This window comes from Narcine bancroftii, chromosome 2, assembly GCF_036971445.1.
Source record: "Narcine bancroftii isolate sNarBan1 chromosome 2, sNarBan1.hap1, whole genome shotgun sequence".
Lineage (NCBI taxonomy): Eukaryota > Metazoa > Chordata > Chondrichthyes > Torpediniformes > Narcinidae > Narcine > Narcine bancroftii.
In genome coordinates, this window is record NC_091470.1 from 170,633,042 (window position 1) to 170,741,479 (window position 108,438).

Consider the following 108,438-nt stretch of genomic DNA (forward strand, 5'->3'; position numbering starts at 1 on the left):
CAGATACTGTTGGGTCCCATTTATTTAACTTTTGGGGTGTGATGTATAGCCTGTGTAACCAATTATATTGTATCATGCGTAACCTCGTGTTTATTGTATTTCTCATAGTTCCGGAGCATAGCTTTTCCCATGTTTCATTCTTTATGTTTAGATCTTGTTCCCATTTTTGTTTAGGTTTACAGTTTGTTTCCTCGTTCTCCTTTTCTTGCAGTTTGATGTACATGTTTATTATAATTTTTTAAATTATCATTGTGTCTGTAATCACATATTCAAAATTGCTTCCTTCTGGTAACCTCAGACTGTTTCCCAATTTGTCCTTCAAGTAGGTTTTCAGTTGGTGGTATGCAAACATTGTATCATGAGTTATATTTATCCTTCATTTGTTCAAAAGATAATAATTTATTTCCTGAAAAACAATTTTCTATTCTTTTGATCCCTTTTCTCTCCCATTCTCTGAAGGAAAGGTTATCTATTGTGAAGGGGATTAGTTGATTTTGTGTCAATATTAATTTTGGTAGTTGGTAATTTATTTTATTTCTTTCTATGTGAATCTTCTTCCAAATGTTGAGCAGATGATGCAATACTGGTGAATTCCTATGTTGCACCAATTTTTCATCCCACTGATAGAGAAGATGTTCAAGTATCTTCTCCCCTATTTTATCTAGCTCGAATCTGGTCAATCTGGTTTTTCCCTTGTTTGATAAAAATCTGATAGGTATCTTAATTGTGCTGCTCTATAATAATTCTTAAAGTTTGGTAGCTGTAAGCCTCCTTGTTTGTACCATTCTGTTAATTTATCTAGTGCTATCCTTGGTTTCCCCCCCTTCCATAAGAATTTCCTTATTATTTTCTTTAGCTCCTTGAAGAATTTCTCTGTTAGGTGAATTGGTAATGATTGAAATAGGTATTGTATCCTTGGGAAGATGTTCATTTTAATAGAGTTTATCCTTCCTATCAGTGTTCGTGATAAGTCTTTCCAGTGCTCTTGTAATTTTTTCATTAATGGCTGATAATTTAGTTTATATAGATGGCCGAGATTATTATTTAGTTGTATACCTAGGTATCAAATTGCTTGTGTTTGCCATCTAAATGGTGATTCTTTCGTAAACTTTGTGAAATCTGCATTATTCATTGGCATTGCTTCACTTTTATTTGCGTTGATCTTGTACCCCGATTCTTCTCCATATTCCTTCAATTTCTTCTGTAATTCTTTTATTGATATTTCAGTTTCTGTTAAGTATATTATAACATCATCTGCAAACAGACTGATTTTATATTCCTTCTCTTTTATTTTTATCCCTCTTATTTTATTTTCTGTTCTTATCAGTTCTGCTAGTGTTTCTATAGCTAACGCGAACAATGAAGGAGATAGTGGACATCCCTGCCTTGTTGATCTGCTTAATTTAAATTGGTTTGATATATATCCATTTACTGTCACTTTCACCAGTGGTCTCTTATATAATGCTTTAATCCAATTAATATATTTCTCTGGTCGGTTGAATTTTTGTAGTACTTTGAATAAATAATTCCATTCTACTCTGTCAAAGGCTTTCTCTGCGTCTAAAGCAACCGCCACTGTTGGAGTTTTGTTTCCTTGTACTGCATGGATTAAGTTAATTAATTTACAGATATTGTCCATTGTTTGTCTTTTTTTTTAATAAATCCAGTTTGATCTAGTTTTACTATTTTTGGTACACAGTCGGCCAATCTGTTTGCTAATAGTTTAGCTATTATCTTATAATCTGTGTTAAGTAGAGATATTGGTCTATACGATGCTGGTGTTAGTGGATCTTTCCCCATCTTTGGTATTACTGTAATTATTGCTGTTTTGCATGAATCTGGTATGTTTTGTGTTTTTTCAATCTGGTTCATTACTTCCAGGAGAGGGGAATTAATAAGTCTTTAAATGTTTTATAGAATTCTATTGGGAGTCCATCCTCTCCCGGTGTTTTATTGTTCAGTAGTTTTTTTAATATCTCCTGTATTTCTTCTATTTCAAATGGTTTTATTAATTTATTTTGCTCCTCTGTTTGCAATTTCAGTAGTTCAGTTTTATCTAGAAACTCATCTGTTTTGTCTTCTTTCCCTTCGTTCTCAGTTTAGTATAATTGCTCGTAGAATTCCTTGAAATTTTCATTGATCTCCATTGGGTTATATGTAATTTGTTTGTCCTTTTTCCTTGATGCCAATACCATTCTTTTAGTTTGTTCTGTCTTAAGCTGCTAGTATTTTGTGTGTTTTTTCTCCTAGCTCATAATACTTCTGTTTTGTCTTCATTATGTTCTTCTCCACCTTATATGTTTGTAGTGTTTCATATTTTTTTTTCTGTCAATTCTCTTCTTTTAGTTGTATCTTCCTTTATTGCTCATTCTTTTTCTGTATTTGTTATTTCCCTTTCCAACTGTTCTTTTTCCCGATTGCAGTCCCTCTTCATCTTAGTTACATAACTTATTATCTGTCCTCTGATGAATGCTTTCATTGCGTCCCATAGTATAAACTTATCTTTCACTGATTCCGTATTTATTTCAAAGTACATTTTAATTTGTCGCTCAATTAATTCTCTAAAATCCTGACTTTTAAGTAGCATGGAGTTTAATCTCCATCTATACATTCTCGCTGGGATGTCCTCCAGCTGTATTGCCAATAACAGGGGTGAGTGATCCGATAACAATCTAGCTTTATATTCCGTTTTCTTAACTCTTCTTTGAATGTGGTCTGATAACAGGAATAGGTCTATCCTTGAGTATGTTTTATGTCTACCTGAATAATATGAATATTCCTTTTCCTTTGGGTGTTGTTTCCTCCATATATCCAAAAGTTGGATTTCCTGCATCGATTTAATTATAAATTTGGTTACTTTGTTCTTTCTGTTAGTCTTTTTTCCAGTTTTATCCATGTTTGAGTCCAAATTAAGGTTAAAATCCCCTCCTATTAGTATATTCCCTTGCGTATCTGCGATCTTCAAAAAGATATCTTTCATAAATTTTTGATCTTCTTCATTAGGTGCGTATACATTGAGTAAATTCCAAAATTCTGAATATATCTGACATTTTATCATTACATACCTCCCTGCTGGATCTATTATTTCCTCTTCTATTTTGATTGGTACATTTTTATTGATTAATATAGCTACTCCTCTGGCTTTTGAATTATATGATGCTGCTGTTACATGTCCTATCCAATCTCTCTTTAATTTCTTGTGTTCCACTTCAGTTAGATGTGTTTCTTGCACGAATGCTATATCAATTTTTTCTTTCTTCAGTAAATTTAACAGCTTCTTCCTTTTGATTTGGTTATGTATTCCATTAATATTTAAGGTCATATAGTTCAACATGGCCATTTCATACTTTGTTTATCTTTCCTTTCCGTTTCCTCATCACCACCTTCCCTTCTTATCCATTTCTGTTTTCTTTTTTTTAAACACATTGTAAGACAACATTTCTAAAACATAAAATATTTCCACTATTCTCATATCTAAATTTCCTTTAACCCCAATAGTCCCTCCCCTCTCTGAGTTGCCCTTTGTCCCTTGTCAGGCAACCACATCTCCCCTCTCCTTTTGGATTGAGAACCCGCTCGCAAGCATCAACTGATTTCGCAGTGACTGTAATTCTTCCCCACCCAGCCCCCTCAGAAAAGATTTTAATCTTCACATAAAACAAAGCTCACTCTCTTAATTCCCTCCTTACTTCCTTTCTTCCCTTTCTTTCCCTTCTTAGTTCTTACTTATACTTTATTCTTCTTCTTCATATATAGTTGTTGTCATTTTTGTTCTTGTTACATCTCTTCATCTCTCTGTCTGTTTTGTAGGTGTTCTGCAAATTTTTGTGCTTCTTCCCGATCCGAGAATAGTTTGCTTTGCTGCCCCAGGATAACTATTTTAAGCACCGCTGGGTATTTTAACATAAATTTATAACCTTTTTCCCATAGGGTCGATTTTGCTACATTGAACTCTTTCCTCTTCTTCAGGAGATCAAAACTTATGTCTGGGTAGAAAACAATTTTTGACCCTTGTATTCCAGTGGTTTTTTTGTCTTCTCTTATTTTTTTCATTGCCTTCTCCAATATATTTTCTCTTGTCGTATATTTTAGAAATTTTACTAAAATGGATCTTAGTTTTTGTTGTGGTTGTGGTTTAGGGGCTAATGTTCTGTGTGCCCTTTCTATTTCCATTCCTTCCTGTAATTCTGTAATCCTAGGACCCTGGGGATCCATTCTTTTATAAATTCTTTCATATTTTTGCCTTCTTCATCTTCCTTAAGGCCCACTATCTTTATATTTTTTCTCCTATTAGAGTTTTCCATTATATCCATCTTCTGAGCTAACAGCTCCTGTGTTTCTTTAACTTTTTTATCAGATTCTTCTAATTTTTTTAAGTCATCTACCTCCATTTCTCTGGCTGTTTCTCGTTCTTCCACCTTGTCCACTCTTTTTCCTATTTCTGTCATGATCATCTCTAATCTACTCACTTTTCCTTCTGTACCTTTTATTCTTTTTATTTCACTGAATTCTTGTGTCAGCCTTTCTTTTAATGTTTCCATATATTCTTTAAAGAATTTTTTATGCATGTACTTGCCCTTCCCTTCATCTTCCATTTCTTTGTGTTCTCCCTCCTCTTCTTCTGAGTCACTCCAGGATCCTTCACGTCTGTCTCTTCTGATCTTCTTGTTGGGTTGTTGATTTTATTTTGTTGGGTATTTTTGGTCTTCTTATTTTTATTAAAGGTGTCTTGGTGTTGGTCGTCTTCCTCTGGGTTGGTCATCTGTTGTTTCTCTGATTTCCTATTTTTATTCTCTTCCTTCTTTTTCCCGTTATTTTCTATGTTTTCCTGTTGAGAGTCTTGCTGTCGTGTTATTTTTATCTGTTGAAGCTGTGGAGATTTACTCCTCAGCTGGTCACCCCTCCCGTCGGTGTTGTTTTTGTCTTGTGCATCGTGCATGCGCAAGGATTCGCGCACTTTTGTTTGGCTCCGTGAGCCATCTTTGTAGTCCTGCGCTCGGGGTTTCCATTGACCTCAGGGAGCGGGCTACTCTCTCCACGACGGGCCTCCTCGTACAGGTAAGGCCTTCACCGTTCACTACTGATGTCCTTCCTTCTTCCTTTCTTCCCATTGCTTTTGGTTTTTTTTTCTTTGCTGCCATTTTCTCCACACTTTTATTTTAAATTTGTTATGGTTTCTGTGTTTGTGGCTTTGCTTTTTCTTTACTTTTTAAAAAAACTTTTCTGGAGAAGGCTGGTATTTTCTTACTCCATTACGTGACTTCCCCCGGAGGGTAGAAGATTGATGAGGGATTTGATAGACGTGTATAAAATTACAAGGGGGATTGATAGAGTAGATGTTAATAGGCTCTTCCCTTTGCGTGTAGGTGAGATTGGAACGAGGGGTCATGAATTAAGGGTTAGGGGGCAAAAGTTTAAAAGTAACATGAGGGGGAGCTTCTTCACTCAGAGAGTGGTGGCTGAGTGGAATGACATTTCGGAAGAGGTGGTTGCGGCAAGGTCAATTTTGTCATTTAACAAATAGTTGGATAGTATGGATGTGAGGGGATTAGTGAGTTATGGGCAGGGTGCAGGCAAGTGGGACTAGAGGAGATCACTTAAATCGGTATGGACTAGAGGGGCCGAGGTGGCCTGTTACCAAAATGTAATTAGTTCTTTGGCTTGGCTTCGCGGACGAAGATTTATGGAGGGGGTAAAAAGTCCACGTCAGCTGCAGGCTCGTTTGTGGCTGACAAGTCCGATGCGGGACAGGCAGACACGGTTGCAGCGGTTGCAGGGGAAAATTGGTTGGTTGGGGTTGGGTGTTGGGTTTTTCCTCCTTTGCCTTTTGTCAGTGAGGTGGGCTCTGCGGTCTTCTTCAAAGGAGGTTGCAGCCCGCCAAACTGTGAGGTGCCAAGATGCACGGTTTGAGGCGTTATCAGCCCACTGGCGGTGGTCAATGTGGCAGGCACCAAGAGATTTCTTTAGGCAGTCCTTGTACCTTTTCTTTGGTGCACCTCTGTCACGGTGGCCAGTGGAGAACACACCATATAACACGATCTTGGGAAGGCGATGGTCCTCCATTCTGGAGACGTGACCCATCCAGCGCAGCTGGATCTTCAGCAGCGTGGACTCGATGCTGTCGACCTCTGCCATCTCGAGCACCTCGACGCTAGGGATGAAAGCGCTCCAATGGATGTTGAGGATGGAGCGGAGACAACGCTGGTGGAAGCGTTCTAGGAGCCGTAGGTGGTGCCAGTAGAGGACCCATGATTCGGAGCCGAACAGGAGTGTGGGTATGACAACGGCTCTGTATACGCTAATCTTTGTGAGGTTTTTCAGTTGGTTGTTTTTCCAGACTCTTTTGTGTAGTCTTCCAAAGGCGCTATTTGCCTTGGCTAGTCTGTTGTCTATCTCATTGTCGATCCTTGCATCTGATGAAATGGTGCAGCCGAGATAGGTAAACTGGTTGACCGTTTTGAGTTTTGTGTGCCCGATGGAGATGTGGGGGGGCTGGTAGTCATGGTGGGGAGCTGGCTGATGGAGGACCTCAGTTTTCTTCAGGCTGACTTCCAGGCCAAACATTTTGGCAGTTTCCGCAAAGCAGGACGTCAAGCGCTGAAGAGCTGGCTCAGAATGGGCAACTAAAGCGGCATCGTCTGCAAAGAGTAGTTCACGGACAAGTTTCTCTTGTGTCTTGGTGTGAGCTTGCAGGCGCGCAAAGCAGCAGGTATGGATGGAATCCCCCCAGAGGTCTGGAAGGCTGGCGGCAAAACTCTGCATGCCAAACTGCATGAGTTTTTCAAGCTTTGTTGGGACCAAGGAAAACTGCCTCAGGATCTTCGTGATGCCACCATTATCACCCTGTACAAAAACAAAGGCGAGAAATCAGACTGCTCAAACTACAGGGGAATCACGTTGCTCTCCATTGCAGGCAAAATCTTCGCTAGGATTCTACTAAATAGAATAATACCTAGTGTCGCCGAGAATATTCTCCCAGAATCACAGTGCGGCTTTCGCGCAAACAGAAGAACTACTGGCATGGTCTTTGCCCTCAGACAGCTCCAAGAAAAGTGCAGAGAACAAAACAAAGGACTCTACATCACCTTTGTTGACCTCACCAAAGCCTTCGACACCGTGAGCAGGAAAGGGCTTTGGCAAATACTAGAGCGCTTCGGATGTCCCCCAAAGTTCCTCAACATGATTATCCAACTGCACGAAAACCAACAAGGTCGGGTCAGATACAGCAATGAGCTCTCTGAACCCTTCTCCATTAACAATGGCGTGAAGCAAGGCTGTGTTCTCGCACCAACCCTCTTTTCAATCTTCTTCAGCATGATGCTGAACCAAGCCATGAAAGACGTTATATGGTTATATAATATTAAAAAGACAATTCCTTACAAAATAGAGAAATTATAGGTTCTATAGAATATAATTTAAAGTACTCTTCCACAGAAGCAATAGAGAACCAGTATTCGAACCGTGGGGGGATAAAAGCTCAACAGAATTACATAAAAGGAAAAATCAGCAAATGAAACAATAGAAACCTCTGTGTTTTCATTCAAGAACTTAGTCGCAGATTCTGAAGAATAAGCCACTTTCTGGTGTTGTTAAGACAAATTCTCAGCTTGACTGGGAAAAGTAATGATGGACAAAAGACAGTGCAAAAGATAGACATGTCGGCAAGGGAATGCGACAGGGAATTGAAAGATCTCCCAGTGGCCACCATTTCAATTCCCTGTCCCATACCTCTGAATAAAATTAACTGGGAATCTTTGTATCAAGATTCTCTTAAAAGCAAGTCCTTAATCTGAAAGTGGTACAGACAAAGGATAATGGATCAGGATTTCTTGCCTGGAGCAGGCTTGGGAATAAACAAATGGTGTGCTCTGTCATTTTCGGGAAGAGCTGGCAGCGCAACTTTCCCAAAAACCTCACAGGGAAACTTGGAAAGTTGTCCCTTCATCCAAACCAATGGTTATCAGATCATTCCTCCAGCTCCTCGCTTCCAATCTGCAGCTTGTTTAATTTGCAGATCATTAGATTTCTTCAATTCAAAATTGTCCAGTTGAAGATAATCCAGTGTAGAACCATGAAGTTCCAAAACTTTTTCCATTGCCTGAATTTTGAAGTGGTACTTGTTGATAAGGGTTTGTAATTAACTCATAGTTCCGGCAACTTGGGTGAGAGTAGCTTTAGCGACCTTTGTGAATTCTTTGAAATCCTTACACATCTATGATATATATCAACAGGGATGAAAAATCCTCCTCTGAAGAGGCTTCCTCTTCCTTTTTCCCAACTTTTGCAGCTCGAAGTCATCGTAAACAATTGTTTCACAAATTGGAGGCAAAGAAGGAATTAAAGATAAAAACCAACTTCAAATTAGAAACAAAATGGCTTGAAAAGTTAAGCCTGGGACCAATTAAGGTTAGGAGCAATTAGTAATCACTGTTACTCCATCAGCTACCACCAGGGCTCTCCACCTGTAAGCATTTTCTGAACTGCATTTGAATCCAGTTAATGCTGAAATGCCAGCATCTGCTCCACTGTCTTCACGTTATTTCAGTGTGATTTTGTGTCTATCAGTAACATTCTGCATATGGCTGAATGCCGCAGATTACAAAACTGTTGCATAACAGAACCATTTTGAACGAAAAACATTGTTGCATATGTCCAAATTCCACTATACATCTCTTGTATGGTAGATTTGAGACACAGACATAACATTTGTCTGTTGTCAATTGTTTCTTAGTTAAAGCTTCTGAGATTTATGTTCCAGGTTATAAAAATTCAGAAATGAAAATGTTAGCTTCTACACCTGAATAAATGTGATTTGTTGCTTTATGCTGCGATTCAGCCAACATATTAAAGGAAAAACACACAAAAATTCTGGAGGAACTCAGCTGGTCTCGTTGCATCCATAGGAAGTAAAGATATATGACCTGAGGCCTTCTTCAAAGTATAAGCAAATTCAGACAGGCATCTCAATTAAAGACTAGAGATTAAGGGCGAAGAATGGCAGGGGGTGGAATCCAGATCCAAAGCCAAAAGGTATTAATTCGATATGATAAGAGGAAAGGCGAGAAGTGATTTTAGCTCTGTGAAAGGCGACTTGAGGGAAAAGGGGAGAGATAGAGGAAAGGAGACAGGGGATGAAGTTGTGGGGGAGGGGGATGGCTTAATGGAGGTTGATGCTAATTCCATCCAGTTGGAGGGTGCCCCAATGGAAGATGAGACTTTGTTCCTCCAATTTGTGGGTGGTCTGTCTGGCATTTAATGAGAGCGTAGATAGTCATGTCGGCAAGCGAATGGGACAGGGAATTGAAAGAGATCTCCCAGTGGCCACCCATTTCAATTCCCCATCCCATACCTCTGAATAAAATTAACTGGGAGATTCTTTCGTTGAGCACCTCGTCTCTGATCGCCTCAATCGCATGGATTCTTATTATTTTCATCTCCTCAATTCTGTTAATTTATTGTGTTAATGCAGGTAAGTTACAGTATTTTTTTTAATTAGAACCTCACAAAAGAGGCAGTATTTTATTTTTAATATGCACACACTAAATATGGATTTAACATTCAGTTATATAGGGTAGGACTTGCATTAAGAATACAAATTGGTGTATGATGCACTCTCCAAATAAACAATAAAAATGCAGTATGTTTATAAACCATTATCACATCTTAATACATGCAGTGTAATAGTAAATATCCAAAAGTAAATATTAGCTAAGAAACTACTTCCGTTAAATAGAATAAAATTTACAACCAATGATAGGTTTGAAATCACTGCTCTATTTGGAGCCATATGGCATAATTGTTCTAGTAAATGATCATGTTTTTTCACTCACTCTTTCCAAATTTGTGCTGCCTCTCTCTTCAAAAACCCTCAGCACCCAGGCCAGGCCCTCTTCACCCTGCTACAATCAGGAAGGAGGTACAGGAGCCTGAAGACGAACACCCAACAGTTCAAAACCAACTTCTTTCCCTCTGCCATCAGATTTCTGAATGGGCGACGAACCACAGACACGACCTCACTTTCTCTTCTTTCTAACTCGGTTTTTTTAATGTCATTTATAGCAATATTTGCACCTGTAATTCTGCCACAAAACAACGAATTTCGTGACATGACCATGGAAATAAATTCGGATTCTTGTATTCCGATTGATTTTAAAACTCAGCAAAGAAAATCTAAGAAATTGGTATAGAAGTGGAAGATGGTGAGAATAAACTGACAAAGCGTACAAAAAATGAGAGCTTTTATCGAAATGTGTGTAAAAAAAAACTAGCAAGGACAAACACAGATCCCTTACAGATGGAGATAGAAAAATTAATAATGTAAAGTAAGGAAAGGGCAGCAGAATTATACAACAACTTTGTGTCTGTGAGGGATCTGTAAAAGACACAAAAACAGATTTTTACAGATCATTTGTAAAGCAAGGTAACAAAAAAGTGAAATTAACAACATAAACCACCATTTTCAAAACTCAAGTTACTCACAGAGAAAAAAAAGGATATGTGCCAAAAGTAGCTGTTCATATGTGCTTTATTATTACAGGTTATCATAGATTACTGTAAACAAAGGCAACTTTAACATATCTAAAATATATAGTTATAACACATGAGCACGTAATTTAAGCCCATAGCAAAATACAGTCATATTCTGTGCTTTCTGTTAAGTTGCACTGTCAGCCCAAAATAATGAGGAATAATTAGCCCACATCAGCTGGACAATTAAGACCACAGATTTTAAAAAAAATTAAATGACTCAGGTGACTTTACACTTGTATCTTCAATACTGCAATTGTATTAGGAATTGAACATCATTATACAGTATACAGAATCTAAACATGTTAATGGCATAATGGTGTTGGTGCAAAGTGAACAACAAGATGACGTATGGCTCTGGACCAGCTTTACCCAAAACTGCTTTTCAATAGGGAATGGAATAAATTCAGTATAGTCATTTAGAAACCGACGAGGTCGTTGCCAACGAGGAGATGAGATGGAATCATTTTCACATAGACAAGCAGAGGACTGGTGCCATAGTCTGCACAAAGCGGCTGAAGATGATCTCGGCCATTATTAAGACTATTAATGGCCTTGGCATGTATGCTTGTACACTTGATAAATTTGTTCAGTGCTCCCTATTTTGACATTTTCATTTAGATATTAATAATGTAAAGTTTCCTGACAATTTTTTATTATTTTTAAATTGGAAATTATTACTTCTGTTCTTTAAATTACGTTCTCGCATTTTTAAAGGCATTCTGAAATAGTGGCAATGTTTTCAATGAAGAGTAATGAAATGATGGCATTATGTGATGAAAAATCCATTGATCTTTTTCAGATTTGTCTCTCTACAGACACAGACAAAAGAGGGATACAGAAAACGTCTTCAAACGGAAAGACTTAATATTGTTAAAGCTGAAGCTGAGGAGAATTTTACTGAGGCAATGAACTTTAAAATATGGGAGCATCACTCACTCCTGTAGGGTTTCTGCATCACTATTTTGGATGGTTACAAAAGATTTCCTATCAATGGAACTTTATTAATCTGATTATACTTGTTACTGTTTATGTCTATTTGTTGATATCCAGCAGGAATAATAATCGATATCTCACCTCATCCTTCCTCAATCTGGCTTTGGAAAAACTGACAAAACACATGTGAAGGTACATATATCTGGTCAAAGCCACAAGCAAGATTTATTATTACAACATTCAAGTCATGCTAGTGTATAAAGTGTCACTCCAGAACAGCTGCAAAAGTGAATAACATCAAGCTTATTGGCAGTTGGTTTTCCTAAACCATCTTGCACATCAAAATCTCGAGTTCGTCTCGTGTTCTGACCAGCAGGAACCAACCATTTCAGCTCCTCGAAGATCCACTTGGTAATCTTGGCCCCCTGTCCTTAGGATTGATTTGAGTTGGGTAAAAGCTATCACATTCTGCAGAATCATGTTCTTCATAACAATGATTTATCCTTGAAGCACTTAAACAACAAAACAATCCATCTTCAGTTGTTGTGTAATGTTCTATCAAGGCTTTAATGCTGGGGAATTGTGTGTTCAAATGCTGAAAGATAGTAAGTCCACATTATGAATTGTAAAAACAACTACAGAAAGAGAACTGTCAATGTTTCATTTTATTTAGTAACCCTACCTCGAGATAATAATTGCCTTCATCATTTTTACAGATCACATAATTTATTAAGCCAAACGGGGTCCGCATCATCAGCGTCCAGCACTTCAGTGGGCCAGGATTCACCCAAAGTAAGAAAGCTCCCAGGACATCACGTTTTAAAAGTTCTACGGAATAATCCCTTTACCAAAACATAATAGAAGATATTTATTAAAATAAACTCATTAAAAGAGCTCATAAAGGATTGTGAGCATGCAAAGTGCTTTGTATTGGACATATTTTGGTTATTTTTACCTTAGCAATTAAAAAGAGAGTACATATAGGTATACTTTTCAAGCATCCTGAATTATGTTATCTACCCAGATTATGTGACAAGAGGGAATCACTTCTTTCTATTTATTTTAATTTTATTAATTTGCATAGCTGCTTCTGGCATTCACACTTACATGATAAAACAAAGGATTACCTTTTATCTCATCTTGCCACAAGGTCATCATTGGCAATACTGGTGCACTCATTGGTCATTTTTAATTGTACGCAAGAATTTGATTATCTCTGTCTTCTTTAACTGCTGCAGTTCACATTTCTATTAAGTAGGGAATTCTAGGATTTTGTGATGGTAATGTGATTCCAAGCCAGATTAGTGTGAGTCTCCCAGTGACTCTTGCAGCTGTCAGTGTTCCCAAGCACTTACAAGTCCTTGTAAAACTAAACAGCAAAGGTCTCATGTCCAGGATATGAATGTATCCAGCTGCCGCTACTGCTAAATTGCATTATGAAGCTGGAGTTGTGGATTGATTCATTGGTTTGGAAGGGGTTACAGTATTGAAGAAACTCTGGTGAGTTGCAGCATTTGCACATAACATGGCATTTGCATTGAGCCATTGTTGGACAAAGTAAATGGTTGGAGGCTAAACAAGCAGACTAATTTGTCCTGGATGGCATTGAGTCAGCAGTGGCAACGAGGGTACACCAGGCGGCCAGGAAAGTGAAGGACGTTGGCAACAACCGCAGTGAGGACTGCGAGGGGTGGGGAAGGTAGCAGGTGGCCAAGAAAGTAAAGGAAGCAGGTGATGTCAGCAAAGCCGACATTCAGCAGCATCGGTGATGAGGCAACAAGCAGCGAGATAGATTTACCAACTGAGCAAGCAGCTGATGGGAGGATTTGGGTAGTGGCATGTGGTACGGGAGGCAACTGATTCATCAGGAGTAGGAGAAGGTGACTACTTCCACTTTTACAGTATTAAAACAAAGTCTTTGATTTTATGTGTAGTCATTGAGAGGAAAATAAAAGGTATTGTGTAATTAGTTGGCTTAGTATTGAAAGGGTGGGTCATGGAGGGAGAACAGGATCCTTGTGTCCAGGATATGAATATATCCAGCTGCAGCTACTGCTAAATTGCATTATAAAGCTGGAGTTGTGGATTGATTCATAGTTGGATTCATTCCAAAGTATTCACAGAGCTGAGATTTACATGGCCCATTTAGAGATGTGGTCATATCGAGGCAGGAAGAGCACACATCATGCACAGTTGGGAAAAGCAGATAGTTCAGGGAACATCCATCCCCTTCTCTAACAGATAGTTTGCTTTGGATATCAATGAGAAAGATTCTTCTGGTAAGGCAGAAGCAGCCAAGATTGTGACACCAGAGATGGATTTGTTATAAGAAAGCAGAGAAATGGGGTATTCAATTTTAAGGAGAATAAGTAGGGATTGCTGCAGCCAAATTCAAGGGTATCTCGGAGAAGCAGGAGGGGCTCTGGAGGAATGGGGAGAACAGCCTTGTGGTACATATAATATAATACAGGTAAAGGGTGAGATCCTACCTGCTGAAGGCAGTTTTTCTTTAAAATAGAACCTCATGTAGCAGCAAGGTACCATGTGCTAGTCAGTATAGGAAAAGGATTACCTGATTATTAGAGGAACGGAGAGGGATTAAAGTTCGTAAATTCTGAGAGAGGAGTGACCAGTCCAAGCTGCAGCCAGAGTGAACCAGGAGCTTGAGTCACAAACTTACAGCCCCCTCTCCTTCATCTGGATGGTTCAGTGGCTCGGCTCAGAGTTGCTTCCTCACAGCTCCAACAATCCAAATTCAGTTCTCATCTCCAGTGTTGCTTGTATAGAGTTTTCATATTTTCAATGTGCCCTCCAGTTTAATAAATTTTATTTACAGCACAGTGGAATCTGATTCCAGTTATTAAAACCTGTGCTGCCCCAATTAACCTCCAACTCAATATGTTTAGGATGATGGGAGGAAACCAAAGCACTGGGGGAAAATCCAGACGGTCTAATAAACAAGCAAAATCTGCTCAATTTTTCCCAAGGACTTGGTGACCTTTTCTGAACTGCCTCTAAAACAAAAAAAAATCCCTCCTAAAATATGGAGACATAAACTATTCCAGTTACCCCATTGCCCAAGGATCAGATCCTGATCAGCTAATTCCTGATCAGCTAATTCCTGATCTTGCAAATTCCCAGCCCCAGATGAGACCTCAGACTTCTACGATATTCGCTATCCATCAGTGTTATAAGTTACCTTCATGTTTCATTATTGAACCAGACGAAACGTACAAGCTCCTCACAGACGCCACTGATTTGAACCCGGGTTTCTGGTGCTGTAACAGTATTGCACTAACTGCTACGCTAAACAGGACCAATAAACTGAGAAGCCAATAGTCATCTTAGATGGATATTGTGCAGTTAGAAAGGTTTAATTAACAAGGAGAAACCATAAGGTATGATTCTTCATAAAACAGAGACTGGCCTAGTTGATGATGAGCCTAGGTACCAAATCTGAATAAGGAAATTGTGAGTCAAATGATGGCTAAGATGTTTTTGGATTGATAGCGGCTCAGCAACGTTAAGCCTTCCAGAAGTGCATATAAATGAACCACAATGAATATGTATTTTTGTCTGGTATAAGAATGGAACATGAAGGGAACTGATAACACTGATGGAGTGATGGATAGGGAATGTCATTGAAATCTGAGGTTTCATCGGGGGCCTAGAAGATTGAGGGGTTGGGAATTTCCAAGATCAGGAATTATCTGATCAGAACCTGATCCTTGGAGAAAGGGGTAACAGGAATAGTTTGTGAAGTTATGTCTCCATATTTTAGGAAGGATTTTTTTTGTTTTAGTGGCAGTTCAGAAAAGGTCACCAAGCCCTTGGGAAAAATGGAGCAGATTTTACTTAATTATTAGAAATTTAGTTGTTTCAACAGTTTCTCAGGGGGCTTTAGAGCAGCCATGCTCTTTTAAAAAATATTTTGTTTATTGAAATCATGATGTATATATTGAAACATAATGAAACTTAAAAAAAAAACATTTTTTAAAAGTACATCCATATTTTTAAAAAAACTAACCCCCTACAATTCCCCACCCCTCCCAATCCCACCCCTCACTAACTCTATCCCAAAGACAGAAGAAGAGATTAACCATTACAACAAAATTCATCAATTGGATTGGAGTAACACCAATAATGTGCAAGCAGGGGGTTCAAAAACACAAACCCATATAATCCAAATAAGGGCTCTAAATTTTATGATAAAAAAAAATTATCACGCAAATTATATGTTATCTCCTCCAACGGGATACAAGATCTCAATTCCATGTGCCATCTCTGAATACTCAAATTAGTCTAATTTTTCCAAATAATTGCCAAACATTTTCTAGCTACAGCTAATGCCAATCTCAAAAATGCAATTTGAAATCTATTTAATCTTAATTCTAAACTCAACTTCTTAATATTACCCAACAAAAATACTAAAGGATCTAGTGAAAGTTTCACTTTCAAAATATCTTCTAGAAGTTCCTCAAGTCCATTCCCAAAAGGTTTTACTGTTTCACAAAGACAAACAGAATGTAAAAAAAGAACCTACTTCCTTGTGACATCTAAAACATAGTCTGAAGAAATTAAATTGTATCTCCTTAATTTTTCTGGAGTTAAATATAATTGATGAATAAAATTATAATGAACTAATCGATACCTTACATTTATAATTTTAGTCATACTATCCCTACATAAATTCATCCAATCATCCTAAGAAATGTATTCCTAAATCTTTCTCCCATTTCAATCTATATTTATATAAATCCAGTTTAGGCATTTTATTCTGCAATAAAGCATCAAGCAGCCATTCTCAATCTTTTTTTCATTTGTGGCTTCCGCAGGACTCTGTTCAAAGTTTATGGGCCCCTTTCCTTACAAAGCCGTCCAGTTTTGGTTTCTTCTGTACTTCTCTCCTACTGACTACAGTAAAACCCCTGGTATCCAGCACCTATGGGGATTGTTAGATGCTGGACTAGTGTATTTTCCGGTTGCTTGAGACTGTGCGTTGCCTGATTGGCAAACTAATGGCAAGGCATGCCTATTTTAAACTTAAAATAGGTATTTTTTTACCTATTTATTTTCTGTGATTTCTTTGCCAGTTGTTTGAGGCTGCCGGTTGCTTGAAGTCATGATAACAGGGGATGTGGTGGTACACCACCAGCCTACTGTACCTGCAGGAGTGTAAGGGGACAGGACAACACCTGGCCGACTGTCAATCAGTCGGCCTGAATGGATCAAGCCCCATCCGGTCACCTGTCCTGTCTCATTCCCTAAAAGGTACTTTTCATGGTGAATGATCCTGAAATGCTTGTTATTATTTTGTATTCTGTGAAATTGTACAATATCAAGAAAATGATAGATATATCAGGCAGTGGTAGTTAGCTATTTAACAAGCTAGATAAAATCAGGACATATACCTGAAAATATACATACTGCCAGACCACCTTTCTGGCACTTAAAATTAATATTAACACATTAAACACGTTTAAAGTCAGTCCTTCAGACTTTATTTGATCAGTTTAATTTCTCCCTCCTAATTTCATCTTTTATTTACTCTCTTTGCATTACTTCCTGATCATTTCGGAGGGCTTCCTGATTATATCAGGGGTTTGGACCTGCAGAGCTCAGGTTGCCAACGATTTGAACAGGAGTGTGCAACTACAGAGGCTGCGGGAGGTGAATCCACGGTCACTTGTTTCCCCTGAAGGGCCTCTCTTTTTCTTCTCTTTGTCCTATTATTGGGGTGCCGGGCAACGCTCATGGTGACTCTTTGCCTTACAGCAGACAAAAGTTGAGGTATGTCACGGATAATATATTTTTTGTAACAATTAAAGAAACCTTGAACTTTCCATGATTTTATGTTGAATTAAATATTGTAATTTATACTTTTTACTTTTCTGAGTCCTCGGTTTCCCGGTTGTCTTTATTATCGGGTACTGTCTATACTGAGTTTGTATGTTCTCCCATATCTGTGTGGGATTTCTCCAAATGTTCCAGTTTCCTCTCACCCTCAAAAATGTACAAGGATATCGGTCAATTTGGGTGTAATTGGGCAGCACAGGTGCAAATGGCCTGAATTGGCTTCTACTATGCTGTGAATAAGAGTGAATTTAAATTTAAAATTTAACATTCCAGTGAAGAATCTTTAATTTGATCCAATTCATTCTTGGTGGCAGGAGGGGCAGCTCAATGTTCCAGGCTTCCATTGTTTCAGATGCGATAGAACAGGGGAGATGAAAGGGGGAGGAGTGGCATTGCTCGTCAGGGAAAATATCACAGTTGGGCTTGTCCAGGACAGAGGGCATTTCTAATGAGGCTATATGGGTGGAGCTGAGGAATTAGAAACGTACGACCACACTCATGGGGTTGTATTATCGACCACCCAATAGTCAACGAGAATGGGTGGAGCATATCTGTAGAGATAGACAGCTGCAGGAAACCTAAGGTTGTGATAGTTGGATATTTTAATTTTCCACATATTGACTGGGGTTCCCATACTATAAAAGGGCTGAATGGCTTGTAGTTTGTCAAATGTATTCAGGAAAGTTTTCTAAATCAATATTTAGAGGTACCAACTAGAGAAAATGCAATACTGGATCTCCTTTTAGGGGATGAGACAAGACAGGTGACAGAACTATATGTAGGAGAACATTTTAATATTTTGATAGATTGATATTGATATTTGATAGATGTTTAACAATGTTATTGAGACTGTCTTAATGATGGATTCTAACATTTTTCCAATGGGTTCCTGCTTTTTGTTTCTCTTAGAATATCTTTCCACGGAACTCAAGACTTTTAGCCAATTTAGTTTCTCCTCAGAAAAGTCTTAGGAATGAATCTAGATAACATTATTTTGTTGAAAATGTCAGTTTTCAAAAGAATTTCCATTTATCTCTCACTGACAAACTAACCTGGGTATCCCAGCGCTGGCCCAGACAGTGTCCATTAGGACTTCTTCATGCTGTAGGGGAGCAAGTGCTCTCCAGGATTCCAAGAGTTCATCCCCCCACCTGCAACTATCTGTGAAAAATAGAATAATTAATATTTAGACACGCTCTTGGCTTTATTGAAACTATTCATGTCATTTATTTCAAGGAACGGAGAACACTGTTTCGTCATGTTGGACTGTGCAATCAGATGACAATAAACGTGACTTAACTTGACCATTAGCATTTGGTTCAGAGCCCTCCGGGCCCATGCATTTCAAGGATTTGTCAAGAGACATCTTAAATACAGTCAGTGACTCACCTTACACTACTCTTTCATGTTCTTAACTCATATCCCTCATATCCCTTCTGAATATCTCCCACCCACAACCCCCCCTTACTCTAAATCTTTGTCCTCTGATTTTATCTATATTTGGAGTGGAAATTGTTTCCTGCAATCAACACTATGCTGTCCTGGCAGAATCCTTCCAAAACTCAGCTCCATTTTAGTAGCAGTACAGAAAACAAAATGGAGAATTTGTCAGCAATACAAAGATATACGATTTTAACTAATAAAGGACAAATTTAGGACAGGAAGTCGTCTTCATCATCTGAAGAGTGACCCAATGTCTGTAATGGTCTGTCAAGGATTAATGAAATTCTATGAGGAGTTATTGTCTTTCTGTTTGATTGAACTAAAGTAGTTCCTTCAACTTTTTATGTTGTGATGAGGAATTTTTAGTCTCAGTGCTAAAGATACTCACAATTATTTGGGCAACATTCCCCAGGGCAAAAAAAAATCAAACTGCTGGAGTAACTCAGAGGGCCAGGCTGCCGATTGATTGAGGGTATTTTCTATAATTTGATTTGAGTTTATGAATAACAATACTTCGCAAAATGCTCTGGGAGATGACAATATGGCTTCACAAATGGTATTCCCCAAGCACAATATGTAGTACAGCCAAGCTCCAATATGCAGATGTCACTTGCATGGGTTTAAAGACCAAACTCCACTTTAACATCTACTTATTCTCTTAAGCACGCATGAAAATCGAGCATTCACAAAACGAAGGTCGTCTCTCAATTAAGGTTCTCTACCAATGTTATGCAACATTACCCTCCAACAAGGAGCAGCCAGAGAAAACGCACGTAGACACGGGAGAATGTACAAACACCTTAAAGAGAGCACTGTATCCAAACCTGGTTTGCTGGCGCTGTAAGAGCACTGCACTCCCCACAACACTAACAATGCTACAAAATAGACAGCAATAGAAACCATGTAATTGCGTCTAATATTATAAAAAATTTTTTAAAATATGGTATGCTTCATGAATTTGCGAGCCACCCTTGCACAGGGGCCACGCTAATCTCTGTATCATTTCCAATTTTAGTACTGAAGCGAGCACTCTAATATTATTTAAGTGATTATTTTATTTTCAAAACTGGACTTGGCATAAAGATAAAGTTGATATCGTGAACATTGTTTTGTGGCAGCGGTTGGCACAACGCTGTTACAGCACCAGCGACCTGGCCCTGTGTGTAAGGACTTTGTACATTCTCCAAGTGTCTGCGTGGGTTTCCTCCAGATGCTCCGGTTTCCTCCAAAAAAAAATCTTATACCAGGGTTGTAGGTCAATCAGGTTTAATTGGGCAGCATGGGCTTGTAGTGCACGTCGAAAGAATCAAAGGCTTATTGATCCAAACCAAGGCTTTTATTAACTAGAAGACTGGCGTGTATCACATGTAGGTCAACCAGTCCAGAATGATCTGGGTCTGGCTAGGAGCAACCTTTTAAGACTTGCCAGTAGGCGTGGCTACACTCTCAGGCAATCTCAATCATCCTATACCACAATATATACATTTACACAATGGTGATAGAATCTGTACTATCACAGGGCTCATGGGGTGATATGCGAACAAAATAATTAAAATCCTTGTAAAAGTTCCCATTTTCAATAATCTTGTTGAAGAATAACTTACAGCCATCTGCAAGTGCTTGCTGAAATTGTTTCTTGAAGGTAGAGCTCCGATAAGCTCCTGACCGAATCCCTTTGTTGCGTATGGCTTTCTTCCTTATTAGTGTCAATGAAGAGAATGAACCGTCTTCCAGGGAATCCAATTCCTTTGTGTGGTCCTAAAGATAAAAGTAAGTTCAGTTTAGCTTTCATTTGTGAATGACTCATTTCTACCGCCCCTTCCTTCAACTTTTTTTTATGATATGATTAGTAGATTATAGGAAAATTTACATCTAGGAAGCAAGATTTTACAATTTTTTTAACCTGTTCATGTTATTTGGTTGAACTTACTGGGGATTACCTACTTGAGCAACAATCTGGCATGATACAAGTATTATTAAGATCAGAATTACTTTTGGATGTGTGTATGAATCCCGTATCTGCCGGTGCATAGCACGACTTTGTATAGGATGATCCTGGAATTTCCAGCTAAAACGTAGGTTTTGAGTGATGTCCTTTGTATAAGATGGCCCCCAATACAGCACTTATCACTGACCAGTGGATGTTGTTAAAAGTAAATCACAATATTTTAATACCAAATTAAAGATTTTAATTAGCATACTTTAAAATAAATCACTGCCAGCTCCTGTAACAGACTGTTTAAAGCCTGTACAGAGCCGACGTAAGTTGGACTGGGCAGATGGACCCCATGGGGGAGCGCTGAGACTTTGTTGATAACTAACAGGACACAGGTAAGATGGTGTCGGAGTCGACGGGAAGATGGCGGCGGTTGAGACTTCACTGTCAAGGTTCAGATTTTAGACCCGGCATAGAAGACGACCCCTAATTTTGAGGTGACATTTTTAAGTATAGATGTTAATTGACCATTGAGGGAAGAAAGGCGAGTCTCTGATGAGCTCTGACTTTGAGGTTAGTGGAAAAACCTATGGAGTATGCTACTGATTTCATGAACGAAGCAGAGTAGTTATAAAAGGGTAAAGATAGATTGAGTGAGGAGGTGAAAATTTGACAAATGGAATTTAGCGTGATAAAGTGAGATTATCACCTCGATGCGAGGAATCAAAAGAGAGATGATTATGAGAAAAGTAACAGATGAGTTCAATACACATAAGGGCTGGAGAAACTCAGCAAGTTATGTAGCATTCCTTATACCAATGTTTCTGGTCTGAGCCCTTCGTCAAGGTATGATCAAATAACAGGCAGGAGCTTGAATAACTAGGTGGGGTAGGGGAAGAGCACAGGCTCACAGGCAAGAAGTGGATATGGGCAGGAGGGCAGAAGAGAAAAAAAGCTGGGGGGGAGGGTGGGAGTTGGAGAAAAGGGGATAGGGAGAGAGAGGGCTAACAGAAACTGGAGGTCAAAGGTAATGCCACCCGGTTCAAGGTTGCCCAGAGATGTTGCTCCACCAATTTGTGGGTGGCCTCAGCAGGCAGTGCATGAGGTCAAGGACAGACATGTCACAAAGGGAATGGAGTGGGGAATTGAAATGGCTGGCCACAGGAAGATCCCGCTATTGCAGCGGACAGAGATAAAGTGGTGAACGAAGTGATCTCCAAGTCTGCGTCCAATCTCTACAATGTAGAGACCACAACAGGAGTACCGGATGCAGTCGATGACTCCTGCAGATTCACAAGTGAACGATGAGTGAAGTTCAGAGAGGTCTAAGTATCGTGCAGGAATAACAAAAGGTTAACAGGCGGGTGCAGCAACTGGATAGGAGAAGGCACGTGGCCATTTGGCCTTTATTGCGATGGAGTTTAGAACAAGTCAAGTTTATTATCATCCGATATACGAGTACAACAAAAAGTGTTTTCTGGTCCTCGGTATAAAACCATACAAACAAAGAACCAGGCATGATTCACATGCAGATAAATGATACACACTCAGTGTATAGCTATATATAAAAATAAATTAATATTATTTTCTAAATACAGGTGCAAAATCTTTTTTTCGAAATTCTGAAAACCGAAAACTGAACATATTTTCCATGGATGTCATCTGCACTCTAAAGCTCGTGTTTGGTGCCAACACAGCCCACGCTCAATTCACGCTTGAATATTCCACATCAATCTGTGTCGGTAACTTGTGGAACCCAGGGGAATCTTTATAGGTGCCAGCAGGGGAGAATAAAAGAGTCCAGTGCCTCTGACTCGCCATATATGGACTCCCGATTTGTCGTAGCTGGCCTGACGCCTGGACGCCCCCCACCTCCCCCCAGTAAATAGTGTTAAATAATGATAAGCATGAGAGGAAGACATTGTGAACACAGGTGAAAAATGCCCATAGATGATATGGTTAAAATGTGTGATCAGTTAAATGGTGGCAATGCGCATTTATCGACAAGCATGAGATTTTGGCAATTTGTTCAAATAAAGAGGGACGGCTTAGACAGAAACCTCTGTCAATGAATCAATGACACAGGAAGAAGTCTTTAAAAAGACTCCAACCTGAAGATGATGGTCACCGTATCAACGATAACGACATTTTACTGCATCTACTGTATATTTTCAGGTGTTGAGCTTAGTTTGAGCCAGTTTTTGTTTGAAGTTTTACTTTAATAAAAAAGTAATCTAGTACTTTTATGGTCTATCGTTATCTCACTTCATTTACCACCACCCCCCACCCCATCCAGCACCGCCGCAAACACCCCCCTCCATCCTATGCTGCCACAACACCCCCCTGTCCAGGCCCGCCATAACCCCTTGCGTCCAGCGCCGTTGCCGCAACCCCACTTCTGTCCAGAGATCCTTCGAGTTGGAGTGTGTCTTTGTTTAGCACGAATCTGAAATCTGCACAATTACTTAGCGTACAGCCATTCTATTATTGCATTATCCGAAAAATTCCAAAATCCGAAAAGTGTCTGGTTTCAAGGGTTCCGGATCAAAGATTCTTTACCCGTGGGAAGAACCTGTTCCTCAGCCTGGTGGTGCTGGCTCTGATATTCCTGTGTCTCTTTCTCGACAGGAGTAGCTGTAAGATGCTGTGTGAGGTGGTAGGGGTCCTCAATGATTTGCACACCCTCTTCAGACAATGATCTCGGTAGATCATGTGGGGGGGGGGTTGGGGGGAGGGAGACTCCAGTGATATTCTCTGCCACATGAAGGAGCTGGCCAGGATGCTCTTGATAGAGCACCTGTAGAAAGGCGACAGGACAGTGGCCAGTAGCCTTGCCTGCCTCGGCTTTCTCAGGAACTGTAGTTGCCGTTGCACATTCCCATCAAGAGAGGAGTTGTGTGTCCATGATAGATTACTAGTTAAAGTGGTATCTGAGGAACTTGGTGCTCTCCACGATTGAATTATTAATGTTTAGTGGAGGGTGGTCATTTCTGGTCCTCCTGAAGTCCACAACCATCTCCTTTGTCTTTGTCCATGTTGAGACATACTGCTAGAATTGTAGAGGGTATTGGTGAAGCCATACCTAGAATACTGTATAGTTTTGGAACCTTTTTTTAAGGCTGTGTAGTTAAACTTCAATAATCTTACTTCACGGGAGTTTATTGTCATATACACAAGTACAACGTACAATGGAATTTTTACTTGCTGCACATTCCCAGGTGACAATTTAAATATAATTAACATAAATATAAGGATAATAAATATAAAAGGGTCAAACAGCATCATTGGGAGACATAGAATGGTCGATGTTGAGCTGACACACCATCTGGGCTGAGGAACATTAGTACAAATGAAGTGTAAAGAGGTCAGAGGTGGGAAGGGTGAGTCAGGGGCCCCACATGGGATTGGCAAACCAGGCAGATTGTGAACTATGGCAGACAGAGGCAGAGGACTGGCAGATGGCAGACAAAGGGAGAGAGGGACAAGAAAAACTAACCAATCAGGCGGAGAAAGACGAGCCATACAGGGTGGAAGGGGCCATTAGGGTGCTAGTAATTAATCTGATGAGGGGGGGCTGCTGAGAATGGTGATGTAATGAAAGTCCATATGGTGCTGTGGGGAAGGAGGGAGGGGAATGGAAAGAATGGAAGAATCCAGTGGGGTGATGGGGTTGGGGTTGATGGAGCCAAAGAAGAGTCGAGATGGGAATAGATAGGGTGATTGGGAAGGTGGAAAGGAAATGCAGAAATGGACATTGCCTGAAATTACAACATTCATACCATTTTCCAGTCAACTGCCCAGATGGAACATGAGGTGGCCTGTCCTCATTCCACTGCTTCTGTATTAACATTCCTCAGTCTGATGAAGAGTGACAGCTCAACATTGTCCATTCTATTTCTCCCACGGATGCTGCTTGACCAGATTCTTCCCGCAAATTGTGTTAGACTTCATATTGCAGTGTTTGCAGTCTCCTATATGTCTCCAGATCTTTGGTGGTTTTGGAGAGGTGCTAAGGTTTTTGCGGGTTAAGAGTCTGATAACTGTTCCTGAACCTCGAAGTGCTGGACTTCCAGCTTCAGTATCTTCTGCCTGAAGGTAGCAGTGAGAAGGCATGTCCAGGGGGATCTTTTATGATCCAGGAACCTAAAAAAAAACCCATGGAAATTTTTGACCATTTCCTTTCCAAATTCCTCCCTTACTTGATTGGATTCACCTTTTTTTGCTGAGGGAAGTAAGGGAGGAATTTGGAAAGGAGATGGTTAAAAATGTCCATGGCTTTTTTTTTTAGGTTCCATGGTGGTGCTTGCATTTTGCAAATATTGTTTGCCAATGGGTGCAGGAATAAACCCAATAACTGCAGACCTTTCTTAATGGTTCAAGAAACAATAGCTAGGGATATATTTAGTGGTCACTTGAACAAATGTGCATTGAGAAAGCCGTCATAAAATTTGTGTCTATCTCACCTGACAGCAACAGAAAGGATCAAGAGAAAAATGTGGTTATACTGGTATGTAGATTTCCAAACGACATTTGATAAAGTGGCACATAATAGGCTTGTCATTAAGATTGAAGTTTATGGAATAAAAGTCATATACATACGTAGTTATGATTTTAAAAACCTCTATCAGATCCCCTTGCAAAGTTCCTCCATGCATACAACATCCCAACTTCTCCAGGTTGGCGATGGTGATCAATACAAAACAATGCTCCACGTCAGACATCCACTTTTCAAAATACCACAAAACAGCAAAGGACTGTTCAAATAGTTCATTTTAATGGTGGATGAACTTTCTCTTCTTGAAAATCGATTATTGGGATTCTTAAACATCATTAGTCAACCTTGCAAATGGGCTGAAGAGAGGAAAATATCATTGATCTGTGTAGCGACCGAGCAATGTTAATTATGAATGTACTTGTTAAATCATCATTTTTATTTTCTGTTCTACTCTATTTGAGTAATATTCATCACATACAAATCTTAACAATTTATAACTGTGTTAATTAGTAAGTAGGGTGTTTGAAATGTAAACATTTTTAAATTTTAGATATACAGCCCATGTCACCCAACTACCCCAATTAACCTACAAACCCCCCACCCCGGTACATTTTGAACGGTGGGAGGAAAACAAAGCACCTGGAGAAAACCCACGCAGACACGGGAAGAATGTACAAACAACGCCGGATTCGATCCCAGGGCACTGGCACTGCAATAATGAGGTGCTAACCAAAGAAAGTGATTGAATGGATCAGCCCCTTACAGTACAAGGCAAATTCAAAAGTCATATGAACCCTGATATTAAGGTTTAGTGTGTGATGCCTCTCTTAAAATAAGGGAAACAATAGATTCAGGTGAAAGAATTTGTAACCTTTTAAACACATACCTTACTATCACTTGAAGGATCATATGCCTTTGGATTACTTGTACAATATTCATAACTTTCATCTTTAAAGGTTTCCTTTGTATCCTGCAAGTGATGAAGTATATTTTCAAATAATTTTTTCAGCGTCCTTAGGAGACAAAGATATATTGCCAATGCCCTTCAAGAAATAAGGAGAATGAGAAAAAACACTGGAAATCTCCGAATACAGAGAGTGCTGGCTGGTGGACGAGTTCAGGCCAACAAAAGGTGTCAATTGGACATGAGAAGGGGAGAGGTGAGAATTAATCATGTCTGTGCGAAAGGAGACAGGGAAAAGAGAGAGATACGGAGGTGGGGAAGGTGATGGGGGAAGAAGTGATGAGGGGTGTTTAATCAAAGCCAGAGAAGTCGAGTTGGAGGGTGCCCAGTCAGAAGATGAGGTGATGTTCCTCCAATTTGCAATGGTCTCTGTCTGGCAGTGCATGAGAAAGATTGCCATTCTAAGTAGATTTTATACTCTTTCATAACAGGTGAATATACAGAAATGGACAAGGGCTGATTAGGGATAAGTCAGCATGGTTTTGTAAGTAGGAGGTTGTGTCTCACAGATCTTTCTGCAAAATGTGACCAAGAAAGTTGATGAGGGCAGAGCTGCAGATGTTCAGTAAGAAGGCTGAGGAATGATCTCATACAGATATATAAAATCGTGTGAGGAATAGAATGTGTGAACGCAGAGAGTCTTTTACCCAGACTAGAGGAGTTAGAAGCATGAGAAGAGGAATTAGAAGCTAGAGAACGTAAGTTTAAGGTGGGGCGGGGAGAAGGGGGAACGAGATTGAACAGGAACCTGAGGGGTAGTGTTTTTTTTTACAGAGGTTGATGAGTTATGGAACGGGCTGCTGGAGGAGGTGGTTGAGGCAGGTACTACTGCAATGTTTTTAAGATAAAATTGTGCAGATACATTGGGTTTAGAGAGATATGGAACAAATGCATTGAAGTAGGACATTCTGGTCGGCGTGGGCCTGCTTTCACATAGCACGACTCCAAACTGAATCTTTGTCATAAAACATAATTAAAATTTTTTTAAATAAAATAATAAGGCCTATTAAATTCACTTGTTTCAATTAATGTCATCATAACTCTGGACCCACATGGAAATGATGAAAATGCAGCAAACCTGGTCACTTTCCTTCACTACATCTGGAGATTTGGTTTCCTCTTGTGAAATTCTCCTGAAGGTGACCAAAGCACTGACATTCAGGGAAACCTCCAGATCTCCATACCGCTCTTTCACGTGCCTTGTCGATAGAACTGGGGAACTTGGCTCCAAGAGGATTTCTTGATTGGAGGAGCTAATGACAGGTGGACTACTTTGTTGTTCCTTATTGTATTTCATGCAGCAAGCTACTTGGAACATACGGCACAGCTGCAAATTCAGAATCATTGCCTACAACAGAGAGGACAGTGTAAAAAAAGATGGAAGAAATATATGCAAATTCAAAGTACCAATTGGTGAGTCTATATAATCCAGGCATATGGGATACAGTAAAATCCCTGGTATCTGAAATTCAAGCAATCAGCAAATAAAAAATCGAGGAAAATAAATTTAAAAAATTTAAATAGGTAAAAAATATGCATTTAAAATTGTAAAAGTAAATGTTCTCCAAAGTAACACATAAACCTTTGGTGAAGATGGGAGCGAATATTCAGCCAGTGGAGGGCCTTGGTCGTGCTTTGCTCATAGCAGCTGTTTGAATAAAGTTGTGTTTGAATAAAATGGCATCGCCCAGGATTACGAGCTGTCTCCTTATCCCTGATTAGAGAGAGTCACCCCAGTCAGCAGCTTTATCCGTAAACTTGTGGGGGGGAGGGGGTTCATTATCTATAATGTTATTGTTCATCTTTTGGGCGGCTCCTTGAAGGGGGAGGAACTTGCAAAGGCAGCGACAGTTAAATGTATTCAAAGAATGTGACTGAAAATAAAGTAAAATGCTTTAAGGTTTATATATTCATGCAAGTGAAGTTTGTTCAGTGTAAATATAGTATAGTATTTTTGCCTTTTAAACTGTTAATCTTTGTGGTGACACAACCACCAGCAGGGGGTGATCTCTGTACCTGCAGGAAGATCACCTAAGGGGCTGACTCCACCTGGCCGGCTGCCAATCTGAGCTGGCCCCTCCTGAGCCAGTCACACGGGGAGCCACCAAGGCATGAACTGGTGTTCAGACTTTTACTGGAATAAAGCCTGTTGTACAGTCTTTCGAGTTTTGTGCTTGCTCACTGCTCCCTCAGCACGCCACAATCTTAATGCAGGTGCATTAGTTAGGCATTGTGAGAGTAACTAGAAAATACACTTATCTGCCATCTACCAATCTCCATCGGTGTCAGATACCAGGGGATTTACTGTACAAACAATGAATGCAGTTCTGGCCCTTCTGCAGCAAGATTTGGCAAGACCCGCAGGACACAGGCTGGGTGCAATGGAAGCCTGGGTACGGGGTGTGGGGACTGCTGGAATGAAAGGGAGTTGGGACAAAGAAGGAAGGAAATATCCTGCAGCATAGATGACCTGGAAATTTATTCTGGACACAGTTAATCTCTGGATACACCTAATCTAATCCCATAACTAAAATACATAATATCATTACTGCATAATAAATAATTTGGATTACTTTAGACGACACTCTATATTTTCCGAAGTTTGTCTATTTTTAACAAAACCCGTCTGGTCCATATTTATTAATTCAGGAAGATACTCATTAATCCTATTCACTAATACTTTTGCTATAATTTTGTAATCGACAGTCAATAAAGATATAGGTTGATGTGAATCTGGTTTTAATGGGTCTCTATCTTTTTTAGGAATATCTGTAATTATTGCCATGGAAAAAATTTCTAGAAGACAATGTTGTTCAAAATCTTGTTCTATTACTTTCATAATTAATGGAATCAATAAGTCTTTAAATTCTTTATGAAATTCAACTGGGAACCCATCTTCTCCTGGAGATTTATTTTTTGTAAACTACTAAGTGCATCCAAATCATCTTTACCTTCTTGAGTTAAATTTTGTAATAACAATTGTGACAAATATTCATTTATAGCTTCCTCATCATGTAATGACTCAGATGTATGTAACTTTTCATAAAATTCCTTAAGTAAATGTGACTACATTTAAATGAACAATTACCACTTTTGATGGCTTACAGGAACCCCCCCCCCCCCCCCCTTTTAGAATGAGATTTCAGAAAAAAATTGTTTTAGTGTATTTAACTCATTCAGTATGGTCAGGGGTCCTATCGTTCGCTCCCTCCCTCCTGTTGCTTGCACCCTCCCATCACTCATTCCCTCCCACCCGTCGCTTGCACTCTACCGCAGTGCTTTGAGGGGAGCGATGGGCCTTGATGTTCGGGCTTTATTCAACAAGCTTTATCATCAAGGCCCAGCACTCCCCTCAAAGCACTGTGGGAGAGAGCGAGTGATGGGAGGGAGGGAGTGACAGGATCCCCAAGCAAATTGAATGAGACGCAGGGGCGGGTTGCAGTGAGGTGCTTGCTCACTACCACTTACCCCTTTGCTTCATTCAATCTGTTCAGGGAGCCGTGCTCGTTGAACAAAGCCTGATCATCAAGGCCCAGCAGTCCCCTCAAAGCACTGTGGGAGAGAGCAAGTGATGGGAGGGAGGGATTGGGGCAGAGAGAGAGAGAGTGAGCGGCGGCGACTCGCAAAAGCATAGGTGAGTAGTTTGAGTGCTTTCTTCCTGTCATCATCTTGCAAAATGGCGGCACCAAAATGTTACCATCGCATATAGGACCCTGGTTTTTGAAGTGATTTTTTGAGACAAAAGGGGGTCCTATATGCTGTCAAATAAAAAGCATTTCTTATCATTCCCTAGTCACTCATTTTACTTGTACCCTGGCATAGATTTAGCAGGTGAACTTCCCAGATTGTGCAAGAGGAAATCAAAGAAAGTTTGTACTGCCGTGTTTTCCTCCAGCTCAACAAGGCTGTGCAGAGGTTCTATTGTCAACACTGTTGAGGGGTAGGCTGTTTTATAACCTCCATTTTGGAAATGCCAAGTTCGGTGCAATTCCACCAACAGATCTGATGCAATTATCAGCAAAATGTTTACTTTGTTAAGTGTTTAAGCTGTTGGGACAGTTTGAATATTCTAGAATCCATGGCTATGTTACATAGTTGTACAGCATACATGCCACATTCAGGATCACTGTATGAGCACATATCCAGTAAAACACTTGTTATCCAGAATTCAAGCCGCCAGCAGAAAATTCACAGGATATAAATAGGTAAAAAATATGAAGGTTTAAAATTGCCGTGGCTCACCGTTAATTCACCAATCATGCAACCGGAAAAACCACTTATCTGACATCTACCAATCCCAATAGGTTTCGGATACTGGGGGTTTGACTGTAGTGCACTCAGAATAGAATGTTTATGATTAAATGTATACATTGTATTATCCTGTTCACTCATTCCTAAAGCAATGGTGAAATACACCAACGCATTTATTAAACAGCAACTATAATCTACATTTGTAGATGATTTGCATCTGTTGTTCGTCATCTTTCTGGCACCCTTACAAGTCGGATGTGGAAACAGAACTGGAACTGTGTTTCTAGATTTCAAATCAAAGGGCACTCTGGGTTTTTTTTTGTCAGTCTTGAACATAGAAAGTCTTCCTATTTTAAGTGATACTTCACTTCCTAAAACCTATCAAAATCCAACTTCAGATTTTGTAACCAAATATCTATGGGATCCCACCTCTCAGTTCTGTCAGCTTGACTTGCTGGGAGGATGGTTTAGAGAAAGGGTAGAAGTGTTAAGAACACAGATGTACTTATTTTGCTCAAAACTATGTCCTTCTGATTAGTGTCATAACTACATTTTTGAGTCAACTGCTCATTGTGAGCAATGTGTCATCTCTGGACAATCCCCAATTGCGTTCTCCACCATGTGCATTCACTAGTGGTGGTCCCTAAATATTTTACCTCAATCCACCAAGAATGTCTGCTCGTCAGCAGGAGAACATGTTTTCCCCAATGTTTCACATGTACTGTGACATCCGACAGCCAGTCCAAAACCATGACTGAAAAGCAGTTTTTGATGGTTTTCTCAGACAATGTTCGAAACGTTCCAGGGGTGTAGGTTAATTGGGTGACGTGGACTCGTGGACCAAAATGGCTGTATGTCTAAATTTTTTTTAATTAAAATTTTTCAAGAAACTTTATTTCCCCAATGGCCAGCAAAGTTTCTTATAATTGCCTTGTATTTTTTGTTAATTTAGATATAAAGTGTGATCTCAGGCCCTTCTGGCACAAGAGCCCATGCTGACCAATTAAACCCAATTCACCAACAACCCCCATTATTTTGAAGGGTGGGAGGAAACCAAAGGACCTGGTGGAAACTTATGCAAACACTGGGAGAACTCCTTACAAACAATGCGGGATCAGAACTTGGGTTGCTGGTGTATAACAGCGTTGTGCTTACCGCTATGCGAACTGTGCCCCTCTCAATTTAAATTAATTAAAGTTTTTTTTAGCAAAGTTGTAGGTATTGTGGGAGCAATGGCTGTCTTTATTACCCATAATCCCTCACTCAACTTGAACCACTCTGTTTTTCCCTGGCTCTGGAGGCTACGTGGGGAATTATGGGTAATGATGACGGCCATTGCTCCCGACTTGAGCTACAACTACAAGCTGCCGGGGTGGCTCTGGCCTGATCAGATGGTGGAGTGGCGCTCCGGTGAACTCCATCCAGCAGCACTGCACCCCTGCCGCCACGTCAGGATTTAGATTGGAGAGGGGTCGGGCGGGCAGATGGCCAGGAGGGCAGCCGAACGGCCAGTGCTAGGAGCGAAGCTCTCGGGCGAGTCAAGGACTGCCCCCCCCCCCCTTAAGGTTAGCAATTTTAGCCAATTATCACCTTTAATCAGACTATTCTACAGCATCTATGAGATACAACACACCCATAGACTGTGGTAATAACCCCGATTAAAGGTGCACAAAGATGAAAACGCAAGTCTCTCATACTTCATAGTACATAAACGTGGGGGCCCTTGAAAATCCGGGGTCCATGGCAGATGCTATTTTCGCTACTATGTTAATCCGGCCCTGCCCATAGGGTTCAGAAGAATGATCCTGGCAATGAGAGGATTAATGAATGAAGGGCATTCATCTGTACTTGGTGGAGTTCAGAAGAACGAGGGGAGATCTTTCTGAAACCTACTGAACAATAAAAGGGCTCAATTAAGCCCTTATTTTCATTGCTGATGGCAGTAGCAAAATTAATTCTGAGGTTTATAGAAACATTTGCTCAAATTCGAGAAAATGTCTCCAAACTCACTGGACGGCGCTTCATCCTGCAGGAAGGCAATTACCCCAAACAGACTGCTAAAGCAACAAAGGAGATTTTCAAAGCTAAAAACTGGAAAATTCTTGAATGGCCAAGTCAGTCACCCAATCTAAATCCAACTGAGCATGCCTTCCATATGAAGAAGAGAGCACTTAAGGGAACAAGCCCCCGAAACAAGCAGGAGCTGAAGATGTCCACAGTACAGGCCTGGCAGAGCATCACCGGAGAAGATACTCAGCACCTGGTGATGACTTCAAGGGATAGGCAACAAAGTACTAAACATGACTACTATAATATATTTTACATACCATTGCTATGACCCAAATATTATGGTGCCCTGACATGAGGGGATTATGTATAAAAAGTGCTGTAATTTCGTACGCAAATAACCTTGAATAAAATCTGGAATGTGCACTTTAATCACATGTGAATTGTTTGATTACAAATTTAAAACTGTGGCGGACAGAAATGTTTGTCCCAAACATTATGGAGGGGCAGCATGTTCTTCCAGCTGCTCATTGTTTGAATAAGAATTATAGACCTATTTCATTGTTGTGGGACTGGTTACGTTTTCCTGGGGATCCAGTAAAGGTTCGGTGGCAACCAAACTGATTAGCCCCACCAAAATAGGGTGGGTGGGGGGGGGGGGGGGATGTTACCTGTAACAGAGATGCATGTGCTGACTGCAGTTTATGATTCAACTCTGCAGGGAGCACTGAACAGACTGCATATAGCTGTAAACACCAACAGGGGGCCCAAAAAACATATGCTGTTTGCTTGTTGAATCTAACCTCCACCAATCCAAAGGGTGGGAGGAGTCTGTGGTGCCTGTTGAGGGTGCTGGCTATCTGATCATGAATCTAAACTGTCACAACTTGGATGACAGTGGCTACAAAGCTTTTGAACTCTCGGAGAGGAGGCTTCATCAGGCCCTGGGGAGATCTCACTTGGAGTATTGTGAGCCGTTTTGGGTTCCTCATTCCAGAAAAGATGTACTGAAGTTGGAGAGGATTCTAAAGAGATTCACTCAGATGATTCCAAGAATGAAAGGGTTACCATATAAGGAGTGTTTGACAGCTCTTGGTCTATACACGTTGGAATTTAGGAGAATGGGGGTGGGGGGGTAGTGATCTCATCGAAACATTTCAAAGGTTGAAAGTCATGGACAGATGAGACGTAGAAAGGTTATTTCCCATGGTGGAAGAATCTAGGACAAGAGGGCACAAACCAGAATTGAAGGGCGTCCGCTTAGAACAGAAATGCAGAGGAATTTCTTCAGCCAGAGAGTGAAAAATATGGATTTTTTTTTTGCCAAGTCAGTTGTGGAGGCCAGATCATTGGGTAGCTCATTTCAGATAGAAATTGATAGGTCCTTGCTTCACCAGGTCATCAAAAGTTATGGGGAGAAGGCCGGACAGTGGGGCTGAGTGGGGAAATGGATCAGCTCACGATTAAATGGCCAGGCAGATGGAATTTAAATAAAGGGAATTATGATGGTATGAGACGGGAGTTGAGTAAGATTGATTGGGTGGTGTTTATGGGGGGATTGATGGTGGATAGACAATGGAAAGCATTCAAAGATCTCATGGAAGAATCATTTATACTGAAATCATTTATGCTGGTTTGGCATAAAAATAAACCAAAAAAGGTGACTCAACCGTGGATAACAAAGGAGATTAGAGACAGAATTAGGTCCAAAGAGAGAGCATATCAATTGGCCAAAAAAAGTACCAAATCTGAACACTGGGAACAATTCAAGATGCAGCAAAGAAGGACAAAGGCATTAATCAAGAGGGCAAAAATAAATTACGAAAGTAAGCTTGCGGCAAACATAAAAACCAACTGCAAAAGCTTTTATAGATATGTCAAGAGGAAAAGATTGGTGAAATCCAAAGTAGGACCCTTGCAGTCGGAATCAGGGGAATATATAATGGGGAATAAGGAAATGGCAGACCAATTAAATTCTTACTTTAGTTCTGTTTTCACAAGAGAGGATACAAATAACCTCCCAAGGATGTTGGGACACATAGAGACTAATGCAAGGGAGGAGCTGAAAGAAATCAGTATCTCTAAGGACATGGTCTTAAGGAAATTGTAGGGATTGAAGGCCAATAGATCCCAAGGGCCTGATAATCTACATCCTAGGGTACTTAAAGAAGTGGACATTCAGATAGGAGATGCTTTAAGAATTATTTTCTAGAACTCGATAGACTCAGGATCAGTACCCATGGATTGGAGGGTAGCTAATGTTACCCCACTATTTAAAAAGGGGGGGTAGAGAAAAAACAAGGAATTATACGCCGGTGAGCCTTACATCAGTAGTGGGCAAAATGATGGAATCCATTATTAAGAATGTAATAGCGGAGCATATGACTAGCAGAGAAGGGATTGGACAGAGCCAACATGGATTTACAAAAGGTAAATCGTGCTTGACAAATCTATTGGAATTCTTTGAGATTGTGACAGGTAAAATAGATGGAGGAGAGCTAGTGGATGTAGTGTACCTGGATTTCCCAAAGGCCTTCGATAAGGTCCCACATAAACGACTGGCATGCAAAATCAAGGCTCATGGGATTGGGAGCAAGGTATTGATGTGGATTGAGAACTAGCTGGCAGATAGAAGACAGAGAGTTGGGATAAATGGCTCATTTTCTGAGTGGCAGGCGGTGACCAGTGGGGTGCCATAGGGATCTGTACTGGGACCCCAGCTGCTCACAATTTACATTAATGATCTAAATGAGGGGATTGGATGTAATATCTCCAAATTTGCAGACAACACTAAGCTAGGAGGGGTTGTGTGCACTGAAGAGGGGGTCAGGAAGCTCCAGTGTGATTTGGATAAATTAGGGGACTGGGCAGATAGATGGCAAATGCGCTGCAATGTGGATAAATATGAGGTTATCCACTTTGGTAATTCAAACCGGAGGGCAGATTACTATTTGAATGGCAATAGATTGGGAGATGGGGAAGTGGAGAGAGACCTAGAGGTTCTTGTGCACCAGTCACTGAAGACGAGCATGCAGGTACAGCAGGTGGTTAAAAAAGCAAATGGTATGTTGGCCTTCATATCAAGAGGGTTTGAGTATAGGAACAAGGATACCTTACTGCAGCTGTACAGGGCCTTGGTGAGACCCCACCTGGAGTATTGTGTGCAGTTTTGGTCGCCTTATCTGAGGAAGGATGTTCTTGCAATGGAGGGAGTGCAAAGGCGATTCACCAGGCTGATACCTGGAATGGCAGGAATGACTTATGAGGAAAGATTGCGCAAATTGGGATTGTACTTGCTGGAGTTTAGAAGATTGAGAGGGGATCTCATAGAGACATATAAAATTCTGGCAGGACTGGACAGAATGGATGTGGAAGGGATGTTTCCAATGATGGGGGAGTCCAGAACCCGGGGCCATGGTTCGAGGATAATAGGCAAACCATTTAGAACCAAGATGAGGAGGAATTTCTTTACCCAGAGGGTGGTGAATCTGTGAAATTCATTGCCAAAGAGAGCAGTAGAAGCATGTTCATTGAATACATTTAAGAGGGAATTAGATATATTTCTTCAGTATAAGGGAATTAGGGGTTACGGAGAGAAGGCGGACAGGGCACTGAACTTTAAGATCAGCCATGATCTCACTGAATGGTGGAACAGGCTCGAAGGGCCGAATGACCTTCTCCTGCTCCTATCTTCTATGTTTCTATGGGCTGAATGGCCTATTTCTGCTCATTTGTGCAGATTGAGACTCAGATCTGCATGAGGTCATTCCACTCCCCAGAAGTAGACCAAGATACAGGACCATGACGCAATGTCACCACTTGTTAACATGAGTAAACATGGTTTCACATCAAATTCAACTTTCATCTCAGTCATTGTGCACTTAATTAAGATCACACACTCACCATTCTCTAACCACCAGAATTTAGATTCAACTACAGTTAGTAATGTTCAGTTAACGTGTGTTATGATTGCACGCAAACCAGCTTTGTCTGCTTCCTGCCATTTATGCATTAAATACATGTAGCTTCACTAGATTAGAACCTGATATTGAAGAATAGTTGCTGTTGTTCCTGATAGGCATGCCCTTCTGCATTTTAATTGCACCAGGACCCGTCTGGGACAATAATGAGAGCATGAGGGACACTGGGTTGTAAGGTTACAGATGTGTGGAGGTTGGTGTTAGTGGTGGTTCATGGTGTGTCCTGGATACCCAGTTATTATCTTCTATTTGCGTCTATCCTGTTTTGCACACACGAATGTATTCTCATTAACGTAATAGCATCTGCTACTGGGCCCTGTAATTTCAAGGACCCCCCACGTTTATGTAATATGAATTATGAGAAACATTTTTGTTTTCATCTTTGTGCAGCGGCTTTGAGATAATCTCATAGCCCCGATTAAAGGAGATAATTGGCTAAAATCGCTCACCTTAAATTTAATCATGTTTTTTTTTTTAAATTTCATTTATTAGTTTAAAACCACACAATAAAACACATAATTCAAAACAATACAAATACATGTGGTCTATAAAAGATAAAGAAAAATATGACCCCCCCCCATTCTCCCATCTCCCTACAAAGATAAAAGAAAAAGAGAAAGAACACCCATATTTTGTAAATAGGGGTTCCATATCTTCCAAAATATATATTTATCTCTTAAATTATGTAATTTTCTTAAGTGGTATACAACTCTGGATTTCAGCAGGCCATCTTTCTATACCCAGATCTGTGCCAGACTTCCAAGTTATGGCAATACATTTTCCTGAATTTAATCGGGGCTATTAACACAGACCATCCCCGGCAATGGTTCAATGCGGGTGCAATGGCTGTCTTGGTTATCCATAATTTCCCCCCCCCCCCCCCACACAGCTGGAACCGCTCTGCCAGTGTCAGCGCCAGGGAAACTTAAAGTGGTTCCAGCTGGGTGGGGGTGATTGTGGTCGAAGATGGCCATTGATCCCGCATGCCACCAGCCACCACTGCCATAAGTTTTGTTTTAACAAAATGTAGAGGAGGGTGCAATTTCAGTGTAAGTGCTTCCTCCCTCAGCGCGCATGCACCAGCCAGCACAATTTAGAGCCCCTTTAAAATATTTGTTACAATCCCCACAATACTTTAATCCAGCACTGCACAGATCCTGGACAACTAACCAAACATTGATCAAATATCTGATTGTTCAGGAGGAGATGGTTCTGTCATTCTCTGACTCTCTCACAAGAAGTAAACAAGAAATCAGGCAAGAAAAATACAATGCTGTAAACACCAAAATCAATGCATATAAGGACTTTTTTTTTAAAGCAGGTAACCCCATCTATCTGGACAAATGGATGATACTGATTGGGATTTTCAGTAGTTGCTACCCACCTCATTGGGCTGTGCAGTGAGGAACAGATGGCAGAAGAGCTCGCTTGGGGGTCTGCAGGGGTTGCGTGTGACAAATGCAAACTGACAGTCTGTTGGTTGACACGTTGTGTATAGGATCCTTTTCAAGGCGTGAGCCATCAACAGCATCTAGGCAAAACACAGCACAGCAATGACACAACTAAATATGTGTACTGCATTTCATGTAATATTCGAATGACATCATTAAAACAATAATTTCAATGCTTCAAACTGGATTTTCTGAAAAAGCCAGGAAAGTGAAGCAGTTTGTGATTCAACTAAGGTGACTAACATTGTTCCAACCATTTATTACAAATCCTCACCCAAATGTCTTTTGATTGCCCTAAGCAGGGCTTCCCCTTCTGTTCTCTCCGCACAGCCCCGTCCTCCTTTCTCTTTATCATTAAACATTAACTTATCTCAGCTCTTATAAAAAGAGTATCACTGAGATGTTAACAGTGTTTCTCTTTCTACAGATACAGCCAGACCTGTTGATCATTTTTGGCTTTTCTTTCAGATTTCCAGCAATGTTTTGCTTTTGTGTTCTGGTTAATGCTGCAGGAGAACCTCAGAGCAATCAGTTTACTACCAGTATTCCCCAATTCGTTCTTCCCCAACAGGAATTTTCAGTCTCTGGTGATGTATAGTTCGTCTTCACACTGACCTTTATTACAGTGGGAATGGAACACAAGAGTAAGGCAATTTTGCTGAAATCGGCCATTCTTAGATTTCCCTCTGCAATGTTAGGTACCTGAAAGAATTTGGAAGACCTTGTGAGATCTGTGGAGAGAGAAATCAAATTAACTGGTTTTTCCTTCCACAGATGCTTCTTGGCCGGCTGTATTCTTCCAGCAATTCTGGATTTGTTTCAGGCCTGCAGTTCGATTTGTTTTCCAAAGGAAAATTGGTGCAGAATCACTGGAGTTTAGAAGGCCGCTTATCTCATTGAGACACAAAAAAATATTCTGCCACTTCACTGTCACCAGGTAATTCAGGACGTGGAACCTTCCTGCAGTTGACATTTGCCATAATCTTGAGCAACTGAAGGCAAAGGTAGGACTGTTCTTTCTGCCAAGAGAACTAAATAATTTCCACTTGGGAGAGAGCCAGTATGTATATATTGCTAGAGCATCTGGCTGCCCCTTCCACAGTCGTACACGACAGCAACATGATTGGCTCTTTCTTCATCCTAAAGCTTGTGGAATTGTAGCGCACAGTCTCAGGTCCATACCCAGAGTTGGGTACATACGCTCTCACCACCCCCACCCCTACCCTGGACACTGCTCAAAATTTATGGACCCTCTTCCATGGGAAACAGTCAAGTTTAGTTGTTTTTTTTCTCTCCTACCGATTACAAAAATATTTTAAAATATTTTATTATTTAGTCCATGGCCCCCACCATAACTGTGCTGTGGCCCACTGGGGGTGGGGGGGGAGGAGTGATAGAGGGTGCCATATGGTGCCCATGGCTGGGGAAAAGAGTCAGGCATAAGAAGCAGCAGAAGTCAGCTATTCAGCCCATCAAGTCTGTCCCGCCATTTAATCATGAGCTGATCCATTCTCCCTATTCAGCCCCACTATACGGCCATCTCCTCATAACCTTTGATGCCCTGGCTAATCAAGAACCTATCAGTCTCTGCTTTGAATACACCCAATGACCTGGCTTTCACATCTACTGGTGGCAACAAATTCCACAGATTTACCACCCTCTGGCAGAAGAAATTCCTCTGCATTTCCATTCTTATGTGACGCCCTTCAATCCTGAAGTTGTAGCCTCTTGTCCTAGATTCTCCAACCACGGGAGACATGGCTCTTGCCAAACTGTTCCTGTACTGCATCTAATGTAGAAAGTTGCCCAGATATGACCTGGCGACAAAAGCAGGATAAATCCACTATCTATGAAAATAATGGAAGGGGTCATTAACAATCCTTTGTCCAATTTTGTTCAGACCACACATCTTTTCAGCCATGGACCAAATAAGCACTCCAGAGATGAAGTGAAATGACTGCCCTTGGCATAAAAAAAGATTTGATCAATTGGGCGGCGCAGTAAGCATGCGGGTTAACACAACGTTCTTACACACCAGAGACCCGGTTCGAATCCGTCAATGTCTGTAATACCTCATCCCCGTGTTTGCGTGGTTTCCTCTGGGTGCTCCAATTTCCTCCCACCATTCAAAAACATACCAGGATTGTAGGCTAATTGGGTAGCACGGACTCATGGGCCGAAAGAGCCTGTTACTGTGCTATATGTCTAAATTTTAAATTTGAAAGTGGCATTGTGTTTTGGCATCCGGGGATGATTGGAGCCGTCCCATTTACACGGCGACATGGCTGAAGTTTTTGGAGGACAGTCATCCTAATCTCAGGAGGATTTCCTAGGGGGAGAAGAGCCTTAGGCTCTACTATCTCTAGCGGTTTCATCATTAACCTTTCCTCCATCCTAAAATTTATTTTACAATGTTTAATTCCCTTTGCACTTCCACAGTAAATGAAACAGACCATGCCCATTGCATCAAAACCCAAATTTAACTCTGGGTCATTAGTGGGGGCAGGTAATATTTGTGCAACTAGATAATGATCTTCTCCACAAGAGAGCCTAAACACCCCACTGTATTCAATGCCATTGCCAACATTGTTCTTTATGTAGCAAAGATACATAACTAATGTTTTGGGCTTGAGCCCTTAGAATGTTGGTGATGTATCTTTATCTTTGCTACATAAACTACACTGTTTGACCTGCTGAGTTTCTCCAGTATTGTGCTTTTACTTCAATCATGTCTGCAGACTTCCATGTTTACGCCAATGTTGCCCCCCACCTCTACTCCCAGTTTCAACATTCTGCGGGACTTGAACCATTGATCAGAAACTTGTAAGCTCTGAATATACAGTGAATTGGGATAAAAGTGAAATATTCCCAATTTCTAAATGAAATTACGATCAATCTAGACAAATTTGTAAATTTCGATGGACTGATAAAATTAAGTACTTAGGGATAATGATTGATGTAAATTTTCAAACATTGTCTAATTTAAATTGTGTACCATTAATGAGAAAGATTAAAGTGGATTTGATTAAATGGAAATATTTACCTTTAACTTTAATAGGTTGAGTAAATTGTATAAAGAAGAATATTTTTCTACGAATTCAATATTAGTTTCAATCGATTCCTTGTTCTCTTCCGAAATCCTTTTTTCAAGATTTAAATAAAGTAGTTTGAGAGTTTTTATGGAAAGTAAAATTAGCAAGAGTAGCGATGCATAAATTATCCTTTGGGAGGTTTGCAATAATTTTAAAATTATTATAAAGCAGCTCAATTAAGGTTTATTAATTGTATGTTAGATATTTGGAACCCTCCTAGTTGGGCTAGGGTGGAATTGACTGAGATATTGGAACCATGTCCCCATCAGTTTGTATTTAAATGGAATACTGTCTTACTACAGAAATATACTGTACCAATTTTGAAATATTTATTAGAAATTTGGACTAAAAGGAATTTATTCATAGGATCAAAAGGTAGTTTATCAATTTAAACCCCAATATATCAAAATAAATGGATTCCTTTTTCATTGAATAATAGAGTTTTAGAAGATTGGTGGATTAAAGGAATAAAAAGATTGCAGGGTTTTGAAGAAGGGAAATTTTTTATCATTTAATCAGCTTAAAGAGAAATTTGGGATTTTAGAGAATTCTCTGTTTGTTTGTTACCAAATTAGGGTATTAGTGAAATAATTTTGGAAGAGAAATGAAAATTTGTAAGTTAACTAAATTTGAATTTATGGTTTCATATTTTTCAGATAAAGGTTTTATATCAGAAATGTATGCCTTATTACAAGATACAATGGTTAAATTTTTTTAGATAAATCTAGGATTAAATGGGAGCGTGATTTAAGTTGTGAGATTAGTCGGGTGGATTGGGAAAATATGTGTTATGATGGGTTGACTAAGTTAATTAATGTAAGATATTATAATTTTTTGCATCAGTTATATTTAACCCCTGAAAAATTGAAAAAATATGGATTTAGTAATTGATTTGTGGATGATATGTTGGAACATTTATACATTCTGTTTGGTTTTGTGATAAAGTTCAACCTTTCTGGTTTAAAATTAGGAATTTACTTCAAAATTTGTTTAAAATTCAATTTCCTTTAGATCCAATTTTTTTTTTTGTTAGGTTATTTTACTCCGTTAGTGCTTGGATAAGTTTCAGACAGCGTTTATTCATCTAACATTGACAGTTGTTCACAAATGTATTGCTATGTCTTGGAAAGATGAAACGGAGTTAAATGGAGTTCGATGGCATCATGAGTTGAAGTCGTGTATCTATATGGAGAAAATAAAATGTGATTTACATAATAATTATGATTTTTTTTGTTAAGATGTGGACACCGTATATGAAGAATATGAATTTAGTAATATTGTAAACTACTGAATGTTTATTTTTAATGCTTTCCTTTAGGGATCAGTTGTGGGAGGAGGGAGAGGATGGGTTTGTTTTACTGTTTTATTATTAGACTACTTACTCTGTAAAAGTCTGCTTATTTTTATTGAAAAAATTCTAAATAAAGTTAAAAAAAAAGAAACTTGTAAGCTCCGGCCAAAACCGTGGGTGGCACAGTTAGCGCAGCAGCTTTGCAACACCAACGGTCGGGACCAGGGCACGATAACAAGCCATTTCAGCCCACGAGGCCAAGCCACCCAATTAACCTACAACCTCCAGTATGTTTCGAGGAAACTAGAGCCCCCGATGAAAACCCACGCAGACACAGGGAGAACTTACAAAACTTTACAAACAGCACGGGATCGTTGGTGCTGCAACAGCAGTGTACTAACCTGAGTTTCTACAGCATTGTGTTGTTATTTCAACTACGGTGTCTGCAGACTTTTGTGTTTTACTTAATGGGAAGATTCTCACTCCTGGTGGATGCCACCTTTGGCTGTTTCCTGCCATAATCTTTAAATGTTGAGCTTCATGGACCCCCATGTGGACATCAGACCTCCCGATTAGTTTCTGTCTCCACCATCGGGAGTTCAGTGTACATCTTTGAAAATTGTAGGCCTCTCGGCCTGTCAAGCTCTGCTGACCGCCATAACATGTCGCTGCAGTCAGGCCACCATGGAGGGTGTGCTGTTGCAAGATGACGTCCTTGGTGACTGGTGTGCAGCAATTAACCTACCAGCATGTGAGAGGAAACCCAAACTCACAGCAGAAAGTCTTGTAGTCAGGGAGAGAATGTGCAGACTCCACACAAACTGCACCCAAAGTCAGAAGAGTCCCAAGGTCATTGAATTGTGAAGCAACAGGGCTGATTTTGGGACAACACAGTTAGCGCAACGCACCAATGATCAGGACCGGGGTTTGAATCTCGCACTGTCTTTAAGGAGTTTGTATGTTCTCCCCGTTTCTGCGTGGGTTTTCCCTGGGGGGGGGGCTCCGGTTTCCTCCCACTGTTTGAAACGTACTGGGGGGGGGTTGTAGTTTAATTGGGTATAAATTTGGCAGCAGGGACTTGTGGGCCGAAATGGCCTGTTACTATGCAGGTCGTTTAAATTTAAGTTTACCAGCTGTGTCTCAACACTCTACTTAAATTTAAAGATTAATTTACAGTTTAGGATAATGACATTTTGCCTGGAAATTTGACATTGAAGAGTCTAACTGCACAGAACTGTTTAATTAATTGGTTTTCTGCTTATTTATCAATAGATTTGAATTCTGATTTGTTAAAAAATAAATTTAAAGAATCCGGACAATATTATTACAGTATTTCCAGGCGAGCCCTAGAGACTGTACAACTTTGCTTGGGTTCTGTGATATTACCATTAAATTATTAGCAATATTTCTGCTATTAGATCTTCCACAGAACAGATTAGAACTTGCTGAGAGCTGAATTTATATGGCACCTCTTCGACATTAATCAAAGGAATGAGACCTTGAATCTTTAGAAACCAGCTTCCTCCCTTAGAATTAAACTGTTGTTTCATTCCCAAAGCGCAACGCAACGGAAAATCATTTTACCAAGAGGGTTTTCAGGCCACGTTGCATCAATTGGGGCACTTGAACTTTCTTAGCACTGCTCATTCTTGTGACTCTAACATAACTTATACACATCATCAATAGTAGAAGGACCTTTCCCGGATATATAGATGCCCCACAGCTATGAAATCAGCAAAACAATTCTGAGCAGTCCATCGCAGCACAGAATAAATATCCTGCTGGCTTGTTGGTACCCCATGTCATAAAATGTAAACTTGGAAAGGAGGGGATTTGGAGATGAAGAAATAGAGGGTTTTACAACATTGAGGGCCTATACTGGGTTCTGGTGTTCTATGTTTTAACTGAAAAGGAATATTCCCTACTGTATAAAACTATTCCACTATTTTTGAAGGTGTTAATGATAATTGCCATGAGCCAAGCCGGTAATAAAGCATCCTTAAAGTGGTCTATATTCTTTCCAGAGCTATTCCCAGCCTTGAGATATCTTGATTATTCTCCCCGAGATATTCCCCAGAATATTGGGACAGAAAATTATTGATCAAAAATGTCCTTCTGAACACACTTAAGTAACTCATATAATATTACATATTTGGATACTTCAAGCCAGTAATTCTCCGGGGAGGAGTCACGTGATGGAGTAGTGGCCGGACGGAGAACTCCAGCCCTCTCCAGAAAAGTCGGGAAAAACAAGAGAAAATACAGAGGCACAGAAATACAAGTTAAAGAAAAGTGAGTATAAAGGTGGAAAGAAGATGGAGACAAAAGAAGAAAAATCAAAATCAACGGTAAGAAGAGAGGAAGAGAAGACAACGGAGGAAAAAGGTGAAGGCCTTACCTGTCCGAAGAGGCCCGCTGTGGAGAGAGGAGCCCGCTACCTCAGGTCGGTAGAAAAAGAACTACAACAATGGCTCGCAGAGCCGAGTAAAAGTGCGCGATGCGCATGAAAAAAAACACACCGACGGGAGGGGGGACCAGCTGGGGAGTCGATCTCCACAGCCGGCAATGACAGCTGCAGAACACCTGCAGCAAGAAGAGACCACAGAAGACAATAGAAACAAGAAAGAAGAGAAGAAAAGTGCAACAAAGAAACAACAGATGGCCAACCTAGAGGAAGAAGAAGAGGAAGAGGAAGAGTACAGTGAAATAGAAGAAGAAGAGAAAGGCAAGATAAAGGTTGTACTTTCTCTTATTAAAGGATACATGGAGTCATTTAAAGAATGGCAAACACAGGAATTTAATGATTTAAGAAAAAGAATAAACAACACAGAAGAGAAAATGAATAAAATAGATATGACCTTAACAGAAATGGGAAAGAAAATGGACAAGATGGAAGAGCGGGCAGTAGCAGCAGAAATGGAGGTAGAAGACTTAAAAAAGAAATTGGAGGAATCTAATAAAAAAGCGATAGAGACACAAGAACTGTTAGCTCAAAAAATAGATATAATGGAAAATTATAACAGAAGAAATAACATAAAGATAGTGGGCCTTAAGGAAGATGAAGAAGGCAAGAATATGAGGGAGTTTATAAAAGAGTGGATCCCTAAGACCCTGGGATGTCCAGAACTACAGCAAGAAATGGAAATAGAAAGGGCACATAGAGCATTGGCCTCTAAACCACAACCACAACAAAAACCAAGATCTATTGTAGTAAAATTCCTAAGATATACTACAAGAGAAAAGGTACTGGAGAAGACAATGGAAAAAGTAAGAGAGGGCAACAAACCACTGGAGTATAAAGGGCAAAAAATCTTCATTTATCCAGATATAAGTTTTGAACTCCTAAAGAAGAGAAAAGAGTTCAATACAGCAAAGGCGATTTTATGGAAGAAAGGGTATAAATTTATACTGAAGCAACCTGCGGTATTGAAAATATTTATTCCAGGACAACAAAACAGACTGTTCTCGGATCCAGAAGAAGCACGAAAATTTGCAGAACAATTACAAAAATAGACTGAGGGATGAAGACGGGTAATGAGAGTAAAAATGATCACGATTGATAGGTATGTGGGTAAAGACAAAAATAGACTGAGGGATGAAGACGGGTAATGAGGGTAAAGGTGACCACGATTGATACGTATGCGGGTAAAGAGGTATAAGAGTGAATAGAGACAATGTGCATATGTGAAAGTATCTGTAATTAGAGGAAAATATAGATAGTATAGACAAGAATTAATAGGGGAAGGTAATGGAATAGAGAGAATAAGGAGGGAATTAAAAGAGTGACCTTTGTGACATATGAAAAGTGAAATCTTTTCTGGGGGGGGCTGGGTGGGGGAAAAGAGCGGTCACTGCAAAAATCAGTTGACGCTTGCGAGTGGATTCGCAAATCCAAATGGAGAGGGGAGATGTGGTTGTCCGACAAGGGATAAAGGACAACTCAGGAGGGGAAGGGGAGATTGGGGATAAAGAAGATAGAAATAGGAGAATAAGGAAAATGTTGGATGTTGTAGGAATGTTGTCTTGTAAATAGTTGAAAATAAGAAAACAGAAATGGAAAAGGAGGAAAGGTAATGATGGAAAAACGGAAAGAGAAGATAAACAAAATATAAAATGGCTACGCTGAACTATATGACTTTAAATATTAATGGAATACATAACCAAATTAAAAGGAAGAAACTACTAAATTTGCTGAAAAAGGAAAAAATAGATATAGCATTTGTCCAAGAAACACACTTAACTGAATTGGAGCACAAGAAATTAAAGAGAGATTGGGTAGGACATGTAACAGCAGCATCGTATAATTCAAAAGCAAGAGTGGCTATATTAATTAGCAAAAATGTGCCATTTAAAATAGAAGAGGAAATAATAGATCCAGCAGGGAGATATGTTATGATAAAACGTCAGATATATTCGGAGCTTTGGAATCTACTTAATATATATTCACCTAACGAAGAAGATCAAAAGTTTATGCAAGATATCTTTTTGAAGGTAGCTAATACGCAAGGGAACATACTAATAGGAGGGGATTTCAATCTGAATTTCGATCCAAATATGGATAAAATGGGGAAAAAAATTAACAGGAAGAACAAAGTAACCAAATTTATAATTAAATCAATGCAAGAAATGAAACTTGTGGACATATGGAGGAAACAAAACCCAAAAGAAAAGGAATACTCATACTACTCGACTAGATATAAAACATACTCAAGAATAGACCTATTTTTGTTATCAGCTAGTATGCAGGATAGAGTAAGAAAAACAGAATATAAAGCGAGAATGCTATCGGACCATTCACCCTTAATACTGACAGTAAAGCTAGAGGACATCCCTCCAAGAATGTATAGATGGAGATTAAACCCCATGCTACTTAAAAGACAGGATTTTAGAGAATTTATTGAAAAACAATTAAAAATGTATTTTGAAGTAAATACGGAATCAGTGGAAGATAAGTTTATACTATGGGACGCAATGAAAGCATTGCGTCCCATAGTATAAAATAATAAGTTATGCAACCAAGATGAAGAAGGACTATAATCAGGAAACAGAGCAGTTGGAAAGGGAAATAGTAAACATAGAAAAAAAATTAGCAATAAAGGAAGATACAACCAAAAGAAGAGAATTGGCGGATAAAAAAATAAAATATGAAACATTACAAACATATAAGGTGGAGAAGAATATAATGAAGACAAAACAGAAATATTATGAACTAGGTGAAAAAACACACAAAATCTTAGCATGGCAGCTTAAGACAGAGCAAACTAAGAAAATGGTATTGGCAACAAGGAAAAAAGACAAACAAATTACATATAATCCAAAAGAAATGAAGGAAAACTTCAGAGAATTCTATGAACAATTATACCGAACTGAAAACGAAGGGAAAGAAGGGAAAATAGATGAATTTTTGACTAAAATTGAACTACCAAAACTACAAATAGAGGAACAAATTAAATTAACAGAACCATTTGGAACAGTAGAAATACAAGAGATAATTAAAAAATTACCAAATAATAAGACACCAGGAGAGGATGGACTCCCAATAGAATTCTACAAAACATTTAAAGACCTATTAATACCGCCCCTCCTGGATGTAATCAACCAGATTGATGAGACACAAAACTTACCAGATTCATGTAAAACAGCAATAATTACAGTGATACTAAAACAAGGGAAAGATCCACTCTCACCAGCGTCATATAGACCAATATCTTTGCTAAACACAGATTATAAGATAATAGCTAAACTATTAGCAAACAGATTAGCAGAACAGGTACCGAAAATGGTAAATTTAGACCAAACTGGATTTATCAAAAAAAGACGCACAACAGACAATATTTGTAAATTTATTAACTTAATTCATGCAATAGAAGGAAATAAAGCACCTGCAGTAGCAGTTGCTTTAGACGCAGAGAAGGCCTTCGACAGAGTAGAATGGAATTATTTGTTCAAAGTATTGTAAAAATTCAGTTTACCGGAGAAATATATTAATTGGATTAAAGCATTATATAAGGGACCTTTAGCGAAAGTGACAGTAAATGGACATGTATCAAAGCAATTTAACTTAAGCAGGTCAACGCGGCAGGGATGCCCACTATCACCATTATTGTTTGTGCTAGCTATAGAACCACTAGCAGAATCGATAAGAATAGATAATAATATAAAAGGAATAAAAATAAAAGACAGGGAATATAAAATCAGTCTATTTGCGGATGATGTGATAGTGTACTTAACAGAACCAGAACTATCAATAAAAGAACTATATAAGAAATTGAAGGAATATGGAGGAGTGTCGGGATACAAGATAAACGTAAATAAAAGTGAAGCAATGCCTATGAATAACGCGGATTTCTCAAAATTTAAGAAGGAATCCCCATTCAGATGGCAAATGCAGGCAATAAGATACCTAGGTGTACAAATAAACAAAAATCTAGGCCAATTATATAAACTCAATTACAATCCACTAATGAAAAAATTACAGGACGATTTAAAGCATTGGAAAGAGCTACCACTAACACTGATAGGAAGGATAAACTGTATTAAAATGAACATTTTTCCAAGGATACTATACTTATTTCAGGCATTGCCAATACAACTGACAGAAAAATTCTTCAAAGAGTTAAAGAAAATAATAAGGAAATTTTTATGGAGAGGGGGGAAACCGAGGATAGCACTAGATAAATTAACAGAATGGTATAAACAAGGAGGCTTACAATTGCCAAACTTCAAAAATTATTATAGAGCCGCACAATTAAGGTACCTATCAGATTTTTATCAAACAAGGGAAAAACCAGACTGGACGAGATTAGAATTAGATAAAATAGGGGAAAAGATACCTGAACACATATTATATAAATGGGACGAAAAATTGGTACAACATAGAACTTCTCCAGTATTACACCATCTCCTCAATATATGGAAGAAGATTCATGTAGAAAGAAATAAAACAAATTATCAATTACCAAAACTAATATTGACGCAAAATAAGCTACTCCCTTTTACAATAGACAACCTTTCCTTTAGAAAATGGGAAAAAAAAGGGATTAAAAGAATAGAAAATTGTTTTTCAGGAAGTAGATTCTTATCCTTTGAACAAATGAGAGATAAGTACAATATAACTGGAGATACAGCGCTGGCATATTACCAACTGAGATCCTACTTGAAGGATAAATTAGGAAGCAATTTGAGTTTACCAGAGGGAAGTAACCTTGAATATGTGATTACAGATACAATGTTAATCAAAAGATTTATAACAAATATGTATATTAAACTGCAAGAAAAGGAGAATGAGGAAACAAATGGTAAAACTAAACAAAAATGGGAACAAGATTTAAATATAAAGATAAAAAAGGAAACATGGGAGAAATTATGTTCTGGAACGATGAGAAATACAATAAATACGAGGCTGCGTATGATACAATATAATTGGTTACACAGACTATACATTACACCGCAAAAGTTAAATAAATGGGACCCAACAGTATCTGATAGATGTTTTCGATGTAAAAAAGAAAGGGGAACAACAATTCATGCAATCTGGACATGTGAGAGTGTAGAAAAGTTTTGGGATGATCTCAATCAAATATTAAATAAAATAACAGAAAACAATATACCAAAGAATCCAGAGATCTTTCTCCTAAGTAACATAAAAAATAAAGAATTTGGAATTGACTTGGAAGATGCACAAAAAAGATTTGTTAAGATAGCCCTAGCCGCAGCAAAAAAATGTATTATGTCAACCTGGAAATTGGAAGATAATTTGAAAATACAACAATGGTATATAGAAATGAATAAATGTATTCCATTAGAAAAAATAACATATAGTTTAAGAAATAATATTGAAATATTCAAACAAGTATGGGAGCCTTACATTAAATACAATAGCGAAAACCTACCAGGAACAAACATTACCTAAGTTGATGGAAGGAGAAGAAAAGAAAAGAATGGACTCAGTAGAATTTCTGGTGTATTTTTGTTGAATTACAACATTGTCTGACTGGCTTAATGCAACCTAGATTGTATACCTAAAATGGATGAGATGGTGGGGTGGGGGGGTGGCTTGGGAGGAGGGAGGGGGGGGGAGAAAAAGTCACTGTATATGTGTGAAAAAGAAAAAGTGTATATCATGGCTAACGTGATTTATGGTGTGAAAAATAAAAAATTTTTTAAAAAAAGCCAGTAATTCTCCTGCAACTTTTTTTCATTCAATAGCCTTTTCATTGTCTGGCAACCAAAGAATAGTTCAAGATCACATACTGTTGTTCCTTAACTCTAAACGGACAGATTCTGTCCTTCATCAACTTGTAAGATCCTCTCTCAATCCTAAATTAATATCTCCATTCCCCTCCTTTCTGTATCTTTCCTAAATGTTTTGTATCTAGGAATATTTAGAAACAATTTCTGTCCCTTATGACCAAATCTCTGTTATAATCCCATGCGGTTCATGGCTTCACACATCATTACATGTCGTTACCTACATGATTTAAATCATATTCTATTTGTCATAAAAGGTCGCAACGAGCAGCATTCCAAATGTCCAACATGTTGTGAGATTAACAATGTGCAGCAGATTTCCTTTTAGGTGAAATGGCACTCCTGTAGACAGTCTGAGCATACTATGGTTATTAGTTTCTAATCAAAACGTGCAATAAATTGGTAATAGCCCCTTCCGGCCCACGAGCCCATGGTGTCCAATTATGCCCAATTGACCTACAAACCTCAATACATTTTGAAGGGTGGGTGGAAACCTGAGCACCCGGAGAAAACCCATTCCGACATTGGGAGTGTGACATTGTATTTAGAGGTAGTTTGGGAGGAATTGGTAGAGCAGCTTGCACACACACACATTTTAAAACACACAATATTTGCAGGACTTTTGCAGAATTATTTTTGCAGGAGGCAACAAAGTATTGACACCAGCTTGCCTGGGCGAGCAGGTGATCTTTGCAGGCAGAAGCAGAACAGTTTTGCTCTCAGAATGTGCAGAATTCCCAACCACTCCAGAGCCAAGGAAAGCAGACACCTCTACCACCACTCCCCCAGCAGCAGTTTCCCCAGTACCACGGAGACCTGACGCTACCACTGGGATCCCCCCTAAGACCGCTGCAAATGTCTCAAAACCAGAGACTCAGCCAACAGCCCCAAGCACCCAGGTTACTCCTCCAGCAGACACAAGCCCCACAGAGGCTCTACCAGCAGCTCCCAGTACCCCAGGGTCCACCCTTGCTACACCTAAGAGACCAGAGACTGCAGCTTAGTCATGTTGTGAGAGATAATAGAATATAGGAAGTAAAGCTAGTATGAATGAAATAAGGAACACTAGACTAGATTAGAGGAAGTTAAGTAAGTGCTGAGTAGGGAAGAATTCTGATAAGAGTGTGAGGAAGGGTTACGCAAGTATTAATAGAATATAGTGATAGAAAGAATTAGCAAGTTCTGCATCTAGAATTAGTAAGTCCTGGGGGTTGAGATGTGTGAATAAGGACAAAGGCAGATTCATGAATAAGGAGAATGACATGATGGGACCCAGACAGGATACCCCATGGTCTTTCAAGTTTACAGAAACTGCATGTAGGCAGACAGAATTACCAAATGCCAAACCAATCCAGGAGGCAGAAGAATGTTAAGTGGGGGGGAGGGTACCTCTCTTTGGCTTGGCTTCGCGGATGAAGATTTATGGAGGGGGTAAAAAGTCCACGTCAGCTGCAGGCTCGTTTGTGGCTGACCAGTCCGCAGAAACTGCATGTAGGCAGACAGAATTACCAAATGCCAAACCAATCCAGGAGGCAGAAGAATGTTAAGTGGGGGGGAGGGTACCTCTACACTGAAATGAACTGTATAAAAGTTGGGTGAGCCCCAGTATGTGTGTGTATTCCCATGGTAAGGGGAAGCACCCAACTTTGCACTGTTGTACAATAAATGTTCTTTCGTTCTCAATTTTTGTCTCGAGCGAAATCTGTGAAGGTACTTCTGTTTCTCACAATGTGATGCGATGAGACAGGCTGGAGCTCGACCCCAGAAAACTCGGAGCGGGCACGCACTTTGGCCGCTGGCAGAGATGCTTTCTGAATTACATGGAGGGTGCTGAGGCATTTGATAAAGAGCTATTAATGCTGCTGTTAGCCCAGCTGGGAGACCACCCTCACTCCCTTATACAGGATGCAAGGTCCTACCAAGAGGCAATGAGCATTTCACAGAGGCATGACAGTAAGGGGCATAGCGAACTCCACTCCCGGTTCAGACTCATGACCAGGTCACAACAAGTAGGGGAGTCTGCCAGAGACTTCATACTCTCTCTGAAAGACCTGGCGAGAGGCTGCAACTTTAAAGCAATATCAGCTCAGGAGTAAGCGGAGGACTTTATAAGGGACAGAATTGTTGCGGGCATACGGTCCACTGAGACGAGACATCGATGGCTGGAGAAAGGAATGGTGGGGCGAGATGAGGCAGAGACTATTGCAGAAGCTTTAGAAAGCACCAGGAAAGAATTGAGGAGTACTCACAGGACCCTGGGGCTTGGACAAATGTCACACTGCTGGACACTCTAGCCCCACGTAAAGAGAAGTTTGCTGCCTCACAGGAATTCACAGCAGCACCTTGAGGGTCCCAAGTGCTTTTTTTGTGGACAAAGAAAACACCCCAGAGCCCTCTGCCCTCCCAGAGAAAATGTCTCTTCCAACTGTGGAAAACGTGGGCATTATGCAAAAGTCTGCAGAAGCCCCAAGGCCTCAGCCAAGGCCCATTCTCATGCTAATGAGAGGCGGGAAAGCTCTTCTTTCTCCACAGACAAACAGAAGAAGAAGAATGCCATATGCAGCCGGCCATCTTGGACAAATGCTACAGAGCAGAGGACACAGTCTTCAGGAGATGAATATGACACGAGTACTATCGGATGGAAGCATGAATTAGGCGAGTCCACACAATTTATCTGACGCCACTGTGTGCATCAAAATTAATGATGTGAGGGTAAATTGCTTAATAGATAGTGGAAGCACTGAAAGTTTTATTGACCAGGGGTTAGTCAACCACCTTGCCCTCCCCACACGCCCAAGTGAGCACCAGATCCTGTTAGCAGCCAGCAGCCTTGTGGCTGAGGTAAAAGAGTTTTGCAGGGTTACTCTAGAAATCCAGGGCACAAAATACAAAGGCTTAAAATTACTAGTACTCCTTCACCTCTGTGCACCGGTACTATTGGGGTTAAATTTTCAGTGCCAGTTAGAAAGCATTACAATAGAGCACAATGGGCCTCACCCCCCACTACGCCTTACGAAGAAACAACACTGCAGCCTGTCTGTCCTGAACATAGAACCCCCTCCGCTGTTCACACACCTGACCCCAGAATGCACACCAATATCCACAAAGAGCAGGAGGTACAGCCCGAGGGACAGAGCCTTCATTAGGACAGAGGTCCACAGGCTACTACAGGAGGACATCATAGAGCAGAGCATCAGCCCCTGGAGAGCCCAGGTGGTTGGAGTAAAGTCAGGAGAAAAACTGCGCATGGTAGTGGATTACAGTCAGACAATCGACAAATTTACACAACTAGATGCCTACCCCCTGCCATGCATAGCAGACGTGGTCAACAATATTGCGCAGTATAAGGTGTTCTCCACCATAGACCTGAAGGCAGCATACCACCAACTGCCCATTAGAAACAGCGATCGCATTTACACAGCATTTGAGGCAGACGGCAGGCTGTATCAATTTCTGTGACTCCCCTTCAGTGTCATCAATGGAATGTCCCTGTTTCATGGAGAAATGGACCGAATAGTAGATGAGTTCCAACTGAAAGCGGTGGGTGTTCCCCTACTTAGACAATGCGACAATCTGTGGCCACACTCAGGAGGATCATGACACGAATTTAAAACGCTTCTTCCAAGCAGCCGAGGAAAGGAACCTAATATACGACAGGGACAAGTGTTGCCAATCCTGGGCTACATAGTGCAGAACGGGGAAATCAGCCTAGACTACCCAGTGCCACACACACTGAAAGCAGTAAAAAGGTGTTTTGGGCTGTTCGCTTACTGTGCAGATTCTATCACCAATGTGTATATGTACATATGTACAGATGGTAGTGTCTCCGCTCCATCCTCAACATTCATTGGAGCGACTTCATCACCAACATCAAAGTACTCGAGATGGCAGAGGCCGACAGCATCGAATCCACGCTGCTGAAGATCAAACTGCGCTGGATAAGTCACGTCTCCAGAATGGAGGACCATCGCCTTCCCAAGATCGTGTTATATGGCGAGCTCTCCACTGGCCACCGAGACAGAGGTGCACCAAAGAGGTACAAGGACTGCCTAAAGAAAGCTCTTGGTGCCTGCCACATTGACCATCGCCAGTGGGCTGATATCGCCTCAAACCATGCATCTTGTCACCTCACAGTTCGGCGGGCAGCAACCTCCTTTGAAGAAGACCGCAGAGCACACCTCACTGTCAAAAGACAAAGGAGGAAAAACCCAACACCCAACGCCAACCAACCAATTTCCCTTGCAACCGCTGCAACCGTGTCTGCCTGTCCCGCATCGGACTTGTCAGCCACAAACGAGCCTGCAGCTGACGTGGACATTACCCCTCCATAAATCTTCGTCCGCGAAGCCAAGCCAAAGAAAGAACGAAAGTGTAGGATAACTGTGATTGGCTGAGACCAGGTCATTCTGGACTGGTCGACCGACTTGTGATATGCTCCAGTCTTTTAGTTAATAAAAGCCTTGGTTTGGATCAACAAGTCTTTGGTTTTTTCGACGCACACTACACGCCCAATGGGTCCCGAACGACGCCGACAGGGCCCGCCCACTTATAAAAGCCTCAGTTTTCCCACTGTGCCCAGCATCCACCAGAGCATTCAGGGACATTAGGGACCATATCGCTAAAGCTACCGTGCGGTCCATAGATGAGTTGATCCTGTTTCAAGTAGAAACGGATGCATCCGATGTGACTCTGCCAGCCACCCTAAACCAAGATGGATGACTGGTGGCCTTTTTCTCACGAACCCTACAGGGGTCAGAAGTAAGACACTCAGCAGTAGAGAAGGAGGCCCTAGCCATTGTGGAAGCAGTAAGGCACTGGTGACATTACCTGGCGTGCAAACACTTCACCCTCGTCACGGACCAACGGTCTGTGGCTTTTATATTCGATAACCAGAACAGGAGGAGAATTAAGAATGACAACATCCTGCGCTGGCGAACAGAATTGTCTACATTTAACTACGACATTCTATACCACCCCAGGAGACTCAACGAGCCCCTGGACCCACTGTCCAGAGGCACTTGTGCCATCCTTAACCCCACTTCCCAGTTATAGAACTTGCACAATGAGGTGGGCCACCCGGGGGTCGCAAGACTGTTTCACTTCAATAAAACCCTAAACCTCCCATTTTCAGTAGAGGAAGTGAGATCAGTGAACAAGAGCTTCCCCATCTGTGCGGAATGCAAATCGCAATTTTACTGGCCAGGCAAAGCCACCCTGATAAAAGCTACCAAACCTTTTGAGCGCCTCAGCCTTGATTTTAAAGGCCCGCTCCCATCCAATAATAGAAATGTCTATTTCCTAAACGTAATAGATGAATATTCCCGTTTCCCCTTCGCAATCCCGTGTTCTGATGTATCTGCAGCCACTGTTATAAAATGCCTCCAACCCATCTTCAGCAAATTTGGGTACTCGAACTACATACACACAGACAGGGGAGCTGCATTCATGAGCGCAGAAGTACAGCAGTACCTGCACGAGAGAGGGATTACTACCAGCCGCACTACAAGTTACAATCCCGGGGGGAATGGACAAGTCGAAAGGGAAAATGCCACTATCTGGAAAACGGTCCTCTTTACTTTAAAAGCAAAAGACCTGCCTGCTAATAGTTGGCAAGAAGTGTTGCCAGAAGCCCTACACTCCATACGTTCTTTGTTGTGAACTGCCACTAACATGACCCCACATGACCATATCTTTTCTTTCACAAGGAAAGCCACGACGGGACCAGTGCTGCCTAAATGGATGATGACACCGGGACCTGTTCTCCTCCAGAAGCACTGCAGACCCCACAAAGCAGACCTGCTGGTGGATCAAGTGGAATTGAGGCATGTGAACCCTCAGTACACCTTCGTCACATTCCCAGAAGGATGGGAAAGAAAACCCGATACTGGTTTACCGTTATCGGGCATGCGGGGAAGAGAGTACACATCCTGTTTTTCTCCCTGTGCTTCACCAGCAACAACCCCCCCCCCACCCTGCTTCTTCCCCCACTGTTCCAAACCAAAGTGGCCCACAGCGCATGACCTGTGGACTCTCAACTCTCAAGATCTCCCCTCCACCACTGTTTGCTAACCTCACCACCGAATGTAAATCCATCACCACCAAAAGTATGTGGTACAGTAGTGCCGGGACAGAAAGGGCCTTCATCAGGTCGGAGGTATAATGGGGATCATTGGAGCCCAAGAGATGGTGGCGAGGAAGAATTCACAATTCAATTGTGACTGTCGACACAAGAAGATAATTTAGGTTCAATGGTTAATTAGTTTTTACTATGACAATCCAAAAGTAGAAATTCATCTTGGTTTACTGACCTTGCCAAATGATTTACCCATTCATTTTTGTCCAGACGACTTATTGACTACAGGGAAACCATGATTGGGGTAAGTTAATAGCAGAACCTTACAAAACCTTCTCATCTCCACAAGATTCTGAGAGGCATAGATAAGGTAGGCAGCCAGCACCTTTTTCCCAGGGTGGGAGTAGCAAACTCCAGAGGACATAGATACGCAAAGAAGGCAGGAGTGTTTAGGGGAGACATCAGTAATAGGTGTTTTTTTTTAATATATGCACAGCCATGTTGTGGGTGCCTGGAATGCCTTGTCAGGGCTGGTAGTGGAGGCTGAAACATTAGGAGTATTTAAGAGACTCTTAGACACACGGATGAAATAAAAAAAGAGGGTTACGAGATGGGAAGGGGCTTTTTTTCGTAGGAATATTACAGGTCGGCACAACATCGAGGGCCTGTACTGTGCTGTAATTTTTATGTGTCGCTTACCCAAATGCTCAGATAAGGGCATGGATGTAGAACAGGTGCCAACTTTATGGAGTGAGGTTTTTTTGTGAGAAGGTAGACATTGTTCAAATAATAACTGGAATTAATTGAAAAATTGATGAGAGAGATCGTTGCTGAGGAGATTTCCAAGGGCAAATGGCCGAATGGGAGTAGAAAAGATAGAAGTAGCTGCATGAAGACAAGACGACTGATGCCGCAAGGATGAGTTTCATGGAAAATCAGAGATGAAGAATTGAAGGGCAAGGTAGTAACAGGGCAAATTTAGCACACACGGGATCATGTTGTCCAAGTTTGGTAAAGCCAGCCCTGAGCCAGTCACTTGAATTCTCCACCCCACTCCTACTGCAACCTGTTGGCCTTTAGCCTCGTGTGCTATTACAATGAGGGCCAATGTGAATTTGAGAAACATCACTTCAACTTTATCTGGCATGTTTGCAACCTTCAGGATGTCAACCTGAAATCTATTAACTTCAGATGACCTAAGTTTCTGTCTCCATCCACTGGCTCAGATTTTATTCCTCTTTTTTCTGGTAGTGGAAGGCGGTACAGTTCTTGAAGCGGTTAGTGCAATGCTGTTACAGCGCCACTGACTGGGGTTTGAATCCAGCACTGTCCGTAAGGAGTTTGTACACTCTCCCTATGTCTGTGTGGGCTTTTTTTCTGGACGCTCTGGTTTCTCCCACCATTCAGACACATTAACAGGGGGGCGGGGGTATAGGTTCATTGGGTGTGATTGGGCAGCCCATGCTCGTGGGCCAGTAGAACCCATTACTGTGCTGCATGCCTAAATATTTTTAAAAGTGCTCAGCCTGACCTCTGAGGCGTAATTTCCTCTCTGCATATTGCAAATCCTATATAATTTTGATATCCACATTCTCACTTACCGAATGCTCCTGTTCATTCATTCACCAGACACCCTCATTACAGCTCATCCTCTTGGTCACACAGGTTTCACCCTGTCAGAGTCATCTCTTCCCTGCCACCCCCCCCCCCCCACCCCCCCCCCCCCCATCCTCCTTGTACCCAAACAAGCTTCTCTCGTCTCCTTCCCAGTCTGACAAAGGGACATTGACGAGAAATATTCACTCGGTTTCCCTTGCCTCAGCTTGACTTGCTGAGTGTTATAAATATTTTCCATTTTTATTTTCGATCTGTAATGTCTTTAAATTTTCATCTACTCGATGAAAGCACGATTGATTGATACGGAGAATGGAGCAGGTTAGGATCATGAATAATCAACTGCATTGATGCATATTTGGATTAGCATTAATAAATGTGTATTTGGAGATGTCCTATTTTAAGATAACAAAACGACAGACTGAGTTTCAGGGACCATACACAATGAGATCAGAGTAAAGGCAAAATGAATCTCAAATAAGGAATTGCCCATGCAGTTGAATGTCAATTTCAGATTTATTGATCAGAAATTAATTTTCCAAAGCGAAATCCATTAATAGCCCTGCTGAACGACCAAAGGAACTGCTCGCACTAACCATCTGAGACTCTCATATTCATGAAACAATATGTATTTATTTATAAGGCAAGGAGCAAAACACAAAGGTCTGCTGACACCATAGTTGAAGTAAATACACAATGCTGGAAAAACTTAGTGTACATTATGTAGCAAAGATAAAGATACATTTTGGGCCTGAGCCCTTCATCAAGGGATGGAAAAATGTCAGCAGACGGGGAGGGGGGGGGGGAGGGGAGAGAAATAATAAGTGGAGAAGGAGGGAGGGCACAGCAGCAGGCAGGGGGAGGAGGGATGGCTCAGTGATTGGAGAGGGAAGGGGTGGAGATCTAAGGGAAAGAAGACCAGGGAAAGAAGACCAGGGAAGGGAAGGGGAATGGAGAGTAGGTTAGCATTAACATTGATTTTTCCAGTTTCTTCTCTTTTCCTTAGATCTCCACTCCCTTCCCTCTCCATTCACCAAGCCACCCTTCCTTCCTCTGACTGCTGCTGTGCCCTCCCTCCCTTCTCCACCTATTACCTCCTGACTTTGGGACCGTGCTCCTCAAACCCTTCACCCCCACGCCTGAACCTTCCTTACCAACCTTCCATGTGGAACCTTATCAAAGGCCTTACTGAAATCATATAGACCACAACTACTGCTCTACCCTCATCAACCTTCCTGGTCACCTCCTCAAAAAATTCATCAAGATTTGTCAAAAATGATTTTCCACACACAAACCCATGTAAACTGTCCCTGATCAGATTGTGTCTCTCTAGATTATACACATTATACTTTCCATTAGCTTACTGACCACTGACATCAAACTTATAGGCCTATAATTGCTAGGCTTACTCCTCGAATCCTTTTTAAATAAAGGAACCACATGTGCAATACACCAATCCTCTGGCACTATACCCATCTCTAAGGGCATTTGAAAAACCACTGTTAGAGCCTCTGCTATTTCCTCCCTGACTTCCCTCAGGTCCTGGGGGAAATCCCATCGGGACCCGGAGACTTATCCACCTTTATATGCTACAAAAGCTCCAATAGCCCCTCTTTCCTAATCCCTACATTTTCCATAATTACCCCTTTTGGTTCCCTTATCTACACAATTCAATATCCTTCTCCCTAGTGAAAACCGAAGAAAAGAACTTGTTCAATATCTCCCCCATCTCATTTGGCTCCACTCACAGTTGTCCTCTCTGATTCTCTAAGGGCCTAATTTTATCCTTCACTCTCCTTTTGCTATTTACATATTTGTAAAAATCCTTTGGATTTATTTTCATCCCGTTCGCTCTAGCCACCTTGTACCTTCTTTTTGCTTTACTAATTTCTTTCTTAAGATTCTTTATACAATCAATGTATTTTTCCAAGCATCTCGTTTACATCTTGTTTCTTATATTTAATGTAGGCCTCCCTTTTTATTCAAACCAAATTTCTAATATCCCTTGAAAACCATGACTCTCCCTTTTATCCTAACAGCGACATAAAGATTCTGCATCTTCAAAATCTCACCTTTACGAGACCTCCCATTCTCCTCTACATTCTCCCATAAAACAAATCATCCCAATCCACTCTTTGCAAATCCTTTTTCATCTCTTCAAATCTGGCTTTTCCCCAATCAAAAACCTCAATCTTTGGACCAGACCTATCCCTTTCCATAATTATATTGAAACTAATGGTACCATGATCACTGGATCCAAAGTGCTCCCCAACACATATCTCTATCACCTGCTCTTTCTAATTCCCCAACAGTAGATCCAACACTCCCCTTCTCTCATCGGTACCTCAAAGTATTGCTGCAAAAAAACTATCCTGCGCACATTTTACAAACTCCAATGCATCCAGCCTTTTCACAGAATGTGTTTCCCAATCAATATTAGGAAAATTAAAATCCCCCACTAACACAACCCTGAGCTTATTACAAATATCTGCTATTTCCTTACACATTTGATCTTCTATTTCTCGCTCCCCACTAGGTGGTCTAATACAGCCCTATAAGTGTAACTTCTCCTTTCCCATTTTTCAACTCCACCCACACCACCTCCCTTGATGAGGCCTCCAATCTATCTCACCTAAGCATCACTGTAATATTTTCCCTACACCACCCCCTCTTCTATCACACCTAAAGCAGCGAAATCCAGGAATATTTAGCTGCCAGTCACAAACATCCTGCAACCACATCTCACTAACCACCACCACGTCATACTGCCAAGTGTCTATCCACACCTTCAGCTCGTCCACCTTCCTTACAAAACACCTTGCATTAAAGTAAATACATTTCAGAGATTTCACACATCTCTCTCCGTTTGTCCTTATCTTTACAGTCAACTCTGATATTTCTTTCCATCCACTCCCCTTCAACATTACACTGATAGTTTTCCTTCTCAATCACCTGTCTATCCACACCCAAACTTTGTCTGCAAACCTTGTTTTCAGTCTAACCTCTTCTTGCTGTACTCCTTTAGTTTGTTCCCTTCCCACAACTATTTTAGTTTAAAGCCTGCTGATTAGCCCAAGAAAATGCCCCCACCAAGATCCTGGTCCCTCTGGCATTCAGATGCAACCCGTCTATTCAGTACAGTTCCCACCTCCCCCAAAAAAGTCCCAGTGATTCAAAAACTCGAATCCCTTTGTAGAGCTCGTCGAAAGAATCAAAGACTTGTTGATCCAAACCAAGGCTTTTATTAGCAAAAGACAGGAGCTCTTCACAGGTGGCCGACCAGTCCGGAATGATCCGACCTGGCTAGGGACACAACCCTTTAAGGCCCAGACAGTAGGGGTGGCTAAGCTCTCAGCCAATCGCTGTAAGCAGTCTAGATACTGTAACTATATATACTATATACATTGGTGATAGATCTGTACTATCACATTCACCCCTTCTTGGAGAACTGACCCTGGAAAAAAAAAACAAAAAAATGAGGGAGAGAATGAAAGGAAGGGGTAGCTTAAGGACTGTAGCGGTCAGGGGGTCTGATCATCCGGCATGACCGCTGTGGAGCCAGGATTGGGGTCGCTGGAGTGGCGTCGCCAGCGGGCTCGTCAGGTGCGACCGCTCCTTTGCTCAATTCCCCAGTCGTATTGACGGCAGGGTAGCCCGGGTCGTTGGGATGCTGTTAGTCCTTCTGTTGCGGCACGGGGCCTGGGGAATAAAGAGTTGGGGAAGGTTGGGTTGGGGGGTTTGCTGGGTCTACTGCGTCCTGAGCTAGGTCCCGCACCGAAACAGTGTCCTCCTGCCTGTCTGGGAACTCAACGTGGGCGTAATGCGGGTTCACGTGGAGTAGAGTCACTCGGTTGACCAAGGGGTCGTTCTTTGAGTGCCGGACGTGGCGTCGCAAAAGGACGGGGCCAGGGACGGTGAGCCATGCCAGTACAGTGGTTCCTGATTCGGATTTCCTCGGGAAAAGGAACATCCTTTCGTGGGGGGTGGCATTTGTTGCGGTACATAGGAGGGAGCGGATGGAGTGTAAGGCACTAGTGAGAACCTCTTGCCAGTGAGAGGTGGGGAGACCTTTAGACCGGAGAGCCAGATGGTGGCATTCTCCCTCTCGACCTGGCCGTTACCGCGTGGGTTATAGCCGGTGGTCCTGCTTGAAGCGATACCACACTCCAGAAGATACTGTTGCAGCTCTGCGCTCATGAATGAGGACCCCCTATCACTGTGGATGGAATTGGGGTACCCGAAAATGGCGAAAATACTGTGAAGGGCCTGTATCACTGAGGTGACAGTGGTGTCTGGGCAGAGCACATCGAACAGGAAGCGGGAGTACTCGTCGATGGCCGTAAGGATGTAGTTATTAAGGGTTGGTCGACGGTAGGGGCCCCTTAAAGTCTACGCTAAGACGCTCGAAGGGACGGGTGGCTTTGATAATGTGGGAGTTATCCGGACGGAAGAAGTGGGGCTTGCATTCAGCGCACACCGAACAGGCTCAGGTCATGGAGCGGATCTCCTCGATTGTGTAGGGTAGGTTGCGCACCTTCACAAAGTGGGCAAACCTAGTGACCCCTGGATGACAGAGCGCCTCATGGAGTTTCTGTAGTCTGTCCATCTGTATGCTGGCGCATGTCCCCCTGGAGAGCGCGTCAGGCAGGTCGTTGAGCTTACCAGGCCGGTACAAGATGTCATAGTTAAAGGTGGAGAGTTCGATTCTCCATCTGGCGATTTTGTTATTTTTTATCTTACCACGCTGGGTGTTGCTGAACATGAAGGAGACCGCACGTTGATCAGTCAACAGTGTAAAGCGCCTTCCAGCGAGGTAATGTCTCCAACGACGCACCGCTTCAACTATGGCCAGGGCCTCCTTCTCGATCGAGGAGTGTCTACTCTTTGGACCCTGGAGGGTTCTGGAGAAGAAGGCTACAGGCCGACCAGCCTGGTTCAAGGTGGCTGCCAGGGCGAAGTCGGATGCATCGCTCTCGACTTGAAACGGGACAGACTCATCGATCGCATGCAGTGTCGCAGCGGCGATGTCGGATTTGATTCGATCGAAAGCCACTCTGGCTTCGGTCGAGAGGGGAAAGGAGGTGGTCTTGATAAGAGGACGCGCCTTGTCGGCGTAGTGTGGAACCCATTGGGCGTAATATGAGAAAAGGCCCAGGCAGCATTTGAGCGCTTTCTGGGTATGGGGGGGGGTAAGTCCATTATGGGACGCATGCGGTCAGGATCTGGCATGACTAACCCGTTCTCCACCACGCAACCTAGAATCGCGAGTCGTGTGGTCCGGAAGACACACTTGTCCAAACTGTAAGTCAGGTTCAGCCGACGGGCAGTTTGAAGAAATTTGTCTGGGTTTGCGTCGTGGTCCTGCGTGTCGTGGCCGCAGATGGTGATATTGTCCAGATACGGGAAGGTTGCAGTTAGCCCATTCTGGTCCACCATCCGGTCCATTTCCCGCTGGAAGACCGCGACACCATTTGTGACCCCGAAATTGATACAGCCGCCCATTCGCTTCGAAGGCTGTGAATGGTTGGTCCTCACAGCGGATCGGGAGCTGGAGGTAGGCCGAACGTAGGTCAATGGTGGAGAAAATGCGGTATTGGGCAATCTGGTTCACCACATCCGTGATGCGTGGCAGGGGGTACGCATCCAGGAGCGTGAAGCGGTTAATGGTCTGGCTATAGTCGACCACCATCCGTAGCTTTTCCCCATTCTTGACAACCACCATCTGGGCTCTCCAGAGACTTGAACTGGGTTCGATGATGCCCTCATCCAGCAATCTACGCACCTCACTCCTAATGAATTGCCTGTTTTCGTAACTATATTGCCGACTTTTGGTGGCCACAGGCTTCCAGCCAGGGGTGAGGTTTGCGAAGACTGCTGGCGGGGCAATCCAGAATGTGGAAAGGCCGCAGGATTGGCCCTGGGGCACGGGGGCGGGTTGCTGGATGCTTCGGGGGTGGGGCGATGGCAGACCAAGAGGGGGGCGTGGGGTCCCTCAAAGTGTAGGGACACCGTTCGGAACTGACACTGACAGTCTAATCCCAGCAACACTGGGGCGCACAATTGGGGAAAGACGAATAATTTGAAGTGGGTGACCGTTACGCCCTGTACTTCCACCATGGCGATGCAATACCCTTTATCCCGGTTGAGTGCGACCTCGTCGCTAATGAGATCCTTTGGGTAGTGGAGATAATGTCAAGTCCCCAACAGAGGGCCAGATCTGGCCGGATAAAACTGTCAGTTGACCCAGAGTCAAATAAGCAATTGGTGTAGTGTCCATGCACTTTAATCAGTTCCATTGCTTTAGTGAGGGGATGAGAGCGTTGCTGGTTTAGTGTAATAGAAGCAGCCACTGATCCAGTTGACAGGGGAGTTCCGCGTAATGACGTCACGCAACGGGATGACGTCATAGTGCCCTTTTGCTCCACCCCTTCAGCCACATATTCATCCTCCACCTGATTCTATTCCTGCCCTCACTGTTGCGTGGCACAGGTAGTAATCCAGAGATTACTCCCTTTGCGGTCCTTCATTTTAGCCCCCTACCTAACTCCCTTATACTCATTGTTTAGAACCTCTACACTCTTCCTCCCTATGTCATTGGTACCAACATGTACCATGATCTCTGGCTCATTTCCCTCCCACTTTAGAATGCCTTGGTGTAATGGAGGATTTAGAACATGCTTTTGCTTATACAAGTTTAAGTATCAGAAACCTACTTTGAGAATAATGTATGAAGCTGACATAATCTAATTTCCACCATGAGGCCCAGAGATGCAGTTGTCTTTTGTTGGTCGCAGACTGTCAGGAGAATTGAAGTAAATCATTTATTCAAAGAGATAATCTATGAGTAAACAATTTTTGGGTAATATAAGCCATGGTCCCACTGCTGAAGTTTGAGACTCTCTAAGGGGTGGAAATGTCTCTCAGCAAGAAGAACTTCTAGAGTCCAACCAACGTCCCGGTCGGGGGAGGTGGAGAAGCTGCTACCGGTGCCCCGACAACCTACTACAAGTGTGCGGTCGTTGCCTCGCTTCGGCAGTTGGGACAAGTCCAGGCGTTGATAAGAGCTTGCATATTGTAGTTTGAAATCAGCTTTAGATTTAGTAATAAAGATTTGTATAAACTGAAGTGCTCTCAGCATGTGTCTCTGTTTTCTTTCGATAGCTCAAACACTGTGACCAATCTAAAACGAACAAAGTGAGAGGTACAAGTTTACCAGAACAATTGGCGTAGTCGGCAGGATTGGTCTCGAGATGTTCCACCGAAAGAAAGAGGTGAGCCCTGAGCAGTTCTTGATTCTGGGATGGACTTCCAAAATCCATGTTGGCCAATACCCTGTCTTTGTTGGGACCACCCATTAATAGGGATGAGAGGTTAGATCCATCAAGTACGCCTCTGGGAGAGCGGGTTGCCACTCTCCTTCGAGAAAGTAAATTTCCTGATTAAAAAGAGGACGCTGACAGACGGTTTTTGGCTGCTGGCTGTACCATTCAGCGTGAAGCAGAATCTGTTCAGCGAGAAGTAGAATCCCAGCACAAGAGAGAGCAACTAGAGGAGATAGTAGCCATGCGACAACGCTGTTCCACGATGAGCGAGATTGTTCACACCAATCAGGACCAAGCCAAAGAATGAGAGGATAAGCTTGTCCAAACAATTTGGTGAATATTGAACTCCGGCAGCAGCTCTGTGCAGATAAGGAAAGGCATGGAGTAGAACCCGATCCACATCATTTTCGTGCCATGATAAGGAATGGCGACGATCCTGATGTAATTGATGATTGGGATGGGAATATCTAGAATGATGACAATGTAATAATGCAGATATTCCTTGGCATGTGCCTGACTACTTCCCTCTCCACCTGTTGTTCACGCCCACCCCGTAAGTCAGTGGACCTTCCAAACAAACAAAGATGGAAGGGGGGGATGATGTAATTGAAGATATTGAAGGTATAGATGAATCCTGGCTCCCAAGCAGACTCAGAGGAAGGTACACGAATCCCCTGCTTGTTCTCAATGGCCCCCCCACGGAATGGTTTGGGCATCCTCCCGACCTCTGGGTAGAGGGCCCTGTGGGCCAAAGTGGGAACAGGGGTCAGGAGCAGTCAACGATACGTGACTTCTCTATAAAAGAGCCGGCTGCCATTGGAGAACGATTTTGGCAAAAGACGGGAGAAACTCTGGCTGCCTGGCTCCTGCATGTTTGGGTGCAAGGAGGGGGTAATGTATATTTAATCCCTGAGGAATTGTTGGGATTAGGAACATTGACTACTGATATCCGGGTCACTGCTAAGCTACGTGGTAGGAGAGAGGAGGATTACTTACTTGCCACTCTAGGGGATGCCCTGTTACGAGTATACCCGTCACCAGTAGATTGGGATTTACATTTTCAGAACAATTGGGGCACCCCAAAGGAGGGTATAGCAGTAATTCGTCAACAGGCCCTGGCCTCTGCCTTGTATGCAGGGCTTTTGAGGCTGTGGGTACACGGGGGGGAGTCCTGACGAAGAGATATTCACGGCCGGAATGTATACCCAATTGGTTCATTCCGCCCAACCCACTGTCCGGGGACTGGTTCTGTCCGTAACTAGTCCGTTAATTGGGCACCCTGTGTCTGAGGCGGTGCACGCCTTACCTGGGCTTAGAGAATTAGAGATGGGAGGAAAAATCCACTCACGTACAACCCAGGTTAAATCAGACAAGCAGGATGAAAAGAGAGGGGCTGCTGGTAATAACGGACCGACAAGAAAGGACCTTCTTCTAACCTTGTTAAAGTTAGGCGTACCTAAAAGTGATATTGATGGGAAACCTACTGCAGTCCTTTATGCCCTTTATAAGAGGAAGGCAGGGGAACATCATCCCCAGCTGTTGAGTCTTCCTGGCCCAGCTATGCCTTTTGCTCCCATTGCTACTCCCATCGAGCCAGCTCATCTTGCTCCAGTTATCCGTGATGAGATACAACAAATGGTTAAAAAGACTCTTATGGATAATAGTAGCATGTGGTCCTGGAAGCCCCCGAACCCTACTAAGGTATGAGGGTGCAGGTGGGATTTCTGTGTCTACTCCATTGAGATACGACGGATACACGGGGATCCGCAGCCCTACATACCATTGACAATCCATTGGGGTTAGGGTAGTGACCGCCAATATTGGACCTTGGTCGATACCGGTGCGGAGTACTCAGTGATTCCTGGTAACCCCGAACTCTGGACTGGACCGACATTTCGAATAGATGGGATGGGAGGAGCGATCACCACGGTGAAGGAAATAAAAGTCCGCACCATGGTGGGTGATGTCCCTTCCCCTGTATGGTTACATGCCCTGGTGGCTGCCACTGACGAGTGTATCCTGGGTATCAACATGTTGGCCGGTACGGCCCTTAATACTAGCCAAGGGGGATTTGCATTTGGAATTTGGACTATTATAAAAAGACTAGTGGTGGGTCGGGCTAAGTGAAATCCTGTGATGATGCCTCCCCCCCCCCCCCAAAACCAGTATGCATTCCACAATATCACCTCCCTGGAGGGCAGGAAGAGATTACAGCCACCATCGATGCTTTGTAAGAAGAAGGGGTAGTGAGGCCCGCAACGTCGCCCTTTAATAGCCCTGTTTGGCTGGTCCAGAAGCCGGATGGCTCCTGGAGAATGACAGTTGATTATCGTTTAATGAACAAACATGCCCCACCTCTTGCTTCGGCAGTTCTGGACATTGTCACCCTTATTGAAAACATTGCTACTGGGAACTCAGGAACATGGTATGCTGTCATTGATCTCGCTAACGCCTTCTTCAGTATTCTTATAGCTGAGGTCTCACAGGATCAGTTCGCCTTTACCTGGAAGGGGCGCCAGTATACCTTCACCCGCCTCCCTCAGGGCTATGTACACTCTCCCACTCTTTGCCACAGCCTAATTGCCCGTGATTTGGAGGCGATGCCAGTATCGCCTTCCCTATCGATTCACCATTATATTGATGATGTGATGATCCAAGGGGCCACAGAAGAGATGGTACAGGAAGGTATGGAGAGTGTCCAAGATATCCTGATGCAAAGAGGATGGGCCATTAACCCCGCCAAGGTGCAGGGCCCATCCCAGACAGTTATTTTCCTTGGAATTCAGTGGCATGCTGGAAAACAGGGCCCCATGCCAAACTGTATGGGTAAACATTATGTCCTAGTAATGGTTGACACCTTTTCAGGCCTGGTTTTTGCTTTTCCCACCAAGACAGCTGACCAAGTTAGCACTATCCAAGGACTAAACCATTTAATTTCTCGCTATGATGTATCAGAGGAAATTCAGTCTGATAATGGCTCGCACTTCTCCGGGAAGGCAATCTGTGATTGGGCAATGGACAACAGTATCTTATGGGTCCACCATATTCCTTATTACCCACAGGTTAGTTGAACGAATGAACGGCTTACTGAAGGGGTGGTGGCATGTGCTGCAGCAGGCAGTCGACAATTTGAATCATCGCCCTTTGAAGGGAGGTACACCTTTCCATCGACTTCTTCACGCTTCTGAACTACAGCCTGTTCCAGAGGAAAAAAACAGTCATTGCCCACCATTCCCGAGCTAGAGAATGCTGGACACAAGGTATGGGTGGCACCACCAGGTAGTGGCCCTCCTGTAAAAGGGGAAATAGTGACACCTGCCCAGGGTAACCTCAGTGGGTAGCTGTTGAGGGACAGGATGGTTTCGTTTCTTTAAATACTGAATGCTTATGGCATCGTGAGTGACATATGTCAGTCTTCTCTGTTCCAGGTCCTCAGTCTTGCACTCCTGCTGATCTGGCTTAACCGCTGCTTTGATGCCAGCAATTGGATTTGTAATGTCGAGGACGTTCTGAGGGAGTTGCCCGTGGGGGACACGGCCCGATGTAGCCACTAATATATCTGATTTTGTTCAGCATGTTTCAAAATCTGTTCGTGAGCTTCAGCGTCTGGGTATTGTGGCCCACAAGGATAGTTTGAGCCTTGGTTGGAATCCTTTTTCATGGTTAGCTTGTACATTTAGGGGATTGGGCCATAATATTCTCCGTTGGTTGCTCGCATTATTGCTTATTTTTGTGATATTATAGTTTTAGTTTCTCTTTTTTGCTCCTTCTGTACTCGAGTGCTTGTTAGGTCTCGTAAATGACAGACTGCGACCAAGGGGTGGAATGTAATGGAGGATTTAGAACATGCTTTTGCTTATACAGGTTTAAGTATCAGAAACCTACTTTGAGAATATATGAAGCAGACATAATCTAAATTCCACCATGAGGCCCAGAGATGCAGTTGTCTTTTGTTGGTCATTAGACATAATCTAATTTACACCATGAGGCCCAGAGATGCAGTTGTCTTTTAGACGTAATCTAAATTCCACCATGGGGCCCAGGGGATGCAGTTGAATATAGGAAGACATAATCTAATTTACACCATGGGGCCCAGAGATGCATATGAATCAGAAGACATAATCTAATTTTCCACCATGAGGCCCAGAGATGCAATTGTCTTTTGTTGGTCACAGACTGTCAGGAGACCTTGAAGATAAGTAAATCATTTATTCAAAGAGATAATCTATGAGTAAACAATTTTTGGGTAATATAAGCCATGGTCCCACTGCTGAAGTTTGAGACTCTCTAAGGGGTGGAAACGTCTCTCAGCAAGAAGAAGAACTTCTAGAGTCCAACCAACGTCCCGGTCAGGGGAGGTGGAGAAGCTGCTACCGGCGCCCCGACAACCTACTACAAGTGTGGGGTCGTTGCCTCGCTTCGGCAGTTGGGACCAGTCCAGGCGTTGATAAGTATAATTGGGAAGGGCTTGCATATTGTAGTTTGAAATCAGCTTTAGATTTAGTAATAAAGATTTGAATAAACTGAACTGCTCTCGGTGTGTGTGTCTATTTTCCTTCGGTAGCTCAAACACTGTGACCAATCTAAAACGTACAAAGTGAGAGGTACAAGTTAACCAGCACACTTGGACACGGGAAGCTACAACCCGGACCCTGGCACCAGGGAGGTAAGCCACCATCCGGCATCACGAAATTTAGTTCGCAGCAGCATCTCAGTGCAAACTACCTTAAAAAAAAAATTTTGTAAAGTGCAAGAAAAATAAAAAGTCAAAGTGAGGTAGTGTCTGTGGTTCATTCAGGAATCTGAATGGCAATGGGGAAGAAGCTGTCCTTGTGCTGCTGAGGGCTCGTCTTCAAGCTCCTGTAGCTTTTTCCCCCAATGGTAGCAGAGTGAAGAGGGCCTGGCCTGGGTGGTGGGGGTCCTTGAGAATCGAGGGTGCTTTCTTTTGTTTTGTAATCTTTATTTATCGCACTATGAACCATAATCAACCAATATATTTACAGATGCATCTCTTTAAATATTCACAGACATTTTCTCTTTTTATCCCCATCCCTTCCTTCCCACCCCCCCTCCAAAAACAGTAAATATTGGACATATAAAAATAAAACAATATCTTTATACAAAAGGAATACAAACAAAAAAGACGTATCATCTACATTAAATCTGATCGTGTTTATCTTCTTATCATTTTAGGTGGTGGTGGTCCGAGGCCTGCTCTTTCTTTTATGTCCGAATATGGTTCCCAAGTTTTTTTTCAAACATTGTAACTTTGTCTTTTAAATTATATCTGATTTTTTTTCCCAATGGGATACACTTAAACTTGGGTATATATTCCATTAATCCTTATAGTCATATAGTCCAATGTGGTCATCTTATAACTTTATTTTCACTTCTTTTCCACCTCTTCACCACCTCCATCCCCTTTTTTTTCCATTACTCTTTTCTAATTTTTCCTTTTTAATCTCAATATATGTCAACGTACTTAAGACATGAAATACCCCAACAATCTCCACAAGCAAAACCCTTTAACCCCAAATGAACCTCCCCTACTTGGATTCCCCCTTGTCCCTTGACTATAACCACAACTCCCCTTTCCATTCAGATAGTGAACTTGCTCGCAAGTGTCAACCGATTTCGCAGTGACCATTATTCTCCCACCCCCAGCCCCACCCAGAGAACACTATTTTCCTATACTTATCACAAAGCTCTCTCCCTTTTTTATCCCCTCCCTCCCCTTCTCTCATCCATCTTTAAATCTTGTTAGATACATTATCTTTACTTTAAAATTTTTTACATATTTTTGTACATTTTCTTGCCGGTCTTCCTTCTTGTCACTGCTCCTCCTCTCTTCTCCTGTCCTGCAAATGTTCAGGAAATTCTTGGGCTTTCTTTGGGTCCGAGAACAGTCTATTCCATTCCCCAGGAATAAATACTTTGAGTACTGCTGGATGTCTTAGGGTATAACTTTATATTTTCTTCCATAAGATTGTTTTCGCCGTGTTGAATTCCTTCCTCTTCTTTAAAAGCTCAAAGTTTATGTCTGGGTAGAAAAATATTTTTTGACCCTTATATTCCAACAGCTTATTATCTTCTCTAACCTTCTTTCTTGCCTGCTCCAGTATGTTCTCTCTTGTCGTTTCTCTCAGAAGTTTTACCAATATGGATCTCAGTTTTTGATGTGGTGGCAGTTTCGGTACTAGTGCTCTATGCGCCCTTTCGATTTCTATTTCTTCATGTGAATCTATCATTCCCAACAGCTTCGGGATCCATCCTTTTATAAATTCCTTCATATCTGACCCTTCTTTCAGGCCCACTATTTTTATGTTGTTTCGCCTACTGTAGTTTTCCAATATGTCAATTTTTTGTGACAATAAATCTTGTGTCTCTTTAAATAAAATTTCTGATGTCTTCCAACTTTCCCTCTTAAATCATTTATCTCCATTTCTACAGCAGCTTCTCGTTCCTCCACAATTTCGACTCTTTCCTATTTCAGTCATGATCAACTCTAAGTTTTGCATTATCTTCAGCTCTTTTCATTTTTCTTTTGATTGAACTAAATTCTAATGACAGCCATTCTTTTAATGACCTCATTTGTTCTTCAAATAAGGCTTTATCTAAACTTTGTCCTTCTATTTTACCTTCTTTCCTTTGAAATTCTTGGTCTTCTTCCTCCTCTTCTTCTGTGTCTGTATTTATGTCTGTGTCATCTTCTCTTGTCTGTATCTTTATCCTTCTCTGGTGAGCTGCTCCTGTATCCTTGCTGGGCCTCCCGCTGCAGGTCGACCCACTGCTGGGCCTCCCGCTGCAGGTCGATCCCCTGTCGGTTGTCCCGTTGCCACTCACCCTCTTCCAGCCCTTCATTCTCTTTCTCACCACTATTCATTTCTTCTTTACTTCCTCTAGCCTAACGCCCCGATCCTGGGCATCTCTCAGCTGGCCACTCCTCAGTTGAGTTCCCCCTCCTGTCGGCATTAACCTTTTCTTTTACTTGCGCACTGCGCACGTGCAACTCTTCACGTATGTGCAGTTGCTCACCTCTTCTTGGCTCTGAGTCCGCCAGTCAGGACACCGCTCCTCTGGGGACTCACCGACACCAGAGATCAGCCGCTCCTCTCCACGATGACTCTCTGCTCCAATGTGCAGGTAAGGCCTTCTTTCTTCTCCAGTGATTTTCCTTCTTCCCTTTTCTCTGTTATTCTTACTTTCTCTCTTTTGGGTGCCATCTTCTGTCTCTTCTCTGTAATTTTATCTTTCTCTTTCTGTATTTTATGTTTATTGAGCTCTGGTTTTTCACCCGACCAACCACTACTCCATCACATGACTCCTCTAAGGCTGCTTTCTTAAGACACCACCTCTTGTAGAGGTCCTCTTTGGTGCCCATGATGTCACAGGGTGAGTTAACAACCCTCTGGAGTTTATTTCTTGTCCTGAGCATTGGCACCTCCGTACCTGACGGTAACAGACCCTTTTGGCCTACAAGCTCATGCTTCCCAGTTACACCCAATCAACCTACATCCCAGTATGTTTTGAAGGATGGTAGGAAACCAGAGCACCCAGAGGAAACCCACGCAGACAGTGCGGGATTCGAACCCAGATCAATGGTGCTGTAACAACGTTGCATTGACCGCTACACTAACCATGCCACTTAAGAGTGAGAAATTTTGTTTTGAAACAACTATGTTATAAAAGATTTAGCAGAATATCAACTGAGGAAATGCTTTTTCATTTTATTTTTAAATTTAACATTGTAAAATGTTAAATTTAGAGAGCTTGCCTGTTGCCCCATGAGCCCATGCCACCCAATTACACTCCCGGTATGTTTTATGGGAGGAAGCTGGACCATCCAGAGGAAACTCACACAGGTGAACATACAAACTCCTCAGACAGCGTTGGATTCAAACCCCAGTCCCAATCACTGGCGCTGTAACAGCGTTGTGCTAACAGCTACACCAGCCGTGTCGTAGTGTTAAACAGGTTGGGACTGCATTCCCTGTAATTTATAGGAATGAGAGACTTTCATATTGAAATGCATTCTTAGTGATCAGACAGGGTTAAATGCTGGAGAATAAGAGATTGCCTATTTAAAAAAGGAATGAAGATTTTTTTTTTCCCTCTCAAAGGGATGTGAGTCAACATAGAACAGAGCAACACAGGACCACACCCTGCAGCCCACACATCTCTGCCAAACATAATGCCCAAAGTAAAACTCTGCTGTTTGGACATAATACTTAGCATTCTATTCCCTGTAACTTCGTGTGTCTATCTGGAAGATGCTTAATGCTGCCATTGTATTTGCTTGTACCCACTACTCTTAGCAAGGAGTTATCGATCCCAACATGTGAAGACAGACTTTGCCAAACTGAGCAGACGAGACCAATGGAAGGTCGAGAAGGTGATCTCTGCAGGCGTCGTGGAACGCAGGGAGCACAGAGAAGATGTCCTGGTCACCCACTGTGCCTAGTCCCATCTCCAGCCACCTCGACTTCCGTCCTGCCACCGAATCCAGCTGCGCCGTCTCCCTCACTTTAATCCAATTCAAGTCTCAATACCATCCTCATTATTAATGGTGTCAAAGTCTTCAATGACGATGGACGAACTAACTCTTCGCAGCCCATTCAGGGCACCGGCCATCTCTGTGAAAAAATACTTGCTCTGGGCCTTTCTTTTAAACTTTCTCCCCCTCGTGTGCTCAATATGTGACGTTTTTATCCTGGATAAAGATTCTATCTACCCTCTTAATGCTTTTCATAATCATATAAGCTTTTATAATCAGGTCACCCCTTGATCTCCAGCGTTCCAGAGAAAACAACCCATGCTCTCCTTCCACCGCTTAGCCAGGCGGCATCCTCGTATATCTACCCGTCAGGGGCGCAGCCAGGTTCTAATGTTAGGGGGTGTGAGCACATTTATATTTTAAAAAAAAGGGGGGGGGGCACCACGACACATACCAGATGGCGAGTGAGTGGTTGAATGGTGGGCTGCACTTGTTTTTCAGCAGCATGGCTGGGGGTGGGGAGACTTTCCTGAGACTATCAGAACGCAAGCAAAGTCGACAAACCTCCACAAGAGATGAACAGAGATTCATTCTGTACCTGAATTGTGAATAAATGATAGGAAACCACAAACTACAGGTGTCTTCATAGAGCACAACCTTTTCGTGAAATGAACGATAAACTCAAATGAAGTACGGAGTAAAGCATTGGGAACGCCTTCAAAACTGAGAGGCCTAATTCTGTAACTGATTTTATAAATTAGAAAAATCCCATGTTGTGCTGAGACAGTTCTGCGATGGGTGACAGGAGCTGTTGATCCTCGTTCCTCTTCCTGGTTCGATCTTTATTCGAAAATGAGAATGGACGAAGGTGGACATGACAAAGCAGTTCAAAAAGGCGCCACTTTTGAGGAATGTGTTCAGGAGAAGCAGCCACTCCTCCAGCAAACCCCACTCCCCACCCCCTTTAGCCGCCACTGCTCTCTGTACCATTCCAAAGCCTCCACATCCCTCCTGTAATGGGAGGACTAGAATTGCACTCAAGCGCATTCTAGCCGAAGTTTTATTCCGCTGCCACATCACTTCCTTACATATGCACTGATGCCCAGCCCAATGAAAGCAGGCAGACCACAAACCATCTTCAGTACCCTATCCACTAGAGTGGCAACTTTCAAGAATCCATGGACCCAAATCCCTAAATCCCTCTGCCTGTCAATGCTTTTGAGAGCCCGGTCATTAATTGTATACATTCCCCTTACAAAATGCAACCCCTCAAACTTGGTCCAGATAAAACCCCATCTGCCATTTCCTCTGCACATTTAAAAAATTTAGACATACAGCACGGTAACAGGCCGTTTCGGCATACGGCCTCATGCTGCCCAATAACAACCAATTAATCTATGTTTGGAAGGCTGGGAGGAAGCCAGAGCCCCCGGGAAAACCAACGCAGACACAAAAACATGCAAACTCCTTACAACAGCGCGGGATTCGAACTCCAGTCCCAATTGCTGGCGCTGTAACAGCGGTGAGCTCACCACTGTGCCAACCATTGTAACTGATTTACATCCTTTTGTAGATTTTTGCCCTCTATATTTCGTTAACTACACCAATCTATCCTCTGCAAACTTACTAACCAGCTCACTTAGATTTTCATCCGAGTTACTTATGCGTATCACAAACAACAACAATCTCTGCAGAACATCACTGGTCACAGGCCTCCAGCCAGAATAACATCGTCCCACTACTACCCCCTGTCTCCTAATGGACCAGCCAATTTCAAATCCAAACTATCAACTCACCATGGATACCATGCATCTGCACCTCTCAATCAGCCTACCCTGATAGACCTTGTCAAGTGCCTCACTGAAGTGCCTGTCGGCAACGTACATTGCCCTTTCCTCGTCAACCACCTTTGTCAATTCCTCAAAAAACTCAATCAAATTGGCAAGATATGACCTGCCGATCACAAGGACATGCTCACCTTATCTAATTTCTCATGTGTTTTCAATGTGTATAAAAGCTATCCCTGTTGTTTTTGAGCCTAGAGGACCCCAAAACCCAGCAGCAATAAATATTCACCAAGATGAATGGTTACTTAAACAAAAGTTGCTTTTAATTATCTTTAAACATGAAAACAGAATCAAACTAACTTATTACTGTTAACTAATGTAACTTAACCCCCTTCTAATTCTAAGCACATGTGTGTAAGGTGTGTGCAAGTTTAGAAAAGTTCTTTGATTCACAGTCCAATCTCACTTCTCACTCCTCCAAGTTCACTGGTTGCAGGCAATTCTTATACGGTGTACAGAATTTAACATTTATGAATTTCATCAGGCTTTAGTGCTTGAAATGGAAGGTTCTTGTCAATTTTCAGAGAGATTTGTTGTTCCTGGACACAAACTGATTCCTTCTAATCAGCCACGTCAGTGTCTTGCTGACGAAACTTGCCCCATCAGGGTTTTCCAGATGATAACCCTTTTCTTTCAGGTCACCACAGAGTTCCTTTTTGTTTCTCTTATTTCAAGTGAAACATTAGGCAGGCAGTCCTCTCCTCTTGCATGAACCACAAGGGCTTTGACCAGACTGAACTAAGCACTCACAATCCATCTTCGAAATGGGGGTTTTCCACAAGCTTGCCAGCTTGTCCTGTTCCAGTCCTAACTGTTGCTGCTGACTGTAACACTACAGAACTCTCTCTCCTTCTGTCTCAGAGAAAAACCTGTTTTTTTTTAAAACTCTCTCTGCTTGCAAAAATCATATGACCCTCTTAGAACAGAAAGCTGAACTCCAGACAGCCTGCGGTTCCAGGCCTAATCCAATGGATTCTTTCATCTGATGCTTTTCAAAACAACAATCCATTAGTGAAGTATCTTGGCTACTCTCCAAAGCTTTTGCAAAGGCCCCCGGGAGCCGGCCTGTCTGGCTTGAGCAGAGCTCCAGTATTTTAAATGAGATCAGTCTTGAAGTGTTTGTAGGTGACCTACACTAAAAAAAAACCTGCCCCAATTTATCTCCCCAACAACACATCTATAACCTGCCACACTGTGTTCTCTCCAATTCAACCACTCACAATTCTTAGATTATCCCCATTTCCCTCTTGAACAAAGGAACAACGTTGGCCTCTCTCCAGTCCTCTGGGACCTCATGTTGCGAGTGAGGATACAAAGATCAAAGATCTTCATCGAGGCTCCACCCATCTCCTCACTTGCCTCTTTCAAAAAGATGGGACCTATCCCATCAAACCCTGAGGATTACACTGCTCTTCAAAAGACTCAGCACCATCTCTTTCTTGATCTCAAAATATCTGAGCGGATTACCATTCTCCACACTATGTTCCCTATCATTGGTCTCTGGAATTACTTGTCTGGAGCCTAAATCCTTGAATATCTTCAGAGTTTAAGAATCGTGAGGTAATATTTCAGCTCTATAAAACTCTGGTTAGACCATTCTATGTTCAATTCTGGTCACCTCATTACAGGAAGGATGTGGAAGCTGTGGAGACGGTGCAGAGATTTACCAGGGCGTTGCCTGGATTGGAGAACGTATCTTATGAGGCAAGGTTAACAGAGCCAAGGATGAGAGGTCACTTCATAGAGGTCTACAAGATTATGAAAGGCATAGATAAAGTGAACAGCCAGCACCTTTTTCCCCAGTGTGAGAGTAGCAAACACCAGAGGACATCTCCACAAGGTGAGGGGACGAAAGTTTCGGGGATTCATCTGGGGTAAGTTTTTTTTTTAAATAGAGAGTAGTGGGTGCCTGTATTGTCCAGGGTTGTGGTGGAGACTGGAACAATAGGGACTGTTAAAAACTCTTAGAAATGCACTTGGATGCAGAAAAAGGAGAGTTATGGGTGTGAGGAACGGAAGGTTTAGTTTGTTGAGTAGGTTAAAATAGGTCGGCACAACATTTTGGCCTGTAGAGCCTGTACTAAGATAGGTGGGTTTTTAATCAGTAAGGAAGGCTGGGAAGGTGCATGAGAAAAGTTGGAATCATCCTTCAAAGCAGGCTTGAAGAATTGTTGGCCTGCTCGGGTTTTTAATAACTAACATGTATCCTTTAAGACTATGAATAGGTTGTGCCCAATATTGTGCGTGTTGTAATAAAGAAAACTGTTATTTGTCCTGGACTATGTAGCAGTGAGTTTATTTAAAGTAATCACACACAGCAAGGGTTTATTGGTCACGGCTTACAGAATAACAGTTTTAAAGTGTGGTGGAAAATTATTCCTGTGCAAGGAAGCAATTAACACCACTGAACTAAAAGAAAGGTAACTGAATGACCAGAAATTGCATCAGGAAGGAAGACAGAGGTGGATCAAAGCAAGTACAAATCATGTGAAGGATTGGAGATGTGCAATTTGGAACAAACCATGGAGAAAATTCATCATAGCTGAAGCAAGGAAGGCAACAGAATGAAGGGGCAGTCTCAGGCCCAATATTTTTCAAGAATGTGAAGCTTCACAAAACTGGCCGTTTTTATCCAGAAGATTTATTCAGGGACAATAGGTCAGGAAAATGTAACCAATTCCAGAAGCCATAGGTATACATTTACCATAAATAAGTGGCAAGATGATTTTAATGTTAGTCACAAGACCACCAGATAAAGGAATGGAAGCAGGCCATCAAGTTTGCTCCACAAATCCACCCTGAGCTAAACTGTTCTTGCATCTAGTTCCAAATTTGGTCCTTTTCCTCATATCCCTTGATACCCTGACTAATTAGATACCTATCAATCTCCCTCTTAAACTCCCCTACTGATCGGGCCTCCACAGCTCTTAAGCAGCAATGAACTCCACAAATCCATGACCCTCTGGTTAAAGAACTTTCTCCTCATCTCAGTTTTAAATGAGTACCTTATAATTCTAAGACTGTGTCCTCTTGTCCTGGACTCACCCACCAAGGGAAACATCTTATTCTGTCCAATCCTTTCAGCATTCAAAACGTTTCTACGAGATCCCCTCTCCTTATTCTATATTCCAATGAATAGGAGTCCAAGAGCCACTAAATGTTCCTCATACGTTAGCCCTTGCATTCCAGGAATCACCCCGTATTCTCTCCAATGTCATTACATCCCTTCTAAGATAAGGGGCCCAAAAGTACACACGGTTCTCCAAATGAGGTCTCATCAACACCTCTTTACTCTTATACACTATTCCTCTTGAAATGATAAATGCTAACATGCATAATTACATGAGCATTTTCTGCCAGGAGACTTTTGACCTTTTCATTTAAAACTTATGTAAACCATACCATAGAATGAGTTACTGACCTCAGTAGGAGACAGGAATATTGTGCTGGTGTGGGGGGCAAGATAGACGAAGAAGAAAATGTTTAAAGTTATTACGATGTCAAAAAAAAAGTAATTTCCAAATATTCTTAATGGCGTGCAACATTCCATGGCTTTCAACTCCCAGAGGCCATTTTACCTTTAAATTTTCAAGTCTTATGCATAGCAATTAAATGACACATGAATTATTTTGTGCACTTTACCTCTTTGTTTTCATTATACATTTTTATCCCTTGTGATGAGAATTTCAGTATTACTGCCATTTTTCGAGGAAACCTCTGGAAGAAAGTAAAAGCACTGATCAGATACAACACCCATCATTTAACAAATGAAACCATTTCACATTTTGCAATAAAATCCAATCGTTCTTTAGAAGAAGAGCAGAGAGTTCTAACTATTAATCCCACATGAATGCGAAGACACAATTTTGCGAGAATCCGTACACCTGGAATCACTTTGCTGGGAAACTTGGCCGCAATGAAATCAGAAAATAGCAGAAATGGCAAAATGTACACATTTTTCTTCAGAGTTACCATGGCGATTGATCACATGTTGGAAATGCCAAAACTGAACAGAAAACCCAGATCACGATCATATTTCAGTAAAAATGTTAGAAGTTACTTTGCAATATAAATCACTCTGTCTTTTGGTTCTATTGCCAGCTGACCTTAAGCAAAAGTGAAGACAGGCTTTTCACTTCAATTGTAATGTCACAGTAGCACAAGAAAACAGATCAAGAACTCAAACTCATCATATTTTGTAGATGACAATATTCTTCTTTGGCTTGGCTTCGCGGACGAAGATTTATGGAGGGGGTAAAAAGTCCACGTCAGCTGCAGGCTCGTTTGTGGCTGACAAGTCCGATGCGGGACAGGCAGACACGGTTGCAGCGGTTGCAGGGGAAAATTGGTTGGTTGGGGTTGGGTGTTGGGTTTTTCCTCCTTTGCCTTTTGTCAGTGAGGTGGGCTCTGAGGTCTTCTTCAAAGGAGGTTGCTGCCCGCCAAACTGTGAGGCGCCAAGATGCACGGTTTGAGGCGTTATCAGCCCACTGGCGGTGGTCAATGTGGCAGGCACCAAGAGATTTCTTTAGGCAGTCCTTGTACCTTTTCTTTGGTGCACCTCTGTCACGGTGGCCAGTGGAGAGCTCGCCATATAACACGATCTTGGGAAGGCGATGGTCCTCCATTCTGGAGACGTGACCCATCCAGCGCAGCTGGATCTTCAGCAGCGTGGACTCGATGCTGTCGACCTCTGCCATCTCGAGTACTTCGACGTTAGGGATGAAAGCGCTCCAATGGATGTTGGGGATGGAGCGGAGACAACGCTGGTAGAAGCGTTCTAGGAGCCGTAGGTGGTGCCGGTAGAGGACCCATGATTCGGAGCTAAACAGGAGTGTGGGTATGACAACGGCTCTGTATACGCTTATCTTTGTGAGGTTTTTCAGTTGGTTGTTTTTCCAGATGACAATATACACAAGATGAAACAGTCATCAATTCAGAAATCTGGTCAAGTTGTCCTGAAAATTTCTTTAATTAAAACTTCTACTTATTAATATTAGTTGCCAAGTTCCAAATATTCACTTAATGTTCACTCCTACGGTTTGTAAGATAAGGCATATTTTAAATACTTTATTATATTATTTTACTTTCTTCACCCAAAAAAAACTTCGAAAATACTCTCGTGTCTATATTTTGACTTAACTTTCTAAATTTTATTCTGCTTTGAAATGCATCGGACCAGTAACAAAGCTGAGTGGTATTTCAAGTCCAAGTTGAGGAAGCTGTGGTTTCTTCACGTGGCACAAATTCTTCAGTCGGCTCCAGATGTCAAATTTAGTTGTTGACAGTAAGTCTCTCAAATTAATCAATGTTCAAAAATTTCATGCCTTCTATTTCCGTAATGCTTTTCAATTTTCTAATTTCTGCATTCCTGCTTTCTTGTTCTCCACTCATACTTGTGATACAATTCCAGCTGTATCATACATCCATCGCTTCCTATAGTAAAGACTGTTTAATCCCTTCTACCTCATTCATCCATGAAGAATTTATCTCTTCCCCATCCCCCATGCCTTAAAAACTTCAGTGTTTTTCATCTTCACTATTGTACAGTAAAACCTCTGATATCCAGCACCTATGGGGATTGGTAGATACCGGATAAGGGTATTTTCCAGTTGCTTGAGACTTACCCTTACCATGCCTAACTATTTTTTAAATTTTTTTTAAATTTAGACAGACAGCACAGTAACAGGCCCTTTCGGCCCATGGGCCTGTGCCACCCAATTGACCTACAATCCCTTGTACGTTTTGAAGAGGGAGGAAACCGGAGCCCCCAGAGCAAACCTACACAGACATAGGGAGAACATACAAACTCCTTACAGACAGCACGGGATTCAAAACCCAGTCCCGATCGCTGGCACATTAACGGCGTTGCGCTAACCGCTTTGCCAACCCTGCATTAACAATTAACAGTTTAAAATATAAAAATACTATTCACTTGCATGAATATATAAACCTTAAAGCATTTTACTTTATTTGCAGTCACATTCTTTGAAAACGTTTAACCGTCACTGCATCTGCAGGTTCCTCTCTCAAAAGATTAACAATAACCTTGTAGATAATTAACCCCTCCCCATCCCCCGAGTTTACAGATAAAGTCTCTACTGGAACAACTCTTACTAAGCAAAGATAAGGAGACATTTTAAGAGATTCACTCCACCAGTGAGCGGCATCAACTAGCTCTTCATCTCGGGCGACCTCATCACTGTTTCACACAACTTTATTCAAACAGCTGCTACAAGCAAAGCCTGACTAAGGCTTTCCACTGGATGAATATTGGCTCCCATCTTCACCCAAGTTTTATATATTACTTCTTTTTTTTAAATGTTTAAAAATTTTCCTCAATTTTTTTTTGTCAGTTATTTGAGTTCTGGATACCAGAAAGTATAAATGGAAGTCTGTGTGTTTGTTCTGTTTCGGAGACCATAGGACCCCAAAACCCAGCAGCAATAGATATGCACCATGACAAAGGGTTACTTAAACAAAAGTAGTTTTTAATTATCTTCGCTCTTGAAAACAGAATCAAACTTTAACTTATTACTATCAACTTACTTAATCCCCCACTAATTCTAAGCGCACATGTGTGCATATTAAGTGTAGAAAAGTTCTTTGGTTCACAGTCCAATGTCACTGGTTGCAGGCGATTCTTGTACTGTGCACAGAAGTTAGCATTAATAAAGTTCACCAAGCTTTGGTGCTTAACGGGCAAATGGTTACCACTCAGGAGGGTTCTTGTTGGTTTTCAGAGAGAGATTCCTTTTGATGCAGGACATCCGCACCTGATTCCTTTCCGATCAGTCTTGCTGACGAAACTTGCCTCCTTCAGGGTTCTCCAGATGATCCTCTTTCTTTAAGGTCACCACAGAGTTTTTTTTTCAGATAGCCAGTCTTCTCCTCTGACCAGACAGTCTTCCAAAGTTTTCCAACTTGTCCCTCTGGAACCGAAGTTTCTCTCTCTCTCTCTCTCTCTCTCTCTCTCTCTCTCTCTCTCTCTCTCTCTCTCTCTCTCTCTCTCTCTCTCTGAGAGAGAAGATCACATGCTCTTTCAGGCAAGCTGCTGCCTTGCCTTTTGCAAAATAGCACTCTGCAAAAGCCCTGCAAAAATTCTGTGTTTTAAAATGTTTGTGTGCATCCTGCTCTAATAATCATTCCAAACCACCTCTACTAAATACTTTGTCACAGTTCTTAACGTGAAGAACTTTCCGACATCAGTTTTTTAAATTCTTTTGCCAGATTAAAGCTTATCCCACTGCCATAGGTTAAGAGGCCTCGAAATTCAATCTGGTACATCTTATTTTTAATAATTACCTTCAGAAAATGAAGCTGTTGGTGGATCCTCCATGTCATTCCTTCAATATCTTGATTCTCCACAGTAAAGGAACCTACATACTGGGGGAATAATTCCAAAGAAAAATGTCAAACTCCATAACATAAACTTGAAAATCTGCTCAGCATTAGCTATCAGAAAGATGAATACAGCAACAAGTAAATCAAATGTCATCTTAAGCAATTGTCCAGTTAATAGTGCAGAGGCACTTGGTCACAGATAATTTTATTGTGTCACCTGTTTTTCACTGAAGGTGCTGAGGGTTGTCTCCCCCTCCTAAGGGAAAACTCATCCCAAACTCTCCCTAGCTATCCAGCTGAGATCAGGAGTTTACCACCAAGCAATCACAGATCTAATTCCACATCCCAGCATTCCTTGCACTTATTGCACCAGAAGTTCAAAGTTGCAGTAATTTACTAAGGTATATCCTGTGTTTTTCAGTCCTTCATCCAAATGCATTAGACCCACATAAATCAATTTAGCCCATTTTGCTTGGATAAATTATTGATATAATCTATTAATCACAATTTAAATTGTGCTACCAATCAACCACATTAGACAAGGAGCTGTGATTAATAGGCTTTAATCACTCACCTTTAGATGTCAGCACATCTTACATGTTGCTGACCCAGCTCCAGGGCAGTTACTGAGGGAGGGGTTTGGATGTAACAGCCTTTATGGGTGTCCGGAAGGGAGGAGTCACAGGCTCAGGGGTGGGCCAGCCCATAAGCACTACAATTAAATATTAAGCTCCAATAGCTCAGTAGTTAGAGCACTGATCTTGTAAACCAGGGTTTGCAAGTTCATTCCTCGCTGGGGCCTCATTTCTGTGAGAGGAACTAGACAAAGCGGTGATTCTCTTGTCCACCTCACGATGGACAAAATTAAAGAATTTCATGTATGTTACATTCTAAATGTAGTATTACATTTAACCATTAAATATTTAGAATTAATAGACAGACAGTATATCCTGTCCCTTTTCTCCATATTTAATCTCAAAATTAAGAAAGTCAAATTATAATGTAAGATTGCTTGTGCATGACTATTCTGTACATTGTAGGGCTTTCAAATTAAAACCACAATTTAACCTTTAAAACAATAATGAATTATCCTTCATTCATGTTCACAGAATAATTTCCATTGGATCAGCTGGTGGGAATCTGTTTTATCAAGAGCTGGAGAAATTTAAGGGAGAAAGCTTGTTTGGCTGCAACACAAGTACCGAGTCACGGCATCACACGAAAGATGTAATTACACTGGAGAGGGTGCAGAGGTGAAATTTGAGGATATCCAAGATCGAAAAAAAATGGAGCAATGAGGAAAGATTGGATAGGCTGGGGATGGTTCTCTGGAAAAGAGGAGGCTGCAGGCTTGTGGCCTGGGCATAAGGCAGAGTCAACTGAGTTATTTAAAATTAAATGGAGTCTTCAAAGAATGAAGTAGAAGGGCTTCTTTCCCTGAGTAGAGGTATAGATTGAAAATAACTGGTAGAAGAATTATGAGAAATGTGGATTTGTCAGATTTTTCACTGCCTGAAAGGTTGGTAGAAGAGTAACTGTCATCTTTTTGAAAGAGGCACTGGATGTCTTTTGATTTTTAGATTTAGACATCCTGCATGGTAACAGGCTATTCAGCCCACAAGTCTGTGCCACCTAATTAACCTACACCCCCGGTACACATCGAATGGTGGGAGGAAACTGGAGCTCCTGGGGTAGACCCACGTAGGCTCAGGGAAAAAGGTACAAACACCGTACAGACAGCGCGGAATTCCAACCCCGAGATGCTGGAGGAACTTAGTGCTTCAGGCAGTATCTGTGGAGGAAAATAGAGAGCTGAGGTTTGTGGTCAATTTCCTTCAGCAAGAATGGATAAAGCATTGATGAAGTTCTAAAAAGTTGAACCTCCATTTCCTCCACAGATACTACCAGACCCTTCATTCGGGAAAGGGATTGCATTTAGGAGCAGGGAGGTTATGCTGTAACTAGCCAAGGAACTAGTGAGGCCACATCTGGAGGACTGCATGTAGTTCCGGACTCCTTACTTGAGGAAGGATGTCCTGGCCTTGGGGATGGTCAAGGAGGAGGTTCACAGGTTGATTCTAGAGATGTGGGGGGTTAATCTATGAAGAGCGATTGAGGCATCCAGACTGAACTTGCTGGAATTTAGAAGAATGAGAGGGAATCTTATAGAAACATATAAAATGATGAAAGGCATAGATCAGATAGTGGTAGGTAAGATGTTTCCATTAATGGGGAAGAGTAGAACTAGGGGACATTGAGCAGTGGAGACTATCTCGGTAAATGGATCTAAGACAAGATTGGATAAATTTTGACATCATAAGGAATATGGGGGAAAGACAAGTAGGTGGAGATGAGTCTATCATCAGATCAGCCATGATCTCATTGAATGGTGGAGCAGGCTTGATGGGCCGGATCCTCCTAGGTACTTATGATTCACTAATTTCCTTCAGCAATTTGTTCTTTGCTCCATATTCCAGCATCTGCCGTCTTTTGTATCTTGAGCCTGACTAAAGTCTCATGCTACGGCGCGATTTGGTTGGATAATCTTTGTGACTGGCACAGACTGAATGGCTTCCTTGCACAGTATAGGCCTTTTTTTTTTTTTTTTTAAATTTTTTATTTTTCACACCATAAATCACAATAGCCATGATATACACTTTTTCTTTTCCACACATTTACAGTGACTTTTTCTCCCTCCCCCCTCCCTCCTCCCAAGCCACCCCCCCATCCCCCCCCCTCTCATCCATTTTAGTTATACAATCTAGGTTGCATTAATTCAGTTAGACAATGTTGTCATTCAACAAAAATACACCAGAAATTCTACTGAGTCCATTCTTTTCTTTTCTTCTCCTTCCATCAACTTAGGTAATGTTTGTTCCCGGTAGGTTTTCGCTATTGTATTTAATGTAAGGCTCCCATACTTGTTCGAATATTTCAATATTATTTCTTAAACTATATGTTATTTTTTCTAATGGAATACATTTATTCATTTCTATATACCATTGTTGTATTTTCAAATTATCTTCCAATTTCCAGGTTGACATAATACATTTTTTTGCTACAGCTAGGGCTATCTTAACAAATCTTTTTTGTGCATCCTCCAAGTCAATTCCAAATTCTTTATTTTTTATGTTACTTAGGAGAAAGATCTCTGGATTCTTTGGTATATTGTTTTCTGTTATTTTATTTAATATCTGATTGAGATCATCACAGTATAGGCCCTTGATGTTGTGCCGACCTATATACTACCAAAAAAAACTAACCCCTCTATGTTCCTTTCATCCACGTGCTTATCTAAGAGTCTCTTAAATGCCTCTAACATTTCAGCCTCCACCACCACTCCGCCCCCCCGACAATGTATTTGAGGCACCCATAACTCTGTGTAAAACAGATGTCTCCCTTCACTTAAACCCAGAGCACTTCCCTGAAATGCAAAATAATGCAAGATCTGGAGGAAACATTTCAAGGTGAAATAAGCATAAGGAGTTGGGAAGAGAGGGATGTTATTGCATTGAGTTTGAACTTCCACCAATCTCTTTGACACATTAACATGGAAGATGCTGATTCCTTTCTGCTGAAGATTAATAAAGGCTTGGGTGCTACGGTTACTGTAGCGGTCAGAACCACGCTGTTACAGTGCCTGCAGGTTTGAATACGGCACTGACCGTAATGAGTTCTCCCCCATATTAGTTTCCTCTGTGTACTCCGGTTTCCTCCTACCCTTCAAAATATACAGGGGTATATTGGGGGTAATTATGGGGTATGGGCTCATTGGGTCAGAAGGGTCTGTTACCATGCTGTATGTCTAAATTTAAAATTTAAGAAGATCTGAGAAAAATATTCAAAAAGATAATGGATTGTTTCAAAGGTAAACTAAGTGAACAATCTCTATGACAGTGATATCAGAACAACAGTGGAAGCAGACTCTCATAACATGTGTAAATGAAGTGGATAAACACTGGAAGGATTTAGCAAAAGACGACAGGATAGAATTTCACAAGATATAGGAGCAGAAGTCGGCCCATTGGCCCATCGAGTCTGCCCCACCATTCTAATCATGAGCTGATCCATCCACCCATTCGTGTCCACTCCCTGCAACCCTTGATGCCTGACTAATCAAATACCTGTCAATCTCTGCCTTAAATACACTCAACAATCTCACTTCCACAGTTGCCTGTGGCAACAAGTTGCATAGATTCATGATCTTCTTGCCAAAGAAATTACTCTGCATCTGTTTCGAATTGACACATTTTTCTCCTGAAGTTGTGCCATCTTGTCCAAGACTCCCCTACCAAGGGGAAACATCCTTCCCTCACCCACTCTGTCCAGGCCTTCCAGCTGCCACCCCCCCCCCCCCACCACCCCTCATCCTCTGTACTCCATTGAGTCCAGTCCAAGAACTGACAAAGCCTTCCTCTCATTCCTGGTAACATCCTAGTATATCTTCTCCGAACCTTCCCCAATGCCAACACATCTTTCTTCAAATAAGGTGCCCAAAACTGTACGCAGTTCTCCAACTGAGATTTCATCAGTGCCCAAAAAAAGTAGGAGACATTTTTTTTCCCTTTGGTGGTGGAGGGGAAGAAGGCAGACATTTCAGATGATCTGGACTGGAAGATCTCAGTTTGGGAACAGACGGAGAAATTGTGCTCTGTCCGCAACAGTAACAGGGATCTCCTAGTGGCCAACCATTTCAATTCTGCCACCCGCTCCCAGACTCACATGGCCTTGTGTACTAATCCACCATGCCCAACCAGAAATTGGAGGAACACCACCTGATTTTCCATCTGGGCATTAACATCTCTGGTTTCTCTGTTCTCCCCCCCCCCCCTTCCCTTTCCTCCATCCCTCTGCCCCCTTCCCTCACCATTCACCTAGCCATCCCTCCTTCCCCCTGTTTGCTGGTGTGCACTCCCTTAGCCACCTGTTTAGCCTTTGGGACCTCCCACTGCCCCTTCCAACTACCCCCCCCTCACCCTTTTGTTCAGGCGCCTGCCTACAGTTTGTTCCCACTGTGAAGGGCTCAAGCCCGAAATGTTGGTCATGGTTAGTCAACCTTTGCTACGGTTTGACCTGCTGAGTTTCTCCAGCATGGTCCTTTTACTTCATCACTGTCCCATACAGGTGATAGGCTCCATCAAACACCACAAAGTCGAGAGCTGGGGAAATTAACAAACACAAGACTTTGGCAGGTACAGGAATGCTGGAGGTGGGCCTTTATGGCCATAGGAGAGGAGTCACTGATGGGTGGGCCAGCCTCATCCATACAACAGCACACAGGTAGGGAATAGAGAAAACATATCAGACAACAGCCTCAACATTACACTTCTGCTCTTAGAAATAAACGCCTCGGACTGAACCTGGAGGCAGATTCTGAAGGTTTCCTTTTAACGGGGGCAGCATCTAACTGAATGATAATGGGCTGAATGGCCTGGTTCTGTTTCTGTTTTTACATCCCTTGCAGACTTCAAGGGTTAACTGTCCGATTCCAATGGATTTGGTGGTTGGGAGGCGGAATGATTAGGAAGGAATTGCGTCTTCGTTGCCCCGCCGCTGGTCCGCTGCCCACCGCCCCGGACCCAGCCGTGCCTTCCCTTCCGCGCCGCCTCCCAATGCGTCCTGGTAGCTTCCCCACTGCTCCTTCTTCTGGGTGGTCGCCGCTGAGAAACGGTTCGTGCATTCGCAGGATATGAGGAACGTTGATCGGGGTGGGGGGGTGTTGCAAGGCGGGGAGGGTGGGCATCGCATGAAAGAGTCAAGCAAAAGGCGCCAGTAGGGGAGAGGGGAGAGGAGAGAGGAGGGGAGTGAGGGGGGAGGGGGAGAGGGGAGAGGGGGGAGGGGGGAATCTCATCCTCTCAATGCACAGATCAGTCTGCATTGATTTTTTTTTCCAAATTGGGTGGATGGGGGGGGGGGGGGTTTAATTAAAATAATAAAACATCAAACAAACACGTACTGGGGCTGCAGAAAGACAGGACCACAAGAAGGTTCCACAACGACTGACCCCCACCCCCCCCCCCCCACCACCACACACACACACACACACACACACACAATGCCAAACCTACCTCCACGAACTTGGTCCTGATTCTGGGCTTGTTGTCCGGTGACCGGCTCTTGGCCATCGCCCCCCCTCCACAACTTGCAGCAAGTTTGGGGGGGGGGGGGGGGGGGTCCTCTCTTTCTCCCCTCACCCCGGTTATGCAGCCGCCGAGGTTGGGACGCCCAGTCCAGCAAACCTCTCACCTGCTCCGCCTGTCATCCCCGTGTTAACAGAGGCGTCTGTAAAGAAAATGTTTAAGTGCCGGAAATGATTCTCCTTTTTTTCTGATGAAAAATGTTACTTGCATTTGCTGCTGGGCTGGAGAACGGTCTGGGTCTGGTCTAGAGGGTGTCCCCCGAGGATACGGGATCCTGCATTAAATAGGCACGGAAAGTTTCGTTTTCTGTTGCATTCCGTGGCCCGAGGATTGTTATTCCGTCTGAGTCAAACCCCTAAACATCGGTTCACACCCCCTGTGAAATGTCTATCAGCGGTTAAGATCCACAGGATTCTCTTGCAGGCTGCTTTTGAAAGCATTGAATCAGCCTCCCAATGTATTCTTGAACTATTTGAAGATTAATTTCATTTCAGCAACTGTTTCAAATTCTGCAAAGTCAGTTCCTCTTTCACACTCCCTTATCTTTAGGACCCAAACCCATGCTGTCTAAAAGTGGGAAAACATTCCCCCCCCACCCAGAATTCTGCAAATCTGAGAAACCGCTAAAAAAAAGACTCAGTAGGCCAGTCTGGGTGTGTGGAGAGAGACATAGGAGTGAGTTAATGTCTGAAAAAAAGAAGACGTCTTTTGAAGGAGGCCGGCTTTGCCAGATGCCTCGGCTCTGTCCGCCACTATAGCTTGGATCTCCCAGTGGCTGCCCATTTGGATTCCCCTTGCGGACCCGCCTGTCCATGTTCCTGGGCACTGCCAGGCTGAGACCACCCTGTAAAGTGGAGGAACAACTCCTCATCTTTCAACTGGGCACCCTCCAACCGGATGGCATTAATATCGGCTTCTGTTAAATCCCCCGTCCACTTCTTACCCCTTCACTTTCTCCCAGCTCGGTCTTTCTCCCTTTCGCCCCCTATCTCACAAAGCCATCTCTCTCCTCTTATCATACCCAATTAACACCTTTTATTGCCTGGACTCCTCCCCGTGGCCAATCTTCCGTCTTTATTCTGACACCTTCCTGTTCTTTGCTTATTCCTTGAAGAAGGGCTCAGGCCTGAAACATCAGTAATGTATCTTTACCTGCGATGGACAGTATGAGACTGGTTGAGTACCTCCAGCATCTTTGTGTATTTTTACTACAACCTCAGCATCTTCATGTTTCACTTTAATTAATGTCTGACGAAACATTGAATCTGTTTCTCCTTGAAAATTGCCGCTCTTCTTAATAACTGTTTTGACTCTAACTTCCCTCCATCCTTTCAATCAAAGTTCCTCCCTAATGGTTGCGGAGAGTACATTAGGATGTAAACAGTCTGAGACAGTGACCTTCCTGAAGAAAATTACATAAGTATCATAAAATGACAATGTAAGGATGGTTCCTGAACAACTGCCCTGGCCCCGTCTGCTCCCACATGCGAAAAGCTCAAGATTCCTCTTGTCCTCACCTACCACCCTCCACATCTAACACATCCTCCCCTGCCATTTCCGCCCCTCTACAACATGATCCCGCCACCAGACACATATTCCCCTTTTCGCCTTCCGCAGGGACTGCTCCCTCCGTGACTCCTGCGCCCACTCCTCCCTCCCCACCCCTTGCCACCTACCCTGCGACTTCAGATTGGTTTTATACCTTGTTCCTACATCTCCTCTCTTGCCGTCATTTGGGACCCAAACAGTCCTTCCAAGCGAGGCAACACTTGTGAATCTGCAGGGACCATCTACTGTATCCAGCACTCCCCTTGTGGCTGTGGAGAGACTGAGCGCAGTCTGGGCGATCACATTGCTCAGCACCTTGACACTCTCTGCTGCAATAATGTGGATCTCCCAGTAGCCAACCTTTTAAGTCAGACACTGACCCATTCTCTTGCCAACACATCTGTGCATGGTTCGCTCTCCCCAGCCTTTTAAGTCAGACACCAATCTTCTCATTACTCATACCTTGAGGAAGGGCTCAGGCCCAAAAATGAATCTTAATATATCTTTACCTCCTGTGGACACTGCGAGACCAGCTGAGTTCCTCCAGCATTTCTGGTGTTTCTTACAGTTGAGACATCTGACTCTAAACAAATTTCCTTGCTGAGAACCTACAGTCTTGGCATTCAAAAGCAGGTGGCAGCAGAGAGAGTGAATGGTTTCCCAAAATACTGCAGGTTCTTGAATCGTCCCATCAGATATCATAAAATTAACTGCAATCTGAAAGTGAAAACAGAGAAATGTAGAAGTGAAAACACAGTGCTGAAGACACTCAGTAGGTCACGCCGTGTACTTTATATAGCAAAGATAAAAATACCTAACAAACATTTCAGGCCTGAGCCCTTCATCAAGGTATGAGCAAAATGTAATCAGGTGCCCGAACAAAGTGGTGGAAGGGAAGAGCACAGGCCCACAGGTGGAAAGTAATAGGTGGAGGGCACCCCAGCAAACAATCAATGGAGATGGAGCTCTATGTCTCTAAATCCCTACTGCTTGCAAGTTTTATGCTTGTTTTTCTTGGGAAATGCAAGTCAACCAGCTAGTTGAGTACCTGATGGTGACTAAATACTGGAGTTATTGAGAAATGTTAACAGGGCAACAGCCACTACACGAGTGGGCAGTGTCAATACAATTTCATAATGGAAAATGGAGTTCACAAATCTCTTAGTTTGCTTTGTATATGCATCTAGAATGGTGAATAAAGGTCATTCAGTAGATGTCTGTAGATTTTAAAGAAGTATTTGATAATGTTATTGCATGAAAAGGTTCATGAGGTTACCCAGAGGGAGGCTAGGAGTTGCACACTGAGACAATGGGAGGTACTGTAGGTTTCAGTCCTGGGGCCTCAACTATTCAGGATCAATGTTGATGACTCAGATGAATGACAGAATGCAACCAATTTCATCTTGTGCATTTTCCCTGAAGACAGGTTATGACACAGTCGGTGTGCCAGCGAACAGCTGAAGGTTAGGAAGTTCATCATGCACCTGTGACTTTGTGGAGACTCTGTGGCCCTCAACATCTGCCAGAAGGTGCACCATTAACAGATTTCAGATTTATTGTTAGATACATACAACCCTGAGATTCTTCTTCCTCCCACGGGCGAGGCAAAATGACCATTGATTAGTAATGCAAAAAAAAAGCTGTACACAACCTTCCCGTGTGAACAAGTAAAGAAACAAATAAAGCAGGCTCAATTTTAACATTGAAGAAGAATTTGGGTGGTTACATGAATGGGAGAGGTATGGAGAACTCTGAACTGGATGCAGGTCAATGGAACGAGGCAACAAAAAAAAATGGTTCGGCAGAGACTAAAAGGGCCAAGGAGGTCTGTTTCTGTACTGAAATGTTTTATGGTTCTATGATATAAAGTTGGTCCAAGCCAGCATGGGTTCATGAAGGGAAGATCCTGCCTATTGGCATTTTTTGAGGAAATCTCAAGGTGGATGGACAAGGGAGAGGCTGAGGATGTTGTGTATTTGGATTTTCAAAAGGCTTTCAATAAGGTGCCACATAAGAAGTTGCATAATAAGATGAGAGCCCATGGAATTACAGGAAAGATATTGGAAGGGTAGAGCATTGGCTAATAGGCAGGAAGCAAAGGGTGGGAATAAAGGGATCCCATTCTGTTTGGGGTTGCCGGTTGCTAGTGGTGTCCGCAGGGGTCGGTGTTGGGGCCGCTTCTTTTTACAATGTATATTGATGATTTATATTATGGAGTGAATGGTTTTGTGGCGAAGTATGCAGATGAAACCAAGATAGGTGATGGAATAGGAAGTGTTGAAGAAACTGAAAGGTTGCAGAGAGATTTGAACAGCTGAGGATAATGGGCAAAGAAATGGCCGATGAGATACAGTACAATTCCAATTATCCGAAATGGTCAGGACCGGGCCTATTTCATATAAACATTTTATTTGGAGAACCAGTCATTTTTTTAAAAACCGCCCAGTAGCATCAGCAAAGTTTTATACAGTGACAAACAACAAGGGAAGGCTTTTTAGGCATTAAAATAAAGTTTAATTCTCACCAAAAAAAATGCTGGTTACTGCTGATCACCAACACCTCCCCACCGAGGCCCCACATGTGCCAGGAGCCCGAGGACCACGCTCCCTGCCTGGGAGCTTGAGGTCCCCACTGCCACCAGGAGTCCGAGGTCCGCTGTTGCTGGCACCAGGGGCCCAAGGTCCACTGCTGCCTCCGGGAGCCTGACATCCCCGGTCAGTTTGGCTCCAAGAAAAATTCAGATAAATGAGGATTTCGGAGAATCCAATTTCAGATAATCAGAGTTGTACTGTGCAATGTTGAGAAATATACAGTTGTACATTTTAGAAGAGAAAATAAGGAGACATATTATTACAAGGGTAAAGGTGTTGATGAGGCTCCATGGGGCACTGGTGAGATCTCATTTGGAGAACTGTGTGCACCTTTGGGGCCGTTATCTTAGAACGGAGGTAATGATGTTGGAGAGAATACAGGGTGATTTCTGGTATACAAGGGCTAACATATGAGAAAAGTTTACCAGCTCTTAGACTGTATTCATTCGATTATAGAAGAATGAGAGAGGATCTCATCGAATGCTGAAAGGATTGGACAGAGTAGATGGGAATAAGATGTTTCCCTTGGCGAGTGGATCCAGGACAAGAGGGCACAAAATTAGAAGGTACCCATTTAAAACAGAGATGAGGAGAAATTTATTCATGGATTTGTGGAATTCATTGTCACACAGAGCTGTGGAGGCTGGATCATTGGGGGAGTTTAAGGGGGAGATTGATAAGTATCTAAATAGTCAAGGGAAAAGGCCAGAATTTTGAACTAGACGTGAGAACAGTTTACCTCTGGGTGGAGTTGTGGAGCAGACTCGATGGGCTTAATGGCCTACTTCTGTTCCTTGATCTTATGGATGGAAAGCGAGCTGTGAGAAGGAAGCAAAAAATCTGGTGGATAAAGGCAGGTTGAGCAAGTGGATGAATAGAGGACAGAGGACGTGCGATGAGGAAAATGTGAAAATGGAAAAGGAGAGTATAAACTGGGATGTGTACGGAGAGGATGGTGAGCTCATTCAGAAGATGAAAATGCCGATTAAGCAAGCAATTATGAAGGCAAGGAGGTTGGAGTTGGTAAAGCGGTTAGTGCGACGCTGTTACAGCCTCAGTGATCCGGGTTTGAATCTGGCGCTGTCTGTAAGGAGTTTGTACGTTCTCCTCGTATCTACGTGGGTTTCCATCGGGTGCTCCATTTTCCTCTCGCCTTTCAAAAACATAGGTGAATTAAGCCGGACAGGGTCGTGGGCCGGAAGGGCCTGTATGTCTAAAAAAAATAAAAGTATGGATATTACTGGTGAGATTGATGAGACCTAATTTGAAGCACTTAAATCAATTTAGTGTGGATTCTCGAAGTTACTGCTACTGGGATGAAGGAATGGGCCTACAATGAGAAATTCAGTAGCCCCTTTCCCACTAAATTGGCCGTTCAGTGTCCCGGATAGGAATGGGGGTTTGGCTTTTCACACTTGACCACTCCTAACTGGGACATTGAACACTTCCACACTTGCAAGGAGCCATCCCCGGGGGTTAGGACTGTTCTACCTTCTACCAGTGACGTCATGACACATTGAATGATGGTGGACCTGCCCTAAATCCTGATCAATGTATTATGATCTGATATTTGAATGGAATTAACAATGGCTAATTATAATATTATTAAGCTTTATATACAGCACTGTATATAAAGTGTTGGCATTGAGCAGATTTTGCTTTTACATGAGACACTTTAAAGGCCGATTGGCTATTAATTCCTGGGATCACTTGCAAGTGTGAAAGGGGCTAGTGATACTAGCTAATGCTTTCTGGAGCTTAGAAGAATGACAAGTGACCTACACGGGGAGGGACTGTTGGACGTTTGCTTTCTGAATGTGGAGAATTTAAGCTCAGGATCATCTCGGTATACGGTCAACCATTTAAGACATAGCCTACAAGAAATTTCCTTACACGGATGATTGTAAATCTTAAATTCTGAATCCATGTTGGGTCATTAGATTGAAACAAGAAAACCTGCAGAAGCAGAGATTGTAGTTAATGCAGAAACGTGCTGGAGAAACCCAGTGGATCCCTCAGCATCTGGAGGAGCTAAAGACACGGGTCATATTTCTGCATTCCTCTGGACACTGCAGGAACTGCTGAGATTCTCCACAGTTTTCATTCGATCATACTCATCTTTATAACTGATAATCAATATTTTACTCAGTGATGTCTGAAGAATTATAGTTCTTGCAAAACAGAAAGAGAGCATGAAGATTTATATTGAACTGCGCTCAGAATTTTTCTTTCGTGAAGTTTAACAACAAAGAGAGACAGAGCGATTGTGTTTAAAACTCTGCAACACTTAGGCCATAACTACCCTTCCATCTCCCTAAAGTTACTGAGGGATTGGGCAAGGAGAAGCAACAGAGCCAACCACAGCCATGCTTGGAAGAATTCACTGTACCTGTACAATAATAAACACTTGCAAATGGAGATTAAAAGGCCTAATGACCTATTGACTCACACCCAGAGCTGTTATTTAGAAAGGGGGAAGGTGACGTGTGGAAACTGCAACATGCCAAAATATACCTGTAATGTCAGAAATCTAAACAGCAGTAGGGAAGGAAACTAGCTGATGAACAATGGGTATTGTTTATGCCAGGATCTTCAACAGTTTGGTTTTATGGCAGACAGTTGTCATGCATCAACTCACAGGCTGGCTATCTTCAACACAGAAAGATTAAGGGTGTTTATTCTCCAGTCTTTGTTGCAGACTGCCAGGTCAGGAGAGAAAATGGCCGGTACAATTAACAAAGTGTCATTTTAATGTGTGAATTCTGTCATCTAAATGTCGATAGGAAATACTAATTTTGTTCAGAGAACGTTAATAAACATGGAAATTGGTTTCATTGCTCAGTGCAGCAACAACGCCACACGGGACAGCATGCATCAATTGGAAATAAACAAGATGTCAAAGTCGTAAGTAATTGTGAATGATTAATATTAAATCAGGTTACTTGGAGAGAGCAGGAAAATGGCCACAAACAAGCTGGCTCCAAGATCTCCATGGCCTAATCCCAAACCTGTTCCTTTTGATTTTTTTAGTAACTTTATGGAAGTTAAGTACGTTCCAAATGAGTGTCAGAATTTATTAAATAAAAATGTCATTAAAGACAGAATAAATTTAACAGAACAAATTTAACAGTTGGCGTAGCAGTTAGCGCAATACATTTACAGCGCCAGCGATCGGGACAGGGGCTCGAATCCGGAGTGTGTACATTTCCCCCTGTATCTGCATGAGCTTTCCTGGGGGCTCTGGTTTCCTCCCACCATTCGAAACGTACCAGGGGTTGCAGGTTTTTGTTTGATTATTTAAACATTTTTAAACCACAATAATTAGCTACATCACATTCAATTCTAGACATTATTTCAAAAAATTATACATGTATGTATACCATTCCACCCCACCAACACACCCTCCCACCTCCCATCCCCCCCCACCTCTGGAAAAAAAGAAAAATTAAAAAGTAAGAAAAACCAGAGGGATACCAAGAAAATAAAACATTTATACAATAGAATCTATTGGATGGTATCAAGGTCTTTAGAGAATCTATCAAACATGTGAACCAAAATTTTGTAAATATGGGCACCATATTTTCCAAAAGAAACATAATATTTATCTTGAAGATTGTAAATAATCTTCTCTAATGGTATACAACGACAGAGTTTTGCGGGTTATCTTTCCAAGCCTAAATCTATTTCTGATTTCCATGATATTGCAGTACATTTCCTAGAAACTGCTAAAGCAATCAGACAAATTCAATTTGATAGATTTTTAATTTCGGCCTTAGAGCCTTAATATTACTCAATAAAATAACACCGGATCCTGTGGGAATTTGACCCCCGTAATTCGTTCCAAACAACTACCCACCCCTAACCAAAAGGGTCAAACTTTAGGACATTGCCAAGTTGGATGCAAGAAAAAAGTTCCAATCTCAGATCTACACCTAATGGCAGGATTTAATCTATTTAATTTTTGTGGAATCAAATATAACGGATGTAAAAAAAATTATACTGAACTAACCTATATCTTACATTTATATGTTTAGTCAGGTTGTAAGTTAATTGGGTGTAAATTGGGCCTCGTGGACTCATGGGCTGAAATGGCCTGTATATCTAAATTTAAATTTAAAAAAAACTGTAATACAGCACAGAAACAGGCCCTTCATCCCAACAAGCCCACGCCAATGAAATTTATTTTCCTTCAGATGCCTGTGTAATACCTCCATCACCATTTCTCTGCCTGTATCTGTACTGGATCTGCAACCTTGTGTTCTACACGATCGACAACTCTACCAGTGTCTGCACCATCGGCAAACTTCCTAACTCATCCACCTATTTGTTCATCCAAACGTATTTTTCGAAAATTACGTGCACATCTATTTTAACAAAGGGAGTCAACATTTTTATTACATTAGATGTTTTTATTCATTTTGTCTTCTAAATATATTTGGGCGAGTTTTACATAAGAATATGACAATCTTTTAGTGATAGTCAGTCCAAAGGAGGGCTTTCCCAATCTGCTAAAATACTTCATAGCCTACATTTGGTAATGGGGGAGACATATTAGCTGACATTCATTGGGTAAGGTTTCAAAATAGCAAAGAAATACTCAAGATCAGTATTTATTTTGAAGAGACACTAGGGTGAATATTAGGCAGAATATTCATGGAACTCCTCTGTGGCCTTGAGTTGGAGCTGATGGATGGTCACTTGAGTATTTTGATGGGGCCATAGTTTAAGATTGCAAAAGTAGGACACTCTCTGTGTATGATTAGTGTCACCCTTGGAAATATGCTCAGATTTCATGTCAGAGTACATACAGGACATTACGTACAAACCTGATATCCCTTTCCTTGTAGACGAGGCAGATTAACCACTTACTGGTGATGCAAAACCAAGCCTGTGCTCAACATACACATGTAAATGAATTAAGAAATGAAAACAAACAGAGATACAGAGAGGGAAGACAAATCAACAAAGTGCAATTTCTAAATCTTCTCAGTAGTGTAAAAACTACTCAGGAAAAGAAATGTGAGAAATATAAACAAATAAAGAAATGTGAACAACTGACTGTGCAAAACAGAGAAAAAATATTCAGTAATAAATAATGTGCAAAGATAAGAGTCTCTGACTGAGTTTGTCGTTGAGGAGTCTGATGGTGGAGGGGGAGCAGCTGTTCCTGAACCAGGTGGTGCAATTCTTGTGGCTCCGATACCTCTGTCCTGATGGTACCAGTGAGAACAGAGCGCATGCTGGGTGGTGTGGATCGGTGACGATCGCTGCTGCTCTCTGGCGGCACCGTTCCTTGTCGATTGTGGGGAGGGTTTTGCCTGTGATCCATTGGGCTGTGTCCACTACCTTTTGCAGGGCTTTATTCTCAGGGGTATTGGTGACACCCGTACAAAACCACAATGCAACCGATCAGCACCCTTTCCACCACACACCAATACTAACAATGTAGCCAGGGTTTCCAATGTCGTACCAAACCTTCTCCTTTAAATAAGTAGGCAATGCACATGTGGCTTTAGTAATGGCCCATCTACCACATTGCTGTCATTAACCACCTCAATCAGAGATGGAAGCAAGTCATCCTTGATCCCAAGGAACAGCTTACGAAGGAGGATAGAATTAAAACAATCTCTCTGCTTTTATATTCCATTCCCAAGCAATAATTAGTATCACATTAAGCAATAATTTCCAACGTTTCTCTATGACGTGTTCCGAGGGGTTACGTTTTAGTTTCTTTTCATACAGAGTCCCTCAGGATCAAGGGTTCTGCCTTCTGCCTATTTTCAACAAAGGAGTTAATTTATCTATAAGGATCTTTGCCCAATCCAGGCGAACCCACTGGATCCACTCTCCCACTGACCTTTCCCTATGCTGGTGTGACAGAAACCGAGAACTCTTCAGCCCTAACAATTGCCCCAGTTTTCCGTTCAATAGAAAAGGGATATTAAAAATTGCTGAAAGTCCTCAGGCAGCATATATGGAAAAGAATTCGGGTTGATAACTCTCCGCCTCTCTCCATAGAGGCCACACGATCCATTGAGTGTTTCTAGTCAGTTCTACTTTTATTTCAGATTTCTGTCACTGGCAGTAGTTTTGTATGAACATTTCAAATCTTGAGCAAGCAGTGGGGGGGGGGGGGAGAGAGATTTATGATAGAATGCAAGACAGAAGAAATTAAATGACCACATGGATAATGATTCAAAGCAATGGGTCAAATAAAACAATGGTGGAGCGGAGGAAATGGAGATAGTGGGGAAATTGCCTGAAATGGTTGAACTTTTGTGTTGATTCTTTGCCTTGAAACATCATCCATCAGATTAGCTGGGATCTCATTAAGTAGCAAAGCAGGCTCGATGGGCCGGATGGCTCCTATTTCTTATAAATTGGGAGTGAAAGCAAGGATGGAGGGAAAATGCAGCTGAGGGAAAAGAACCTGATGTTGTCAGAACAAACTGGTGGAGACAATAAAAGAAAGGAAGGGGGTCCAGACGATGAATTGAGCAGGAGGAAACACAAAGCCAATATCAGAGGCTGGAGGTATTGAACCAACACTGACTGCAGGTCAAGCTCCACCGAAGGAAATAGAAATCGAGTGAACTCATGTGACGGTAACAAAAGTGTTGAAATTAGGAACAAGGTTTATGCAAAGTTCCAGTTTGGGTTCAGTGCAAGAAACAGTGTTAATTAATGTCTCAGAACAAGGTGAAAAGGAAGGGGCCTGACTGCGCCCAAAACAAAGAACATTTCTCATCTCGCACAGCAGGCCAGGCATAGCTACCGTCCACACTGATCTCTATAGCAACACCTGCCAATTGGGGGAAGTCAGGGTCCTCTGCTTCCTCGAACGGAGGAGAAAACACCCACCCTTCCACCACCTGGCTCCATTTAAATAACTTCCCTTTTGAATCTAATCACTTCCTTGAAATAGAAGGAGACAAAATACAAGAACAGGTTGGAACATTACACTAAAATCCTTGAAGGTACGCAGCAGGATTGGACCCAATTCAAAATACCATTCATTTCACAATACTAACAATGTTTCCACTTCGCAGTTTTTATACCAGAATTTCATCATATTCTTTCCATTTTTTTTCTAATTGCTGACAATACATAATGAAATTTGGGACACAAGCTTATTGCATCATTAGGCTAATTCAGTACCTATCAGGGGTGCAGTGCAGTGCAGCAGGACCACCTTGTCGCTATTTTTGGTGAGCTTCTGCACCTAAGAGAGTTGGCACAGCCCCCTGGTGCCTATTGAATGTTTCAAGAGCTTTTTGCAGTTATTTTTTAACACAGAGTAGTGGGTGCCCAGAGTGGTGGTAGAGACTGGTATAATATGGATTCTTAGATGGGAACATGGATGCAAGAAGAATAGAGAGTTATGGGTGTGAGGTAGGGAAGGTTGAGTAGGTTTATATAAGTTGGCACAACATCTTAGCCTGCAACTGTGCTGTAGTGTTCTATGTTCAAATTAAGCAGACTGTGGTGGTAATAAAGAAGAGAGCAGCCTGTGTTCATCCGCTATCAGGCAGGTCCATCTCAGGCTTAATTCTTCATAATTCTGTGGGGAATTGAGTGACGACTGGCAGCTGGGATTCCCCATGACAGTGGGGAATCCATCTCTCTGATCCAATGCCAGCCAGGTTTGTCATGGGATCAGAATTCCCATTAATTGGAGAAAAAAAATTAGGTTATTTGTTATTTTTTTACTTTATCTTAATGCTTTGATTACTTGCTAGTTTTGCTGTACCTTAATTATATTTTTATTTTGGAATATAGTTCTCATATGTTAAATTATTTCAAAACAAACTGAATACTTTTTAAAAGTCTCTGAATATTGAAGGAATTTAAATGCACCAACAGAGCCCCATCGAAGCTGACAGATGAGTGGTGTCATGGTTTGTGCATTGCCATTACAGCGCCAGTGATCGCGACCTGGGTTTGAATCCCACCCTCCATCCTCACTACATTCTACAGAGGATATATCGGGAGCATCCTGTGCAGCTGCATCACCGTCTGGTTTGGAAGCCCTACCGCCATGATCCGTAAGACCCTGCAGAGGATAGTGAAGTCAGCTGAAAAGACCATTGGGGAACCTCTTCCAAGCATGCAGACAGAAAGCAATAAACACTGTGAAGGACTCCACACACCCTGCATGTAAACTGTTCTCCTGCCATCTGGCAGGAGGTACCAAAGGACTTGGGCCCTTATGTCCAGAGTGGTAAACAGCTTTTTTCCCCAAGCCGTCAGTCTCCTGAACTCCCAGTGCAGATGTGCATAGTGTGCCGTGGACTTTCAGTGTATATGTCTTAATGCCTTAATATTTTAATGTGTTAACTGCTTTCCTAACTTGTATCTATGTAAATATACTCCATAGTCCTGGTTAAATGCTATCTCGTCCTTCCCTGAGAGCACAGTATGAACAATAAATAAAGTTGACTCGACTTGAAGGAGTTTGTACATTCTCCTCGCATCTGCATGGGTTTCCTCCGATGCTCTGATTACCTCTCACTTTCCAAAATGTACTGGAGTTGTAGGGGATTGGGGCTTGTGGGCCAAAAGGGCTTGTAACCGTATTGTATGACTAAATTTAAATTTTAAAAAATTAAAGATGCTTCTCTGCCATTACTTCCTTTCATAATCTTGGTTTTGCATATTTATTTGATAGGACATGATTATAATGAACTACAGAAGCATTTCTTGGCCATCCCTAATTACCAGTGGTTGAGTGTCAACGACGTGAGTTGATTTCGAGTAACCTTCAGGGCACACAGGGTTGGAGTCCATAAGATTTTGGAGCAGAAGTAGGCCATTTGGCCCATCGAGTCCTCTCCGCCATTCCATCATGAGCTGATCCCTTCTCCCACTCAGTCCCACTCCCCTGCCTTTCCCCATAACCTTTGTTACCCTGACCATTCAGATATTGATCTATCTCTGCCTTAAATACACCCAATGACCTGCTCTCCTCAGCCACCTGTGGCAGGAGATTCCAGAGGTTCCCCGCTCTCTGGCTAAAGGGGTGCCTTCAATCCTGAAATTGTGCCCTCATGTCCTCGATTCATCCACCATTGGAAACAACTTTGCCACATCTACTCTGTCCAGGCCTTTCAATGTTTAATATGGTTCCATGAGGACCCCTCATATATCATTTATTTATCGTCTGACTGCACGTACAACCCGATGAAACAGCGTTCTTCAGTCCTCAGTGCAATACATGCAGACACACAACCAGACATAACACACACACACAGACAAACACTACATATACAGTACGTATTCATATATATAAATAAATATCATTTTGTGAATATGAGAGTCTCGGAAGGTTAGTGTGAGCAGTTCCTTTGGTCGTTCAGCATTCACACTGCCCGTGGGAAGAATCGTTCTCAACCTGATGGGGCTGGACCAGATAAGGCTAAGAAATTTACATTCCCAAAAAAAAGATGAACAAACCAAATGGTTTTATAATTTGGGATTTCGTAGTTACTAGGACTAATGTCTTTCCAAAAGACCCTCAGATTTATTTAATTGCCTGAACTTAAATTCGCCACCTGCTGGGTGGGATTTGAGACCTGTTGCTGCCCAACTCTGGAGTCAGAAGACTCAGGACGGTTTAACCCACACATCTGGGCAGAATGAGGTACAGGTGTGGGGAGAACCAATTGGCACTGATCAGGGCTGAATCCAGGCAGAAGGGCAACTTGCAGAGGACTCGGGCCAATGAGAAGGGGGTATAACTGTGATTCCTGTAACACCAAGTGCAACACTGAAGAATTTAAGGACATTGTTTTAGTTTTAGTTCTGTGTGTATTAATGGCATTTCTGTTTTTATGTTGTAGTCATTTTTTTCAAAATTAAATTCGATATGCAGCACAGTTACAGGCCAATTTGACCCCACGAGTCCGTGCCGCCCAATTTACACCCCATTAACCTACACCCTTGGTGCATTTTTGAAGGGTGGGAGGAAAACAGAGACCCCAGAGAAAACCCATACAGACACAGGGAGAACGTGCAAACTCCATGAAGACAGCGCAGGATTTGAACTCGGGTATAGTCCCCGATCGCTGGCGCTGTAAAGGCGTTGCATTAACCACTACGCCAAATGCGTAGACATTTTAAATCCAAGTAAAAATAAATAATCAATCCTCAGCTGTTAAGCTACTGTTGAATGTCTGCTCCAAGATAATAATTTCCAAACTAATGACTTTAAAACAGTTAGCACCACACTGTTACAGGGCCAGCAACCCAGGTCCATATCTGGCGTTGTCTGTAAGGAATTTGTTTGTCCTTCCTGTATCCGTGTGGGTTACCTCCAGGTGTTCCGGTTTCTTCCGACCTTCAGTTTTCCGATTTATTGTCAGAGTACATTCATGACATCATACACAACCCTGAGATTTCTTTCTCCTGCGAGCAAGGCAGAATTACCACTAATTGGTAGTGCAAAAAATAAACTGTACTCAGTGTAAACATACAAACAAATAAAAAAACTGTAAACAGATAATGAATGTAAACAAACTGACTGCAATAGAGAGAGAGCAAAATAAAATCAATAAAATGCACAAGTGAGAGTCCTTAAATGAGTCTCTGATTGAGTTTGTCGTTGAGGAGTCTGATGGTGGAGGGGTAATTGCTGTTCGTGAACCTGGTGGTGTGAGTCTTGAGGCATCGAGATCTCTTTCCTGGTGGCAGCAGCCAGAACAGAGCATGTGTGCTCGGTGATGTGTGTCTTTGATCCTTGCTGCTGTCCTAGTGTGATGTCCTGGGTTGCGTTCACTACCTTTTGGAGGGCTTTATGCTCAGGGATATTGGTGTTGCAATAGCAGGCCATGATGTAGCCAGTTAGCACACTTTCCACCACACACCTGTAGAAATTTGCCAGGGTTTCTTCAAACTCCTGAGGAAGTCGAGGTGCTGATGATGCTATTAGTGTGTTGGGTCCAGGAAAGATCCTCTGAGATAATGACTCCCAAGAGCTTAAGACCCTCTCCACCTCTGATCCCCAATGATCATTGGATTGTGTATCTCTGGCTTTCCCTTCCTTTTTTTTTAAACTTTATTTAAAATTTTATGACATGAATAAAATAAAAATTAAATTTAAAGAAATAATAAAAAAATATGATAATAAAAATTAGAATACTACATCATTAAACTACACAAATTAACCCCCCCAATAATTATAACACAACATTAATCGTCTAATTTAAAATTAGTCCAACCCTCCCCCAAAATAAAGAGTGAAAAATTAATTAACAATGTTGTAAATAAAATAGAAAAAACCCCACTTACAAAAAAAAGGATAAAACTTAACAACAAAAAAAATTACTAACAACAAAAAAAATATCAATACTAAAATAATACCCTTAAACATATACTTAAATCAAACATAATACATGCATTTAACAAATGAAATCCACTTTAAAACTAAGTTCAAATATTAAAATCATATATCAACCACATATCTGTTATACAAAAAATCATAATTAATAATACAAAAATACAGAATTTCCATTAATACCGTTTCCTTTATAATTCATCGAGAGAACAAAAACATCCCTTAGAAAAACAATCAGATAAACATTTTATTCCCTTCCCCTCCCCTTATAGAAAAAAAAGAAAAAAAAAGAAAAAAAAGTTCAAACTCTTATAAAATTCTCCATATTCTTCATTTATAACATCTTCAAAATTCTCTATCGAAATTAACTTAATGTTATTAAAATCTTCTCCCTCAATGTATTTGTACTTGATTTTCTTCTTTTTCTTCTTATCACCTTTCCCCTCATCTTCCTCTTCATCTAATTCAACATCCTCAATTTTTGACTTATTATCTTCTGTGACATCATCCTCTTAAAAAAGAGAGAAAAAAGAGAAAACACCCCCCCAAAAAAAAGAGAAAAAAAAGGAGAGAAAAAAAACCTCCTAATTCCCTCTCAATTACAATCAGAAAACAAAAAGAGTTTAAAAAAAATTATTTATTTAAAAAAAAATAATTTAAAAAAACCTTCACTTCTTAACCCAAAAATTAAGAAGAAAAAAAAAACAGGTCGGAGGTCATGACTACCCCAAAATATTGGGTATGAGATAACTCACATGTAGCTGATGACTTCTGGAAACTAGTGCCCACCCAGTTCCCTCTCCCAACTCCCATTTCATTAAACTATCATCATTATTTAAACTATTTAAACTCTTCTCAAAAAAAAGATAAAAAATTTTTTTTTTTTAATCAACGTTACCACTTCGGTCACCATTGCTTCCATTTCTTTTAAAAATCTGGATCCCACCTTACATCTCTACTCTCTTTAGAGACCTTAAAGGACTACATCGTTCCTGAAACTGCATGATTGGTAGAGACTGAGCAAAGTCCATAACCTCTTTAGGATTGTCAAAGAACTTTGGCTGATTTCCATCCTGAAAAATCTTCAGTGCCGCAGAATACCTAAATGTTGCCTTATGTCTTTTTTACCACAACCGTTCTTTCACAGAATTAAATTCGCGTCGTTGAAACATAATTTCTTGACTCAAATCTTGATAGAAGAAAACAGGATTATTCTGAACCATCAAAGGAGATCTATTTTGCTGGGCATTTCTAATAGCCGTACGTAAAATTGTCTCTCTGTCACAATAGTTTAAACAACGGATCAGAACAGGTCTTGGATTCTGTCCTGAAAAAGATTTTCTTCTTAAAACTCTATGAGCACATTCCAGTATTAAACCTTCAGGGAATTTATCCTGTCCTAACACTCGTGGAATCCATTCAGTAAAAAATTTTCTTGGATCTGGTCCTTCTATGCCTTCTGGCAAACCAACAATTTTCACGTTGTTCCGTCTAGATTGATTCTCCAAATAATCAACCTTTTTTGCTAAATTTTTATTTTGGATCTGCAATGTTTCAATTATTCTATTTTCATCTTGCAGTTGATCCTGTACATCGACTAAACCTTGATCACACATTTCAAATCTTTCAATGGTTTCAAGCTTAAAAGCTCCATTAATGGCTTCCGCCATCGCATTAATCTTGGAAATAAACGGGTTCACAAAATTAGCTAAGTGACTCAATACAGAATATATCTTATCTTCAAGATCATTAACAAACATTTCAACAGAAGTAGATTCAGGCATAATGGGGTCTTGCTGTTCCTTAGAGACCACGGGATCTTCTGTCTCTTCCCTTAATTTAGTATCTTTTCTAGCAGTTTGACTTCGTATAAAAATCCCTCTCAAAGTCCCCCCAGCAATGCCAGGAGACTGAAGATCAGGATTATCTTTAAGCCAAATCTCTTTAATCATCTTCACTGAATCGATGTCTGGAAAAACCGTTGTAATTGAAGATGCATTTTGCAGCGCCACCACTGTAGCAGTCGAATGACAGCTCTTTAAATCTCCAGCTGTTGGCGCCCCAGCTGATTCAACTGTCAAAGTCTCAGTAACAGCACTCACAGTGGCCGTTGTGTGAAATACTGGCACCCGGCCAGCTCTTTGTTCTGAAAGCTGCTGAGTGCGACCTTCAGAGAGCCTTACCGGTTCAAAATGGAGTTTCAATGCCGAATTCTGTATGTCTTCTTCTGGATCCATTCTATGCTGAGTCTTGGCTTCTTGTAAACAAGTAGGCTCAGATAATTTCCGAAAATGTAGTTTTTTAACAGTCTGTTGATGCTTTCTTTTACCTTTTTTTTTGCATATAAACCATTAGGCACTAATCCAGCACCTCTTATTATTTATAAACTTTTAAAAGAACTTTAACGGGCACTTAAAGACAAAACAATAAATCAGAGTCAGGAGAGGTCTGGAAGGCACGTCTGTTCCCTATGCCATCTTGCCACGCCCCCCCCCCCCCGCTTTCCCTTCCTTAAGTCAACAATCAGCTCCTTAGTTTTGGTCACATTGTTCTTCTTGCCCCATTCAGCCAGGTTTTCAATCTCCATCCTGTACGCTGACTCATCCCCTTCCTTTATACAACCCACGACCATGGTATCATCGGCAAATTTGTAGATGGTGTTATTGTCGTACTGAGCCACACGGTTGTAGGTGTAAAGTGAGTAGAGCAAGGGGTTAAGGACACAGCCCTGTGGCATAGAGGGGAGGTTCTTACCAACCTTCACTGATTGTGGTCTGGAGGTGAGGAAATCCATGGTCCAATTACACAATGGGGTCTTGGAGTTTGCTGATCAGTTTTATGGAATAATGGTGTTAAATGTCAAATTGTAGTTGATAAAGAGTGTCCAAAAACATACAGGGATTGTGGTAATTTGGTGCAATTGGACCGCACAGGTTTAAACGGCTTCTCTTTCTTTCTCTTTGGCTTGGCTTCGCGGACGAAGATTTATGGAGGGGGTAAAAGTCCACGTCAGCTGCAGGCTCGTTTGTGGCTGACAAGTCCGATGCGGGACAGGCAGACATGGTTGCAGCGGCTGCAGGGGAAAATTGGTTGGTTGGGGTTGGGTGTTGGGTTTTTCCTCCTTTGCCTTTTGTCAGTGAGGTGGGCTCTGCGGTCTTCTTCAAAGGAGGTTGCTGCCCGCCAAACTGTGAGGCGCCAAGATGCACGGTTTGAGGCGATATCAGCCCACTGGCGGTGGTCAATGTGGCAGGCACCAAGAGATTTCTTTAGGCAGTCCTTGTACCTTTTCTTTGGTGCACCTCTGTCACGGTGGCCAGTGGAGAGCTCGCCATATAACACGATCTTGGGAAGGCGATGGTCCTCCATTCTGGAGACGTGACCCATCCAGCGCAGCTGGATCTTCAGCAGCGTGGACTCGATGCTGTCGACCTCTGCCATCTCGAGTATTTCGACGTTAGGGATGAAAGCGCTCCAATGGATGTTGAGGATGGAGCGGAGACAACGCTGGTGGAAGCGTTCTAGGAGCCGTAGGTGATGCCGGTAGAGGACTTCTACCATGCTGTAAATAAATAAACAGAAATAACAAAAATAAATAGCTCAGGAGATTGATTCTTACCCTCAATAAGGACTCTCAAGGAAATTTTAAAAACCTGCAGA

General features: G+C 41.9%; 1 protein-coding gene, 1 long non-coding RNA gene and 1 pseudogene across 5 annotated transcripts; 1 reads left to right on the forward strand and 2 right to left on the reverse strand.

The window, feature by feature from the left end:
* Positions 1-10,481: 10,481 nt before the first annotated feature.
* sh2d5 (SH2 domain containing 5) lies at positions 10,482-91,429 on the reverse strand. 4 transcript variants are annotated; one of them, XM_069919066.1, is made up of 11 exons: positions 91,368-91,429; positions 89,239-89,452; positions 83,132-83,212; positions 79,472-79,546; positions 37,780-37,926; positions 27,236-27,505; positions 26,080-26,163; positions 20,367-20,520; positions 18,372-18,480; positions 12,146-12,305; positions 10,483-12,058 (listed from the first exon to the last, which is right to left on the reverse strand). In XM_069919066.1, exons 2-11 carry the CDS (start codon positions 89,293-89,295, stop codon positions 11,852-11,854), a joined length of 1,344 nt encoding a protein of 447 aa, XP_069775167.1. In that variant the 5' UTR covers positions 89,296-89,452; positions 91,368-91,429; the 3' UTR covers positions 10,483-11,851. The 4 variants fall into 4 exon arrangements, with proteins under 4 accessions (XP_069775168.1, XP_069775167.1, XP_069775166.1 ...); XM_069919065.1 differs by lacking the exon at positions 91,368-91,429 and having other exon boundaries at positions 89,239-89,663; XM_069919069.1 differs by lacking the exons at positions 89,239-89,452; positions 91,368-91,429 and adding an exon at positions 83,388-83,590.
* On the reverse strand, positions 19,697-19,794 carry LOC138755993 (U6 spliceosomal RNA; annotated as a pseudogene).
* LOC138754598 (uncharacterized) lies at positions 88,693-92,571 on the forward strand. The gene is made up of 2 exons (XR_011351847.1): positions 88,693-88,840; positions 92,285-92,571. It is a non-coding gene; the product is annotated as an uncharacterized lncRNA (long non-coding RNA).
* The last annotated feature ends 15,867 nt before the right edge of the window (positions 92,572-108,438 follow it).

Coding starts and splice junctions, on each gene's coding strand:
- sh2d5 (XM_069919066.1), bottom strand. CDS start 89,295: ATGGCCAAGAGCCGGTCACCGGACAACAAGCCCAGAATCAGGACCAAG. Junction 37,927..79,471: donor TGTATAATGAAAACAAAGAG/GTAAAGTGCACA, acceptor TGTTTTGCCTAG/ATGCTGTTGATGGCTCACGC. Junction 18,481..20,366: donor GCAAGCACTTGCAGATGGCT/GTAAGTTATTCT, acceptor TATTTTTCACAG/ATAGTTGCAGGTGGGGGGAT.